This window comes from Plecotus auritus (genome assembly GCF_963455305.1).
Source record: "Plecotus auritus genome assembly, chromosome: 5".
In the NCBI taxonomy this organism is placed as follows: domain Eukaryota; kingdom Metazoa; phylum Chordata; class Mammalia; order Chiroptera; family Vespertilionidae; genus Plecotus; species Plecotus auritus.
Genome location: NC_137776.1, coordinates 12,086,531 through 12,230,709, shown reverse-complemented (window position 1 = coordinate 12,230,709; position 144,179 = coordinate 12,086,531). Strand labels below are relative to the sequence as shown.

At 40.5% G+C, this 144,179-nt stretch overlaps 1 protein-coding gene across 4 annotated transcripts; it reads left to right on the top strand.

Annotated features, from left to right (window-relative positions):
- Positions 1-64,974: 64,974 nt before the first annotated feature.
- On the top strand, positions 64,975-142,389 carry RAPH1 (Ras association (RalGDS/AF-6) and pleckstrin homology domains 1). 4 transcript variants are annotated; one of them, XM_080669737.1, is made up of 16 exons: positions 64,975-65,137; positions 87,009-87,128; positions 98,637-98,742; positions 99,508-100,013; positions 108,721-108,801; positions 112,296-112,370; positions 119,959-120,036; positions 120,398-120,557; positions 122,965-123,086; positions 124,697-124,762; positions 125,831-125,974; positions 127,039-127,149; positions 131,012-131,110; positions 132,093-132,213; positions 133,377-133,519; positions 138,090-142,389. In XM_080669737.1, exons 2-16 carry the CDS (start codon positions 87,009-87,011, stop codon positions 140,064-140,066), a joined length of 3,909 nt encoding a protein of 1,302 aa, XP_080525863.1. In that variant the 5' UTR covers positions 64,975-65,137; the 3' UTR covers positions 140,067-142,389. The 4 variants fall into 4 exon arrangements, with proteins under 4 accessions (XP_080525863.1, XP_080525865.1, XP_080525864.1 ...); XM_080669739.1 differs by lacking the exon at positions 108,721-108,801; XM_080669738.1 differs by lacking the exon at positions 112,296-112,370.
- The last annotated feature ends 1,790 nt before the right edge of the window (positions 142,390-144,179 follow it).

Below are 144,179 nucleotides of genomic sequence, written 5' to 3'. Positions count from 1 at the left end.
GAGAAATGAAAAGGTAACATGAATAACATGCCCAAAGGGCTTGTGTCTTAAATGAAGAGAGAATTTTATATGTTGTTATTTGCTTTTCTCTTTTCTTCAAGCCCTGTATTATTCTTCAGTTAACAATGTGTAATATCTAATCAACCTTGGCATCAAATTTCCATGATCTCCACTCTACTCTGCACTTCTACTCCCCCTAAGTCACTCATTCCAGTGGCCCTATCCAGGGCTTTGGCATCAACCTGTAACTGTTTCACCTCTGGACTCTTAAGCACCCATACCCAAGATTCTCCTTATCATTCAGATCTCTCATACCTGCACTCCAGTTCCATTTGCTCTTCCATGGTTTCAACTTGCTCACATTGGTCAGTCCCTTGCTAGCATTTATTTCTCTGCTGATCCAACCTCCAAGCAAGCCTACAGCTCATAGTGGATCACCTACTCTACTCTATTACCTGCACCCTCCAACTCCCATTCACACCTGTTTCTTCTAATTACTTTGCATATTACAGAGCACTAAAACCCTGACCCCAGGTCATTTCCACACTCTACCTCCTCTGCCTACTAGCTGGGCTGCTAACTTCTTCTGGAAGGAAAATCACACAACCTTGCAGATTTTTGCCACTCAGCCATTCATGATCAACAAACTCAGCTTTGCCCTTGTGCCAATGGATAATTCTTTTAACTGTATTGATCAGCAGCTTTCTGCATTCACTCGTAAGCAGTTACTCCAAAATCTCAATACTTCTTAAATCCCCAAGCCACATTATTCTCCACTCATTTTCAGAAAGCTTAATCTCCTCACTGAAGAAAAAAAAAATTTTTAGCCATCATGACTTACCTGGACATTCCAATTACACACTTGCCCATATTTTCCACTATCTCCAGCTTCGAAAAATAAATCATCTCATTTCTGGTTCAAGGTCAATCCCTCCACCTGTGCTCTTGATCCCAATCCTTGCTTGTACCATCAGTATCCCTTCTCTCTTATATTTCTCATCTTTCTCTCTAGTAGCTCCTTCTCTCAGCCCATAAACATTCTCCGATGCTTTTAATTTTATATATGTGTGTGTGTGTGTGTGTATATATATATATATATATATATATATATATATATATATATATAGAGGCCTGGTGCACAAAATTTGTGCACTCACTGTGGGGGGTCCCTCAGCCCAGCCTGCGCCCTCTCGCAGTCTGGGACCGCTCGCTTCTCACCACACGCCTGCTCACTGCTCCTTGCCACTAGGCTTGCTGCTCCTTAGTGCTGCCAGAAGCGGGAGAGGATCCCGCCACCACCACTGCGTTCACCGGCTGTGAGCCCGGCTTCTGGCTGAGCAGCGATCCCCCTGTGGGAGCGCACTGACCACCAGGGGGCAGCTCCTGCATTAAGCATCTGCCCCCTGGTGGTCAGTGCATGTCATAGTGACTGGTTGTTCCACAGTTCAGTCAATTTGCATATTAGCCTTTTATTATATAGGATATATCTGAGCCTAAATCCCATTCCAGGTACTACCTTCTCAATTAGGTTTGTTGAAAAGTCATTACATTTCTCACTCTCCACCTTCACTTCCTCACTTCTCATCACCTTTCAACTCTCTTGAATTTGAACCTGTTCTATATGCCACCAAGACCTCCATATTTCCAGTCTCAGTGGACACATGCCAGCCCTTCCCTTACTAGACTTCACTGCTGCATTTGAGGCATTGACACGCTGCCTTTGTGGAACTCTCTACTCCCTTGACTTCTGCAGAAATATGAATTTAGGAGTAATGAGCACATAGGTGGTCATACATGACCAGTGGTAAAAAGGATGAGCTCACCCTGTGGTGTGTAGAAGAAAGGTGAGGAGTCTGCAAGGCCTATGGAGCGTACCAACTTGAAATCCATAACCTGCCCAAGACCAGGGTCCCAGCATACCCTAACCAAATAGCCTTCCAAGTCCTCTGCCCAAATCCTGAAGGTGGCCTGCACCACCAGGCTGTTCACACCTAGGCCTGAGGCGTGGCAGGTGGGAAGCTGTTCACAGCAGTGTGAGCAGAGCTTGGAGATGCAGGTTGGGGTGACCTCACACTCGCAAACGAGTTCCTTCATAATTTTCAGACATCAGAAGGAAAGTGGTAAGCCGTGGCCCATGACTGTTTCTCCCCAGGCTGCCACATTCCAACATGGAACTCTGCAGAGCAGGAGAATCTGGGGTTGAAATGAAGCTGTATTTTTCACAGTAGGAGAGTATATTGGCTTGATTTATAACTTTAAGGTATTTAGGCATATATAATATGTAGCCTCCATTTGTCCTCTTATCCCAGACCACAAATGTTAGGAGCAGGCTTGTGTGGGAGCTGAGCATTCATATTTACCAAACACAGTGACTAGCTCTCACCTTTCATCTTAGGTGCCACCCCCAGGGGATCCATAGCACCTGCCAGGGGAACTGCAGGAATTCCTGGAGTGGTTAGTGATGACTGGCCTGGGCACACCTAACCCATCCTCTGACCTAGTCAGACCTCTTCATTTCATGTAGGAGAAACTTGAAGTCAAGAGCAGTTACAATACTGTCCCGCTCTGGACAGGGGCAGGACAACACGAGGACTCGGGCCCTCTGCTCCAGCTCAAGGCATTTGCTCGTACCATGCTGGAGGCAGGACAGAGCCACCCTCAGAAAGCAGGAGGGAGAAACTTCTTCCCAGGCTCCCCACAGAGCTGCTGGGCGTGTGCTTAGAGAGAGAATATAACAGAATGGAATAATTAATTCAAGAAGATGTCATATGAGAAAAATTACCGGATTTCCCTAACAAAGCCAGTAGTGTTCTGAATTATGTAGAAATTATTCTGGTTTAATTTTAATGAAAGGGATATGAACAATCAGTTTGGAGATACAAAGAACTATTTTCATGGCAAGGCTGGAGTGTGCAGAGTCTAAATGGGGATACACTAGCTAGGTCTTTTAAGTAGGACATTTTAAGAAGACATACGTAAGCTAATATTTAATGTTACTCTTGTAACAGGTCCTACGTAGTAGACATCAGCTGAACAGAAAAGCATGACTGATATGGTCTGGAACCTGCTGAATGGCCTCTGACAGGATAAAGCCCTTAATTACTCTAAACTCCAGCTTCCTCATTTGTAATGAAGGGGACAGAATATAGAGCTTATACTGTTGCTATGATGATTAAAAATAATATGAGACAGAAAATACACATGCAGCAAGCAGACATTGCTGTTATCATCTGTGTAGACGGTATCATTCAGTCAGTCATATAACCAGCCTTTGCGGAGCATGTGTTATGCACCACGCACAGTTGTGCTGTGGGCCGCGCCTCCCCATCAAGGGCAAGAGAAACCAAGCCAGATACCATCAAGGTGGAGCCAGATACCATCAAGGTGGAGTCAGCACTCGCCCAACTAGATTGCAATCCTACTTTTGCGTATTCAGGCCTGTCTGCCTGGAAAGCGAGTTCTCGGGATGTTTCCAGTCTTCTTCCTGGGAAGGTAACGAAACCTCTGAGGATAATGAGGACAGAGAGTACTTTGTTTTGTGTCAGAGGCAGTTCATGCAATGGTGAGACTCACACTATGCAGCCCGAGGGCTTGGGTCCCACTTTTAGGTCCACCGCTTACTAGTTGAGTTAGTTACTTAATTTCTCTGTGCCTCAGCCTTTTCATCTGTAAAATGGAAATAATAATAGTGCCTCTTCATAGCCCTGTGCCGGCTAAATGAATTAACGTATGTTGATGCACCTAAAATAGGGCCTGGCACATGCTCAGTGCTATACAAATACTATCACCACTTAAATCTCCACTCATCACTGACATGTAAGATTCTCTTATTTCCATTGCACACGTGAGCCTTGTCCCTCCGAAACTACTCCTCCACAGGGAGTTGCTTAGAACTATAGTGTGAAGAACCTCAAACTATTGACGCTAAACAGGTAAGCAAATTATAGGCACCTAGAAAAACTCCAGTACCCACCCTGGCACCACTTAACACAGGGTCTAGCTTCCCCATAACGATCTGTTTCACCCCCGAGTCAGCCCAGCCATTTCCCTTCAGTCTCAAGGTTGAGAAAAACAACCAGGAGCTTAGAATAAAAAGACCCTTTTCAAAGCCTTTGAGCCAATGATTCCCCTTCTGGAAAACCAAGCTAAGATAAATTACCATCCTATGACAAATCCAGATACATGTACAAACACCTTTTAACAAGAATTAAAACTGAAGCGTCAACTGAGGCACAAAAATATATTAGTTGCTGCATTTTAAAGGAGGTGGGAGTCCAAATGCAAAATTTTGTAGGGATTTAGCTGAAAGTTGGTTATATAACTTCTGAATTCCTGTGTCACATTAGAGATATAAAAAAGGCTGAGAGAGTCCTGGCCGGTGTGGCTTAGTTGGTAGGAGTTTTGTCCTTTGCTCCGAAGGGTCTCAGGTTTGATTCCCAGGTTGCAGGTTCAATCCCTGATTGGGGCACGTATAGGAGGTAACTGATCAATGTTGTTTCTCTCTCTCTCCCTGTCTCTCTCTCCCTGTCTCTCTCTCTCTCTTTCTCCCTCTCTCTCTCTCTCTCTCTCTCTCTCTCTCTCTCTCAATGTTTCTCTCTCTCTCTCTCTCTCTCTCTCTCTCTCTCTCTCTCTCTCTCTTTCTCCCTCTCTCTCAATGTTTCTCTCTCTCTCTCTCTCTCTCTCTCTCTCTCTCTCTCTCTTTCTCCCTCTCTCTCTCTCTCCCTGTCTGTCTCTCTCTTTCTCTCTCCCCCCCTCTCCCTCTCTCTCTCCATCTCCCTTTCTCTTTCTCTAAAATCAATAAAAGTGTACCCTTAGGTGAGGATAAAGGAGTGGGTGGGGCTGAGAGAGTGGGAAGAAGGAAGGTTGTCAGACAGAGAGACTTGGACTTGGGAGGAAATTGTGTTGTGGGTCGCTCTTCCCCACCAAAGGAGGAGGTGGTCCTTCCCTTTTCCCTCAAGCCGCAAGAAGGAAATTCAAAGGGACCGTTTCTAAAGCTTGGGATGTGCTCCCTGCAGTTCAGGGCACCAGGCACTGGCTCCTCACTCACATTTGAGAAAGCTGTAGTGACTGGCAGCAGGGTGGAGGGCTCAGTCTGGGAAGTGATGCAATGGATTAAACATGTGTACATCTCAGGAGCCAGATGCAGAACTCCTGAGGTGTGTGAAAGGGATGCCCGGCGGCAGTGACAGACCCCAGCAGAGAGAGTGTGTGGAGTGGACTGCGAGCACAACTGCCCACAGACACTGAAACCTCAGAAGTCGTGTTTGTGGGAACGAGGTCATTTACTGGGCCCTGCCACGTAGGCCTAATGAACCCTTGGAGAATTAAGCCAAACTTCCAGTTTGCAAGAAGCCCTATGGAGATGCCCATGTGCCAAGAAACAGATGCCGCCACTGAACAGCCAGAGAGGAGCTGCCTCCAGCCCTGGGTGAGCCTGGAGCAGATCCTCCCTCCATCGCGCCCTGGACAAGACCTTGACTGCAGCCTGGGGAAGGTCCCTGATCAGAGGCATCCAGCTCAGGCATGCCCAGATTTCTGACATAACAGTAACGTTTTTCCTTTAGCCACTAAACCTAAAAAACAAAACTAAAGAACTAAAACTCTCCTTTGGGGGGAGTAGTGCAATTCCCACTTGTTGATTAAACCATCTCTTCCTTTCATGCTGTGCTTTCTTGAGCTGTGAACTGCCAGTCCATCCATCTTATGAGAGTTCCTGGTAAGTAAGAACTTTCCCTTCCCACCCCCCTGACCTCTCATTCCTCTTCCTGCCCCAGGTCAAGAACAGTAGCTATTGAGAAGGGGAGAAGGTAAGACAAACAAAAGCAAACATACAAAAAAACACCACAATCTGCCACTGGCCTACCTGGGAATGGATGGCCTCTAACTTTTTTTCTTTTCTAATCCTCCGGAGGATAGGTTTTTTAATTGATTTTTAATGAGAGAAGAAGGAGGGGGAGAGAGAGAGAGAGAGAGGTGAGAAACATCGATCAGTTGCCTCCTGTACGCGCCCCAACCAGGAATCAAACCTACACCTAGGTATGTGCCCTGACCGGGAATTGAACCTACAACCCTTTGGTGCATAGGATGACACTCCAACCAACTGAGCCACTCAGCCAGGGCGAAGGTGTCTTTTAAGTGAAGATTAGTGTGGCTTCTTATTTCAAACTGGTTGTTTGAATTTCTGAATGGAGATCATGAGATTTTTAAAGCAATTGGAAGACATTATAGTCAGAAAAGTCATGGAGCTGCCCAAGTTTTTCATTCAGGGTCAGGGAAATAATTTTCCTCCCTGAATAAATTTCGCTCCATAGCAAGAGTAGTGGGAATGGTTCTTACCCAAAAGGGCCCTTAATCTTACACACACAGGGACCAGAAATCTAGGTCAATCAGGATCCCTCCACTACCTCACTGTCTCTGCTTCCTTTCTCCCTTCTTCACATCCCTACCCCAGTCACGGTTGGGGACATCCAATGGCACTGCTTAACCATTGGCAGTCAAGAAGTAAATGATGCCCATCGTTATGCCACCTCGCATGGACCCCTTCTCTGCAGGTACTCTGATGTTCATAAATTATGTTCTGCAAACCATTAATTCCAAGACATGTGATTCATATTAGCAATTAAATATTTTTAATGCCCTGCAGAAAGGCAATTCCTTGAAATTAGTTCAACTTAGGACTTTTCACTTTTTTTTTTTTTACCATATACAATGGTTTAAAAAAAACAACATCAAGTGAATAAAAAATCTGAAGAACAGAATGGACTGGTGAATATAATAGAATCAGGGACATAGAAAGGGAGTGGACTGACAATTCTCAGGGGGGAGGGAGTGTGAGGGGTGCGGGAAGAGACTGGACAAAAAGCTTACACCTATGGATGAAGACAGTGGTGGGGGGTAAGGGCATGGGGTGGGGTGGGGAATCAGGTGGAGGGGAGCTAGGGGGAAAAAAAGAGGAACACCTGTAATAATCTGAACAATAAAGATTTATTTAAAAAAAAAACGCTAAAAAAAACAAAAACAAACAAAAAAAAAAAACAATCAAACAAAAATATTAGCAACTAGTGTTCTAGGGAATCCTGTTTGAGAAGTGGTCCCTGATTTCAATTGGCAGGTTATTGCTAAGAAACTGGGTGGCTCTGGGAGAGCACTCCATCCTTTTCCTGACATAAATTGTACTCTTTTGCCCTTTCGTAGGAAACCAGAGAGCCCCACCCATTTAGCTAACATGAAGGAAAAGCAGGCCCTTCTTGATTGATGGATGCATCAAAGAGGACTGTTAGAAGCAAAAAGTGGTAGCTTGGAGAGTTTCTCTGGACTTGATTACTTTACACCTCAATGCTTTATTCTTTTGAAGGTTATTTCTCCACTATGTCTCTGGTAGATGCCACCATTTGTCTTGTTGATGTCCAAAATTGGATTGCTTTAAGTGAACCCTGTAACTGATATAAACCTGACGCTACAGGCAGGAAGAGCATGTTGGTCAGAGGAAGGAAAGTGAATATTTATCTAACCCCATAAATTCAGGCACAGTGATCTCCCTGTTCCTTAAGTTGTCTGGAAGTGATGACTCCCTGACTCCTTTCCTGTTATCCAATCCCCCAGAAGTCGTCTCCAAGGCCCGAATACCTATAGCGGCATGAAAAACCCTCAGAGCCACTAACACAGCAGCACATCTGGAGTATGTCTAGAGTTCCTGATGGGTCTTTTCCCTTTGCCAAGCAGACAATGCCCCACAGGGATCCCACCCAGTGACCCGGGGTCCTCTGCAAGGACTGACATGGCTTGGCATTTCATCACTGCCACCCATAACCTTAACCCTTCTGAGGACATGACTTCGTTCCTGCTGACCACAGAATGACCAGGCCTTGGATTCTCTGACACAATGAGACACTTTGGGTTGGTGTTATTTTGTCTGTTTGTTTGTTTGTTTGTCTGTTTGTTTGTTTAGGGGGGCATGTAATTTCACTACATGGTGATTAAAGCATTTTTCTTATATATGTGCGATGTTTATTTCATCCTATTTTATGTTTCTCCAATACTAATCTCTTAAAATGTCGACTTTATCTCCATATTCCCACTTTCAAAACTGAGCAGGGAAAGTCCCGCATGCTGAGCATTAGCAGATAAACACTTACATCCAGAGGGAATTGGAGGCACTTTCAAGACCAGCTGGAAACCATTTCGTAAATGCGTGGGAAGTGTTTCCTTTTATAATCTATATTTCATTGTAGAGCCATGTGACTGACAGTGGCAAGAAGTTGGTGGTTAAAATACAGTAAATGGGCAACAGAGTACTGTGACCAGAAAGTGGGGAGGGGATGTTATATGAGAAAAAAACACTAAAGGCATAAATAATAGATTGAGGAGGAGGTCACTCAATGTGAACAACTAAGTCACTCAGAGTTATGAAAATTATTTGTTATTTATGGACCCGTTTTTACAAACCAATGTTCTTCCTTCCTCCCAAATGTGCTCTGAATGAATGACCCACATGCTGTCCCCCTTGCGCTACTCTGGTTAATTCAGGGGTTTGGTAATTTTCCTAATGGCAAAAAATCAAATTCATAAAAAATGTTCACTGACTACCTGGCAGAGGGCCTGAGACCATATTCAGGATGTGATACAACACATTCATTTGATTGCTTTCTTTTGCAACACACACTGAGCTCTCCAAAGTTAGCTTTGCCTCCATTCCAAACTCTCTTGGCACAGCTCTTTCCTGGGTCCTCTGATGGAGTGAAAGAATCCACAGATGGAGTCTCATCCAAGGAAACAGATGATGTGAGTGAAAAGATCCAAATGGGAACAACCTAATATGGATGTCGGGTGGGAATTTACCTTGACGTGAAGGTAACCTCTGAGAACATTCCCAGGCAAATTATCCCCGAGGCCACAGAACAGATAGGCTCAATTTCAAGCCTTGAAATTGAATATGCTCAAATTGCATGTTTTAATAAACTAATTTAAAATACATCACAGAAGCAAAGGAAAAGAGATGGGGTAAGTGAACACACTTAAAATAAGGTGCAAGTAAATGGAAGGATCACACTAATAATCTCTCTCTCTTTATCTCTCCTCCTTACCCCTTGTACCCTTCCCCCAGCCCCACATCAGCCTACCTCCACATTAATGGCATGATTATGAGGACCAGAGATGAGATTGCAACAAGGGAGCTCATAGACAGAAGGTGCCCTGGGCAAATATCTTTTGATAAGAGACACAGGGGCAAGTTCATCTGGCCACAGCTGGAGCTTCCAATTAGCCTGCTGAGTAGCTCTGGTTTTTATACGTTTGTTTCTTGGCCAGAGGACATGTGAAACTAGAATGGGTGTTGCCAATAGGCGGCCAATTTAGGGATGACATAGCTGTCAGCCCAGAGGGCTGTCATGACTTGATCTCTCCATCCCTATCTATATATATATATAAAAGTCTAAGCGACTGTTATGACTGGTCAACCAAACAACCAGTCAACTGAATGACCAGTCAACCGGTCGCTATGACACACACTGACCACCAGGGGGCAGACGCTCAACACAGGAGCTTCCCCCTGGTGGTCAGTGCACTCCCACAGCCAACCTCCCGTGGCCAGCCAACCTCCTGTGGTCTCTCCCCCTGGCCGGACGGCCTCAATCGGCCCAATTTGTTGGCCAGGCTGAGGGACCCCACCTGTGCACTATTCATGCACTGGGCCTCTAGTCTATAAATAATATTCTTGTTTTTCCCATCATATGTTTCATTTATTCTGTCTTTCTTTAACACATTCCATAGATAGTTAGCTTATTTTTTATATGTAACACATCTTATGAATCTGCCTGTCTCACAAGCTATTTCCTTACTCATTATCTATACTTAACATTCTAGGAGTTTCACCAATGTCTCATGAGCTGCTAGTTTACTTTCTATGTATACTCACCATTTCTTGTGAACTTTATCATTGGTATTCATTTGTTTTCTTGCCTTCTACAGAAGAATTGAATATACAGAATTGAATATAGAGTGGACAAGCAGTGCAACAAATGTATATTATATCTGGACCTTCTCTAGACCTATCAACAGAACCTACAGATATCATCACAAGAGTCAATGAAACACTCAGCATGGTCTTCAGGCTTTCTCTTATATTTTACAAACTTTGATGCCTTCCAGGAGAGCAAGAATAATTAAGTATATATTGAGTGTTAGTCTTGGGGACTTGACCTGGAACAGGGGAGACTGATTATGCTATGAAATCTTTGAGACCATAAACTGTTTCATTTCCAATTTGGGAGCATTTAGTTGAGCATGTTCAAAAATCCAACCCTTGGCCTAATTCTCCTCGTAAAAGTCACTTAGTATAAATCATCCATGTAGATTTTAAAAAAGGAGCCTGGACCTATCACCCCACGGAGACAAGGCACAAATTAACAGTGTAGAATCTGGCTAAGCTAATGGTCTGGTAATCATAGACTTGGCAGTCCTTACACTGGGATGCCAGAAACAGAATTATTCTATTGCTGCTTCTGAGATGGAGTCTCAATCAAGACATTAGCTACCACCTAATCTCATGTATAGGGCCATCTGTGCAAGAAGGGCACACAAATCTACAGAAAGAAAGAAAGGTAAAGAGGACCTCTGACTTATTTCAAAAGGGTCCCCCCAAAGCTTAGCTTTCTCCAATATGGTACCGAGGGTGAGTCCACGACCAGTCTCTGAAGACATACAGTCCTAGAGTCAAATCCCAACTCTTTAATGCTTACTACAGTAGTTGTATGATCCTAAGCACATTACTTAACTTCTCTGAGCCTCAGTTTCTTCATTCATAAGTTGATAGTTATATCAATTATAATAATATCCACCTGCAAGGGTTGTGGTAAGGATTAAATAGAATAATTTACATAAATTATTTAAATAAATGATTTGCACTGTACCCTCACACATGCCTTTCCAATGGCTGCTGCAGTCGATATTATGATAATTGCTGTTCTTGCTGCTATAATTAGCAGACCAACTTTATTTTTCAATTTAATTTTATTTTTTATCACCATTTATCCCCTCTATGCCCTCTTCCACCTCCACCCACTCCCTGCAAATCACCACACAGTTGTCCATGTCCATGAATTCTCTTTTTTTTCTTTTTTGCTCAATATCTTCATCCCCACACCAACAACCCTCACCAGAGCTGTCTGCCTGCTCATGAGAGGAGACCAACTTTAGAGTAAGAATTATATTCTTTTTCTAATCCTAATCTGAGGATATGCTTATTGATTTTAGAGAGAAGGAAATAGAGAGACAGAGTGAGTGAAAGAGAAATATCGATGTGAGAGAGAAACATCAATTGGTTGCCTCCCGTAGGCACCCTGACCAAGGATTGAACCTGAAACCTAGGTATGTGCCCTAACCAGGAATAGAACCCACAACCTTCCAGTATATGGAACAACATTCCAAAAAACTGAGCCACAACAGCCAGGGCAAGAATTATATTACTTTTAAAGTAGTGTTCCCAAAATGCATCGCTACCTATTGGATAATGCCCTAAATGCCTTCAATAAAATAAAGCTTTTTATTTTAGAACTAGAGGCCAAGTGCATGAAATTCATGCCCGGGGGGGGGGGGGGCGGGGGGGGATGTTTGCGGTGGGGGGGGCAGTCCCTCAGCCCGGCCAGTGCCCTCTCATAGTCCGGGAGCCCCGCAATAGTTCTCCCCAAAAAGGTAGGCCCTGCCCACCCGCTGCAGCCTGGGCCTCCCTTTGCAGGGCGATCATGGGGCGATGGCCAGGCCCTCGACCAATCACATCATACCCGCCTCGGCTGGCCTGGTGCCAGTGGATGTCATAGGATGGTCGTCCAGAAGGTGGTCCAGACAGTCATTCTTCTGTTCAGTCATTCGGTCTATTTGCATATTATGCTTTTATTATTATAGATTGGTAAAGAATCTTAAAATGAGACAATCTCCTTGGAACTGTGGCATGTTGATTTAAAGTCACACAAGGACTTAAATGTCAATGGTAAATTCCTTCCTGGTGGAGGTTTTGAAGAGGGTAGAATGAGGAATAGAAGAAACGTGCAAAGGGAGAAGAAGGGCAGAGAAGGAAGACGGGCAACTGTTTGCCCTGGCTTTGAAACCTGGGATTTGATTCCAGACTCCGTCACACCACTGTTAGTGTGACCCTTCAGCACCTTAAGCTCCTCATGTGGAAAATGGGAGTAACTGTGGGACCTGCCTTTTAGGGCTCCTGTATGGGTTCAAAAAGACACGGTCTATGAAGCACACCGGCTGACACAGCAGGTTCTCATTAAGGGCTGCTTTCCTTCCTACACAGTTCCAGTGCTGCCGAGAATTGACTCGTTTTCTCACCCTGGATTCTCCCTCCTGACCCTGCAGATCAGGAACAGAAAGATCCAGAGATTTTTAAGCTTGGATTTCTATATGAAAGAAATAGCAAATAGAAGCTGATGGTGCAATTTACCTGAGAAAATCCAAATCACTCGGATACCACTGCCAGGAAATAGCTAAAGTCTCTCTACCCCTAAATGAAATTCCAGGCTGGAAGTCTTCTTCAATTCATCCAACCCTTAATGACCTTCCCAAGCCTTGAATTTCCCCGGACTATGGAATTCACCTAAAGTCAGTCTGGTTAGCAGATGGAGCTGGGAGCTCTGCTCTGCTCTATGTACAGGCGAGAATCGTCCCTCAAGAACCTGGGCTCAGTGAAGGTACCGGCACTTCAACAGGCACCCAAGATCCCCGGAGCCATCCCCGGTCCCCAGGGCTAAGCCAGGGAAGGGAGAGGGCAGGCAGGAGCCATCAGGCCTCTTGCACAGCTAAGGTTTCTGCTGCTACCACTTTCTCACCAGTAGATGTGTCCTTGTTCAGGTCCCCCAGGAGAGAGGGAATGGGGTTTTTTGAACTGAGGGTTTTCTAGTAGCTCAAATTTAAAAAGAGAGGGTGAGCTGACCCAAGATTGGGGGTAGGGCGTGGGGAGAAGGTAAGTCAACAAAGTTCTCTTTACAGAATAATGAAAAAAAATAATAACACTTTATGGGGTGCTCACTGAACCTGGCAGTGTTCTAAGGGCTTACTTACGTCATTTAATCTTCACAATAACCCTACAAGGTAGTCCCACCCCCCTTTTACTGTTGAGGAGACAGAGGAATAGAGAAGGTGAGTAACTTGCCAAAGGGTTCACAGCCAGTAAGTAGTAAAGGCAAGACCCCAAGACAGACATGCTGGCACGGTAGTCTGTGAGCTTAACCATTATGCTAAGCTGTAAAGACAGCAAACATTAATTGAGCCCTCTCTTTCAGACACTTCACTAAATGCCTATTTCACATGTCATTTACTCTTCATAGTAACTCCATATGATATCACTGTAATCCCCATTTCACAGGTGAGTTCCTGGCGTGTGGGGACGTTGAGTGATTTTTCCAAGGCCCCAGTGGTCTACTTTGTCCAGGCCTACAAAGAGGAAAGCTACTCATCAGGAAGAACCCTTCTGTCATCCCATATCATAGAGCAAACGTCTTAAGGTTGTTACTAATGAATAAACATTGGACAGTTTTTGCAACATCTCCTTCCAGCCATCTTCATTTTTGTTGTTTATGGATATCAGGTGTATTTAAATGAAAAGGACCTACTTGAGGATGCAGAGGTTTCATGCTGTGCTTTATTTTTTTTTAACTGTTTAGTAGAAATCCTACCTGCTCATGCCGCATCATGCCATGGTCTTATTTGCGTTGCTTCTACCCCGATGTGGAAGACATTAGCTAACGAGGTCTGTGCTTGTGTCAGAGAGGAGGGAACTCCATTATCGATCAGCATGACAGCAGAATGAATCCAGTTTCTTGCTGCCTAAAAAATAAAGCAAATCTTTGATTTCCATAATTTTTTTTTCTTTGTTTTTGCAACTGGTGTCTGGCTGCAGTCACTCCTCAGGCATGCTCTAGCTCCTCAGTGACTTCCTCAAGAGTGGTGAGACGATGGTATTTTTGGTTTGGGGTTTGAGGTAGGGGAAGTTTGGGAAAGAAACAATAAACCATCTGTGACTTCTTCTTAAGTCACATGCACAACTCATATTGACTCTGAAAAGAGCAAAATTAAATGGAAGGAGGTCAGCCAGGCCTGACTCTGCCATAGGAGTTTGAGATAAGTCTCCCTGGAAACCTGGTTCGCAGAAGATGCAGCTGTGCCTGAAGGATGACAAAGGGCAACTTCATTTTGCAAAGCGATGAAAGATGCTGCTTGTGACAGGAAGGGTTTGCTTAGTGTTTTCCCCACAGGATCCAGTGAAACATGTCTGGTCATCTCCTACAGATCTCTGTTACTTCTCTTTTGTAACTCCAAATCTATGCTGAGCCTTGGCCTCATCACTCAGACCCTACCCCTAACCCCCACCACCACCTCTTCCTACCCTTCCCCACTCCCCTACACCTCTGCCAGCCCAGCCCTGGCAACCAGCAGGCCCAGAGGTGGCTAACAGAGCCCTAATGAGCTCAGCATCTTAGCCTGTGGAGAGCCCTTGTTCACGTATGTGTTCCATAGCCATCAGACAGGACTAAAGATTAGGAGCCAAAAGCACCATGGAAAACTGATGTGCCCTTGAAGCACGAGAAAAAATAAAAACAGATGTAAGAAATGGTCTCTGCATTTGCAAACTCTTTGCTTTCCCTTTCTTTCCCTTCTTCTCTCTTTTGTGGACCATCTTGTCTGTGCTTCACTTCCTTAGATAAGGCCTCCTTCTATTCCTTGTCTCTGTTCAAGTAAGTAAAAGAGCATTTATCTAATAAGGCAGGCCCTATGGGGAATGCACACAAAGATCTGACAGGCCCTCAAGGAGGATAAAAACGCATTGGGGAGACATGGCAGACACAGGAGTAATACTTACGGGACAATCAGAACCACCACTAGTCCATTTGACATTTTGTGAGACTGAAAAGTTGCTGCTACCTCTAGAAGGGCTGTTGGCATGGAGAAAGGAACATGGGCTGGAGTTCAGCCCTGACTCAGCCTGTTGTCCAGATGCTCTTGAGCAGAACACAGAATGCATGTGGGACATGTGGGCTAACGCTGGGAACAATGATAACAATGTCAGTCCAATGTAATCCACTGCAAATAGGCATGGTTCAGGAACTATCTGCCATGGCCGGGAGAAGCAGATGCTGGTTAGTTTCACTGGGAAGGCTGTGTGTAGAAAGTGGGCTTTGGACTGCGAGGGAAACTAGGAAACTAGGAAAAGTTCACCGTTCTGGATGGCGAAGGGCATTCCGAAAGAAGAAAAATGAACAAGCAGAGATATGGAGGTGAGAAGGAACGTCAGTCCCCATACTTCAAGCCCTTTCTTCCTTTTGCTCTTAGATGCCTTCATTTAAAATATTTCCCCAGATTCCTCAGTTCCATGAACCCATCTTTTTTCTGCATATCCTCTTCATAAAGGATGGGCAGACACTGTTTGCATGAGGAAGCCTGTTCTGATTCTGTCAGTGCTAAACCTCCGCTGTGGTAAATAAATCACTCCAGTCTCCATAGTTACGAACCCCGATCACGTCATAAGCTTCAGACACACAGTAAAAATAAAGATACTTGAGGCTGCAGAAACGTAGGACTTTGTGAGCCTCTGAGGTTACTTGGCCCTGTTCCTCAGCCCAGGCAACTCGGTTTCCAGAGCGTGATTTTTCCTGATCATTCTCTTTCTCTTTCGTCTCCATGTGTAACTGGTGTTAAGGGAAATGGCTGAAGTGTAAGAGACATCAACACCAATGTACTAATCATCAGTGGATAAGCAGAAAATAAGATTGGCATAAATATATCAATGAGTCTTTTATCTGCCACCAGCCTAAATAATATTTTTCAGATGGAATTTTATTTTCAGACCTCAGCTCTAGTTAGCAAACAGATGAAAACATAGCAGGTTGCCAGAATATTTATGTTTATTTCCTTCCCAATCCAATACAAATAGAGTGACAGTTGCGGAAACAAAGGAGATTGTCCAATGTCTTTTTCCACACAGTAATCTTTCCTACAATATCCTTGGAGGAGCATTATTTAATCTCCACTGGAAGAGTACCTGTGATAGAGTTCACAACTCTGGGGGCCACCCCTTCCATTGTTGGAAAGCTCTTAATGTTTAATTCTTCTTTATATTGCATTTATTGCTCTCTGGTTCACTGACACTCATTGGTCCTAGGTTTGCCTTCCACAAAAGCATAGAATGTGGAAGCCTTAAGTTTTCAATTAGTTAAGCTAATTGAAAGAGTACTAAACATACACCAGGGAACCTAATTTATTGTCCCAAAACCTCCATTCAACTGCCATGCTATGTCCAGCAAAATCAAGTTAATCTTTTTGAGCCTCAGTTTCCTCATTTATTAGTATAAAATGAGAGCAGTATCTGCCTATTCTACCTCACAAAGCCAATGTAAGAATCAAGTTAAATAGTAAAAATCATGAGGTGCAATATGAATAATGAATAAAGATGTTACCATTATTCACATGCAAGCCCTCTGTGAGAGTGTGTGACAGGTTAGGGGGAAAGTAGGTTCACAATTGTGAATAGATGAAACACAAGAGTTTATTCTTTTATTATTATTTATTAAGTACTAGAGGCCCGGTGCACGAAATTCATGAATGGGGGGGGGGTCCCTCAGCCCAGCCTGCACCCTCTCAAATCTGGGACCCCTCAAAGGATGTCCGACTGCCCGTTTAGGCCCAATCCCACTGGGCAAGGATTATCTGCCACCAGCCTAAATAATCCCCACTGGGATCGGGCCTAAACGGGCAGTCAGACATCCCTCTTACAATCCAGGACTGCTGGCTCCCAACTGCTCACCTGCCTGCCTTCCTGATTGCCCCCAACCGCTTACAATCCAGGACTGCTGGCTCCCAACTGCTCACCTGCCTGCCTTCCTGATTGCCCCCAACAGGCAGTCAGACATCCCGCTTACAATCCAGGACTGCTGGCTCCCAACTGCTCACCTGCCTGCCTTCCTGATTGCCCCCAACCACTTCTGCCTGCCAGCCTGATCACCCCCTAACCACTCCCCTGCCAGCCTGATTGATGTCTAACTGCTCCCCTGCCAGCCTGTTTGCCCCTAACTGCCCTCCCCTGCAGGCCTGGTCCTCCCCAACTGCTCTCCCCTGCAGGCCTGGTCACCCCTACTGCCCTCCCCTGCAGGCTTGATCGCCCCCAACTGCCCTCCCTTGCAGGCCTGGTCCCTCCCAACTGTCCTCCCTTGCTGGCCATCTTGTGGCAGCCATCTTGTGTCCACATGGGGGCAGGATCTTTGACCACATGGGGGTAGCCATCTTGTGTGTTGGAGTGATGGTCAATCTGCACATTACTCTTTTATTAGATAGGATTGTGTTATTTTCCATATGAACAACTCTAAACCTACTTTTGCCCCACTGTATTTGAAGATAATAGGAATTACCTTGGTGTTTGCTGGCATGATAGTTTCTAGATTACTTTTCCATGCCCACTGTCCTCATCAGAAGCTTCCAATTTGCCATTGTTTCTTCTAAGCTTAGTGCTCAGAATAAAGCCAGCAAAGGAGAAAGGAGTGATTTCTCCCCTGCCTCCCAGGCTGACCACAACACCACAGTGATTACTTCTGCTTCAGATCACATTGGTGCTTCTACCAGCCTCTTCAGACTGTCACCAAACATTACGTTAAGGCCACCAAACACCTCTATGTCTCTTTCCACGTGAACTGCTGTCAAACCTGTCCTGAATTCATTTAATGTTAGGATGAATATCAATAATTTCATAGTCATTTCCATGGAATTGATCTCTATTGAATGTCATCTTATTGGTGTCAGCTCATTGTCAAGGAACAGAATGCTAGTCCATTATTTTTCAGTTACGTCAACTGACCTTTGCGTTTTGAATGGGGGTTTCTGCGAGAGTGTGTGATAGGAAGACTTCTGAGAAGTCCCAAAATGTTCAGTAAACAAAAACACTTAGAGAAAGATCTGTGTACTGCAGAAGGAAATCTCCCTAATCAAGTTCTCATAACTAGCATTCCTGTGGTGAGAAAAGATTGTTTTAATAAGATTTTAGTATTAAAATGATTGATAGTGGAGTATTTTTAACATTAACAGACATTTCCGCTTCTAGAGAGTCACAAACATAATTGCAGTCCCAACGTTTGATTACGTTAACATTTTTCTATGTTCTCAGCATTTAACGTGGATTTTTTTTAATTAAAATACTTTTTCAATAAAGTAACACCTTATCCATCATGTGACACAGGAGTGATGAGACTTTTTCCAAAGGAGAAGCCAATTACTGAACTGAAAGTATGGATGGAGAAATTGAAGGGACATCAAACATCCTACATTATCCTTGGACTCTCCAAAGGGAATTAGATACTCCCCTCACCTCCAATGGGCAAGGATTAGACAGGAGTCCTTTGATCACAAGTCACACAAACCCATTGCCAAGTGGCTTAAGCAAAAAAGATAATTTATTGATTTATGTAGTAACTAAAACATCCAGAAATTAGTTTCAGCAATTTCACTCCTGGGTACACTGCCAGACATATATGAAAATGTTAATGACAGCATTGTTTACGGAAGCTGGGAGTTTTCACCCATCAGGAGCCCTAGCCCAGTCAAGTCTAGAGTTATAGACAACAAAGGCAGTTAGAACCTAAAAACAAACTATTAGGTTAAAAAGGAAAAAAAAATGTACTGAAGTCTATAATACAATGTAATTTATGTTTATTTAAAACATACACAAAAAAGCATGCCAATATATGTTCTTTGACATGCGTGCACCTTTGAAAATATACAAATACATTTAACTAGGTGCCTATAGTGGGAAAAGAATGGGAGAAGAGCTGGGGGATGAGGATGAACAGTAATTTTTAGAACGAGAGGCATCTTTTACAGACCAATAGTGATGTATGCCAAGAACTGAGGAGTATGATTAACTCAACTTCATAAGCCAATGTTCCAATAATTTTTAAAGAATTTTTTCATCAAACAATGTAATCACGAATCAGATGGTCCTTGTCTCTCAATTCACTCCTCTCTGGATTGACTTCATTCTCCATCAAGCTCTATCCACATGGAGGGAAAGGTGATCTGGAAAAAACAGGTTTGTGTGTTTGTTTTCAATTTATGATCTCAGGAGGAGAAAGATTTACAACATTCCTACAAGGACTCTGCTTGCCACTGTTTGGGTCATGTGTCCATCACTGTCACCTGGAAATAGGTTATTCTTAACTGGTCAGCCTGGTCACACCTACCTGTTGATGGGTGAGACAAGGTCCTTTGATTGACGGCCCCACTAGTGGAGACCACCACCCACTATAGCAAAGCACCTCTACTGTAATCCCAAAAAAGTACTAAGCAGTCCGAATTCAGAGATAACTTTATTCTGACAAAAATATGTTTACTAACCAGGTTGAATTCTGTAGAGTGCAATCTGGAAATAGCTTTATTTAATTTTTCTCCCATTCTGGTGCTTCAAACCTACTCTGCAGATCTCCTTTTCCTCACCCCAGACAATACATTGAGCAAACTGCATGACTTCTCCAGTTGCTTTTTACTTTTATAACAGTCTTATCTCAAGATATTAAACAGGTTCAATTTTCTTTAATAGCCACACTTAGCTCTTTTATCTTCTTCACATCTCCCTCCCCTACATTCAAGGCCAAGTCTTAATAGGTCCCAGTAACCTGCAGTAGGGAAGTAGGTCACAGTCTTATTCCAACCACACCAATCTTGTTTGTTGTTCCTCTCCAGTTGAGGGGTGGAGGAGAAAGGAGAAGTAAAGAAGCAAAAAGGTCTTCATTATTTAGTTGGTTGTGTCCTCTGAGATAGATGTTCAAATTGTGGCTGACTCTCTCCTGTGAGGAACTTACATGTGTTCGTTAGAAGAAAAAAAAACCCTACTGGGGATCCCCAACACTTTTCTGTTCCCTCAGTTGGATAATATCTTATCCTGTTGACCACTAATGATTCTCCCTTAGCTCCTGCTCAGACAGTAATCACACACACAGAGTATTATTGGTCAGGGTCTTTTCAAGATGGTTATACCTCCCACAGTGACCACTTAGTCCTCATAAAACACAGTCCTTGCCTTGCTTACCATGGAATGTAGTTTGTGCCCACTACAGCCTTCTCTCTTCTCTTTGCTATGAGTGGCAGCTCCAGCCAGCCTGGCGTATTTAGACAAGGAGCAGACTCTATGCCCTGTGCTCACAAACTCCAGGCAACAGAGGTCAAATTGTCCCAAGACCTCACAAAATCATGAACATGAATGTTTATGTAGCATTATTTATAATAGCCCCAAAGTGGAAACAATCCAATGTTCATCAGCAGATGAATGGATAAATAAAATGTGATATATACACAATGGAATATTATTCAGCCATTAAAAAAAAAGTAAAGTTCTGGCCCTAATTGGTGTGGCTGTTGGTTAGGCGTTGTCCTGTGCACTATGACCCAATTGCAGGCTCAGTCCCCAGTAGGGGGCATGCAGGAGGCAGCTGATTGATGTTTCTCTCTCCCTGTCCCTTCCTCTCTCTCTCTAAAAAAAAAAATCAATAAAAAATTTTATTTTAAAAAGAAGTTCTGAAACATGCTACAATATGGATAACCCTTAAAACGTTAGGCTAAGTAAAAGAAGCCAGACACACAAGGCCACATTTTGTGTGAATCCATTTAAATGAAAATGTCCAGAATAGGCAAATCCATAGAGACAGAAAGCAGATTGGGGATTGCCATGGGCCAGAAGGAGGTGACATGGGGAGTGACAACAAATGAGTTTGGGTTCCTTTTGGTAGGGACAAATATGCTCTAAAATTAGATAGCTGTGATGACTGTACAACTCTGCAGGTATACTAAAAACCACTGAACTGTATATTTTAAAAGGGTGGATTTGATGGACTGTAAATGATATCTCGATAAAGTTGTTATTTAAATAAATTCTCCCAAAAACTATTGTTGGAGTTGGGTGATGGACAACTGGTCACAGAAACAGTTTAGGGCCCCTCTTAGCACGCTCCTGTGTTGGTCTAGCTCCTCTCCACCAAATAAGGAGGTGCCATACTTGCTCCCTATTGTGCTCTGCTTTGGCCTCTCAACCTGAGACAGGAAAGTCCTTTCTAGTAATTTTACACTGGATTTTATTTCCAGGCTCTAAGAGAAATAAGATGCATATACTAGAGTCCTGGACAACCTTCACATGGGCTATTCTCTTTTCAAGTTTCTCAAAAGTAGAAATCCCTGCCTACACAGCTGCAGAAACTATGCCCGTTTATTAAAAAACCAGGGACACTCCACTGCTTTGAGATCTCAGCAATAAAGGAATGATATTCACTAGGTATCGTGCCTGGACCTATTACAGGAAGCCCTGTAGCTTACCTCACACGAAGAGGTAGGCTGTTTTTTTGTTTTGCTCACCTGATGGCATCATTCAATGGTTTCCACGGTTGATGATAACAAACACTGCTATCATAGATTTAGGAGGAATTGCTTTATTGAACCACAGTTTTACCGAGGGGCTCTGTTAGTGAGCACACAGGTTCCCAGGCTGAATGACATAGGCAGTCTCCTTGCCCTTACTGAGTCTGCCTCACCTCACCTTCAGTTAAGAGGTACTCTAATGAGGCTGCCATACTTCTGTCAGCAATTACTGGTGATCAAGACAATTATGGCTCTAGGAGATACCAATGAGTTGCATTATATAATCAGAGGAAGGATCTAAGCTATTAAAAATATAATAACTCAGAGACACACACACACCCCACCTCCACCACCGTGTAAGCTCCAGAAATGAACTCCTACAAGATTATGTGTTACGAAACAGATGCTCTGTGGTCACGCCCTTTTTTGACTAAGTATTAGTGCCATAACATTGTAACCAACACAATGAGAGGAAGAGAAAGGCTCCCTTCCCCAAAACGTTATGGCAAGATTTTTATGCAAAGATTAATAAACCCATTGTTTTTTCCAAAGGCCTTTCATAGTTTTGCATTTATAGAAGTATACTTTGAAATGTGGTGTTTGTTTGTTTGTTTCCAAAAATCTAACAGTTACATTGATATTGAGTGAGGCCCTGCATGTGTGGGGGCAGAGGGTATATGAATCTCTGTATCTTCCTCTTAATTTTGCTGTGAACCTAAAACTGCTCTTTAAAAAAAAGTATTTAAAAAAAATTTCTAATGGTTACCATGTTTCTATTGACCATCATGCAGTGAAATTTTTATCCAGTTTGTTTCTCCCCTAAAGGACATACTTCCCAAACTTCTCCCATCCTCGAATTCCTCCAGGTTTGCATTGAACTGGATCAAACACTGTCCCAGCCAGGATGGCCACCTCACTCTACCTAAAATGAATATTACACCTTTTTGAGAACAAGTCATCTCTTCCTACATCCCCGTTTCCCTTGTTCTCCCAGCCAACACCCCTCACAACTCTTGGTCCAAAGAAGTACTTGGTGTGTGTGTGTGTGTGTGTGTGTGTGTGTGTGTGTGTTCACATTCCTCACTTGTCAGAGGTTGAGCAGGGGAGGTAAACATGAATATGCATGTTTGCATAATGTCATCCCGACTTAGAACAGGAAGAAAGCCTATGGAGCATCAAATCTAAGCCCCTCACTTTTCAGATGAAGGAACTGAGGCTTGGAGGCACACACTTAGTGCCAGAGCTGCAAGCCGCGCTGCATCTTCAGGCTCCCCCTCCAGGGCACACCCCACCCCTTCCCCACCATGCACTTTTCACTTACCCTCCCGCAATCCTTCTCGGTGCCATTATTTCCTCATCTGTAGAACAGGAATAACCACAGTTCTGCCTACCTCACAGGGCGGCTGTGAGAATTAATGAGGTAATATACGTGAATGTGCTTTGAACCCTTGAAAATGTCAGATGCTATTTAAAATGAAAGTTATTTCAACCAAGAAAATAAATGCATATACCATAAGAAATGGATAATAGCATAATTCACAAATGAGAAATACTCTGCTGATGACTTCTAGCACTTACAATTAAGTTTTCCATTAAATCTAAGTACCAAATAGGACGGAAGGCAAAATAAGATTGTCTTCTGTGCATGGGGCTAAAGAAATCAGCAGGTGCCTAATGGAAATTAGACAGCTACATGGGGCCTCACGAAAATTAGGTTACATCGCTAAACGCAGGAATTGTACCATGTCCTTTACTTTCCCCCCACTATTGACTCACTTTCACAACCACCTAGTTAGTAATGGAACTTTGAGCTTATTCTCTTAAGAGAGATGATTGGACGTTATATTGAGAAGAAAGTGGCCATGTCCAACAGAAGTGAGTCCATGGGAAGAGAAGCTCTTTAGGCTGGCATTTCAACCATGTTCACATTTTGGAAAACTCTGAGGAAGCAACAATGGGAATGGGAGAGAAAAAGGGAAGGAACCCATGGCTTCCTGAAACATTTAACCTGCAGGTAAACACTAAAAATGAAAAATATGTAGAAAGAACTGAAGTCAAAAAACCAGAACTGCAAAACGGTGACTTCATTCATTTAGGAGTACAAGGACAACATGCATGACTGGTATTGAAGAAGGCTGGTTATTCAAGGAGATAAATTAGTCAAGAAATTTCCCTCAAGAAGAGAAAGCCCGCAAGTCACAAACTTTACACACAGCAACACCCTCCTAAGTACACCTTTGCCTAGACGCCGTTAGTTATTATAGCTACCTCTAACACACACCCCCAAAACCCCTTTGAACCAACTAAACTACATAGGTCACTTCATGAGCAACACGGAGAATATATGACTCAGCCCTTCTTCCTTGCCACCTGCTTTCTGTCAGTAGGAAGGTTAAGTGGTGACAGAACAGCCCTTCAGTGAGATGAAAAAACCAGAGACTAAGCACATGCCTTTGAAGGGCAGGCACTTACGAGAGACCAGTCTCATGAGCAGGGCATAGAGTCCAGAGAGTAGAATAGGCATGTGGGTGCCTGAACGAGTGGGAGGAACATAGCGATGGAGAATCCTAGAGCAAGTAATGCAGAGAGGCAGGCAGCAAGGTCTGGCAGCAGGGAGGTGGAACCCTCCTTGGAGAATGGCATTGAAGGGCAGACTGGCAAGGTCATCGCAGAACCTCTGCTCCAGAAAGTAAGGCAGAGACTTAGGATGCAGAAAAATAAGACAAAGACGCTCAGTCACTACACCAAAGATACAAGGTAAAAGTTCGGTGCAAGGAACGGGGCAAAAGCCTTATTTCTACAAATAAAGTACAAGATCAGGACAAGCTGGCCTGCACTAACAGTCACCCTGATGCTCAACAGCCAAACTCTGGCCTCTTTTTTTGTATTGTTGTTTGTTTGTGGTTTTCTTTCTATTCTCCTGAGTGGGAAGAGGTCCTCAAACCTGGGACAGGGCTGAGTGGAAACAAAATTTTGATGTTGCTAATGGAACTAGGTACTCCTACAATCCCTGTGTATATCTTTATTGTTGCACTTACTTATTTAACAAACGCTTATATACCATTTCATGCATTCTCCCACATATTTCATAAATATTAACTCCTATGACAACCCTATGAGGTAGGTACAGTGACACTCCCCACCTCAGAAATCAGAAAACTAGACATAGAGAAGTTAAGTAACTTGTCCAAGATGTCCGACTCCTGGGAAACAGACTGGAAGTGGCAGAGCAAGAATTTGAGCCCTGTCTGAACTCAGGTTCCAATTCCATGTTTCTAAACATTACCTCGCACCATTCGCTACCTTTGTCATGATCTACCTGTGTTTCTCTTCCCTCTAAAGACTAAGATATGGTCTCTGCTATAGAGAACTTGGGTCACATCTTTGCATCTCCAGGGTCTAGTGCAATGCCTAGTACATAAATGCCTGATGGTTGAATGAATACATAAATGAATGAACAAATGATTCTCGGCCTGGCATATCAAACACACAAACCCCAGGGACAGAGGGAGCAACAGTACACTGAATTTGGTTAACGTGATCTAAAAGACTGTGTGACAGAAGGCAGCCAGGAGCCAAGACAGGGAGTGGCCAGTGAAGCTGCCTGGGGGAGGTGTGGGGATACGGCTCATAACAGCAGCTGTGGACCCGTCGCTTAAAAAAGCAGGTGAGGTCAGAGGAGGCTGGGGCACAGGAAATGGTTATACAATAATATGCTACTTGGATAGGCCCCACATCCCACTTGCTATGTGGTCTCTTACAGCCCCACACCTGAGAGAATATACGGAGTTGGTCAACCACAATTTGTGTGTGGAAATAACTATTACCTCAAATCGTTGTCAATAGTCTTACAGGACTGGACACAGAAACCTCTGGGTAAGAGTCAGCTATAATTAGCTCAGCATGAATTCAACCATGAAAGGGACAGAACAATATTAAAAACAGAACTGGTCTACCTAGCTGCATAAAAGCCAGAAAGGTCACTCGTGAGAGAAGTCTTCCTGAATGTTTGAGCATTCAAGGGGCCCGATCATGCTTCTGTGCACAGGCACGGATACACACAGGAGTTACACAGATGGCATATCCACTTATTTCTCACTCTTCTATAAGGCCCTCTCCAACCAGAACCGGCGAGCTAGTGAGTCAGTAATCATTGGGCATCACTTGTCATTTCAAGAGAAGATAAAAGTAGCTAACACTTACTGAGCATTTACTTGGTGCTGGGTGTTATTCTAAGTGCCTGTCGGGACCTCATGACATTCCCCATTTACAGAGGCAAAGAAAGAAGCATGGCGAACTTAGGCGATTTGTCCAAGGTCACATGTCAAATATTGGTAGAAGCAGGGTTCACACTGAAGGCGGTTTGTCTCTAGAGCCTGTGCTTAGAACCACAACTCCATAGGGATCACGCACTCTGAATACAGCAAGTAATGCAATGACTAGAACGTGAAACTAACTTCTGGCAACCACATCCAATTCACCTTTGCATACCCTATTGGAGCTCCAGGCTGCGCTCAGTCACCCAGAATGCTTATCCTCTAGATTTAATAGATGTAGGGAGTATAAGGATCCCAAAGGCTTCCTTAGATGTACAGTATAGTCTTAGGATAGAGCTTTCCCTAATCATTGGTAGAGCAAAAACAGATCCAAGAAATATTTAATCCAAGATATGACAATAAATTCTGCTCCATGCTAGGTTAGCACATGCTACTATTTCAAGGGACTGTTTTTCCAAGCCACGACTACTGGCCCTGAGATCCCCAACTTTCTTCAGACCCAACTTATTCAAATTAGAGGATGCCTTTACATAACCAGGAAGCCTTTGGCATCAACTTTCCACCTTGGCAAGAAACCAGAGTACGAAGGCCCTCCTCGGCCCATGCGGACCAAGCCCATCCAAAGCAAACAGTTCCCATAACTGTTTACTGTAGAGCAAGCTCCTTCCTTTAAAAAGGGCAAATGTGGAAAATCACCCAGCCAGACACTGCTTGTTACTCTAGCACTTCTGAAATTCAGGGAGGAGGCCATCCAGCCCTATTCAAATGGGGAATGCACAAGTTGGGAAATACATCAAATGTTCTGTTGGAGTCTATAAAGATTTAATTGTTTTTGGAAAAGCACATTTTTATCAGAAGTACTCAAACAGTGACGATGTTTAATATCTCCACTTCAATAGCCCCGCCTGGCCCAGATTGCAAATTCTCCCTGCTTTTCTGTGACACCACCCAGAGGAAATCCACAATCTGTCTGTGTTCCTCAGTCCTGGCCAGACCGGGGAAAGAGCCATGGTTGAGCTGCTTCCGTCACTGGCTTCCACTGCCACGTTATTCCCGCCCTCCAGTCATAGACAAAGACTGCAACATTATTGCTGAAATACTTAACGTATGCTGAATTTTTAAAGAAAACATTTACGAGCATTCACAGCCAGGTCTAAAAATTGGTGAGCCAAAACAAGATGTCTGTATGATATGCAGGGTAGTTGACCGCTTTATGGAACACAGATAAGGTCGTGTAAGGAATACGGCATAGGCTAGTTCTAGTGATTTGAGTGACTCTACTAATACACGGATTTGAACTTTTCTCTTTTTTTTTTTTTCTAGTTTCCCAGGAGTCGGACATCTTATGTAAGCTTGAGCATTTGCTGTTTGACATTCTGAAATGACTAGGCCAATTAAAATAATAGACACTATTAAATGTATTGGAAATAGCAAAACAATGTCTAATTCTTGTTTGGATGGCTCTATTCTAAACATAGAAAAAACTAGACAGCACAAAAAGAAAGAAAATTACCCACTTAAGCCTTCATGTTCCTACACCATAAAAAGAGGAGTAGCAATCTTTAACGGGGATTTCTTTACTTATGCTTAAAATAAAGTAGGATCCAGGTGCCATACAGGAGTTACTCTGTGATTGCCCAAGATATTGACAACTAAGGATTCAGAAAAAAGGCCCCAAGGATGAAAATGACCTTGGGAACCCGCTGGCTTTACCCTTGGACGTGTGCAGTTAACATAGAGAAGGCCCTTTGGTCGTGTCTGCTTCTATTTGCCCTGACGTGAAAGGCTGAGGGTGGACGTCAACAATGCTGTCTAATTGGCTAATGTGCTACCAGCAGGTGCACGTGCCTCCAGAAAACTCCCCACAGATCAGCCTTTGTCTTCCTAATCTCGGGGATCTGGGCGCTGAGCAGGAACTGCAACCTCTGCCCTGTCAGTCTGGGAAATAAACAGCAGCAACCTCAGGCACCCAGGGCTGCCACCTGCAGTAAAAACACAAATAGGTACACTTTCGTCCATATCTTCCAACTGAGGATTGCGTGAAATGTACAAAACATGTCTTCTGCTAAGCAGTTGCTGCTCCTATTCTTTTTTAAAATAGGAGAGATTCCTTGTAAGGAGACTTCACTATTTTTTAAATTTTATCTTTATTGTTGAAAATATTGCAGATGTTCCCTTTCCCCACCTCCCACCCCCTTTGCTATTTTTTAAAAGGAACTTTTCGTTTTGAGCAAAAAGGGGGGAAAAAATGAAGAAATAATTTTATAATTAATGCTACATTGTTTACCATTAAAAACAGGATTTGGAAGCATATGCAATGAGTAATACTTCAATGACTAGTATTAGCATGTTCTTATTTTTTTATTAAAATGCCTCAGACTCTTCTTCATTCACTATCACTTTATATTCTCATTTTCAGAGCACTATAATAATCATTCTATTAAGCACCTGGTTATTTTCAGCAGTGTAAATAACTCTTTTAGATGATGTTGAACACTGATCGCATATATTTATAGACTTCACCTTCCTCTCTTTGGCTAGTTGAATAGATCTACCACATCTAACCAAAGCCACAGAATTCAGTTTGAGTCAGTTGTGTTTGCTTTTTACTTATTTATAAATCCTGCCTCCTCCCAGAAAGGGTTTGAAGCTGCTCTTAGTCAGGCAACAGTTGGAGTCTTTAGGAGTCCAACACTTGGTTGAAACCAGTATTTCTGGTTCCTTACTGCCTGTGGAACCTCACAAGGGCTGATTTACGGGAATCACAGGCCTGTGCAGACTGGCTCAGATAACTGCCTGTAGAACTAGCCATTCTAGCTTGCTTCTTCAGCCAAGAGTGGAGCCAGCAAAGTGGAGACTTTATAGAGGGTATGTTTTTCTTATCAGTATAGAATTGACAATCACTACTACCAAGACCCCTCACTCTGTGATAAAATAGAGAGAGAGATTGATAGATGGTAGATAGACCCAATTTCAAAGCAGTTGCTCAAAGATATTATGTCCTTGACTCTGTCAACTGTCAACACCGTCAACACACTTCTACCAACTCAAGGATACACACGTATGTTCTGTCATCATTGCACTTTCTTCTCAGACAGACAGCTTTCCAAATCTAGTCTTTTCATTCACATATTTTTAGTGTTTATTAGAAGCCGGAGATTTTCCAGGGAATCCCTGCTACATAGCTGGATGGACGAGCCATGTTTTCATAGCCCAGAGACACAATGTTCCTTCTGGGCTATGAACTTGTCACCCTTCACTGAACTCTGGGAATTCTTAGATAAGAGCTTTCAGAGAGAGGCGGGGGGAAAAATCTGATTCCACAGAAACGGGGGTTGATAATCCAAGTGGCAATTTTCTCTCTTGAGTAAGAATTAAATCGACATACTAGTTGAAACATGACCCTCCAGTCCCTGGCGTAGTTTGATTTTTTTTTAAATACACCAATGCTCACTAAAGGATTATGATAGCAAAGATATCTTGATTCATTCTTAAATGTTCTCATGGTTTCAAATTAGAAGCTGCTCTTGACTTTCTCTCTTCAAACCTGTGAAGTCGTGGTGGTGCAGAATAACCAGAGAACAGTTCCCCAAACTCTGTCCTGCCCAGCAGTGTTTCAACTCAAAGTTCCACCTGGCAGTTCTCCAGTCCTCCTCTGCCAACCAGTCCTTCTTCCTAAGTTCAGCAAGATTCCTGATGGAAAGAAAAGAAGTTGGCAGCGCAGCCTACTCCTCATAGTATTCAGGAATTTTTCTGTCAGCTGGCCCTTTCTTTCTCCACTCTTTCAGCCACCGACTGCCGGCAAACTCTTCTCCAACAACAGAGTGGCTTCAAGGATTTCAGGGAAAACTTTTCCTCTCAAAAGAATCCCAGACCTGGCATGACACCTGGCATATAATGATATAAAAAAAATGTTATATGAATTAAAGAATTCCTGAATGAATGATTCTCCTTCTCTGAAACTTCTCCCTTTTATCTCCAAACCCCTGTTTACTCCTTCTTTACATTTAAATAGCTCCGATTATTATTATACGTTAACTATAACAGCTTTTATAGAGGATTGTCAAATTGGAAGTGAGGGAGGATGCTTCAGGAATAAGATAAAGACAAATTGCCTCATTCTAACCCCTTATAGTGTCCGGACATTCCACTTTCAGTATTAATTTCAATAAATAAAAATAATTACCTAAGTTTATTTCAATGACGCTTCCATTGTTTATACCTGATTACCCAATGTCTATGAGCATATATGCTTTTTAAAATAATGACATAGAAATACTGTCTATCTACATATCTTTAATTTAATTAGATGGAAAAATAGCCTTTAAAACAGGAGATGGAGTTTACAATAGTCCTGGAGTCAATTTAAAAAACAAACAAACACATATATTTCCTCTATCCCTTTATGCCCATCCAAGAGACCTCTGTTTATCCCCCTAGAACAGAAATAAGGTAAAATGGGAGCATGTGTGCAAATAGGGTTGTAGAGTAGAAAGCAATAGAGAAATAAAAGATATTGTTGTTGCAGTCTTATTGTTGTCTCCGTACTCATCAGCTGGTTAATCCTACTGAAGAAGACAAAAGGGGGGGTTGTCATATTATTGTGTAGCCATAGTCCCATTGCTTAGTCTACCACTACTCAAAACATCACTAAAGAAAATCTTGGGGTCCAAAGAGAAGCACAGAAGTCAGGAGGAGAAATCAGCATGCCAAGACAGAAAAATGACTAAAATGACTTCACACGCTAAGCCCTTTGAAGTGGAATCTTATTGCTATTTTCCATCACCTACTCCAGACATCCCCCACTTCAATGCCCAGCTTTATGTAGTTTCCATTCGTAGTATTAACAAGTGTGAATACTATGGAAGACAAGCCATTCCGTTATCTCAACGAAGGGTTTACACTGGCATGTATGAGAAAGACTCAGATAACCTCACCAAAAGGTGATTTTTTTTTGCTAATCCATTGAGAAATAATGTCCTGTCGATATTGCATAATGTCCTTGACATTAAAGGTCAGCATAGTTGTTCTAACAGGAAAAATTGTGATCTGTGTGTAATTTGCTTTGCACATTAATTATTTTCATAATTAATCTGGCTTCTGCTCCTGTCATTTTACTGAAGCTTCTCTCTTAAAAGGCATCAATCACTTTCTAATCACTAAACACCATTTCTTCTTCCAGTTATATCCTCCTTAAGTCCTCAATGGTACCCTCAGTGTTGCTCAAATCCTTCCCAAAATCCTCTCAAATTCCATCACACTGCAGTCTCCAGGTTCTGCTACGGCTCAGACCATTCCCTCGGTATCTTAATACCGCTTACTCTTCTTTCTCCTGTCCTTTAAAATCAGGTTTTCCTAAAAGTTCCCAGTGCTCTTTTTCCTCCCAATGGCTTTTCTGGGTGATCTTATCCCCGCCACAACTTTTACTATTACCCCTGCATGTCCATTCACATCTCTACTCTCAAATTCTCTTAGACAGGTTTCACTGCCTCCAGGATATCAATGTTTCACTGCCTTCTCAAACTCAGCGCATTCACAGGCTCTTCCTCCCAATTTCCATATTCCCATGAATGGGGCCACCATCTTCCCAGACAGCCAGATTTTTGGAGATTCACACCTTTTGCCTCCATTTAACTTTTCCTGGACATTCTTCTGCTCCAAACCATCATGACATATTGCTTATAAGCTCACTCATGGCATTCATTTAAAGTTATCCTCCCTTGCAATTCAGTCAATTATACATTTATCTCATGCTCCCTACTAGATATGAGCTCCTTGAGAAAAAGACTGTGCTTTTCTCAACTTTGTACACCCTGAAGACTCTAGCACAGAGTCTGGTACAGAATAGGTATATTTAGTTGAAAAAGTGAAATTGAGCATTCATTGATACATTTTATCCACATCTTTCTGTCCTTTGTCATCTGTAGTCAACAACACTGAGCTAAAATTATTCTTAATCTCAGTACTCTCTGAGGAAAACTATTAAAGACATGTTCTAAGTAATACCACAATAGGCAGAGTTCTTGCTGTACTGAATTTATTGTGTGTGCAGCCCACATTTTCATTCATTGATTCCACATGAAAAAAAAAATCTATATTTAGAAGGGACACTGAAATGTGTGGGGAACCAAATTCAAATTCACACCTCATGTGAAAGCTATTCCTTAGATTTGCTTCCTCCGTAGTGGAATCCCTTCTCCAATTCCCTATAATTTGCTTGTTCTGGTATTACTCCCACACTTGGTTATGAGAGCTCTGTATTGTGAAAAGCTACACTCAAAACACTGCAATTTTAATTCAGTGAAAGCACGCACCTCCGAGGGTGACTCAGTGTTATAATGAGGCCCACACTCCTGCTCTTGCTGATCTCTTCACTGACTCTGGGGTTTGGTGTTAACTCAGCATGATCACACGTTTTTGTTCTAGGGCTTGGTTTTTCTTCTGTTTAATATCAGAATAAACAGCATAATGGGAGGTAGCATAGTCAAGCTCTCTGATATCCTGGCCTACATTCCAATGCCAAATGCATGGCTTTAAATCCACCAATAGGAAGAGAGCAGATGTTGGGGTTATTGTAGCCTGGAGAACTGAAAAGAAGCTTGCCCCAACCTGCACTCTGATGAAGAAGTTTAAGAAAAATTTGAACAAATCATTCCACTGGCCTCTTCTTACTGAAAGGGCTATAAAGAGGTAAATAAATAGAGCCCTCCCTCTGCCCTAAGGAATTTTTCCAGATTCATCATTTTATAGAAAGGAGGAAAAAGAAAGGCAACTCATGCCGGAACGTGCACTTTTAAGAGCACTTCATCCAGCTCAACAGTTTTTTTGTCAATGTCCAGCTAGTGGACAGTATAAAGCTAACACGTACATCAAAACCATCATGTGTGAGACATTGAATGTATTGAATCCATCAGGAATGCCACAACCACAGAATTAAAGACCCATTTAGAACTCAAGCTTGGTTCACATCTAGTAATGGTTGACAACATCTCAAGCTCATGTTTGGACATGAGCTGATTTTTTAACATTTGCTGAAGAGGATCTCACAGGAAAACTGTGCTGCCAGGTTGTTTTTAACGAAGCCGAATTCAAACGGTATCTCTCATCTGTTTACTCCTCCCCATGCCCTACAGTCTATGTCTCACTTACTTCTCACACCTATTTCCAACGCCTCCTGACACTTTCACATTCCAGCCAACTGAACACCTCCCTCTTCCCCGATATCATCTCATGGATTTCTGCTTCTATGTGTTTGATGTGCTATTTTCTGATCTCCTCAAATCTCAGTTCAAATGTTCCTTCCTCCATAGAACATTCTTTGACTCGCCTCTTCCAATTATTTCACTGCTGTATCTGTACCTCAAATAATTTCATTGCTTCCTACTTTGCTTTTTATGGTTTTATTTGTTTACTATTTCCACCTATCTTAATTTCCCCAGCTAACACGTAAACTCCCTCAGGAAAAAATCCAGAAGGAATTTTTTTTTAAATATTTAGAACATATGTTCCAATTTTTGCTTATGCAGATCCATTAATATACCTTGGGAAAAAAGAACAAATGTTTTCCAAGGTATTAATGAGAATGGAAAACTGTCACTGGCTTGATTCTACTTTGTAGGTCGACAATCTCTGAATCCTCCCTTGGGGTTAACATCCTATATAATAAAAAAGAAACATGTAAATTGACTGCACCTCTGCTACGCTCACCAGCCAATCAGGAGTTAGTATGCAAATTAACCCAACAAAGATGGTGGGTTAATTTGCATACACAGGTGCCAGGCAGAGAGCAGAGCAGGAGAACTGGCAGAGAGTGGAACGGCTTGGGGAACTTGGCTCCCCAAGCCACCAGACAGAGAGCAGAGAGGGAGAGCTGGCGGCTTGGAGGACTTGGCAGAGCAGGAGGCCATGGGACGGAGACAGAGCAGGAAGGGAAAACCAAGAGCATGGGGAGCACCAGGAATTCTGGGAATAGTCGTTCTGGTGGCAGCCCCAGGACTGGAAGCGGAAGCCCAGAGTGTGGGGAGCACCAGGAATGCTGGGAATCATAGTTCTGGTGGCAGATGGATCTCATAGACACTAGAGCAATGTGAGCGTGGAGCAAGTTACTGTTGCTGTGGGGAATGGAGGGAAAGCAAAGGTGAGAAACATAAGTAAAATCAGAGTGTCTAGGAAAAATTAAAGGGAAGATATCCTAAAACTTTCAGGAAATCCCCACCAATGAAGCAAAGAAAAAAAAAATGCCTCTATTATTCTGTGAGCAACAAACCAAACTGGGTTGGGGTCTCAGACAATACACTCATATGATTGCAAAGACAGACAGAAACTCCCAGATTGGAGAGGGCTCCCCTGAGGGCTCCCAGATTGGATAGGGTGCAGGTCGGTCCCCCCCAATGCACGAATCTTCATGCACCGGGCCCCTAGTCATTGATATGATTAGCATGGCAGCTCCTGACTTTCTTTCCTCAAAGTAGGCCACTCCATGCCTGCTGTGCCAAGCTTCTCCATTGTTAGTGGTTGTTCTTCAGCATAACAGTGGCTTCACTACACAATATCTACAAACTGCATTAGAAGCAAGCATGAGGCACATGTTTTATAAGTTGTCATAAAAAAAAGTATCAAAAAACTCTCAGTAAGTAGCAATTTTACTCTTTCTATTCTAAAGCAATGCCAGCAATCCTGAATCAGCCAGCACATGGTCACTAATGTCTTGCCAAGTCTTCTTACATTATCAAGTCCATTGATATCAAAGCCAGGCATCGTCATCATCTACTACTTAGTCAGTTGCCACAGAATGCTGAAAGCACTTGAGTAAAAGTGTACCTTAATTGTTGAAAGCACAGTCCCTGAGCTCTTGGAATTTCCTTCTGAGTCAGTGCACACTGGCATGAAGTGTTACCACTAAGTTACAAAACTAAATTTTCATAAAAGAATCAGAAGTTAGATTTTTAAAGCAGTCATGTTGGAAGGCAATGTAATTCCAGTGATGTTGGCATTGCCTAAAGTTATTTTAGAGCTCTTCTTTAGATTCATTTCTCTCTTTTTTTCCACCATTCATCCCGCCAATACCTTCTCCCCTCTCCTCACCCCTTGTCCCTCTGGTAATCACCATCTGTGTCTGTAAGGCTTTTTATTTGTTTGTTTGTGGGTGGAGTTTCTTTTTTGCTTAATCTCTTCACCTTTTCACCCATCCCCATTAAAGTCAACTTATATGGCATATTTATCAGAACCTTTTATCAGATGTTATCATGTTTCCTTTTGTTTTAACCTCAGGTGGAATTATCCAGCTTGATTACCCAGACCTGGCTCCAAATGAACAAGGGTAAGTTTTGAAAATCACATCCATCTTGGAACGGTGATGATTTTCTACAACTGAGGACATTTCAAAGAGAGGCCCTCAAGGCTCTTCTAAACATATTTTGATCAATAGCAGCATAATAAGTGTAGATGTACAATCTTACTGGGAATGGGGGAAAACTTAGAATGTTTGTGTTTAGACACATTTGCCATATAGTCACACTCAGCATGTTTCCCAAAAGAACTATAAAAAGCAAATAGAAAAATCATTTGGAATTTTTCCTTGCATTTATGCATAGTATTGCCTTTTAAAGAAAGTATTCAAAAAAGATTAAGTATTTCAGGCAGTGCCCTCGGCGGTCCCGGATCTGTCACTGTTCACTGTTCCGTTCAACAGCGTTTGGATGAAACAGACCCAGGGACGCCCCTTCTTCCAGCCTCCGGCCACCCTCCAACCTTATCCAGTCACCACCTTCAGAACCACCACCGGGACCAGCCAACACACCGGGTTTTTTCCTTCCTTAACTCCTTATTGCCGAACAACCATGAGCTCCCAAATCCTCAGAACTATCCCACCGAGGTGGAGGCCGCCGTCAACCGCCTGGCCAGCCTGCCTCTGCGGGCCTCCCACACCTACCTCTGTCTGGGCTTCTCTTTCCACCGTGAAGATGGCTCTCGAGGGCCTGGCCGCTTCTCCCACGAGTTGGCGGAGAAGAAGCGGGAGGGCGCAGAGCGTCTCTTAAAGATGCAAAACCAGCTCCGGGGCCGCATTCTCTCCGAGACGTGCCGAAGCCTCCCCAGGGTGAGTGGGCAAAACGCAGGACGCCACGGAGGACGCCACGGAGGACGCCCCGGCCTCGGAGAGGAGCCTGACCCAGGCCCTTTTGGAGCTGCCTGCCCTGGGTTCTACCACACAGACCCTCAGCTCCGTGACTTCCGGGAGAACCACTTCCGGGTGAGGAGGTGAAACTCATCAAGGAGATGGGTGACACCTGCCTCACCTCCACAGGCGGCCGGCCCCCAGGCTGGGCTGGGCGAGTATCTTCCAGAGGCTCACCCTCAAGCACCACCAGGAGCCTGTGGAGCCCAGAGGCCTTTGAGGGGCCCCTCTGCTTCCCCTGTGTCTGGCTTTCACCTGAGCCTCTTCCGGAAACTGCTAGCCATTCTTTTAACCACCTGAAACCCTCTCCCATGCACTGGACCAAATGAAACAATAAAGCTTTTTGCAGCATAAAAAAAAAAAAAGTCTTCAATTAATACTTTCTTCTAATGAAAATTAACTATACAGGAGCCAAAACAGTGAATCTGAGGGCCAAACTGGACTCAGCCAAACCTTCAAACACACATCTGTGTAGTTGTTGGATAATGGTCCACATATTTTAGTTCTTTCCTATTGTATAGTTTAATTTGGCTTTGCTACTATAGGATTTCTCTGTTTTTCTAAATCATGCCGAAAGTTTTATGAATTAGGGCCTCCAGCATGGATGTTTTGTATCTTGGTAAACACTCTCCAAATCTGGTATGTAAGCACTGGCACCGGCACTTGAACTTGGGGTCATTAAGACAACACCATGGACTTCACAGGGTACTTGAGAGATCACAGCTGAGCCACACCATTTAGTCACATTATATTGTGTCATGAGGGGAAAAATTATCAAGGACCAAAAGTGGAGAAGATTCCTGTGTCATATAAATGTATAGTTTGCAAATATTATATGTGTTACAAATACCTTTTGACTTTCCAACTGCTTCACTGGCCTACTGCTGTATAAGGAACGTACCTACCTAGGATGATCAAAATAATCTAAGCTATGAAGATGCTAAATAAAAGTCCTGCAAGTAATACATTGCAATTGGAAATGTGCTAAATTATTAATAAAAACACCATCTTTCCACAAATAATGCCTTAAGAAAGCACCTCCAATATCATAAAGGTAATGAATTATGGTATTTAAAGAAGAGTTCTAAATCTAAATAGTAGTGATTTTAATAGCTTTGTTCATTGAGCATCAATTATGTTCATGTAGTGCATACTTTGAGGGAGCTATTAATTATCCTCACTTAACAAATGGAACAAATGAACCTCGGAGAGACATAGCTAGTAAGTGGGCAACACCTGTGCTGTGTGGCAGACTCAAAATTAAGGTCCTCCCTGGAGCCTGATTTCTATAAATCCACCTCAGTTTTCAAGAATAATTTGAATGGTGATAAGAGAAAAAACAAGGAGGAGGAAGGAAGGAAGGAAGGAAGGAAGGAAGGAAGGAAGGAAGGAAGGAAGGAAGGAAGCGAGGGAGGGAGGGAGGGAGGGAGGCTGCAATACAGTATCCATTGTCTATCTATACTCTTCATGGTTTTAATGATTCCACCTGCAAACCCATGACCCATCTACATGCTATTAGTTCTCTGTTTTTACTGAGTCTAAGGGAGTACACAGCCATTTGCCAAAGTGAGAAGAGGGTTGTGGCTGGTACAAAACAATGCTAATACTGCATATTACAGTCCCTGCCTTCCTAGAGTTTCTATTTTGTAAGAGAATATGTCTGTTTTCTTTTTAACATATCCCCAGCACTTGGCACAATGCCTGTCACAAATTGTACCCAATAAATATGTGTTGCTGAAAGCGTGTTGAAAGAATGTTTTGAGGGAAGTATGGGCAGGTTTAGGGACGTGGCTGCCCAAAATAATCATAGAGCAACAGAAATTGCCTCTACTCAAAAGAACCTTTCAGGGACAGTCTACCATTTTACCACTTGGAGCTTCACTTGTATGAACAGGTTCCTCTTTGAAGAGGTAAACATAGCAGTCATTCCCATCTTGATGCCAATGATTTATTAGGTAAACATCTTTGGGAGGTGAAGGGGAGTCCAAGAAAAGGGAGTGGGGAGCTAGAAAGTGTAACTAAGAAAAAGTGGAGAAAGATTCCTCTTGCTCCCCAACGTCTTCTCCACTCCACTCCAACTTTTCAATGAGTTGTCTCCTTGGGCAAGAGAGTCCTTTATTAAACAGGACTGAAAAGCTTCTAATGACACCATTAATGCTACAATAGGAAGATGCCCCCGACTGTACATGCCCTCTGATCTAATTTCTGCTACTTTTATGCACACCTGCAAATGTGTATTCTTAGCCTAGGTTTTCTAATTCACTAATTCACTACTGGGTCTTGTTACCTTGGCTTTAATTGTTTAACAACATCTATGTATTAAGCTGTGATTTTCACATATTATTTTTCCAAGTGCATGGGATATAGAAACATCAAGTTATAGATAAACACACAACTTAGTACAAAACAATCTGCCTTTTTCTAAATAAGAATTGGTTTGCTCCAAGGCTTTAGTAGAGTCATGGAAAAAGTGATGATCTTTTTTCTTAAGTCTCCAAGTCCTAGCCCTGCTATTTATTATGTGCTTGACCTTGGGCAAGTCATAGTTTCCTTGAGCTTCATTTTCCTCTGTAAAATGTAATAATAATTATATTATATTATAATTAATATTATATATTTAATACATACAAATAAAACTGAGGGTCCTTATGATGTTGATTAAATTTAGTTTTAAATTCTAGCTCTAGAAATCATCTCTCTCCATATATATATATATATGTGTATATATATGTATATGTGTATATATATATATATATACACATATACATATATATATATATCCTCCTCTGCCACCCTCCCCGCCCCCCAGACCTAGCCTTTCCCTCAAATAATCAGCAACCCCCAAGGCAGCAGAAGACAATAGCCTGGAGCTGACAAATGGTCACACTGCCCTACCTCTGGGAGGCTAAAGATAACAGCTTGACCTCAGTTATGCTTCAGTTCCTGAGCCCTATGGTGGGCCCACTACTTTCCCATGAGATCAGACAAAGGATGCCAGAACAGACCACAGAGCTACCCTCAAGACCTGAAGAAATGAAATCCTGAAGACATGATTCAGCACCCTTACCTCACCTTTGACAAATCAGCTCCCATCATGACCTGGAACCCCTAGCCCACCGTGTCTTGTGACATTTGCCCAATATAATCTGTAAACTAGATGCCATTGGGGAGTTTGGGCTTTTGAGCATTAGCCTTTCATTCTCCTGAATGGTGCATTCATAATAAAATAGCCAATATTTCTCCACTGCAATTCCCGGTGTTTAGTGTTTGGCTCTGCTAGTGCTGGGTGGACAAACTCTTTCTGTTCTGTAATACAGTATGTAAAACTTTGTAGTAGTGTATACCTCACAGAACTGTTGGGAAAATTAAGGTGATAATATATGGGAAAATATTTTGTAAACTATAGAGCTTGTACACATATAAGGTACTATTATTGCTTGGAGAACCTGAATTGTAGCAGTTAGACTAACTTGCATCCCAATCCTGGCTCCACTGCTTGCAAGCTGCATGACATCAAGCAATTATATAATCTGAATTTAAGTTTTTCCCCTTTGTAAAATAGAAATGAGTTGTGATGATAAAACAAGGAAATGCTTTTGAAGTACTGCCTGGAACACAGTAGGCCCTCAGTAAATGTTAGCTCCCTTTCCCTTTCCTGCTGCAGTTTTAAATGCCTTTATTTTCCTTGAATCAGGAAATATAATAACCAGGATGAATCGTGATGAAATGATGCAACAAAAGAGCAGCAAATCAATGATAAGATATAAATCATGGTGTTTCTCCATCTAGTTATAACCTCTTACTGTGCTGGAACCATCAACAGCAAATTGCACAAATGCCAAATCAACATCTAAGAAACAGCATGAAGCAACCACGGCAAGGTAACTTAACCTGGAAAGCTACCATAGAAAGATGAGTGATGACCCGAAAATATCCTTATTTGTATTCAAAAACATAATTGCAAATTGCTTAGACAAGCAGGATATGTTCAATTAGATTTTTGAAATTTTACCCGAAAAATTGTTTGAGCTCTCTAAGACCTTGTGGAGTTCTGGGCTCATGATACACAAGCTATTGTACAATTCGTTTAAGATTGCTTCTTACCACCAACAATTTTTTTAAAAATGCATACTATTGCATGCTCTGCCACTAAGCTCTATTGTGTGTCATCCTAATTAAGGATGCAGACAGGCTGTGCAGTAATGATGATTGATGTCTGCTCCACGCCTTAGTGAGGAGGAAGGTGAAGATGAGCATTTGCTGTAGCCCTCAAGAGCAACGTGGTAATTGGTATTGCTCACTGCACTGCAAATCACATCTTCCTGGAATTATAGAAGAGGCACTTAAGAATAGAGAATTATCTTGCATAAAATTGTAGTTTTGCTCATCCCAAGGAACAATCCTGCAAGGCACAGTTTTCCATTCTTTTCGGTACATAAATGAATGACAATGTAATTTTTACCATTTCATTTCAGTTGGGCCATCACAATACCAGTAATAATCATAGTTCATTTTTGACTTTCTGACGTGGACCTCTGTTTTTAATCTTTTTGTATTTTAGACTTTTGTATCTTGAGATTCATCAGTCTTCTTGTCTGCTTGTTTACCTGCCAGCGTGAAAGCAGCTATTTTAATAGTAACAGTAATAACTGTCCTTGAAATAATGAGAAGCAGTTCGTGAGTAAAGAGCTACTTCAAGTGTTGGCTCGCGGCCCACTCCCACCCTCCTGCAGCTTGATCACTTTTTCATCCAAAACAAAACACAGAAATTATCACCAGTTAACAAACTCCAAGCACAGGTAATACAAGCGACCATACCAGGTATCATGTAGGCTTCACAGCAGAGAAAGCTTTGCCTACAGAGATTGTACCTACTCCTCATCAAGAAATACAAAATGGGGTCTCTCCTCTGAAAAAGGCACCGATTCCACTCAAACTTAATCTTCTAAAGCCAACTTTCTAAAAAGTGAGGGTTCTTTATCTATACTCTCTAATGTACCCATCTAACAAATTAAAAAATAGAGTTAAGACATTCATCAATTGGGGACTGATTCAATAAACTAGAGCTGTGGTCGGCAAACTTCAGCTCGCGAGCCACATGCGGCTCTTTGGCCCCTTGAGTGTGGCTCTTCCACAAAATACCACAGCCTGGGCGAGTCTATTTTGAAGAAGTGGCGTTAGAAGAAGTTTAAGTTTAAAAAATTTGGCTCTCAAAAGAAATTTCAATCTTTGTACTGTTGATATTTGGCTCTGTTGGCTAATGAGTTTGCTGACCACTGAACTAGAGCATACCCAAATAATGAATCAACCTCGGTAAAGTCAATGCATTCTCTTTGAAGGGCAATTCTGACCAATTCTAAAAGAAAAGGCAAAAGTAAATCAGGGACTTAGAATTCAACAGAGCAGAAGAAACTGGGGTATTTGGGGCTATTTCGTGCTCAAACTGAAGAGCAGAGTGTTATTAAGGAATGGGTTCACAGCTATGCCAAAAAAAAATAAAAAGCCAAATACAAGCCAGGCTAGGAGGGGATCAAAATGGATGAATCTGGCCACCAGGCCCTTGCTCCCCAATTAAGTACCACTGTTCAACTGAGACAAGAAGCACCAAGCTGAGCAAGAATCAGAAGCTGCTTTGGGACTTGGCCTTCAAGTTCTCTGGCTTTGCCGAGACAGAAATATCAGGGGCAAGACTCATCATTGTTCCATTCCCCAAGTTCAACCTCAACCTGCCTCTCTTCCTTAGAATTGTAGGATTTGTAGAGCTGATAAAACTGTAGAGCTGAACAATTTATTCCTTCTGCCAAGGTGAACAGAGACTAAGAACAGGAAGCCACTGTTTAGTAGGACACTGGCCAGGGGACTAAGGACATCAAAATTCTAATTGCCACTGAGCTCCTAACTACCTGTGTGACTTTGAGCAAATTACTACTCCTCCCAGCCTCTTTCCAAAATGAACGAATCGCTTATCTCCAAGGTGCTAACCACAGACAATGGTCCAATGTTGCATTTCATCCAGAGGCTTCTGAATTTTAATCCTCTACTCCTGGAATAAAATATTTTACTTCAAAGGAGTATCTCAAATAATGGGAATTATCGGTAGCACTGCTGTCTGTTACCAGAACTTCCTTTTATTTCTTTGCCTGCATACACTGATGTTACACAGCCAATAGTGATGCTAGCAAACTTGAATTTAATTGAGTTGGAGGGTTTGGTGGCATGAGTTTCTGTAAGCAGTTCCAGCCTTCAAGGTTGTACAAATTATGTATGATTTCGTAACTAGTGGGGTTTCCAGCTAGTGCCAATGCTATTTTTCCGAGTCGGTCTCATTATTTGGAAAATAAATAAAAGAAGTCTTTTCATCCCCAAAGATATAATTGTATGTTCAGAGGGTTAGAAAAATGTGGCAAGAAAAAAACTGCAGAAAGAAACAGGCATTGGATATTGGCATTTTTTTTTTTATATACTTTATTGATTTTTTACAGAGAGGAAGGGAGAGGAATAGAGAGTTAGAAACATCGATCAGCTGCCTCCTGCACATCTCCTACTGGGGATGTGCCCACAACCAAGGTACATGCCCTTAACCAGAACCGAACCCGGGATTCTTGAGTCTGCAGGCCAATGCTCTATCCACTGAGCCAAACCAGTCAGGGCGATATTGGCATTTTTAAGCAGAGCAAGGAAAAGCTTCTTTTTTTTTTTTTTTTTTTAAATATATTGTATTGATATTTTACAGAGAGGAAGAGAGAGGGATAGAGAGCTAGAAACATCGATGAGAGAGAAACATCAATCAGCTGCCTCCTACACACCTCCCCCTGGAGATGTGCCTGCAACCAAGGTACATGCCCTTGACCGGAATCGAACCCGGGACCCTTCAGTCCGCAGGCCGACACTCTTTCCACTGAGCCAAACCGGTTTCGGCTTTTTTTTTTTTTTTTTTTTTTCAAATAAAGGATAAGAGTTATTTTATTTGCAAATGAGAAAGATGACTAAATATTGACACTGTTCTTTATTGTAATTAGAATTATATGTACAAGATATGGTTGACTCTCCGTAAGTCAGACAAAAGCATACCTAAAGCAATTCTCTTTCCATGTGTAAAATAAGGAATGATGCCTCAGCAATCGCCATCGTTCTGGGTTAGCAAAAACTACCCAAGATTCTTCTGTTAAAAAAAATGATCGCTCAGTTCCTTGGCAGCTCACTGGGAGCTTTCTCTTCCTTCAGTGGGAAAAGAGCTGGTCAATGAGCTAACTGCAGTGAATCAGTGGCAATATGACTTTTACCTTGGGCAGCACTTTCACGTCTTCCCATGTTAATAGTCTCTGGACCTAAATGAAAACCCACATGGTTTAATTTGTAATTTAAGAAATAAGAACTAAATATTCTTCCTTTCAGAAGGTGGAATAGCCAAGAACCGTTCTGGGTCTTTTTATATTGTTTTCAGTTCCATTGTGTTGAAATGTGTTGACTAATGATTTAAACAGAGCATTGTCACAGGGTAGGTCCCCTAGTAGATCCCCTGGGTTTAATCAACACAAAACAGCTAAGCACTGCCTTCCCAGAGCAACGTGTGAGTTCCCTTCCCATGAAACATAGATTCATTGACTCAGAGGGTTACATTCTCCCGACCATTTTCCTCCTATCACACTTGACATTCAAACTAGGATTTACATAGGGCAATTAAACTGCATTGAAAATTTCTCACTTCTTTAATATACTTCCTACACAAGTAAATGCATATCTTAGTTGGAGTAAAACCAACCACCACCACCCCAAAGTTTGGTTTGCAAATGTAATCATAATGCTATTTTGAAGGGAGAATAGGAACTCAGGAGTGTGCTATAGCTTCCTGAAAAGTAAAACCTGAAAAATGTGAGATTGTTTTGTTACTTGAATTTGGATCAACATTATTGCTTCCTGCTTTAGGAGTGTTATCTAACTAAATGAAAAATAACCTTGAACCTGTGACCATAATGCTTCATGTATCTATTTAGTGATGGTTTTCTTCCACTCCGTAAATTATCTCTTCTGAAAAATAAATTACATTTGCAAATAACTTTCAAATATATTATCTCATTTAACTCTAACCACAGTCCTACCAAATAGGTAATTTTCCTCACTCTTCTCAAACCTTCTACTCCATCCTTGGCCCCCTCCCTTTGAACCAAAGACTGAGCCCCCTACTTCCCAAGACAGTAGTGATCACCAGAAGAGAATTCCTTCAACTTCAGTAACCCTATCTTCCTGAATTCATACCCATCTCTGTTTCTTTCCCTCCTGCACCAATGCAAGAAGGGTCCCTCCTCCTATCCAAGGTTAACACCCCCTCACCCCTCCCTGGCCCACTTTGGAGAGATTATTTTTCTCTCCACTTATTCCCATTTAAAAAAAAATTTTTTTTTATTGATTAAGGTATTACATATGTGTCCTTATCGCCCCATTGCCCCCCCTTCCCACTCACGCCCTCACCCCCCTGTTGTCTGTGTCCATTGGTTAGGCTTATATGCATGCATACAAGTCCTTTGGTTGATCTCTCCCTTACCCCCACCCTCCCTTACCTTCCCTCTGAGGTTTGATGGTCTGATCTGATCGATGCTTCTCTGTCTCTGGATCTGTTTTTGTTCATCAGTTTATGTTGTTCATTATATTCCATAAATGAGTGAGATCATGTGATATTTATCTGTCTCTGACTGGCTTATTTCGCTTAGCATAATGCTTTCCAGGTTCATCCATGCTGTTGCAAATGGTAGGAGTTCCTTCCTTTTTACAGAAGTGTAGTATTCCATTGGGTAGATGTACCACAGTTTTTTAATCCACTCAACTGCTGATGGGCACTTATTCCCATTCTTATTTTCCTTCTCTTTACCACCAGCATTTAAACACTTCACCCTTCAACTCCACAGGTGCCTCTACCTACCACACTCCATCCCTTCCTTTTCACCTCTAAATTTCTTGAATTCACTAGCCCCTCAAACTCACTGTCCTCTTGAACCTTCCCTTCTGAATTCTATTCATGCTCCTCCATTCCTCACCTCCCACTGACCCCTTAGTGGCTTAGCCCATCATAAACTGGTTTCTGGCAAACATTCCACTAAAACTCTTCTTGCCAAAGTCCTCCCTATCACAAATGGACTGCTTTCCACTCCTGTCTTTTGCACTTTCTCAGCAGCATTTGACACTGTTGATCATGCCCGCCTTCTTAAGTGATTTCCCCTTTGGCGTACGGGACACTATGCACTCCTGGATTCTCTCCTGCCTCTCCAGTCACTCCTTCTCAGTATCCTTCAAGGGCTCTTTTTCTTCATGTCTCTTCAATGATGGTCTTTCTCGGGGTTTTTGGAACCTGTCTTTTTCTCCATCCACTCAGCCTCCCTGGATAATCTTAACTCTACTTCTAGACTTTAAGTATTCTCTTAATGCTGACTACTTCCAAATCTTGTCTTCAGAACTAAACGTCCAGCTCCTTAAGAGACATTTACACAAGCAATTCAAAGGCCATTTATAAACTCACCACCTTTTCCAGTAGCCACTCGATGGATCAGGGGATGGAGCAAGACACTCATCTTCCCAGCAAGGACTATGGGCAGAGCAGAATTTCCTCCCACCTGGACCCCTCCAAGCAATGTCTACACTCCAGAAGGAGCATGTGTTCAAAGCAGCAGCCTGATACTTAATTTCCCTGTTTAATCTGAGGGCACCAGGGGTTCAGTGAATGGTTTTAAAGTCCAAACTTCTTACCTTCACACACATAACAGTTTTCTTTGGCTACTCCCTAAATTTCTTTCTTTCTTTTTTTTTTATATATATTTTATTGATTTTTTACAGAGAGGAAGGAAGAGGGATTGATAGTCAGAAACATCAATGAGAGAGAAACATTGATCAGCTGCCTCCTGCACACCTCCCACTGGGGATGTGCCCGCAACCAAGTTACATGCCCTTGACCAGAATCGAACCTGGGACCCCTCAGTCCGCAGGCTGACGCTCTATCCACTGAGCCAAAACGGTTTTGGCGGCTACTCCCTTTCTTTCATGTGATACTATAGCTAAATAATAACAAGCCCTTGTTTATTATTTTATACTAGAGGCCCGGCGCACAAAGTTCCTGAGCAGGTACAGTCCCTAGGCCTGGCCTGCGATCAGGGCCATCTTCCCCAGCTGCCTATAGCCAGCCCCGCCCCCCGCCGCCACCCACCCCCAGTCCCCCATTCACCATTGGGTGATTGGTGCCTAACAGCCAGGGGAAGGGACTGAGAGGTTGGCAGTTCCCACCCACTTGCCGGCCCCACCCCCTTCATGGGTAACCATCAGGTGATTGGAGCCTGCCGGCTGGGGAAAGGAACCAAGAGGTGGTCAGTGCACCTCATAGTGACTGGTCCAACGATCGTTCTGGTCCTTCTGTCGTTAGGGTCAATTTGCATATTACCCTTTTATTATATAGGATAGAGGCCTGGTGCACTCTACCCTGAAGGGAGCCCAGATCGGGGGGGGCGGGGGGGGGTCCTTGCTAGGGGGTGGGGCCAGCTGGGGGGAGGGGCCTTGGGGTTTGCAGGCCGGTCCCACCCCCAATCAGGGTGGGGGTCCCTGCTGGGGTGGGGCCAGCCTGGGTGAGGGGCCACGGGTGGTTTGCAGGCCACCCACGCCCCTGGCTTTGTCAGGAAGGATGTCTGGAATGACGTCCAGAAGACTCCAGTCTATCCTGTCTAATTAGCATATTACCCTATTATTAGTATAGATTCTGGGTACCATTCTAAGCACTTGTACGTATTAAGTTGATTATTCCTTACAGCAATCCTATAAAGCAGGTTCTATAGTATTCCTATTTTACAGATGAGAAAACTGAGGCAAAAGAGATGATCTTGCCCAAGGTCACATAGCAGCAGTCAGAATTCAAAACCATATGATCTGGCTTTGAGATTATAATCTTAACTACTATGTTATCCTGTCAAGTGGAGCTACTTGGCGTTCCTGGAGCATGCTCTGCTTATCCTCTGGTCTCTCTCTCTCTCTCTCTCTCTCTCTCTCTCTCTCTCTCACACACACACACACACACACACACACACACACACACACACACACACTTCTTCCCTCTGTGCTTAGGTAACTATTACTCACCCTTCAGATCTTTGTATAGAAATCAACTCTTCTGGGAAGCCTTCTCTGACTCTTCTGCACCCACCCCACGCTCCCAAGGTTGATGCCTCTCCTCGGGCGCCCACAGCATCCTTTGCGTGGCTCTGTCACTACATTCTACTGTGATTACAGGTTAACTTGTCTGTCTACACTTGTAAACTGCAAGACCCTGGAGATAAGGACTATGTCTCGGTATTAGTCTTCAGAGCTGCACACAGTGCCTGGAACATGGTTAGGGGATGAGTGGTAGTGGGGTAGGTGTTGAATAAATACAAGGAGAATGTTCAAACGGCATCAGCACCCAGACTGACGTGAGGCTGGGTTGTCCAGATACTGGTCCAGGGCTCTTGAAATTGACCCAGACCTGACCCAGAGTTGTTCCCAAATATAAGTGAAGGACTGAGTCTGTGAGTGAGGACTTCAGGCTCCCAGCTGTCGAAATCGAAAGAGAGGAGATTGCAGAGAGCCAGGAGGAGACTAAAGCATTGGCCTGGATGGAAGCCTGAACAGATTTTATAAAGTGGATCACAACATAAGAAAAAATGAAAGCAGATAAGCAGGAAGGACAGCAAAGGACTAAAGAGAGCATTATTCCGGGAGGTAAAAAAGAAGAAAAAAAAAAGAGGGAGTGTGGGAATTTGATATGGGAGCTTGATCTAAATTTAAACTGGGGAGTTTAAGTTTCCAACTCCGTACAACTGATCTGGAAAACGTAGCCAAGTCGCACAGCAGTCATGGTGCCTTTAGAGTAAGCATTTTTGTACGATGTGGAGTGGGCTCCAAATGATCATAATGATTCACTTGTCATAGGTAGGGGCGAGCCTGGTATTTTCCTGTGTTTATTTGCCACTCTGGAGAGTAGTACTGGAGTCAACGCAGCAGCGGAAAAAACTACTCTAGTTCAAGGTCCATTAGCAAGCCTTTGATGTGCTTTCTGGATGAAGATTGATCTTAGGTTATAATCGCTCTATTCACCAAGTCTCTTAATAGGATGCCTGAGTCTAGGGCAGAAACATTAATGTACTGTGACGGCCTTGACTAAGAAAAGCATCTCAGTAAGAAAAATTGGCACAGTCACTACCACAAGCAGTAAAATATCAGAAACATCATGTCTGCGTACCTATTTTAATGAACATTTATATTCACAATGAATGATCTTATAATTATTTTAAATAAAACCTCTGTTTATTACACTTTATTCTTTCAGATTCGTTAAGATAAAATATGTGATCATCAATTCCAGGTTTGATATATAAAAGGGAATTTTGTTTCTCATAGCAGCTTTATTTTTTCTTCAATAGAAGTCTTGCACTTTTTTTTGGTGTCAGATTGAGATAATATATTGTATAAAACAGAGAAGTCCCTGGCACATAGCAAGGGCTATCCAATGTTAAATGTTATGCTATTCTTTTTTAAAAAGATCTTTATTGATTTTTAGAGAGAGGAAGGGAGAGGGAGAGAGAAACATCAATGTGAGTGTGAAATATCATTTGGCTGCATCCTGCCTGCACCCCGAACCAGGGATCAAACCCACAACCTGGGCATGTGCCTTGACCAGGATGACACCCAACTAACTGAGCCACTCTGGCCCAGGTAATGTTAGGCTATTCTTATACTGAAATCAGGACTTCAAGAAAACAGTTTACCTACTTAAGAACATAAACTGTTACTAAAGACTTCAAAAATATGTGTCCAGTTTTTGTTTAATGAGTATGGAGTTTTGGTCGTACAAGGTGAAAAAGTCCTAGAGATCTGATGTACAACAATGTGCACCTAGCTGACACTATAATGCACACTTAAAAATTGTTAAGAGGGTAAGACCATGTTATGTGTTTTTTACCACAATTTAAAATAAAATCTGTATCCAAATGGTCTGTTCATTGCAAGTGAGTCTCATCTCTTCATTAAAGTAAGTACAGCCCAGCCGGTGTGGGTCAGTGGTTGAGCATCAACCCATGAGCCCAGAGAACACCGATTTGATTCTCGGTCAGGGCACATGCCCGTGCAGGAGATGTTTCTCTCCCTCTGCCTTTCTCTCTTCCTCTGTCTCTAACAGGCAATAAAACATACTTTTAAAATAAGTACAGCAGGATCTCTTATTGGAATTCTCCAGTAAATGAGAGTCATAAAGGCACTTGTATTGCTGGGGTAACACTGGCAGCTGTAACGAGTAAACTTCTATTGTCATACAGATATGACACAGTTTGAGGACTGTTTCTTGGTCATGTGGTGCCTCTGGTTGGCAGACAGCTTTCTTGCAGGTGGTGAAGCCTCCATTAAGCCCCCATTGTCATATGCCTCCAGCCAGATGGAGGAGGCGGGAGAGGAAATGCAAGAGGAGATTGCAGGTAGAAAGGCATACCTGCTTCTTCTTTTTTTTTTTTTTAATATATTTTATTGATTTTTTACAGAGAGGAAGGGAGAGGGATAGAGAGCTAGAAACATCGATGAGAGGGAAACATCGATCAGCTGCCTCCTGCACACCTCCCACTAGGGATGTGCCCGCAACCAAGGTACATGCCCTTGACCGGAATCGAACCCAGGACCCTTCAGTCCGCAGGCCGACGCTCTATCCACTAAGCCAAACCGGCTTCAGCCATACCTGCTTCTTTAAAGACTTAACTCCGAAGTGACAAAAGCCACTGGACTCTCACATGGCCACACCTACATGCAAGGGAGGCTGGGAAATGTAGACCCTGGCTCAGCAGCCACATCCCAGCAACAGCTGTAACCTTGAAGAGAAGAACGGGTTTTGGCGACCTCTGACACAGCACTTTTAAAAAATGTTTAATCTTCATTCAGACTTCTCAAATTGTCATTCTCTTCGGTACTTTAAGTGTATGTTGCCAAAATACTGCAAAATTATTTTAAGATTCTTTTTACTAATAATTTTTTACTTTTGACGGGTCCTTCATTTCCACATATTATACTTTTAAATGGAATTTCAAATGACTCAAGCATCACAGAATTCATTTCTAAATTCTGAGTCCAACCCTGCTTCTGGCCACAGGGGACTGAAGAAGCCTGAAAAAAAATCAGCCTTCTGCCAGTTATTCTGTCTGGACACATCTCCTGGTTTGAATCACAGAGTTTTGACCTAGTTTCCTGTAAGCTATCTCCCATTTCTTACTCCCATTTCAATAACTAAATTCCCATCCCTACCATTAATTTCCTTTTTGTTGTTGTTGTTTTCATTGTCCTTTCCCCCCACTTTTATTGAATTTACTGGGGTGACACTGCTTAACAAAACTATGCAGGTTTCGGGTGTACAGTTCCACAACACTTTAACCTTATTTTCCATGGAGTTTCTACCTTGATATTTATTTCAATTAGAAATGTATTTGACGGTAAGCAACAGAAATACCAAAAATGATTTAACCAAGCAAGTGTTCTTTCTTAAAAAAAATTACAAGAAGCCCTGATTAGTTTGGGTCAGTGAATAGAGTGTCGGCCTGCAGACTGAAGGGTCCCAGGTTCAATTCCGGTCAAGGGCATGTATCTTAGTTATGAGCACATACCCAGTAGGGGGTGTGCAGGAGGCAGAGGCGGCTGATCCATGTTTCTCTCTCATCGATGTTTCTAAGTCTCTATCCCTCTCCCTTCCACTCAGTAAAAAATCAATAAAATATATTTCAAAAAAAATTACAAGAAATCTGGAGGCAGGGCATCTAGGGCTGGGACAGGACTGCACTGTGTCAACAGCCTGCTTTTTTCCCTTTTCTTGCTCCACCAACCTTAGCATGTTGCCTTGGATCACCGTATACTGAGGCAGAGTGCAGCAGGCTTGTATGCAAGGCTGGGAAACAAAAGAAGAAAAGGTTCCTGCCAATAATGTTTACCCCTATTTATCAGTAAAGGAAAATATTTCTCAAAAGCCTGTTTCTTACTCCCACCATACATCCCTTAATGTGTCTTATGTTAGAATCGGATCACATGGCCACCCCTGGCTGCCAGGGAGGAAAGCTGGTTTGGGGCATCAAGCAACAGTACCTTTGGTAGTTCCCACTGTAGTTATTCTGGGCCTGGGATCCATCTTGCTTTTGTCCTCCTTGGAACTAAAATAGTGCCCTGAAGCTCAGACCCATGACCAGGGCAGTGCTAACCACTTCCAGTCCTCCCTACTGCTGACCGACCACCTGCCCCGTTCTACTCATCACTCTGACATGACTGCATGGCTGTCTACTCTCAGCAGACTGACGAAACAGCTTTCTCTGGCCTTCGCTGGCCTCATCCTCAAAGCACCCGCTCTCTCCCAGGTGCTTAGTCTGAAACTATGAGACCCCCACCCCACCCCTTAAGCCAAACTAGTCAGTAGGGCTGAGCTTCCATACTCACCCTCAGAGATAATTCAGCATTTCTTTCTTTCTTATTTAAAATGATCTTTATTGATTTCAGAGAGGAAGGGAGAGGGAAAGAGAGATAGAAACATCAATGATGAGAGAGAATCATTGATTGGCTGCCTCCTGCACGTCCCCCACTGGGGATCAAGCCCTCAACACAGGCATGTGCCCTTGACCGGAATCAAACCTGGGACCCTTCAGTCCACAGGCTGAAGCTCTATCCACTGAGCAACACCAGCTAGGGCAAACTCAGCATTTCAATCCTAGACCGCATGTGCTCTTTCTAGGAGTATCCCTGATACATGGTAAGCCCGCATTAAAGGGGTTTGTGTGTGTGTGTGTGTGTGTGTGTGTGTGTGTGTTTAATGAATGATGATGCCCAGGTCTACCTGATAGACATGGGGTAGAGTGAGAGACAGTTAGGCAAAGCCAGAAATCTAGAGGGAGTCATCTATGATAATTCTTTGTTCTGTGTGACACCCTAGGAGCTCATGTTTCTATGTGACAAAAATTTACATGTAGATGTGATTTGTTCTTCAGTTGTCACGCTGCTTAGAGAAAGCTGGAGGAAAAAATTTTCCTCCCCTACTTGGAACCTTAAGGAAAGAATCAGGCACACATCCTCACATTACACTGAGAGCTAATAACTTTTTTTGTTGGCCTTCCATGCATGCAGGTTTAATGTCCCTGATGTTATGAACCATGATATATAGACATGGATAATCGGTGGCAGATGTACATATCTTCTCTTCCAGAATAAGTTTAAGGAAATATGATCTAACTCAGGAACAGTTAAATAGGCATTGATATTCAAAGGTCTTGATCCTTTGGATCACACTTAAAGGAAATAAAGTTTTAGTTACACAAATAAAAGCATAAAATGTAAATTTAAAAGATGATAAAAATATTTAGGAAAAGATCTTTCACTTAGAGTTTTGACAAGTATTCTACGTGGACAGACCTTCACAAAGAAAAAATGCGTAAGAGGCCCTTGTGGTTTCCCATTATTTGTTGTGGTAACAGCAGAAAAGCTCTGTTGTACGTATAGATATTACTCGTCCTACATCGCCATGATATTCTAATTATAACCTTTACTTAGCATTGCTATCACATGCATATATGTATCCAAAACTGACACAGAGGAACAGAGAATATGAAATCTCCAGGCAACATGGAAACTCCTATGTTTCCCTTTGTCAACTTGGGAGTTTCTAGGAAAAAGAAAAACTGTAATTGCACAGCAAAAAATTATTATAGAAGTTACAAATACACTATGTCACTGAAGAAACTATTGGTAGTGACTTGCCTTGCTCTTTACCAAATGATTTTAGGGGTAAGGGAATCAGTGAATGAGTTAGACTTAAATACACGAGGGGATTTGCTACAAATGGTCCAGTGTGATTCTTCTTGCAATATAACTGTAACTAAATTACACTCTCATCAACATTTTTAAGGGGGAATCAGGCTCTCAAAAACAGAGTCACTGCTGAAGTTTTCTAACTTCTATCTATTGACCCATATTATAGGCGGTGATACTTCTAACATTTTACCTACCAGAATTAATCTTTCATTAATAAATGTGAGCTATGGAAATAATTCCATGCATCCATTCTCTTCATGTCTCAGATCTTTGATTTTTTTGTTTTGTTTGTTTTCTTCTCAGTCAGAATTTCTGACTGAATTTGTAGAAGAGGCTAGGTATCCAGTAGTTTACTAGTGATTGAGTCTCTTGCATTAAGTCTCCCGGCAAAGGATTCTCACTGGGCTGGCTGAGCAAGCTTGGGCCATGTGACTGTGTGGAAGGATAAGGCTTTTGAGATGTGTATTTATGGCCACCTCCTGTATTTTCCTCTTTCTAGCATCCTAAATTCAGGAAGGTAGTAGGCCTCGTGCTTCTTTGCCTCGGGGGAGTATTAATATGTCATCAGGGGGAAAGCAGAAGTTGACTGCAAGATACTTACTTCCCTTTTTGGTTTTATTTCCAAATACCTAAACCACCCCCATAGCCAGAAGTAGTCTCTGCTGGATTCCCTGGAAGGAGAAGAGAACTGGGTGTGCCTCTGAGAGGAACGGGTGCGTGTGAAGAAAATGAGATGTCTGTGCACCTGGTGTTCTGCCCTCTCTTCCCTGGTAGTAGCCTGAAGAAGTGACCAAACATTTCTAGTTCACCAAAGACTCCTTTCTGTACCCTCGGGTTGAATGAAAGTAGCAGAGTCCTGGATCTGAGGGACTCTAAGAACAAAGGCAGTGGGTGCCTCCACAGAACCCAGCGTGGGTGGATGACTAAAGGGGCCTCCCAGTGCTTTGAGGCTATGTGAGGTCTCTGGGCTTCCCTGGCTTGGGGTGGGGACAATAGGGAGAAGAGTCCCAGAAAGGACTGAGGTTGTCTTTCTGGTCTACCTCGTGGAAGAATAGACTCCAACTCAAAATTATTTCAAGAAAACAAATGTGATGGGGGTTTTTTTTTTGCATATTAGAGTTTGAGGATTGAGATTGATAGCCAGAACGACTGAATGTGGATGCTAAAAGAAGTACAGAGAGGAAGATCTACTCTCTCCTTTCTGTACTGAAAAAGGGTAGTGGTCCCTTTCAACAACAACTGATATTCTTTAGGGAAAAAAATCCAGTTTTGATACTGGAGAGACCCACACATAAGAACTAGCTGTGTTAACTTGAGAATGTGAACTTGAAATACATGTGAAACATTTGGTGTTCCAGTGTACATTCAGATACAAAGTCCTATGTCATTGCTCAAACCTCGCCATTCATTTAAGCCATCATTTCATTCCTCCCATTCGTCCTTTTCCTGAGCTCACACACAACATTCATTTCCATATTACATTGCCTGTAGTAATACTCAGTGTCCAGCTTCTGCACTCGGCTGTATAGCTCATAAGAGAACGGGCTTTGAAAGGACTTATTCTTTATAAAGTGCTGTTATCCCCATTATTCGTTCAAGTTCTAAAATACAGTGTAATAACAAGAACAGTAAAGAAAAATACTATTTTTCTATCCACGATGAGCCAACATTAATACCATTATGTTTTTCCCCTAAAATAAAACTTAAAGTGGAAACTAAGTTATTGCTGAGGTAGAAAAGGAAAGGGGAAAGTTTGTCACAAGGACTTTCAGGTTTTTATAGAGGACAATTACATAACCTCCTTAGTATTAGTTCATGGTGAGTACGGAAAGCCACAAATAGGGTTACATCTGAAATGCTCATGGCTTCTAATTTAACTTATTTTCAAAGAGACTCTGATCATTAAAGCAACAGGATTCTCCTGGGTGTTAAAAAAAAATTGTGGAGACAAATTATTACAAATAGATATTGGTTATATGTAATATCCTTAACAGAAGATGGTACTCTAGCTATTTTATGCTCAATTAGTTTCTTTTCCCTAATTAAGGACTAATTCAGTCCTTAGAGTCCTGAATTTAGTTTAGAGTCACTTTCTTAAAAAGTAGACTTTTTTTTTTAAATATATTTTATTGATATTTCACAGAGAGGAAGGGAGAGGGATAGAGAGCTAGAAACATCGATGAGAGAGAAACATCGATCAGCTGCCTCCTGCACACCTCCCACTGGGGATGTGCCCGCAACCAAGGTACATGCCCTTGACCGGAATCGAACCTGGGACCTTTCAGTCCGCAGGCTGACGCTCTATCCACTGAGCCAAACTGGTTTTGGCAAAAAATAGACTTTTTTTAAGAGCAGTTTTAGTTTACAGAAAAATGGAGTGGAAAGTACAGTTTCCAAACATCCCCTTTACTACCGCCATCCCCCAAAGTTTCCCCTATTATTACCATCTCGTATTAGTGTGATATGTTTGCTATAATTAATGAGACAATATTGATACATTATTGTTAACTGAATTCCATAGTTTACATTAGGGTTCACTTTTTGTGTTATGTGTCTATTTTATGGGTTTTGACAAAGGCATAATGCTCTATATTCATTATTATAGTACCACACAGAATAGTTTCACTGCCCTAAAAATGCTCTGTGCTCCGCCTGCTCACCCCTCACTCCCCCTGGAATCACTTTTAGCCTGGTGATGGGCATATTACTGGTGCTCTACTGGTCCTGATGGACAGTACTGTACAGAATTGGGCTCTGTTTTATGCTCATGTTAGAATTATTGAGAGAATGGTGTCATTGTCTAGGTAAGGAACATTTTTGAGTGTTTAGTACCTTATTTGGTCTTAAAATTTATACTTTCACTTGATGCAGAAAAAGGCAGAAATCATTTCAAAGGCAGAAATAGGGTTACATCTGAACACAGTTGAAGTTTCCCTTGGAAGAAAGCAAATGAATAGATCAGACAAAGGTTTTTATCTTATTCCTATATATATTTGGAACAAGACATTCTCCTTTCATGGAGAAAACAATAAAAGCTCCTGCATACACACCGTGACCAGTGTGGCTCAGTGGATAGAGTGTCAGCCAGTGCACAGAAGGGTTTAGGGTCCAATTCTGGGTCAAGGGCATATACCTGGGTTGCAGGTTCCATCCCAGTCCTGGTCCAGGAGCATGCAGGAGGCAACCAATCAATGTGTCTCTTTCACATCTCTCTCTCTCTCTCTCTCTCTCTCCCTCTTCCTCCTCCCTTCCACTCTCTCTAAAAATCAATGAGAAAAATATTCTCGGGTGATGATTAACAACAACAAAAAAAAAACACATCTGATACATAGCTATAAAACTTAAATGTCATTTAAAATATTTTTCTCCCCTGTACAAAGCTTTATAAAATAAACCCTTACAGCTAGTAAGTTTTTGTGGTCATCTGATTCAACTCCTTGCCTTTAGGCAAAATTAGCCATAAGCCATTTTCAAAAGTTTCTTTTTTTTTTTTTAAGAACTGCTATAGAAATACACTCTACAAAGTTCAAAATTCATTTCATTTTTTGATACCCTATGGTGAAAAATCTATCTAAGCACCTAAATTTCATTGTGTGATTATAGGCTTACTCCCCTCCTCAATCTTAACTTCTAAGGAGAAAGAATCCTATCTTCTGTATACCAAATTTTCACAGATGTTAAGACTTGTTGGACTCGCTTCCATTTTTTTTTTTTTTTTCTCATGGGTAAATGATTCTGGCTTCTTCATCTTTTCCCATCGGGTCTTACTTCCCATTCTTAAATTATCTTTGTGGAAATGATGAGAAAACAGGCAGCATAAGGATGACAACATAGTATCATGAAACTGTCCTCCCGGTACCAGGCCATTTCTAACTTATAAATAGCCCCAAACCACCATGCTTTCTTCCAAGGAGGACTCAACCTCCATATTTCTGAGCTTTTGCTAAACACATAATTCAATCAAGCAACATGAACTGCTAGCTCTATGTGCTCAACTGATAACACACGGTAGGTTATTTTCCTCATGAGGTTTGTCATTTATTGGGAGTGACCTACTACAGACATATAACCTGCCTAGCACAAACATTCAGAGAAGGAAGCCCCCCTGGCCGATTTGGGGGCATTTCCTGGAGTGTCCGGGAGTCGGCTGGGAAGGTTGGAGGGGATATGGATAGGCAGGGAGGGGAGGTGAAGGTAGTCCAGACAGTGAGAACAGCAACAAGGAGCGAAGCCACAAAAGCAAATGCCATAGAGTGAGGAAGGGAAAGTGAAAAGGCCAGCCGGAGCGAAGCAGTGCTGTAAAGTGGAGGCAGAGGAGGTGGCGATTGTGAACAGCTTTGAAGCCAGTTAGAGGAGCTAATTTGAGGCAGTCACAGACCACAGGGAATCGTTGCAGGCTTAAAAACAGTCCTGTTTTCACCCGGCTCCTATTGCAGATGACAGAAACAGCCAGTTTGGGCAGAAAGAGTAATCTTTTGGTTTATATATCCGAAACGAGGGAAGGAGGGGAAATAGCCATCTGGTTCTCAGACAACCACAACCAAGGATGCAAATACCACTAGGATTCTCCCGCTCTGTTCTCTTTATCTTTACTTGGTTCTCATATTTCCTGTGATATTAGAACCATGGTCAACAATATCTTCTGGTTTGCCTTTTCCTGAGTATCCCATCAGAAAAGAATTGACTTTTTCTTCTAATCCTAGTCAAAAGAAAGGAAGAACAAAATGCTGGGAATACTTCTGAGTATCCCAGCTGGGAGCACGTGCTCCCTCACCTGTAACCTAGAGCCACATGGTTGAGTTGGAGGCTGGGTTGGGAAGAGCAATCCAAAGGAAACATACCGTCTCCAGAAGAAGAGAAGAGGACAGGCCAGAGGAAATAGCAAATGTCCTCTATAGTGACATTTATTGATTTTGTTATTGTCATTCTCAACGAATAAAAAAGTAACGCAAGATCATTTTGAAAACTGGAAACCTAGATTATGTTTTACTTTTTTTACAAGTTGAACACCCTTGATAACTTATTCTTGTGGGGCATGCTAAAAATTCACATCTATACTAATAAAAGGGTGATATGCTAATCAGATCGGATATACCGGATAGCTTCCGAACATCCTTCTGGACAAAGCCGCAGCAACTGCAAGGGCCGAGGAGGGCCGGCAGCCATGGAGGCTGCGAGGGCCAGCAGTGGCAGCAGCAGTGGGGTGATGGGGGCAGTACCTTCCCCTGATGGTCCCAGTCGCCTCCCACAGAGGAAGGCCAGACTGTGGTTTAAGCGGGCCTAAGCCGTCAGTAGGACATCCCCTGAGGGCTCCTGGACTGTGAGAGGGGGCAGGCCAGGCTGAGGGACACCCCCACCCCCCGCCTCCAGTGCATACATTTTCATGCACCAGGCCTCTAGTTCATTCAATAAAAATCTGAGACACAAACCATCTGAAAGACTGCCTTAACGCACAATGTTCATTGCAATTTTGCACAGTCTGTCTGTTGATTTTGCAATGGATATCAGTCTTTTGCTTTCAACATTCATTCTCCCAGCCTTGAAACCCTGGAGTTATTTGGACTTTTCTTCTTCATGCCTTTGTCCAGTCTGCTACCTATGTGTTCAGTTTTTCCAAATATTTTAATTTCCCTCCTCTCTCATTTCTCATCACTTCATTCCAGCCTTCCAGTTACTTCCCTTACTCCAACTTATTCTTCAAAATGTTGCCAGCTGTTTTCTTAATCTTGTTTCTCATCATCCTTTAATTTGACAAATACTGCTGAACTTTTCTATGTACAAGGTACCATGCATGGAGGAGTCAGACACCTGCACAATAAGTTATAATACCAATGTTCAAAGTTTCTTGGGAGCACAGAGGTACAGTAAATAACTTTATCCAGAGGAATTGGGGATAAAGGCGGATACAGTTGCACTGTAATGAATAGGAACAGACCAGACAGAGAAGGGGACAGGACATTCCAGAGAGAGAGGATGGGAATTGCAAAGGCTCAGAATTGGGAAAATGGCTGGTACCTTGAAAAATGGACTTGACCATTTATATCTACTGTGCTGATTCTCAAGCCTACTGCTGGGTCTCCAAGGGCTTTCATCGTCTATCTTCTTTCCATCTCACTATCCTTCAACAGACCTCTTTAGCTCCAGTAAAACATTTCCCCCATTGTTTACTAAAAATAACCTGCTACTTTCTGTTTGACACATTTGCTACAATATCCCCCAGACCTGGTCATACCCCACACTGAAGGAATACTTGGTCGCAATTCATGTTCTGCCCTGTTCTTTCCGATTACAGACATTTTTGAGATGGGCATAACCCTTTTAATTTATTATTTGGCACTGGACACATGTCATTCACTCTTTCATTTAATATGTATAGCTAATACTACTATTAGTAATTTAGTTACTGAGCTCAAAAGCTGACTCAAAAACAACACTCTGTAATATGTATGTAATCAGGCAATTGCTGATTTCTGATTGGTTAAATTCCTTTGTGGTCTGATGGTGAACGTCAGAACACTCACAAGGGTGCAGGTTGTAATTACTACTGTTGCATAATAGTTGGTGTTTGTTCTACGTTAATATCTGGAAATGTCCAGTTCTACAGATTTAGAAGGAAAAAATGCTCCCCAACAGGCTTATTTGCAAAAAGCATCTATAATTTTAAAAATATATTACAAGGGACATGTAATACTTCATATTTATAGTACACAGGGCTTTGTAAATCCCACTTCTCTGAAAGAAACAGAAATACCTTTCTAGTCAAAGATCAAGTGTTCTGCAATTGTTAAAGTTCAACTGGGAGGAGTGAGATACGTGTAAAATGGGCTATGCCAGGCCCTTGCCTCACCTTGTATTACTGCCCCTGACTCTGTTTCTCCCCATGGCTTTCAGATGCTCAGTGCCAACTAAGTCTCACTTCTTTGATGATGTCATCTTAACTTGCTCCAAACCTAGTCAATTTCTCTCTCCTCTTAATTCCTATTGTACTGACAGTGTGTTTCAGAGTTGAGTATTTAATTGTCCTCTGGCTATTTCATGTTCTTCTCTCATCAACAGTTTCTTGAATGCAGAGATCCCTTCTTCAATTAAAATTAACTTTGTTTTTTATTGAATAATATATGCTTTGTGCATTGTTTTTCTCAATATTTTGTTTTAGAGATCTGATTTCTTTAACTTCATAAATATTGATATAGTTCATTCATTTTAATTGCCAGTTAAAGAATACAAAATCACCATTTAAAAATAAAAAAGTTAAAGAAAGTACCATAACCACACCATTCTGCAATAAACATTTTTGTATTCTTGTCGTATTTCTTTCTAGATTTCCTTATGTAATGTTTTTTCACCAGTTTATATTGTGCATAATGTTTGTAATTTTTTTATTGGTTAACATATTGTGAACATATTTTCAAATCAAAAAAAAATTTTTCCAGAAATCATCATTTTCTTAGTCTCATTGCTGGATACTGAGGGAATTTCCAATTCTTTGCCATCATCCCACAATATCCTAGCTAATGTTTTGTTCTTACTCCTTGGAATAAATTCATAGAAGAGAAATTGCTTGACCAAAGAGATGCACATTTTAAGGTATTTTAATGTCTATTGCTAAGTTCCCCTCCAGAAAAAGGTTGTAATGATTTATAACCCCACCTGCAGGATGTGAGAGTGTGCTTCTTTCCCTCCTTGTCAATAGGATGGGGTCATATGTAATCATTAGAGACTATTTCTTGTATTCTCTCATACTCCTTAAGTGATTCGGCAGAGCTGGGGACACAGTGGGCACTAACAAAATAGTTTTGATAAATTGATTAATAAATAGTGTCCTTGCCAATACTTATGACTACTGATTTTTTAAGTTAATAATTATTCATGCACTCAACATATTTATATTACATGCGATGGTCCTTGCTCTGCCTACTGAAAGTGAATACAGCAGTTAGAAACGAAACAAAATTACTGAGTCATAAATTAGGACAGTGATAACTAGTTTCAAAGGTAGTGTGTATAGAAACTACTTTTAAAATGAAAGCTGTAGTTTAGTCCTAAGAAGTCCCTTGGGAACAAACAATTTGTCTCATTTTTCTAAGAATAGGAAGTACTAAAAATGTATCCTTTGGGGAATAGAACTATGAATTTAGGATATGAAACCTTCCCATCCAGAATCAGGGGAATTGTGCCAGAGATGAAGTCAAAACCCGGTGTGGACTTTCACAGTCCTTTCCTTCTATATGAAGGGGTAGGGGGAAATCGACAGGAACATTTCTGGGAAGAGTTTTAATTCCTGAAACCTTGTTTTACTTAAAGCTACCTCAGGGCTAGGGTGTCTAGATGAATGTCCTAGTCACTTAGGTAATTTAATTCTACAAGGCTCCTGCCCGATTATCAAAAGATCATACTAGGGTAATAACCGGTGCTACCTTTCCAATGTACAAATCTTTTCACTTTATGTAAAAGAGTAATCATTAAAAAGTAGCACAGCTTTAAAAGTTATTGACTTGAAACCTCATTTAAAAGAATATATCCCATCATTCTTTTATGATACTTTTCTCCCTATGATTGGCTGATGGAGCTAGAATGAGTTTGCAGCTCATAAAGCATTATGTAGTGGAAAGAGCGTGTGAGTGGGATCAGAAGATAGGGACTCTACTCCACTATCTTCCACTAACTTTAGGCAAGTCACTTCATCTCTAGGGGCTATCGTTTTCTCTACTATCAACCAAAAATGTGGCTTACGTCAGCACTTCCCAAAGTGTGGTCTGTGGAGAACATAACTTGTGAGGTGTTTTGTTAGAAAAAGCATTTCATGTTTCCAGGGAATGGACTCCATATTCTTCCCTAATTTACCCACATGTGCTTTTTGAGAGCAGGAATCACCTTGCATGTCGTTCTTGTCTTTGTGTTTGCAGGTCTTAGAGCTCCATAAACCCTTGTGGAATGGATGCTTTCCTGGTTTGAAGGAACTAATGAGAACTTGCTTACTTTTCTCCGGGGCTGAAAGTTACCTTGTTTCCGTTTCTAATTAGCTTTGACCAACCTAAGCCCTGGAAGGAGAGAGTTGGCTCAGAGCTATCTAAAAAGCACTCAATGGTCTATTTTTTTTAAATATATTTTTATTGATTTCAGAGAGGAAGGGAGAAGGAGAGAGAGAAACATCAATGGTGAGAGAGAATCATTCATTGATCTGCTGCCTTCTGCACACCCCCCACTGGAGGGGGTTGGAGGGAAGGATGGAACTGTGACCTCCTGGTTTATAGGTTGGCTATCAACCACTGAGCCACGCAGGCCAGGCTCAACCGTCTATTTTTAAAGGAGATTTTGAGTGAAGTGAATTATCTTCCTTGTTCAGTAATATCACAACCTACTGAACAATGACAGTAGGGATTTATTAGGTTTGACACTCAGATGTGTCTAATCCAGGGGTGGGCAAACTTTTTGACTCGAGGGCCACAATGGGTTCTTAAACTGGACCGGAGGGCCGGAACAAAAGCATGGATGGAGTGTTTGTGTGAACTAATATAAATTCAAAGTAAAGGAGCGGAGGCAGAGCAAGAGAACCCTCCGCTCTTTTGGCTCCGTGGGCCGGATAGAACAGCCGCGGGCCGTAGTTTGCCCACGGCTGGTCTAATCTCAACAAACCTGGCCATAAGGGAAAGAGAGTGAAAGGCTGTAGACAGATTTTTATAAGTTATCACTTATCAAAATATTTTCATTTATTAATTTAAAGATACTCATTGTGGAAGGTATTATGCCAGATATTATGGGAAGATATAAAGATGAATACATAGTTGTATTATATTTATTGGGGAAGATCATAACTTACTGAAATAATTATAAAGATAATGAATGATGAATTCTCCAAGAAAGGAACAAAGGCTACAGGAATCCGTCAGGAACACCATCTTCATTTATAAGATAACACTAGGGACCCAGTGCATGAATTCGTGCACCTGGAAAAGAACTGTGGGCCACGAGGCTGTGGTGGGCACAGGGGTGGGTCTCAGCCCATCCTCCAGGCCCCTGCCAGGCCCCTCCCACCGGGGCCCCTGGTCCCCTGTCTGCTGGCAGCCCTGCTCCCACCACCCACGCACTGACTGCACGGCACGGAGCAATTGGGGCAGCTGCCAGCGGCAGGTGCGAGTGGGGCTGGCACTGTCAGCAGGTGCGAGAGGTGGCTGCTGCCCTGATCACCCCTCAGGAGCAGGGGGAGGTAGAAAAGCCCTCGGGGGCGATCCGGGCCAGCAGCCACCGCTTTCATCCACTGATGGTGCCAAACAATCGGGACCGGCGCCGGGCACCGGCAGTGGGTGCGAGCAGCAGCTCCAGTGCCAGCTGCAGGTGCTAGCCGGGCTGGCACTGGTAGTGGGTGCGAGTGGCGGCTCTGGTGCCAGCAGCGGGTGCGAGGGGGCCATTGCTGACAGCGGGTGCTAGAGGCAGCTGCCGGCCCCAATTGCCCCTCAGGAGGAGGCAGAGGTGGAGAAGCCCTGAGGGGCGATCGGGGCAACTGCAGCTCGCACCCGCTGATGGCAACCAAGCGATCGGGGCGGCGCCGGGCGCCGGCAGCAGGTGTGAGCAGGGCCAGTGCCGGCAGCAGATGCAAGTGCCAGGCGGGACCGTGGTGCACGGGAGCAAAGGATTTTCAGTAACCACCAGAGGCTCGTCCTGATGACAGCGACCGGCGTCCTGCCTTGGTCTGGCTCCCCCGCTCACCTGTTCCACCATCCCGCCGCGGCCGACGCCCACCATGTTCTGCACTCTGCCACCTGCTGCCAACGTCTGCCAGGTTCCGCGCATGCCCCCTGGTGTTCAGCGCACATCATAGCGACCGGTTGTTCGGTTGTTCCTCCATTCAGTCTATTTGCATATTAGCCTTTTATTATATAGGATTATTCTGCACAAGAATATTAAAGCACCTACTCAACTTAAAATGCAAAAGTGCAAGTTATGTTTCTAAAGTAGATAGCTCAAGAGTGAAATGCAGCTCATGATTGTATTGTGTGGTTCTTAATACCAGTTTGAAACAGATTGTGTACCAGTTTGGAACAGATTGTGCAAAAAAAGACCAAAATTACTTGAAAGTCCTCAAGAATAGTAGAAAGAAGGAATGTAATTAGCCAAATCAAGATTTGGACCCAGGACAGAGAAATGAACACCCTTGTTCGTAGAAAAGGAGCCAAGATCTCAGAAATGTACAGTTAATTCTTTATTTGTGAAAATTCAAGATACAGATACTTTCACTTAGCAAGCAGATGGAAAGATGTGAAAAAGCAGTGTTTACTGCAACAAATTGCAGGTCACATTCTGACTTGTCAATTGTTTTAATGCTGTCAACAAACTTGCTCTGCATGTAGCCAGTCAAAAAATGATTTTATTCTTTTTTCTTCCTTCGATCAACTTTACGAGGTCAAAATAAAGATATAAATTAGAACTTAAAAGTCAAGCCTGCCTCAAAATAAGCAGTTTCTGGGTAATTTAGAGCTTGGTCATAAGAAAACGTGCCAACACCTTCCTCCAAAGCAATTTCAACAAGGGAGTGACAGCTATTAAGAACCTAAGGTAAGCAAATGTCAAAGTTAAAAAGTCCTTCAAGATAATTGCCATGTCCAATTTTTAAAAGCTTCTCAATATAGTGCACGAACTGTAGAGAGTTGTTGCCCAAAATGAAAGGATTTCTTTTAAAAAAAAAAAAGCCTCAGGTTGCGAGGACAGTGGTCCTTTAAGTGCCTAAGACCATGTGAAGTGCTGCTGGGGTCCCGATACTCGCGCACAGAGGTGCACGCAGGCGGGTCCCGGGGATCCGCTCCGGCCCAGGAGTCCCAGGCCCGGGACAGGGGCCGCGGGCCTGCTTCCAGGGAGGGCAAGGGGGACGGGGGCGGCGCCGGGATTTTCCTTCCTCCCCATTCATTCTGATTCACAGGCTCCAGCGGCGGCTCACCGGGGCGCGCGGAGGAAGGCGGAGCGCGGAGGGCGGCCGGCTGGGTGCGGTCGGGCGCCCGAGGGGAAGGTGAGCGGGCGGGGCGCGGGCGCGGGCGGAGGCCGGGGAGCGCGGACGCGGGCGGGGGCGCGGGCAGGGGGCGCGGGCGATGCGCCGGCGCCCGGGAGGGGCGGGAGCGGCCGCCGGCGCCGGAAGTGAGTGATAGGCGGGGGCGGGGGCGGGGGCGGCGAGTGGCCGGCGCGAGCGGTCCGCCTGTGGGCCGCCCGGCCCTCAGCCCCTCCTTCGGCGTCTCGGCCGGACACGGCTGCCCCGTCCGCCGCGCGCTCCCCGCGCGCTCCCGTCCCGCCTCGCGGCCGCCGCCCGGTCCGTCCGTCAGTCAGTCACGGAGCGCGCGGCGCGGGAGCTGCGGACGCTCGCGGCGTCTCTCGGGAGGGAGCGCCGCGCCTGGGAGGAGGAGGCGGCGGCGGCGGCTGAGGAGCTGCCCAGCCCGGGCCGCTACGGTAGCCGGGGCCGGCGGACTACCGAGCAGCTGTCGCGGTGAGTGCCCAGCTCGCCCTCGGGCTGGCGGGGGAACCGGCGGGCGCGGGGCTGGGAGGTACGGCCGCTCTCCCGCCTCCATTTTCCCGGCCCCGGCAGCGGGCGCGGTGCGGACGGCCGAGCTGGGGCGGGGTCGCGGCCGGGGCTGCGTGGACCTGGCCCGGCGGGGCGGCCGGCCGGCCGACGGGGGGCGGTAAGCTGGGCCCGGGCTGCACCCTGCACCCCTGGGGGTCGCGGCGGAGGGAGACAATGAGTCCAGGGCCGCCGGGGGAGGGTGCGGTTGGCTCCTCGGAGCGGCGCCGCGAGCTGGTGGCCCGGACCGCGGGGAGGGGACGACGCCCCCCACTAGCTGCAGAAGCAGTGTTCCATGCCGGGGTTCCTCGGGTTCCGGCGCCCCCTCCCCACCTCTTGCGCGTTGGAGTTCGGTGCAGAGATCTAGAAAGGCGGGGCACCTTCGGCGTCTTCGCCCTAATGAAGCAGCTAAGTAATTGCTCCGTGGCTTCTGAGCCGCAGCTCGTCTTTCTCGGTCTGTATGCGTTCCCGCCGGAAATCCAAACTGCCATTCATGGGGGGATGGCGGGGGGCAGAGTGGGGGGGGGGCGGGAGGCAGTGTAATAGTATTTAGGATGCCTTCGTGTTAAGATGGCTTGAAAGATGTGGTTTTCTTATGCAGACAGTGTCTTAGGGTGACCCCCCAGTGGCAGCTAGAAGCCGCAGAAACCTCGTTGCTTGTGAGCGCGGAGACGTGGCTTAGTAGGACCTAGCTGTTGGGGAGCCCAGGCGTGCCAGCCCATGTCTGTGTGTGTGCATTTCTTCCTCTCCGTGGGAAGGACGGGTAGGGAAATCGGGGGAGATCGGAAGGTCTTCCCTTAGCGCCCCCCCCCCCCCCCCCCCAGCGAGGCTTGATGTCTGCAGCCCTTCTCTGGGAGAGCCAGCCGGCTGTGTGTGGGAAGCCACGGTGAGGGCACAGTCCGGGTAACGGGGCAGGGTTGGGGGCGGTCGGGTTATGAAACGGGTGGCACTGAGTCCACAGGGTAATGCGTTCAGGCAGGTATTGGTGAAATGCCTGCTGCCTTGTTAGGCAGGGTGCCGCGGACAGGACCTGCCGCGGACGGAGGTGGCAGCAGCTCGTTGACGCCGGGGCCGCCAGCGGTTCCCCGACGCGCTGTCATTGGCTTAGCTGTGCGACGTCGGATGAGCTGCCGCTGGGCTTTCCACCGCGGGTTCTCCATCCGTAACGCCGGAGTTGACCGCCCGCTTCCCGCCCCGGAGGGTCGTCAGGCGCGGTAACTGAGATTACGTGTGCAAGATGCCTAGCGCCTTGCTTGGCACTGAGGGTTTAACCAATGTTAGTTCCCTTCTTCCCTGTCCGCCGCTTTTGGGATTTTCTTTGGGGAAGGTGGGGAGAAGAAGTGGACGTAGGCAATTGTAATGCAATGAATTATAGAATAAAATGTTGAAGTAGAGGTGCAAAATAGGGGAGCGAAGAGGAAAGAGCATAATTCAAGATTGGGAGCCGGGGTGGGGGTGGGGGTGGGGGGGAGGAAATGGATGGAAGTTTCGGCATTTAAATGGAACCTTTATGAGTGGGTGGGATTTCAGCTGATGTGCATTTGGAGGGGGAGGGCCATCCAGGTAGAGGCGGTGCTCCTCTTGAGAAAGATTTGTGGAGGAAGAGCAATGGGGGGGGTGGGGGGGACAAAACTGAGACTCTCAAAAGCTTTTTAGTTCTTGTTGAAGTCTGACCTTCGCAGATTGTCTCTGTTATTTTGCTTTTTATGTTGTGAATTTCCCAGAAACCAGATCTAGGGTATTCAAGCAAGTACAGAGAGATGTCTAACAAACCTTAATACATGATTTTTTGGATTAGACATTTTGTGTTATTGGACTGCTGTTCTCTTCTATTTGAATTTAATAATTATTTGTGGATAATTGCTCTATTTGGTAGAAAAAAAGCATCTGATTTTTCAGATTCAAAAGCCTCACTAAGGTTATGTATTAAGTAACTAGCTGAAAGGAGTGGAGTAGTGGGCACGTATTGGGTGTGTCTCAAACTTTTGACCCATATCATTTGTTTTCACAAATATTTTAACACTTATTTTCCACAGATGTGTTTTTAACCTTTGTCTTTGAAGATAATTAAGAGGGCCTGTTCTTTTGGGTTTGCTCCCTTTGGTTCCCACTCATGCGTACTCACTTACTAGGTTAGTGTGGTGGATGACTGTCACACTGTCCATAGGTAATTAGACACACCTTATACAACCTCATGGCTTTGCCTTGGTTCTCAAGTAGTTGAATGTTAACATATTAGTTTTGTTAATCCTCCCAAACTCTTATTTTAGGAAAATTAATATTAGTGAAACAGGTATGTGACCTCAGGCAAATCACTTATCAAGGATCTCAATATCTTTACCTATAAAATGAGAAATATGGATTAGATCAGCAATTTTCAACCTTTTTCATCTCATGGCACACATTAACTAGTTACTAAAATTCTGTGGCACCCCAAAAGTATGTATTTTGCCTGACCCCCCCCCCCCCAAAAAAAAAAGATACAATTTTGATTCATTCACACTGAAAGGCTATTGTGTTGGCTGTTGTCTTGTCTTTTTTTTTTACAATCTAAGGGAAAAGAGGTCAGTGCCCCTAATAGCCAGGTATTGCATGTTTAAAAAATTCTTGCAGCCCACCAGTTGAAAATCACTGGATTAGATCACTATTTTTCAATCTTGTGTTTTACTGAAGTCTGGAATTTTGAAGAGGACCTTCAGAGGTTCTGCAGATGTTTGATTTAAACCTCAAAATGTATTTTAGCCCTAATGGTTTGGCTCAGTGGATAGAGTTGTCGGCTCAAGGGTCTCGGGTTCGATTCAGTCAAGGGCATGTACCTTGGTTGCGGGCACATCCCCAGTAGGGAGTGTGCAGGAGGCGGCTGATTGATGTTTCTCTCTCATCGATGTTTCTGACTCTCTCTCCCTCTCCCTTCCTCTCTGTAAAAAATCAATAAAATATATTTTAAAAAATGTATTTTAAACCCATAATTTTAAAAGTGACTATTATATGACATGCACTGTTTAAAATGCTTTACTTATATTAATTTACTTAATCCTTGCAATAATCCTATGAAGCTTCTGTTAATATCTAAGAAAACAGGCACAAAATACAGAGCTATAAAGTGGTAGAGCTTTATAGCATAATTCTTAAGCTTGTATTCTTTTTCCTTTTTTTTCTTGTTAATCCTCACTCAAGGATATTTTCCCAATGATTTTTAGAGAGCGTATAAGGGAGGGAGGGAAAGAAAGAGAGAGAGAAAGAAAAAGAGAAAGACAAACATTGATATGAGAGAGAAACATCAATTAGGTTGCCTCCCTCACTCAATCTGCAACTCAGGTACTTGCCCTTGACCAGGAATTGAACCCGTGACCCTTCAGTGCTTGGGCAGATGCTCTAATTACTAAGCTACATGGGCCAGGGCAAGGTTGTATTCTTAACCACATTCCTATACTGCCACCATAATAAAATAAATAACACACAAGTACTTTTATTGTGGTAAAAATATACAACCTAATATTTACCATTCTAAGCATTTTTAAGTGTACAGTTCAGTGGTATTAAGTACATTCACATGGTTGTGAAACCATCATCACTGTCCATTTCCAGAACTTTTTCATCATCTCAAACTGAAACTACTCATTAAACAGTAACTCTCCATCTCCTCTCCCTCTCCAGCCCTTGGTAACCGCTTTTCTCCTTCTATGATTTTGACTACCCTAGGTACGTCACATAAGTGGAGTCATGCAATATTTGTTTTTTTGTTGTATCTGGCTTTCTTCACTTAGCATAATGTCCTCAAGCTTCATCACGTTGTAGCATGAATCACAATTTCATTATTTGGGGCATATACCCAGAAGTGGAATGGCTGGATCATATGGTAGTTTTGATTTCTTTTTAGAAACTACCCTACTGTGTTCTACAGCAGTCATGGCATTTTACATTCCCACCAGCAGTGCACAAGGGTTCCAATTCTTCTAGCCTCACCAACACTTGTTATTTTATGTTTCTGTTTTATAATAGCCATCCTAATGAGAGAGAAGTGGTGTATCATTGTGGTTTTACATTTTTCTAATGATTAATGATGTTGAGCATCTTTTCATGTGCTTATTGACCATTTGTGTGTCTTCTTTGTAAAAATATCTACTCACGCCCTTTGCCCATTTTTAAAATTGTTTTGTTTTATTGAGTTGCAAGAATTTTTTATGTATTCTGGATATTAACTTTGTATCAGATTAATGATTTACAGACATTTGCTCCCATTTTGTGGGGTGCTTTTCACTCTATAGCTAGTGTCCTTTGATGTTCAAAGTTTTTCATTTTAATGAAGTCCACTTTATTTTTGTCTTTTTTTGCCTGTCCTTTTGGTGTCATTGCCAAATCTAGTGTTATGAAGCTTTTCCTCTGTTTTCTTCTAAGAGTTTTAATAGTTTTAGCTCTTATGTTTAGGTCGTTGATCCATTTTGAGTTAATATTTGCATATGATTTCAGGTAAGGGTCCCCCACTTCATTATTTTATTTGTGAATATCCAGTTTCCCCAGCACCATTTGTTGAAAGGACTATATGTACTTTCCCCATTGAATGGTCTTGGCATCCTCATGCACATGTATAATAATATTTAACACATTGAAAATCATAGTGCAACATGATTAGACATGGTTAATTTTGGGGGGGGGGGCAAGCATTCCTTAGTATACAGCTTCTCTTATTATCTCTGTGCTTATTTGTGAATTTTAAGTGGGTTAATGAATGATAAGGAAAGTTGGAATTTACAGTAGATTTCTTAAAAACTCAGCCGTGTCTATTCATATGGAATTGTTTAAACAATACCTTACTATGGCAAATGCATTGTGTTTAGTTAAACAATGGGCAAGACCCAAGTCCATTTCTTTGGGGGTATAATTCTGTGTAAGTCATTTGTTTAATAACAAATAAACATATAACACTACTAGTGGCCTGGTGCACGAATTTCGTGCACATTAAAAGGGGATTAATTAGAGGAAATAATTTAATATTGCTATTTGCCCTTTCTCTGTAATAGAAGTGTTAGAGATGAAAGAAAATTAGTAAAATGTATATGAAAACCTTCCTCCTGTCACAGTCTGGGGCGCATCACAGGACCCAGAGTCAAGAACCCACCCACCCACATGCGTCTCAAAATCGCGTGAGACCCAGACCCAGCCGCACCCGCCCCCCCCCCCCCCCATTGGGATAGACCAGACCTGGCTAGTCCCACCCTTGTCAAGCCCCACCGGGCAGGGAACGTAGCCTCAGGTCCCCTGGCCTGGCGCCAGGATGGGGGATGTGGCCTGAGGTCCCCAGCCCAGACTGGGATGGGGGGGCATGCCTTGAGGTCTCCCGTCAAGCCCCACCAGGTGTGGAACATGGCCTGAGATCCCCTGTCAAGCCCCGCTGGGTGGGGGGCATGGCCTTAGGGCCCCCATCAAGCCCCGCCAGGCAGGGGGACACAGCCTCAGGTCCCCTGGCTCGGTGCTGGGGCGAGGGGTGCGGCCTGAGGTCCCCCAGCCTAGTGCCGGGGTGAGGGATGCGGCCTGAAGTCCCCATCAAGCCCCATCAGGTGGGGGGCATGGCCTGAGGTCCCCTGGCCTGGCACTGGGGCAGGGGGAGCAGCCTGAGGTCCCCTAGCCCAGCACCAGGACAGAAAGTGCACCTTGAGGTCCCCTGTCAAGCCCCACGGGGGCAGGGGAGTGCGTAGCCTCAGGTCCCTGCTGATTGTTTGTTAAGACTCCTTATGGGAACTTGGCCTCAGCTGTGGGTGCAGCCATCTTTGTGACAGAGTGATGGTTAATTAGCATATTCCCTCTTTATTAGGTAGGATGTCCTGATGTCATAATATTAGATGTTTTTATAACTTTTTTAAAGGTTTGGGTTTGGGTTTTTGGGGTTTTTTTTTGTTTGCCTTCTAAGCAGTTGTTAGATATCGTTACTAAATTTTGAAAGAAAAAATTATTTAAAAAAAAAAACTTGTATCCATTTTATTGAAGCACATCCTGAGACTGCAAAGTGAACTGTTAAAAGCTGCTAACAAAACAAAAGCATCCTGGCTGGGTGGTTCAGTTGGTTAGAGCATAGTCCTGGGTTCAGCGCACAGACCCAGGTTGACATGCGCTGACCACCAGGGGGTGGCTTGGAACATGGAGGGCGTTCGTGACGTGATGCTGGCAGTGGGGTGGCAGTGGAGGTCCCAACGAGAGCGGGACCGCGTTGGGATGGTGGAGCAGGTGAGCAGGCGGTACCAGGCCAAGGCGGTGTGAGCGGGGGGCCCGATTGCCCCACAGATGGCGACAAGCGGTGGGTGGGGGGTTGGGAGGGGCCAAGGCCGCTGCCTGGCTTCCAGGCACTGAGGGAGCCAGGCCTCCGATCAATCGTCCCACAGACAACGACCAGCAGCTGGCAGGCCCTGATCACCCGACCAGGAACTGGGCTTGGATGGCGGGCGACCAACCTCCCGTGGCGCCCCTGGTGGGGGGGTGGAGGCTGCAACCTCTCGCTGGTTACCTGGGGGCGGGGATGATGGGGATGGAGGTGCGGTGAGAATGCAGGGTGTTCATGGAGCTCGCTCTCTCTCCCCCTGCAATCCTTCCCCAGGACATCAGGGCTCATGTGCCAGGGTTGGCTGGCCATGGGAGGTTGGCTGTGGGAGCACACTGACCACCAAGGTGCAGCTCCTGCATTGAGTGCCCCCTGGTGGTCAGTGCACCTCACAGCGACTGGTCGACCGGTCATTAGGTCACTTAGGCTTTTATATATATAGATTACCACATTTTGTTTATCCATTTACCTGTTAATAGATATTTTAGCTGTTATCATTTCTAATGTTTACAAATAAAACTGGGGTGACATTTTTGTATAAATTTCATCATGTCTATGTGTTTTCATTTATTTTGTGTAAATACCTATGAGGACATGCTGGTTGTGTAGGGTAGGTGTGTTTTTAATTTGAGCCACTTTTTATGTTCTTATTAGCCTTTTGGGATGTGACTATGAGTCTTTTGCCCATTTTAAAAATTAGGTTTATCTTTTTTTATTTAGTTGTAGCAGTCTATAATAATAAAAGCATAATATGCTAATTAGACTGGACGGCTGAACAGCGGAACAACTGTCTGGACGATCTTCCAGACGAAGCCAGGGCTGCAAGGGCCAGAGGCAGCCGCGAGGGCCGAGCCTCTTGCACGAATTTCGTGCATCGGACCTCTAGTTCTTTTATAAAAGATGTTTTTTATTGATTTTTAGACAGAAAGGACGGGAGAGGAATAGAGAGGTAGAAACATCGATTAGAGAGAAACATCATTGATTGGCTGCCTCTTGCACACCCCCTACTGGGGACTCAGCTGGCACACCGGGCATGTGTCCTGACGGGGAATCTAACCGCGCACCTCTTTGTTCCTGGGTTCACACTCAACTGCTGAGCCACACAGGCCAAGCATTGTAGCAATTCTTCACATATTCTAGATACAAGTCCTTTATCAGCTATATTTGTGAATATTTTCTCTTAGTTGGTGGCTTGCTTGTTTATTTTTTTAATGGTATCTTTCAAATAGCAGAGGTTATTGGACTTCATAAAAATGATCAGTATTTCCTTTTGATGGTTAACATTTTCTGTGTCCTAATCTTGGCTTACACCAACGTTGTAAAGATATTTCCCTGTGTTTTCTCTTAGGAGCTTTATCATTTTAGCTTTTACATTTCAGTCTATGGTCCATTTTGAATTAACTTTTTATTATGGTGTGATGTGGGAGCAGCCCTCCAAATTTATATCTATTAGTTCCAGCATCATTTGATAAAAAATGCTTTTCATTTTTATCTGTCAAGCATACCGCGATATAATTGGTAAAAAATATCTCTCCTCTTTTCCTTTAACTTTGACATCCCTGTTGAAAATCATTTGACAGTATAAGTGTGGGTCTATTTCTGGACTCTCCATTCTGTTACATTGATGTAATTCTCTATTCTTTTGCCAGTACTACATTGTCTTGATTACTTAGTCTTATAGTGAGTCTTGAAGTTAGTATAACCCTAACCCCCCCGCCAAGTTATTTTTTCCAGATTTTTTTGACTATTCTAGGTCATTTGCTTTTTCATACACATTTTAAAATCAAACGTTGGAATATTGGTTATAATTACATTGAATACCTAGATCAATATGAGGATAATTAACATTATTGCATCTTCTCATCCATTCACATGGTATATTTCCATTTATTTAGATCTTTAATTTCCCTCAGCAGTATTTTATATCTTTCAGTTATATAAACACTGCATACTGTTCTATGTGGATCATTTCTTACAGTCAAATCATTATTTACACGTGCTTATTTTTATGATAAAAATTAACATTTGGTGTGGAGTTTTCCATATGATAATGTTATCTACTGCATATATGAAGGGACCATCTATTCTGATGTGACAGTGCTAGAAACAGGAGACTAAAATATATATTTAGAAACATTAAAGCAGAAGTTTACAACTGTGTAATTATTGGCATAATTCTTTTGGCTTGTGTGATTGTGGATATTAATATTTCAAAAGGCTTATTAATATAGCCTGATATTTTTAGAATCAGAAGTAAAACAGAATCTTTTCAGTTTAATTGGGGCTTAAATTTTTGCCAGAGGACTTTGAATTTTCATTTTGTAGTTTGCCTTCTTTTCCCCCTTTCATTAATATTAATGAAAATGTGTAACCCTTATAAATGTATAAAAAGAAAATAAAATCCTATCATCCAGAAATCACTTTACATTTTTTGGAAAATATATTTGTGTGTGTGTGTGTGTGTGTGTGTGTGTATTTATATAGCTCATTACTATATGCACAATTTAGTTCTTTCATTTAAACTTATCACTAGCATTTTCCTATGCATTAAATGCTTTATGAATAATTTACACTGTCTGCATTATAATCCAGGATGTACATAACACACTCGAATTTTACATAGTTTTTCTTTTCTTGTAAGATATTTAGTTGCCCTGCCCCTCCCCATAATTTTTTTAAATATTTGGCTTTGATGAGCATACTTATACTTACTCACATACTTTGTCTATATTTTGAATTTATTTGTAAAATAATTTTGTTTTTAATTATGAAACATTCTAAAACAAAGTATAAAACTTGATAGACATCTACATACTCATCACCAGTAGTAATCAATTATTTATATTTTGCTTCAAATAATTTGTGTAAGGAGAAAATACAACAAAAATCCTCCCCCAGGTAACAATTTGTGCTGCACTGGTGCATGTTTCAGTGCATTTAATGCCGGTGTACCCATAAAAATTTTCTTATTGCTGTCTGTACTTTTGAATTTTATATGAAGGGTAAACTCTATCATTCTTTTAAAATTTGCATTTTTTACTCAACCATATGGTTTGACATTATTCATACTGGTTCTTAAAGATCCAGGTCATTCTTTTATAAGAATAAGGCCGTTTTTTTTTTTCATTTTCCTTTTGAGGAATAGATAGATGATTAGGATGCTACAATGAACATCCTTTTACATTTCTCCTGATGCTTGTCTCATAAGTGCTTGGACACTTGTAGGTGGTATTACGAGATCATAAGATATGTAATCTCCAAATGGCTCTTCAAAGTGGTGAGTTATAATGTGCCTACCACCAGTGAGCATTACTCCACACCCTCTCCAACTTTTGGTATTATCAGACTTACTATTTTTGCCAACTTGATGGGTATGAAATGGATAATATTTTTTATTTAGAAAATTTTTAGAAATATAGGTATTAGGACAAGGAATATGAGATTTTGTAGCATATTCAGTGAACCTTTTTATTAATGAAAACTGTATTCTTTCAAATTTCCATTAGGAATGTTTCCAATCACACATTAAAGTTTTTAAAGAGTTTTCAGTAAAAGCATTGTTGTTTATTTACGGTGTCCTGGCTGTAAGACTGTTTGATATCAGAGAATTGCCTAAAATGAATTAACTTTTATTTTGTGATATCTGTGTAGATAATCTAGATAAGCGATTTTTAGCTGGTGTGCCACAAGAATTTTTAAAACATGCAATACCTGACTATTTAGTCAGGGGCACTGACCTCTTTTCCCTTAGATTGTCAAATAAAAAAATGACACAGCCAATACAACAATAGCCATCCATTGTGAATGCCCTGTCTTAAACCATAAATATACAGATCATATAATAAAGTTGCATCTTATCAATCACATCACATACTAGGTGTACCAGTTAATAATGCGGATTTTTTTCAATAGATGAAGTTACACATATGTTGATATATATGCGATTTGATATGTATGCTATTTTGTTGTATTGACAGCAAGCTGCAAACCTTCAAATTTGCTGAAGGTGTTAACATCATAGATACTTTTAAAAATGTCGAATTTCGTGCCAAAAAGAGAGCATTTGCAGGAAGTTTTAATTCATTATTTTGAAGAAAAGTGCTGCTGAATACTTAGGGAAGCTTATGGTGAACATGCTCCATCTCAAGATACTTGTGAACGCTGGTTTAAATGCTTTAAAAGTGATGATTTCGATGTGAAAGACAAAGAATGTCCAGGTCAACCGAAAAAGTTTGAAGACCAACAATTACAAGCATTATTAGATGAAATGCATGTCAAACTCAAAAACAAATTGCAGAAAGATTAAACGTTGCTCAGCAAACAATTTCCGATAGTTTACAAACAATGGGAAAGATTTTAAAGGAAGGAAAATGGGTGCCACATCAACTGAACAAAAGACAAATGGAAAACCGAAAAGTCATCAGTAAAATGTTGCTTCAATGGCACGAAAGAAAGTCTTTTTTTGCATCGAATTGTGACTGGCGATGAAAAGTGGATTTATTTTGAGAATCCCAAACGCACAAAATCATGGGTTGATCCAGGTTAACCATCAACATTGACTGCACGGCCAAATCGCTTCAGAAAGAAGACAATGCTCTGTGTTTGGTGGGATCAGAAAAGTAGTGGTGTATTATGAGCTTCTAAAACCAGGTGAAGCCATTAATACTGATTGCTACCAACAACAAATAATCAATTTGAACCATGCTTTGAAACGATCAGAATGTTCCAGAAGACACGGCAAAGTAATTTTGCTTCATGATGACACATCATCACACACTTCAAAACCAGTTAAAGACACGTTAAAAGATCTTGCCTGGGAAGTATTAACCCACCCACTGTATTCACCAGACCTTGCTCCTTCAGATTACCACTTGTTCTGATCTATGGCACACGCACTTTCTGAGCAGCACTTCAAAACATACAAAGAAGTGGAAAATTGGGTCTCTAAATGGCTTGCCTCAAAACAAGAAAAGTTCTATTGGGACAGTATCCACAAATTACCTGAAAGATGGCGGAAATGTGTAGCTAGTGATGGACATTACTTTAAATAAAGCACTTTTGATGTTACTCTTTAAATTATTATGTTTTCTTTTATTACAAAATCTGCCATTATTAACCAGTACACCTAGTAATAAGGTAGCATCTGATTGGTTAATTTTTGGTATCAGAAACCCTTAAAATACAAGTATAGTCACCTGATTTTTTTTTTAAGTCTCTTTGGAGCAAAAACGGTAGGTAAGCCCTGGCGGGTTTGGCTCAGTGGATAGAGCATCAGCCTGTGGACTAAAGGGTCCTAGGTTTGATTGTGGTCAAGGGCACATGCCTAGGTTGTGGACTTGGTCCCCAGTAGGGGGCGTGCAGGAGGCAGCCGATCTTGCAGGCTTTATGGACCCTTTTCGGTGGGTATAATGAAGGTTCTGTTCTTACTAATTAAAACTTAGGGCATAAAAATAGAAGATTTACCTGAATTTCCTTGTTAACCAGAATTTGTATTAAAATATTAGAGAATGGCCGAAACCGGTTTGGCTCAGTGGATAGAGCGTCGGCCTGCGGACTGAGGGGTCCCGGGTTCGATTCTGGTCAGGGGCACGTGCCTTGGTTGCGGGCACATCCCCAGTGGGAGGTGTGCGGGAGGCAGCTGATTGATGTTTCTCTCTCATCGGTGTTTCTGGCTCTCTATTCCTCTCCCTTCCTCTCTGTAAAATATCAATAAAATATATTTTTAAAAAAAAATATTAGAGAATGTTTAGCATCTATAGTTTAAACACCCAACAAATTCATTCTGAAAATTTCAGTAACTTTATATAGGCCCTATTCTTTTCGCCCAAAGCAATTCTTGACCCTCAGTCTTATCTATTTTCATTTGTGGCTGGTTAATGTCAGGAATAAGAACCATCTGTGATTAGTTTTCTGACTCCTGCCAGAATAAAATACTAAGATACGCAAAGATGGAAGAACTACTATAATCTATGGGAAGTCACATTTACTAGTAATGTGACTTCTCCCAAATTTTGAGTCTCTATTCAGAATTCTGGGTAACTCTAAAAGTCTTTTTTTACAAAACTGTATGAACTTTGGGTTTTTATATGTGGGAATTGGAAGTAACTTCTTTGAGGGATACTGAGGAAGGATTGATGGGACAGAATGAGAGAGAATCTAAAGAGATGGAGAGGTAAAGCAGGTTTCAGGAGTACAGAATTTTGCAATGAAATCTTGGAGAAGAGAGAAATGGAGATGAAGGAAGTTGAGAGGAAATACATTGTAATAAATGTATTGATAAACTTTCTTTGCTGAAAACTAGTTTTAGGTTTCTGTCACTTGCAGGAACCCTTACTAATACTCATTTGTTACTTTTTATGAGTGTCATGTTATAATACAGCTATTGCATCATATCATATCCTTAGAAACATATAACCTTATCCTATATAATAAAGAGCTAATATGCTAATTAGATCGGACAGCAGAATGACCTTCCGGAACGACCTTCTGGAACAACCAGTGGGCGTGGGGCGGGGCATGAGGCAACCAGGGCTGCAAAGGCCTACTCTTGTACGAATTCGTGCATCGGGCCTCTAGTAGAAATATAAAACTGTTCTGCTGAAACTAAAGGGCATTATAGAATTTTCTTTGTGTTTTTTTTTAAACTATTTACCTCTATTGGTAGGGAAATTAATTTTAAATGTATTGGTTCCTTTAAATTAATATTTATTGAGAACTAGATAAATTAGCCACTTTTTTTTAAGTACTTCACCTTTAGCTTTGAGTCATCTTAAATTAGATGTCATCTTAAAGTAGAACTATTTAGCAGAAAATAGTTGAAATTCAGATGAAGAGGGAATATGATTATTTGTTAGTTGCTCTGGGGTGAAAATGAGAACCATATGTCTCTCTCAGAAGCCTATGACCTAGTTGGGTGTGGAGGGTGATAAGGCAAGTACACAAATAACCACCACATAATACAAAGCTGATTAGCTATAAATGCCGTAGAGAGGTACAAAGTTCATGGGCCTCTCAGAGGAAGTAGTATATAACTTTCTTGTGTTTAACTAGCACAGTGCTTAAAGTTTTTTTTTTAGTTTTTAAAAATTGAGATATAATACACATACATAACATTCACTCCTTTAAAGTGTAAAATTCAATGAGTTTTAATATATTCACAAGGTTGTGCAACTTCACCACTATCTAATTCCAGAATAAACTTTAAAATTTTTGAATGTTTTTAACTGAGGTTTGCCCTCTAGTTCTCAGGCTCTCCACTCCTTATTGTTTACATCTGTCTACCAGTGGTATTTTTATTGGCCACCTGACACCAGAAGGCATTTAAATTTGCAGCCAGGCTTAAGAGAATTGTTTTTGTTTTTTTACGTTTCCTTAACCCTGGAAGCAAGTGCCACAATTACCTTCTGGGTGCCCATGTGGGTAATACTTGCTGCTGTCCTGCTGAGCATCCTTTTTTCCACCTCTGTTCCTTTTCTGACTCTACCATCTGACTCCTTCAATAACAGTACCACCTCTGCTGCAGCCTTTTGTGAGAGAGGACTTCTCATTACCCTCAAGAGGGCTTCCTTAGAATAAAATCCAAACTCCTTTTCTTGGTTTACAAATCCTTGCAAGATATGGCTCTCTCTTCCCGTCAGGCTAATCTTTCTGTTCCATGACACATCAAACTTGTATCCTCTACCTGGAATGCTCTGCTCTCTGATCTTTGCACATCTGATTCCTTCTCATCGTTCATATCTCACTTTAAATTTTGCTCCTCAGGCCTCCCCTGTTCATCGAATATAAAGCAGCTATTTGATCACTTTTCACCCAGTCCTCATTTAATTATCACACTTGTCATGGTCTTATTTGTTTGGCACATAGTATGTGCTTAATACATAGTTGTTGAATAATGCTGAGGAAAAAGTGCTTTCTTTGAGCTATGGCTTCTGCTCTGGTTCATCTGGCTATATGATTCTTCCATTCTCTTCCAGAAATTTACCAAATCTCTGGTCTTTTGATCTCTGCCATCTCCAGCTTTCACTGCCTTTATGAGTTTATTCCCTTTTATAATTGTTTATTCTCATTTCAATGGGAGAAATGTAATGTCATTCTTTTGACAGGTTGAATTGTACATTCAGAAACATGTTCATGAAAAAATGAACAAAGGCCAAGTTAAGAAAGCATGACTTGTTTTCTGAGAATACTAATTAGTTTAGGTTGATTGAAGGGTAGAAAATAAGGTTGAAAATTTTAGGTTGAGCCCATATTAGAGAGGGTCTGAAATCATTTGATGAAGAGTTTGTACTTAACTCAGAATGTCATGAGGAACCCCTGTGGGTGTTTGAGCAGATCACATGTGGGTGTTGGGCTAAGACAGTGCCCCCCCCCCCCCACACACACACACACTGCCTTGTGGGGAGATATTTGATGGATATGGTTCATCATTCTGTAAAAGGAATTCCTTTACAAGGTGGTTCATTTAAGTGATTGATAAATATAAGATTAAATTAACAAAATTGCCTGATTTGATTTATAGTTCTTAGGCATCTATCAACTGTTAAAATAGTTCTTATTTATTTTTATGCATCCTTATTTGATCTTTAGTTACTTCACAGTTAATGTACATGATAATGAAGAGGATATATTAGTTATATCCTGGGTTGTCAAAAACAGAGACATAAGGGAGAAGGCATAAAGGCATGCATCACCTCCACTAGTATTTCTATTTCCTCTTGGTTAGGGGGTTTCACCATGGCTAGCCCAAGAACAACACATCTCTCTGTTTACTAAGGAAGTACAGTTCCATGTGGAAACTGTACAAAACTGAGTTCCAGGTGTCAGCTCATTCCCAGAGGACCAAGCCATCCAAGTCCCTCATGGCAGATTTACTGTGCTTGCTCCTGCAAAGCCTTTGAATAATGTAGTACATGCCTCCTTCCTAGTCCCTTTCAACACTTAAAAGATCATGGTTTATTTTATTTTATTTTATTTTATTTTATTTTATTTTAAAAATATGTTTTTATTGATTTTAGAGAGAGGAAGGGAGAGGGAGATAGAAACATCTATGATGAGAATCATTGATTGGCTGCCTCTTGCACGCCCCCTACTGGGGATCGAGTATGTGCCCTTGACTGGAATTGAACCCAGGTATGTGCCCTTGACCGGAATTGAACCCAGGATTCTTCAGTCCTCAGGTCGACGCTCTATCCACTGAGCCAAGCCGGCTAGGGTGATCATGGCTTACTTTAAATTTGCTTCATGTACGGACTTACAAAAGGAAGGAACTTTGTTCTTAGATAATTTGTTGCTCTTAGATAATTTGTTTACCAACCCCCCCCCCCCCCCCTCAGTTAGGATTAATGTTCTTTGAAGATCTGGAAGGTATTTTTTGCTTCCTTTGTATCCTGAATAATACTTTAGAGTAATGCTGTTTATAGGCAGAGTGTTTTGAAATGTTAGACCCTAAGTAGAACTTGGGCCTTTTCAGTTGAGGGCCACTAACCTACAGAGAAAACTTCATGATGTATATATGAAAAGACAATTTTGGCTTTTTTTAAAAAAAAAAGTCATCTTTATAAATTAATGACAAAAGCTATAAGATGCTGTTTCTTTAAGAATAGATACAACTGGAAGAGGATCTTCAAAACAGGAACACTGATTTATGCATAGAACATAGATTTAAAAATAAAAGAAGCATACCAAAGATGGGAAATTTTAAATTTGGGGGAAATTAAGTTTAGATTCTCACTCACATTATGTGTCAAACTAAGTTACCTATGTAAAATGTAGCAGTTACGTAAAAGAATGAGCCTGGCTGGTGTTGCTCGGTGGTTGAGTGTCTACCCAGAAACCAAAAGATCTTGGTTCAATTCCTGGTCAGGGCACATGCCCAGATTGTGGGCTCAACCCTCAGAAGAAGACGTGCAGGAGGCAGCCAATCAATGATGTGTCTCTCTCAACAATGTTTCAATTTCTATTCCTCTTGCTCTAAAAATCCATTTAAAAACATATTTTTAAAAGAATGAATAATAAACTAAAAATTTACATAAATATTTATTTGATGGCTGGGTAGAAAAGAACTAAATAGTGTAAGAATTCAAAAAGAAAGGAATTTATACCTCTGATAACGTTAAAAAATAAAATTTAGAAGTGTCTTAAAAAAAAGACTTCAACAAATTAAAAGGTGTAAAACCTGAGGAAAATGTTGCCATATACATAACATGGTTCATATATTGAGTTTCTAAAGAGCTCATGTAAATTCAGTTGGTTTATTAAATTCCCAGTTTCCGTTTGCTCAGTTTACACATGATACCCTTTAGTTCACAGCAGGTCCTGTGTTGTAGGTCAAGAGAGAATCATACCTCTGGTGCCTTATTCAGATGAGTAGTTAATGGCCTTGCAGCCGCCGCGCCCCCCTCCCCCCACCCAAACTCACTTCATTGTACATCATGTTGTGTCCATTTCTCTCCTTTTCCTTCTCTGCTCTGGCTTCCTCTGGCTTCCTTTTGATGTTCTCTTCCTCTTTTTGTGCCTTACTAAATTTAACAGAGTTTTTTGGGGTTTTTTCTTTACTGTTTCTTTTGTCTGATTTAGGTTTCCTTCCTCTTGCTTTTGTTTTGCAAGTTTTACCTTGCACAGTTGGGGGCACTCCTTGAACTTGGAAGTTTTCACAGCCCCCCTTCTCTAGTGTCTGTTTTTCTTTACAATTATTTATCTGATCAGAGCAGCCTAGGAGGTGTTTAAAAATTTTTATTATTTTTGTGTGTGATAGAGCTACTGAAGCATAACTGTATGTAAAGAACTAGAATTTATCTCTAAGTGAATAACTGAGCAGCATGGAACTATGGTAATGGAGGAGGAGTAATTGGGGTATGTTAATGAGGGATCCTGATGCTGCCTAATTTCTTTACGGTTTTAGGGATAACTCAGGCTAGGTTGTTCTGCCTTTAACCAAATTGTGGTTATGCAAATTCCATTACTTTGTCTTGCAAGTCCTCCGATAATTATAACACAAGACACTACAGCTATAGTCAGACTTTAGTGGACATAAGAAGTACCTGTGGGAACATTTTCCTCAGGTTTTACCTTTTAATTTGTTGAAGTCTTTTTTTTAAAGACCTTCTCAAATTGAGTTAAACCACACTCATACAACATACCTCTAGTATAGCATTTAACACAGTGTTTCATCATTGTTGGTTCCTTGTCTGTCCCCTACTGGCCTTCAGGACATCTCTGTTCTTCCAGCGTCTGGCACATAGTAGATGTATAGTACATATTACAATCAAAGCTTCTCTTGCCTCTTTGGAATATTGAGGATGCTAGACTTAGACAAATCTGTAGTGGCAGCTCTGCACTCCTGTATTCTGAGAGTTTTCACGTGGTTTTAAGTATTACTTATTTTCACAAAAAGCAATTATTTTTGAATTATTAAAGGGACAAAAAGAGTAATAAATAAGGCGCCCTAGCTATACATCATGTATTTTTCTCTCTTAAGTATGTGACTTGTGTAATTTCCTTATCTGTAATTATGTCTACCTAATACATACAGTAGCCTTCTAATGGTCTTTCCCTTTTCTAACAACTCTTACGCTAGCACCATGTCCTTTCAATACTAGTAAAATACTATTTCTCTCCCTACCCCTTTCATTTCTGTGTTTAAGAATCCAGTTGCCTTGGGGTGGGATGGGGGTTGTGGGGGCTGGAAGGACTTGGCTTTCTAGTTCTATGTGACCCAATCCTGCCTTAGTCCTTGACCTTTAAATCTCACTCTTAACCTGTTTATATGAGTCATTCTCATGACAGTCGCAAAAACACAGACCTTCTCCTTTGCTCTTTGTAATTTACCCTACCTGGAATGTATTTATTCAAATAGTTAAACCCTAATCTAAGCCCAGCCTTCTCAATAAAGATCATCTCACAGTGAGAATTGAATAGTAAACAAAAATATCTCCCAAGAGGAAGGTTTTAGGGAAAATATGCTTGAATAATTAACTTGTAGAAAATTTAGTGGAAATAATATTGTTTCATACTAAAGCATACTAAGTGGATGGTTTTAGTATGTGTAGTGGAGCTTACTATATATATTAGAAGTTTTAAACTGTGATAATTGAAGCATGGTTGTTCACTGTTATCTATGAAATGAAACCAACCAGCATATAAGCAATGGCTGAATTACTCTATTACTATTTTTACTTCATGAGTAAAATAAATGTAAATTAGTTTAAATTATTAGTTAAGTCAGTATTACTATAATTTATTATTTTTATGTAATAAACATGACTTTGAAATAATATATAGGCTAACTAAACCTCATTAGCTTAACTCTCCCTCATTTTTTTTTTTTTTTTCCAGTTAGATGTTTGCCAGAGATCTTTCAGTCTATCTTCAGAACAGAATCCACACTCTCCCTCTGGGAACCTGCTCCAAAGGACAGTATGGCTGGAGGGGAGAGTGGGAAGAGAGATCAGAGAGGTCCTTGAAGGCCAGGATTACGCAAGCACTTGTCAATCTGCTAGCAATTTTGGATTTTAGTCTGTATTCAGTATATCTGTATCTTGGGGGAAGTAAACCTTTTCATTTGTGTTAAGATACATTTATTCTTCCAGGACATAGATATAATGGAACAGGGAATTTAAGATTAATATACTCTCCCAAAGTTCCTAATCTAATATAGTCAGAATAATGGTATCTGTTCTAGTATAATTATAGTTTTCTTAGGACTGTGTCCACATCATTAAGGAAAAAATCATATTAGAAGCTATCTGTTTAAATCCAAATTATTTTAAAAACAAAATTTATAAGCTCTATTTTCTTTTCCGTAATTTTTCTCCTCTTTGGAGGGACAGTTGACTGACTATTGTATTATTTTATTTGCATTTTATGCTGTCATTTTCAGTAAGGGCATTGTGTTGGTAAAATTCAGTTTTAGAATTGTGATTTAATTGGAGACAGGCATTGATTATATAACAAAGAATGAATTTCCTTACTAGATTTGATGACTTTAGATAGTGCAGAGCCTACAAACAAACACTTTCTGGGGGCTCCTCATTTGGTGTGTGTAATAAGCAGAAATGATGCCATAGGGGAGGTAAGATAATAAGGATCAACATCAGCTTCAAGAGAATGGAAAGTGCTACTTTAGAGTGTAGATCCTTAAAATGTTGTAAAACCTAAATTTTTATTGAAACAGTCTCTGAATAAATGTCTTGTTAATTTTTATAAGATAACCCAGGTGGTAATAGGAATTCAAGAAAGGCTAAAATTGGCAAGTTACATAAATGGTATAAAAGTTGAATAGTTGCTTGAAAATTTCCATTTATTTTATGACTCTCTGTGATTGTTTCCTATCCATATTTTACTCTTCTTGAGTTTATAGTAGCCTAGATAAAAACAAAACTATTAATGAAAATATTTAAAGAGATTTTTTAAATCCAAATAATTATTGGGTTTGAATAATAAACTCACAAAACAGAGCAGATTTTTATGTGGAATCTATAATTCTATTTGGTTTTGTGATAATTTAAAATACTCATATTCATTTTGAACTATTTTGTGTGTGTTCTGTAAAATTACATTCCTATTGTTTCTTTTTTTTTTTTCCAGTTTCTTGGGGGCAATTACAGTGTGAACTCAGAAAGAAAGTGCATTATCATTATCTCAGAGCAGGTTTTCTCTAGAATATTTTAGCTTCTAAGTTATTCCAATGTATTTAGTTTTGAAAATTAGGGAGGAAGAGGAAGTTGACTCTTCTCAGTTCTGTTGCTTGTTGGCCCTCCTTATGAAGACTGGGTATTACTACAAACTAGGAACTATTACTTGAGTAAGTCACCTGATCACATGAGGTTTTTCTTTGTACTAACATTTTAGGTTTTCCTGGGTAGGTAACTTAATGAAGAATTATATCAATTGAGATTGAGCTGTGGAAAATTTAGTAATGAGTAAAAATCTTAGAAATAGTATTAACACAAGTGAATTATAAAAACCAAATCAAGAGCCACATTTATGAATTGGAAAATTAGTGGATGTTTTTTCTTTTGTCAAGGTAGAATGCCCAGATTTATACATGCTTAGAGCGTGAAGTTAAGAAATCAACATGATCAGTTTCTATTAGAGATATTGATAAGCTGTTATCCTTTGTTATTAAGCTTAAGAAAATTGTTTCCCTTCAGTGATTAAATGAGATATGGTCTGATTTTTAACATTGTTAGAACTAGGTTCAGTTTGGTTTTGCAATATTATTTGACCCTTTCTGAAAATTTTTATATAATAAAATAGGTTTAAATTTTAACTTCATGACATCTCATCAGCTAATTAGATTCTTTGCTTATCTCATAACCTTATTTAAGTATCACAGAGGTAATTTTGTTGATTGCTGCTTTGGAGGTGTAAGATGTGTACAAATTCTTATTTGAGATTAAGGATATCTTTAAGTTCTGAGGAATTTCTAAATCAGTTGACAGGTTGTATTCCAAATGTTTCCTAGATTCACTAGAACAAAGTCTATATTTCAGAAATGTGAGTCAAGAGTATGGAATGTACAATGATGATACTCATTATGTCCCTGGGAAATTTAATAGGTATTTAAGTTGAAGGAAAAGGATTTGTGTTCAGATAAATTTAGAATATGTTGTTTTAAGCAAAGCTAAGCTTTACTGAAGATTTCTCAAAGCTATTAATATTGAAATATTTTTTAAAATTAGATTAATCTTACTTTAAGGACTTTAAGTATCTGGTCAGTCATTGATCTTATTTTGTTTTGTGTAATCTTTTCCTCCCTTCATAAAATAATATGCAAGTTCCATGTCAGATAACACATTATTTTATTAATGGGAAGAAGGAAATGTCTTTATTCAAGGGACTTAAAATTAAGTCACACATATAGGAAATTTCATATATGATTTATTAAAATTAAATGAATTTAATTTTATTTGTTTTTTATTTCAATTTTAGTTCCTTAGATTTTGTAAGAACTAATGGGGAAATAAGGTAAAAGATAGATGAGGTAGAAAATGAGGAGAGGAGTAATAAATTCAACGGACTAAATCAGATTTAAAATTTTGTTTTGTCTTTTCTATGAAATGCTTATGGGACTAAGCTTTTGCAAGATACATGCATATTTATATCTAAACAGATTTTTACAAAATAGATAAGTTGCTGCATTAAAGTCTTCTGGAATTTTTCATTATGGTGTTTTAGAATCTATCAGTGAAGAGAACTGATCTGCTGTCATATCCTCTAATTATGGGAGTCATCTGCAATTTTTAAGTTATTGCTACTTATGATTCTGGTCAGAATTTGATACTGCTCATTCTTTCACATTTTTTTAAAAATTAAGACTTACTCGCTCATTTCTACTCACTTGTCAACCCTGTCTCCAGTCATCACTTTTATTTCCTTCCTAGTTCTGAAGGTTTGACTCCAGAGAGTTGTAGTATATATCAGAACATATACTGCATACTTTTTGAAGTTTATCCTGTAACTATTCTACACAAATGTCTGTTTCAGATGGAGCAGCTATCAGATGAAGAAATTGACCATGGTGCCGAAGAAGACAGTGACAAAGAAGATCAAGATCTGGACAAAATGTTTGGAGCCTGGCTGGGGGAGCTAGACAAACTTACTCAGGTTAGAAATAGTGCTTGGAAAACTGGTTGAGGATTTTAAGTCATCACTGTGTGCTAAAAGTTTATAGTATAATCATAAGGATATGGTGGATATAGGTTATATTTTTAAATATTGCTATAAAAAGAAAATGTCCAAAACATTAACAAATAAATGAATGCTATAGGACAAGATATTATCTTCTCTGGTTATTTGAAGAAGTTTTATAATATACTTGTGACTGACTGAGGTTCTGTTTATCTACAGGGATTACTTACAATCTCTTTCATAAATTGAGATTGCTGGATAGAAAGTTTTAAAGCCTAAAATCTTAAAGTCTAAATTTTAACACATCCTGTTTCATTACTTAGTGAATTTGAAACTTTACAGCATAAGTAATATCTTCACACATGAAAATATTTTCTATTACATGATTGCAGAGTACTGACAAAATTTCATTCCCAGCTGCATTTTAAAACAGTGGAAAAGCCTTTTTATTTAGGTTTATTGTATCACTAGAGGCCCAGTGCACGAAATTCATGCACTGGGCGGGGGGCGGGGAGGGTCCCTCAGCCCAGTCTGCACCCTCTCCAATCCAGGACCCTCTGGGATCGGGCCTAAACTGGCAGTTGGACATCCCTCTCAAAATCTGGGACTGCTGGCTCCCAACCGCTCACCTGCCTGCCAGCCTGATCACCCCTTAACCACTCCCCTGACAGCCTGATCGACGCCTAACTGCTCCCCTGCCGGCCCAGTCATCCCCAACTGCCCTCCCCTGCCGGCCCAGTCACCCCCAACTGCCATCCCCTGCCATCCTGGTCGCCCCTAACTGCCCTCCCCTGCCAGCCTGGTTGCCCCCAACTACCCTCCCCTGAAGGCCTGGTCCCCCCAACTGCCCTCCCCTGCTGGCCCAGTCACCCCCAACTGCCCTCCCCTGCAGGCCTGGTCACCTCTAACTGCCCTCCCCTGCTGGCCTGATCGCCACAACTACCCTCCCCTGCCGACCATCTTTGACCACATGGGGGCGGCCATCTTGTGCGAAGGCATGAGGGTCAATTTGCATATTACCTCCTTATTATATAGGATGAGTTTTTTGTTTTACTTATTCTTTTTATTTAAAGAATGACCTTATCCTCTAAACCAGGTCACTTTTATAATAAAAGGGTATTCTGTTACTATCCCAGTTGATATATTATATTCAATATATAAAGATGGTATGTTTATTAAAATAACTTTATGTCATTGAGAACATTAGAACAAAAATTATTTTCATTCATTCTTAATATCTCTGGGAAGAACTTTTATGTAAAATTGCTTAAATTTGAGATTCCTTAACTAGTAAAAAAGTAGGTAGTAAGCTGGAAACTTAAAGTACTGGTTTGTTCTTCTCTTTCTGTAACAGTCTGTAATTGAAACTGATAAACTCGTCACGTAATTCTAAGAGTAATTCTAAGATCGATAGTTTTGAAAAGCAGACATGTTTGTGACCATAATCTGTTAATGTTCAATTTTGAGGAGAATGCTTTCACTTCTACTAGGATCTCATAAGAATCATTCCCTTCATCTCCAGTCAGGAGAAATAAAATTACTTGTTGAGAGAAAGATCTTTCTTATATCTGTAGTTGTGAAACCATTTCAGTTTAATTCTTAATTTTTTTAAAAAGGTGATTTTGGTGTAGAGATGATGACTAGACTATTCATTTCTATGCTGAGGAGAAAAAGGAATGAGGAAGCAAAATAAAGGAAATCCAAAATGATAATATGTGCCAGCTGACGTGTGGGGTTGCCTTGACTGTATGGTTTTATTACTCATATTTGGGAAGGGAGCCAAAAAGAGAAGACAGGTAGGTATCACTCCAGCCACTCTATGTGGAACAGTACTCCATGCTGCTCCATTGCAGTGGGCTTCTACTGGTTCAGTATCTTTTATTCTTCTTTACATTTTAAATCCCCTGATGTCTAAATGTAAAGAGCCAGTCACCACAAAAGTTGTCTCCTAACTAGTGCTGTGACTGTTCTTTTTATTATACAAATCTGTCTTTAGAGAGAAAGATTTAAAGAAACTCTTGTGTAATGGTGGCTCACTGCTAACAGTTGTTTTTTTTTGTGTGTGTGTGTTTTTTTCACTTTGAACAAGAGAGATTTTTTTTAAGGTATTATATGTGTACATATCTTACCATTGCCCCCCCACCCCACTCCCATACATGCCCTCACCCCCCAATGTTTTGCATCCGTTGGTTACTCTTATATGCATGCATATAAGTCCTTCAGTTGATCTCTTATTTCCCCCACCTCTCCCTAACCTTCCCGCTGTAATTTGACAGTCTGTTTGATGCTTTATTGCCTCTGTATCTTTTTGTTCATCAGTTTATAATGTTTTTCATTATCCCCAAATGAGTGAGATCATGTGGTATTTTTCTTTCATTGACTGGCTTATTTCACTTAGCATAATGTTCTCTAATTCCATCCAGGTGCCTACAAATGGTAGTAATTCCTTCTTTTTTATGGCAGCATAGTATTCCATTGTGTAGATGTACCATAGTTTTCTGATCCAGTCATCTGCTGACGGGCACCTAGGCTGTTTCCAAATCTTAGCTATTGTAAATTGTGCTGTTATGAACATAGGGGTGCATATATCCTTTCTGATTGGTGTTTCTAGTTTCTTAGGATATATTCCTAGGAGTGGGATTACTGGGTCAAATGGGAGTTCCATTTTCAGTTTTTTGAGGAAACTCCATATTGTTCTCCACAGTGGCTGCACCAGTCTGCATTCCCACCAGCAGTGCACGAGGGTTCCTTTTTCTCCGTATCCTCACTAACACTTGTCGTTTGTTGATTTGCTGATGATAGCCATTCTGACAGGTGTGAGATGGTATCGCAGTGTCGTTTTGATTTGCATCTCTGGGATAATTAGTGACTTTGAGCATGTTTTCATGTGTCTCTTGGCCTTCTGTCTTCTTTCGAAAAGATTCTATTTAGGTCCGTTGCCCATTTTTTTATTGGATCATTTATCTTCCTTTTATTAAGTTGTATAAGCTGCCTGTAGATGTTGGAGATTAAACCTTTATCAGTGATAACATTTGCAAATATGTTCTCCCATACAGTGGGGTTTCTTGTTGTTTTGTTGATGGTTTCTTTTGCTGTGCAAAAGCTTTTTATTTTGATGTAGTCCCATTTGTTTATTTTCTCTTTGGCTTCCATTGCCCTAGGGGCAGTATCAGTGAAAAAGTTCTTTTGGCATATGTCTGAGATTTTGCTGCCTGTGGATTCCTCTAGTATTTTTATGGTTTCCTGTCTTATATTTAAGTCCTGTATCCATTTTGAGTTTATTTTTGTGTATGGTGTAAGTTGGTGATCTAGTTTCATTTTTTTGCATGTATCTGTCCAATTTTCCCAACATCATTTATTGAAGAGACTGCCTTGACTCCATTGTATTTTCATGCCTCCTTTGTCAAATATTAATTGCGAATATTGGTTTGGGTCGATATCTGGATCCTCTGTTCTATTCCATTGATCTATATGTCTGTTCTTATGCCAGTACCAGGCTGTTTTGAGGACAGTGGCTTTGTAATACAGCTTGAAATCTGGTATTGAGATTCCTCCTACTTTATTCTTCTTTCTCAGGATTTCTGTGGCTATTCGGGGTCTTTTTTTATTCCAGATGAATTTTTGGAGAGTTCTTTCTAGGTCTGTGAAATATGCCGTTGGTATTTTAATGGGGAGTGCATTGAATCTATAGATTGCTTTGGGTAGTATGGACATTTTAATGATGTTGATTCTACCAATCCATGAACATGGTATGTTCTTCCATCTGTTTACATCTTCCTCTATCTCTTTTTTCAGTGTCCTGTAGTTTTCCGCGTATAGGTCTTTTACCTCCTTGGTTAGGTTTATTCCTAAGTATTTTAATTTTTTTGGTGCGATGGAAAATGGGATTGCTTTTTTAGTCTCTCTTTCTGTAAGTTCACTGTTGGTGTATAGAAATGCCATAGATATCTTGGCGTTAATTTTGTATCCTGCTACCTTGCTGAATTCATATATTAAGTCTAATAGTTTTTTGATGGAGTCTTTCGGGTTTTTTATGTACAATATCATGTCATCTGCAAATAAGGACAGCTTTACTTCTTCTTTTCCAATTTGGATGCCTTTTATTTCTTCTTCTTGTCTAATTGCAATGGCTAATACTTCCAGTACTATGTCAAACAGGAGTGGTGAGAGTGGGCATCCCTGTCTTGTTCCTGTTCTTAGGGGAAATGGTTTTAGTTTTTGCCCATTGAGTATGATGTTAGCTGTGGGTTTATCATATATAGCTTTTATTATGTTGAGGTATGCTCCTTCTATTCCCACCTTGTTGAGAGTTTTTATCAAGAAAGGGTGTTGGATTTTGTCAAATGCTTTTTCTGCATCAATTGATATGACTATGTGATTTTTATCTCTCAATTTGTTTATGTGATGTATCACATTTATTGATTTGCGGATATTGTACCATCCTTGCATTCCTGGGATAAACCCTACTTGGTCATGGTGTATGATCTTTCTGATGTACTGCTGGATCCGATTTGCTAGAATTTTGTTGAGGATTTTGGCATCTACATTCATAAGGGATATTGGCCTGTAATTCTCCTTCATTGTGTTGTCTTTATCTGGTTTTGGTATTAGGGTGATGCTGGCTTCATAGAAGGAGCTTGGAAGTGTTCCTTCCTCTTGAATTTTTTGGAATAGTCTGAGGAGGATAGGTTTTAGTTCTTCCTTGAATGTTTGGTAAAACTCTCCTGTGAAGCCGTCTGGCCCCGGGCTTTTGTTTGCCTGAAGCTCTTTGATGACTGCTTCAATTTCTTCCATAGTTACTGGCATATTGAGCTGTTTAGATTCTTCCTGATTGAGTTTTGGAAGGTTATATTTTTCTAGGAATATGTCCATTTCCTCCAGGTTGTCCAGTTTGTTGGAATAGAGTTGTTCGTAGTATTTTTTAACAATCCTTTGTATTTCGGCAGGATCTGTTGTTATTTCACCTCTTTCATTTCTGATTTTGTTTATTTGGGTCCTCTCTCTTTGCTTCTTGGTGAGCCTGGCTAGAGGTTCATCAATCTTGTTTATCCTTTCTAAGAACCAGCTCTTGGTTTTGTTGATCTTTTGTATTGTTTCTTTGGTCTCTATGTCGTTTATCTCTGCTCTGATCTTTATTATTTCCTTCATTCTGCTTACACTGGGCTTTTCTTGTTGCTCTTTTTCTAACTCTTTGAGTTGTTGGGTTAGGTAATTTATTACCATTGTTTCTTGTTTTTTGCAGTAGGCTTGTAGAGCTATGAACTTCCCTCTCAAGACTGCTTTCGCTCTGTCCCATAGATTTTGGATTGTAGCGTTTTCATTGTCATTTGTTGCCATGATGTTTTTTATTTCTTCTTTGATCTCTCTGGTAACCCAGTCATGCTTTAATAGCATGCTGTTTAGTCTCCATGTGTTTGATTTCTTTAGGTTGTTTTTTTTTTTTTTTTTTTTTTTTTTCAAATTTTTATTAAGGTATTATATGTGTACATATCTTACCATTGCCCCCCCCACCCCACTCCCATACATGCCCTCACCCCCCAATGTTTTGCATCCGTTGGTTAGTCTTATATACATGCATATAAGTCCTTCAGTTGATCTCTTATTTCCCCCACCTCTCCCTAACCTTACCACTGTAATTTGACAGTCTGTTTGATGTTTTACTGCCTCTGTAACTATCTTTTTGTTCATCAGTTTATAATGTTTTTCATTATCCTCAAATGAGTGGGATCATGTGGTATTTTTCTTTCATTGACTGGCTTATTTCACTTAGCATAATGTTCTCTAATTCCATCCAAGTGCCTACAAATGGTAGTAATTCCTTCTTTTTTACGGCAGCATAGTATTCCATTGTGTAGATGTACCATAGTTTTCTGATCCAGTCATCTGCTGATGGGCACCTAGGCTGTTTCCAAATCTTAGCTATTGTAAATTGTGCTGCTATGAACATAGGGGTGCATATATCCTTTCTGATTGGTGTTTCTGGTTTCTTAGGATATATTCCTAGGAGTGGGATTACTGGGTCAAATGGGAGTTCCATTTTCAGTTTTTTGAGGAAACTCCATACTGTTCTCCACAGTGGCTGCACCAGTCTGCATTCCCACCAGCAGTGCACGAGGGTTCCTTTTTCTCCGCATCCTCGCCAACACTTGTCGTTTGTTGATTTGTTGATGATAGCCATTCTGACAGGTGTGAGATGGTATCGCATTGTTGTTTTGATTTGCATCTCTCGGATAATTAGTGACTTTGAGCATGTTTTCATGTGTCTCTTGGCCTTCCTTCTGTCTTCTTTCGAGAAGATTCTATTTAGGTCCGTTGCCCATTTTTTTATTGGATCCTTTATCTTCCTTTTATTAAGTTGTATAAGCTGCCTGTAGATGTTGGAAATTAAACCTTTATCAGTGATACCATTTGCAAATATGTTCTCCCATACAGTGGGGTTTCTTGTTGTTTTGTTGATGGTTTCTTTTGCTGTGCAAAAGCTTTTTATTTTGATGTAGTCCCATTTGTTTATTTTCTGTTTGGCTTCCATTGCCCTAGGGGCAGTATCACTGAAAAAGTTCTTTTGGCATATGTCTGAGATTTTGCTGCCTGTGGATTCCTCTAGTATTTTTATGGTCTCCCGTCTTATATTTAAGTCCTGTACCCATTTTGAGTTTATTTTTGTGTATGGTGTAAGTTGGTGATCTAGTTTCATTTTTTTGCATGTATCTGTCCAATTTTCCCAACACCATTTATTAAAGAGACTGTCTTGACTCCATTGTATGCTCATGCCTCCTTTGTCAAATATTAAATGCGCATATTGGTTTGGGTCGATATCTGGATTCTCTATTCTGTTCCATTGATCTATATGTCTGTTCTTGTGCCAGTACCAGGCTGTTTTGAGGACAGTGGCTTTGTAATACAGCTTGAAATCTGGTATTGAGATCCCTCCTACTTTATTCTTCTTTCTCAGGATTGCTGTGGCTATTCGGGGTCTTTTTTTATTCCAGATGAATTTTTGGAGAGTTCTTTCTAGGTCTGTGAAATACGCCGTTGGTATTTTAATGGGGAGTGCATTGAATCTATAGATTGCTTTGGGTAGTATGGACATTTTAATGATGTTGATTCTACCAATCCATGAACATGGTATGTTCTTCCATCTGTTTATATCTTCCTCTATCTCTTTTTTCAGGGTCCTGTAGTTTTCCGCATATAGGTCTTTTACCTCCTTGGTTAGGTTTATTCCTAAGTATCTTAATTTTTTTGGTGCGATGGAAAATGGGATTGCTTTTTTAGTCTCTCTTTCTGTAAGTTCATTGTTGGTGTATAGAAATGCCATAGATTTCTTGGCGTTAATTTTGTATCCTGCTACATTGCCGAATTCATTTATTAAGTCTGTTAGTTTTTTGATGGAGTCTTTCGGGTTTTTTATGTACAATATCATGTCATCTGCAAATAAGGACAGCTTTACTTCTTCTTTTCCAATTTGGATGCCTTTTATTTCTTCTTCTTGTCTAATTGCAGTGGCTAATACTTCCAGTACTATGTCAAACAGGAGTGGTGAGAGTGGGCATCCCTGTCTTGTTCCTGTTCTTAGGGGAAATGGTTTTAGTTTTTGCCCATTGAGTATGATGTTAGCTGTGGGTTTATCATATATAGCTTTTATGATGTTGAGGTATGATCCTTCTATTCCCACCTTGTTGAGAGTTTTTATCAAGAAAGGGTGTTGGATTTTGTCAAATGCTTTTTCTGCATCAATTGATATGACTATGTGATTTTTATCTCTCAATTTGTTTATGTGATGTATCACATTTATTGATTTGCGGATATTGAACCATCCTTGCATTCCTGGGATAAATCCTACTTGGTCATGGTGTATGATCTTTCTGATGTACTGCTGGATCCTATTTGCTAGAATTTTATTGAGGATTTTGGCATCTACATTCATGAGGGATATTGGCCTGTAATTCTCCTTCATTGTGTTGTCTTTATCTGGTTTTGGTATGAGGGTGATGCTGGCTTCATAGAAGGAGCTTGGAAGTGTTCCTTCCTCTTGAATTTTTTGGAATAGTCTGAGGAGGATAGGTTTTAGTTCTTCCTTGAATGTTTGGTAGAACTCTCCTGTGAAGCCGTCTGGCCCCGGGCTTTTGTTTGCCGGAAGCTCTTTGATGACTGCTTCAATTTCTTCCATAGTTACTGGCATGTTGAGCTGTTTAGATTCTTCCTGATTGAGTTTTGGAAGGTTATATTTTTCTAGGAATCTGTCCATTTCCTCCAGGTTGTCCAGTTTGTTGGAATAGAGTTGTTCGTAGTATTTTTTAACAATCCTTTGTATTTCGGCGGGATCTGTTGTTATTTCACCTCTTTCATTTCTGATCTTGTTTATTTGGGTCCTCTCTCTTTGCTTCTTGGTGAGCCTGGCTAGAGGTTCATCAATCTTGTTTATCCTTTCAAAGAACCAGCTCTTGGTTTTGTTGATCTTTTGTATTGTTTCTTTGATCTCTATGTCGTTTATCTGTGCTCTGATCTTTATTATTTCCTTCCTTCTGCTTACACTGGGCTTTTCTTGTTGCTCTTTTTCTAACTCTTTGAGTTGTTGGGTTAGGTAATTTATTACCCCTGTTTCTTGTTTTTTGCAGTAGGCTTGTAGAGCTATGAATTTCCCTCTCAAGACTGCTTTCGCTGTGTCCCATAGATTTTGGATTGTAGTGTTTTCATTGTCATTTGTTGTCATGATGTTTTTTATTTCTTCTTTGATCTCTCTGGTAACCCAGTCATGGTTTAATAGCATGCTGTTTAGTCTCCATGTGTTTGATTTCTTTGGGTTGTTTTTATTGTAGTTGATTTCCAGTTTTATGCCACTGTGGTCTGAGAAGATGCTTGATATGATTTCTATCTTCTTGAATTTGAAGAGACTTTGCCTATGTCCCAACATATGGTCTATCTTTGAAAATGACCCATGTGCACTTGAGAAGAATGTATATTCTGTGGCTTTGGGGTGAAATGTTCTGAAGATGTCAATTAATTCCATCTGGTCTTGTGAGTCATTTAGGATTGATGTTTCTTTGCTGATTTTTTGTTTAGAGGATTTGTCCAATGGTGATAGTGGGGTATTAAAGTCTCCTACTATGATTGTATTGCTATCAATCTCTCCCTTGATATCCTCCAGGAGTTTTTTTATGTATTTGGGTGCTCCTGTATTGGGTGCATATATGTTTACCAGAGTTATTTCTTCTTGTTGGATTGCTCCCTTTAGTATTATGAAGTGGCCTTCCTTATCTCTTGTTATGTCCTTAAGTTTGAGATCTAATTTGTCAGATATAAGTATTGCTACCCCAGCTTTTTTTTCAGTTCCATTTGCCTGGAAAACCTTTTTCCATCCCTTCACCCTCAGTCTGTGTGCGTCTTTTTTTCTGAGGTGGGTTTCTTGTAGACAGCAGATATGTGGGTCGTGTTTTCTTATCCAATCCGTTACCCTATGTCTTTTGATTGGGGCATTTAATCCATTTACATTTAAAGTTATTATTGATAGGTACTTATTTGTCGCCATTCCTATTCTTTACCCCATTGTTCCTTCTTCGCTTCCTATTTCTTTTTTTTTTTTTACAGCAGACCCTTTAGCATTTCTTGCATTGCTGGTCTGGTGGTAATAAATTCCCTTAGTCCTTTTTTGTCCGCTAACAGTTGCTTTTTAACACTTCAGAAATTTTCAAAAATTTTTACTTAGTGGCTAAACTGCAAGTTTCTTTATTTATAATTTTAGTTCACTACAATGTGTCATTTGTGTGCCTATATCACACATATAGTGTTAATGGGATTTTCAGTTTTATATTAAGTCAGGTTTAAGTGTTAAGTGGTTGGTTACGCTTCTGAAATCATTTGTAAAGTTTGTGTGTATTTACATTTTTTCTGGAAGGTGCATATAGCATATAGCTTTTTTCAAATTCTCAATGACTCCCACCCCCAGAAAAAGGTTAAAAACTACCCTACTAGATTACGAATTTCTTGGCATCAAGGAATATTTCTTGCTCTTTCACTTGTTGCCCCAGCACCATGGACACAGCAGACAATTATAACAAATATCTGTTTATTTAAACTGGTAATAGATAGACTTTTAATATGTCCTCAATTATATTCAGGTTATTTTACAGTAAACATTACCTACCTATTAGTCTTCATTTCCACCGAGAGAAGTAGGCTTAGGGATTAAATTGCAGCAGAAGACTTACGTTTGAGATTAAAGGAGACTTTTCTGGCTGTTTTGTGAAATTTTGAAATAAGGCACTGAATGGTCATAAATGTCCTTCATATGATAGTTTTAAAACCAGGATGGACACTTTCTGAATGGATTTGTTTTATCTTGAGATAAATGAATAAAGAAGATAGCATTCTATTTTAATTCCACAATTCTACTGTCCAGCATTCTCCTTTATTTGAAATCTATTTGATAATTATAGGTAGAGACTAAAGTTTTAAAAGACTAATCCCAATATTTGTAAATTTATTTAAGTAAATGCTATATATCTACCTACCCTTACCCTGAATATCTCTGTTGTAAACATCTTATTTTCCTTATTATAGAAAGGTTAGAAAAAGTATCATTTTAAAAGGTGGTGAGATAACTTAGAAGATACCCAGACCTGAGGTGTAGTGTAATTCTAGACTTTGCACAAGCAGTACAGCTGGATTACAGTGTGCCCTCATAGAATTTGAAAAGAACAAGGATATTTCATTATTGTTTAAAGTTGTAGCTACTCTGTTAAGATCTTGAGTCACACTAATTTTGAGTCCAGAATTGTACCATATCTTCAGGGTCCCTCATGCCAGGAATGATGCTATGCTGGACCTAAAACAAATTACTTTGAAGAAAGAGATAACAGAATTATCTGCATCATTTCTTCCTATTTATCTTACCATGCCCATATTCATATTAACTAGTTTATTTTATAGTAAATTTATGTAAAATGAACTTAGTCTCTATACTTGATGTATTTGGAAAGATATATGACATTCTCAAGGGCCTTCAGTAAGATTGTTATCTAAAAATTTTAAAAAACTATAACCAAAATAATATAAAAACCAGTTACTTTTCTATAAGGCTATTATCTAGAAAAACTTTGGTTTTATTACCTATTCTATAACAATTCACTTAATCATAAAACAAACTGTATCTTTTGTTGTTGTTGTTGTTGTTGTTGTTAATCCTCTCCCGAGGATATTTTTCCATTGATTTTTAGGGAGAGTGGAAGAGAGAGGGAAAGAGAGAGAAACATCGATGTGACAGAAACACATCGATTGGTCACCTCCTGCACGAACCCCGACCAGGGTCTGGGCCTGGGAGGAGCCTGCAACCAAGGTATGTTCCCTTGTCTGGAATCAAACCCGGGACCTTTGGTCTGCAGGCTGATGCTCTATCCACTGCGTCAAACAGGCCAGGGCAAACTGTATCTTTTTATGTAATTGAAGTGTGGATATAATATGACTTTTCAATCTTTCTTTTTAAAGAGTTTGGATTCTGACAAGCCCATGGAACCGGTAAAAAGATCTCCTCTTCGCCAGGAAACAAACATGGCCAATTTTTCTTATCGCTTCTCCATATACAACTTGAATGGTAAGATGTAATTGGAAATAAAATGTAAAATAGTGTACTAAATTATATAATGTAAGAGCAGTGCAGCTACAATACCAAGTAGCTCAACATAGAAATGATATGCATAACTTGACTGAGTTCTTATATTTCTTGATTTGTTTATTACTATTTCAAATGATCACAGAAAAAAACAAACTGGAACATAACTAAAATAGTTTTCTAGTTGAGTTATTAATAATTGACAAAGTATATACTTGGGTGGAACCTAAAGTCCAGTGAAGTTAGTTGTTAGTAATTTTAAAATCAGCCCTCTGGCCTTTATTTACTAGTAATGCCCTCTTCCTAGTCAACTTTATACTATTTGAAATTGATATTTCAATCTCTTATTTTTTAGGCCTTACGTTTCTCTTTATGACCTCAACTTTTTAGGCAACATCTCTACCAGGGCACTGATAATATTGACAACTTAGAACCTCTGATAAAAAGGTGCATGATGGATGAGGTTAAAATTAGGGACAGTGTACGATTTTTGCATTATTTTTACTTTCAACTTATAATTGTGTTCTCCTCTGATGGCTAAAAATCTTAAAAGATGGACTGTTTGCTTCTGAAATTTTCTCTTGGAATATAAAACAAAAAACTGTTAGAAATACTATATTGAGAGGCTTTAGGACCAATAGGATGAATTTTTTGCTTCTTTCCCTGCATTCATTAACTGATTTACAATAGAATGTATACATTCTGATTCAGTTGTTCTGGAAACATCATGTGCATTGTTCATTGCAGAAGCTCTGAATCAGGGAGAAACCGTGGATCTGGATGCCCTGATGGCCGATCTCTGCTCAATAGAGCGGGAGCTCAGCAGTCTCGGTGCAGGAAATAGTAAGCGTCAAGTCACAGAAACAAAGGCCCCTCAGAAATTACCTCCTGGCCGACATACAACAAAACATGGCACCTTGAAAGGATTGTCGTCTTCATCTAATAGGATTACTAAACCATCACATGCCAACTACTCCCTGGATGATATTACTGCACAGTTAGAACAGGCCTCTTTGAGCATGGATGAGGCTGCTCAGCAGTCTGTACTAGAGGATGCTAAACCCTCAGTAACTAATCAGCACAGAAGAACGGCATCAGCGGGCACAGTGAGTGATGCTGAAGTGCGCTCTATTAGTAACTCCTCTCGCTCCAGCATCACTTCTGCAGCTTCCAGCATGGACTCTTTGGATATTGATAAAGTAACGCGCCCTCAAGAACTGGAGTTGACACATCAGGGGCAGCCAGTTACTGAGGTAGGTAGATGAATTAATTTATTTGTTTGTTTGTTTATTTATTTATTTTTCTATTTTAGTACTAAAATAGAAAACTTTTTAAATAACTTTCTTATTTTCCCTACATTGAAAATTTATCAAGGATACCTCTGAACTAAGTTTTAAAATCATTACAAAAGGGGTATATTACCAACTATGGCAATGTCACAAAGATGATTAAGAGGATATTTAGTTTCTTCATTTTTATTCTTGTGACTATTTTGAAGTGTTTGAATTGATATTACTTGTTTCACATTAATAAAAAAACTTGAAATATGGCCCGGCCAGCATAGTTCAGTGGTTGAGCTATGAACCAGGAGGTCATGGTTTGATTCCAGGTCAGGGTACATGCCCGGGTTGCGGGCTTAATCCCCAGTGTGGGAAGTGCAGGAGGCAGCCAATTAATGATTCTCTCTTATCATTGATGTTCTATCTCTCCCTCCCCCTTTTCTCTGAAATCAATAAAAATATATTTTAAAGGAAACAAAACAAAATCTTGAAATGTGGGTTTTTTTGACATTTGCAAAGTTAGTATGGCTCGTAAGCTGATAATAATTGCTTAATATGTATTTATTATAAATTAACAACTTAAGAAATTTTTTAAGACTCATATTCCCATTGTAGTCCTCCAAGATTCTAGTTTTTAGGGTTCACTTTATTATGAAAGAGTCAGTGTGGTATAGTGGAAAGAGCCACTGGGCTTGGAATCAGAAAACTCGGTTCCACATGTTTTCTTTGCCACTCACTATCCATAGAACCTAAATGAGTTTATCCAACATCTGTGAACATCCATTTCTCATAAGTAAGAGGGAGCTAGTAGTACATGGTCTGTCTTCTTGTACAGTGGTTCAGAGAGTCAAAAGGATATAATATACATGAACAGATTTTTAAAGATGAAGTTTTTCTGGATGAGGATAAAGAATAGATTTGTGATAAAATAAGTTTGGAAAAAAACTGAGTTCAGTTTTACTGAAGGTGAATTCTTGTGTGTTTTTTCATTAGGAAGGCAATTTTGTTATCAGGTAGCAAAAAGAAAACCAGCCTTCCATTCAATTTGTATTTACAATGCCCTCTAAAAAAGCTAAAATAATCTATTCATGAATAATCAAAAGGTAAACCTTATAAAACATTGTTTAAGGAATTGCACAGAAATGTGAAATTTACACCTATTGACAGTATTGATTTCCCCCCCATTGATTTAATGTATTAGATTATTTTTCATCACTTGGCAACTCCATTTACCTAGTTTTGTTTTAGGTAGTGTGGAGCACAAAGGAGGTTTGGAGATAAACAAGTTTTATTGTTTCTAAGGAAATTATTTTATCATGGTGGTTTGGAGATAAATGAGTTTCATTGCTTCTAAGGAAATATATCCGTTTAAAGAATAAACATTTATTTAAAATGAAACTTACCAAAGTGATATATATTCTGTAGAGAACTTTAAAACTGATTTCTACCTTATGATATCTGGGGATTACATTTAGCGCCAGCTATTTATTAATACGTGTCATTTATGTATTTTAGATTTTACCTATTGGGAAATGAGCAATATTTTACTGGGGATATGCTTTCTTGGTTTTTCTGTGTTTTATATGTTTATATTCCTTCTTTCCAATCAGATTATTTTTAATTGAGTCAAGATGCATGGAAACAGGTTAATCATTCAGGGTGTGTGTGTGTATCCATCTGTAACATACCCTCATTACAAAAGTTCAAACAATAAAAGAGCAAGTGAAGTGAAAAGTCCTCTCCCAGCAAACACTCCACATGGTATCCAGTGGTATCCATGAGCAAGGAAACCAGCGTTCAGTGGTATTATGTTTAATGTAAGGCTTTAACAAGGTTTGGTGAGTAAATGAGGAATAATGCAAGAAACGGTGTTAAGCTCTATTCAGCCTGTTCTTTTTGCCTTGCCCAGATGGGTAGAAAAGTAGTTTGCTTCAATATACTTTTTCTGGATGTAGTTTGTTCTGATTCAAGTCAAGAAAACTAAGGGAGTCTATTACTACGTCCCAAATCCATGTATCAAATTATTCCCACACTCATATACAATTTAAAAAACAAACAAACATTAATTTTGTATGCGTGGAGCTTAAAAAGTCAAATGGTTCTATAAGACTTGTAAAAAACACTGCTATGTATATACACACACACACTTTTTGCCCTTCAACTCCAGCCTTTCTCCCAGTTGATTATATCTCATACTTATTTCAAACAAAATTAATATTCTATTAATTTCATCTTAAGTTTTTTTCTATCTTTTGGAGTCTTTACGCTAGGATCATTCTTAGGTCTTTCCTCCAAAGCAGATTCTTCCAATCCCTTTCCTGGAGGGCATATGCCTGGCTCCCAGTGCTTTAGCGGCCCATTGGGAAAAGAATGCTTGAGATGTGGGATGGTCTCAGTGTTCAGTATGTGATTCAGTATGTGATCTTCCATTTAATCCTAGCTCAGAAGGGTTTCTAACCATAAGGTTATTGACATTTAGGGCTAGAAAATTCTTTGTTGTGAGGAGCTATCCTGTGCATCGTAGGATGTTGAGCAGCATCCCTGCCATCTACCTATTAGGTGGCAGTAGTACACACACCCCCTCCAGTTATGACAATTCAATATGTCTGCAAACATTACTACATGTTCCCTGTAAGGCAAAATTGCCCTCATCTGAGAATCACTGCTTTAAGTTCAGAGTTAAATGCAGATCTGAGCCCTTTTATTCATGGAAGATGATCTTGGGTTTTCCTTCCCCTGAATTCATTTACTAGAAACATAATAAATATAGAATGTTTTCAAGCAATATTGTTTGTTGTAAATTGACCCCTGATTGGTGAGTGCATATGAATCAGGAAGATGGTGAGTGAACTTTAGAAGCCGATGAAAAGTCACAGACCTTGACTTCCTGGTGTGCAGTGTGTAACTCTTGTAAGTTAGCATGAACACATTTCTTGAGGGGCCATGGAACCTACACTTATTATTTGTTACTAGGGGCCCAGTGCACGAATTTGTGCACCTTGAAAGGAACTGTGGCCTGTGAGGCTGCGGTGGGCACAGGGGTGGGTCTCAGCCCATCCTCCACCCCCTCACCCAGCCCCTCTGGTCCCCTGTCTGCCGGCAGCCCCGCTCCCGCCGCCACTGCTCCCATGCGCTGACAGTGCTAGTCCCACTCACACCCACTAACGGCGTGGAGTGATTGGGGCTGGTGCCAGCAGCGGTGCAAGCCAGTGCCGTCAGCAGGTGTGAGCAGCGGGTGCTGCCCCGATCACCCCTCAGGAGCAGGGGGAGGTGAAGAAGCCCTTGGGCGATCGGGGCCAGCAACCACCACTTGCACCTGCTGACGGTGCTGAGCGATCAGGGCCAGCGCCAGGCGCCAGCAGCGGGTGCGAGCACCGGGCAGGACCGCAGCATGTGGGAGCAAAGTATTTTCAGTAACCACCAGAGGCTTGCCTCAATGACAGTGACCAGTGCCCCACCTTGGTCTGGCGCCTCCGCTCACCTGCTCCACCATCCTGCCGCAGCAGACATCCTGCCATGTTCTGTGCTCTGCAGCCTGCTGCTGACGCCCACCATGTTCCACACATGCCCCCTGGTGGTCAGCGCACATCATAGCCACTAGTTTCGGTTGTTCCGCTGTTCGGTCTATTTGCATATTAGGGTTTTATATATATAGATAATGTACTACTAGTTCCTGTGGAGCAGGAAGTTTTTCTAGCCACGTGATTTCTGTACTTACCCACATGATCTCTTTCTCTTAACAATGGTTGGTCCAAAAAAGACCCCTGGTAGGCTGTATAGATATCTTCTGAAGATAGTACATCTCATGCTAATGCACTGTCTTTGTCTTCCTGTAGAACTAAGTGAGCCTGGTGCCAAGCTATGTTCATTAGATTCCACCTATGAGTGAGATCAGCAGTGAATATCAATCTGAACCAGAGATTGCTGCTGGTTGGTGAATAAAGGAGGGAATCTGAGAATTAACTGCATTCTTAAATGCTTTTAATCAATCCTCCTGCTTTTAGTTCCACCATCATTTCTCTGCTTCTGGAGACTTTTCTCCAGCACTGGTTTAGCATTCAGCTTTTCTTAGGCCTGCTGAGTTGATTATCACTCTGCCATATGCCTTCTAGCTTCCAAATTTTGTCTTTTTTCTCTTTCTTTACTTTTGTTGAAATACTGTGCTTCTAGGTACTTCACATATGTTATCTCATTTAAGCCTACCAATATCCCTTTGGTAGGGGCATTATTCCAAAGAAGAGATTAATTAACTGAGAAATCTGTATTTGAATTTCAAAACTAAACTTTGGCCTTTCAGTTTTTATCAATATCTTAAAAATAAAGTGAAGCTGATTGTTAACAATGATTATTTCCAGAATGTTAAAGAATTTTTAGCATAAAAATATTTTTCATGGATAAACATAAAAATGAATTCTAGAATAATTTCAGTCAGTATTCTTTTTTATTTTTTAAATTTATCTTTATTGTTGAAAGTATTACAGATGTCCCTTTTATTTCCCCCCATTAACCCTGCCATTCTGCTCCCGCCCCCTCCCCGGGCCTTCACCACAATATTGTGTGTGTCCATGGGTTATGCATATAAATTCTTTGGTTAATCTTTTCCCACCCCCACCTCCCGTCTGAAATATGTCAGTCTGTTGCATGCTTCAATGTCTCGGGATCTATTTTGTTTGTCAGTTTATTTTATTAATTAGATTCCACATGAGTGAGATCATGTGTTACTTGTCTTTCTCTGACTGACTTATTTCACTTAGCATGATACTCTCCAGGTCCTTTCATACTAACTCAAAGTGTAAGAGATCCTTGTTTTCCTCAAATGTATAAGCATTATTATTAAATGAAATCTTTTATGGATACACTGTTGTAACTAGTAATATTATAGCTTCAGTGCAATTCCTCCACTTTTACTTTTCAGAACTATTTCAAGAATTAATGTGTGCAGAAATTTTGAGGTATTAGAAAACAGCAATTGTAGCATCAGGGGGAAAACCCAAAGGCATTGAAGTCCATTGAATTATATTCTTAGCAAACAACCTTCTGGTCTAGAGTATTAACTGGGTAGGAGGGAAGCACAAGGCTTTCTGAAACTTTGAGGCCTGCATATCTAAAAGATTGGGTTGTTAATTGATTTCTCAATTGTTGCAGCTACATTTCTCTCAAAATTCTAATGGCTGTGTTGCTACATCTCACAGAAATTCATTCACATCTACCATCTTGGTGTTTAATTTCAGATTTTGCTGACCTAGCCTAGTGAGGTTAATAGGAAAGAATAGATATCAAGTGGAAGAAGAGCTTAGATTTGGCAAAAGCCAGGGGAAGTGTCTAGTTCTCACAAACATTTTTCAAACACATTAATTATCCCAATCAACTCTGGGATAAATGCTCTGCTTCTTTCTGTGTGTATTACTTAGAAATCTGTGCAGTTTTCCTCCTCTGAGGAGGTAAAACGGTACCTTTATTTGGTTTTAGATCGCTTTGGTTTTTTAAGTTGTATTGTGGAGGGCTAGTAAAGGACCCTTTTTGAACAAGAATAGAAATATATCCATCTGTTTTTTTAAATTAAGAGAGACTATAAAATACAAAAGAAATAGTTTTAAAAGCATTCAAGTATTTACTGGTTAATTATTGGCCAGGAAAAGGAGAGGAATAAATAGCAGAGTGGGAAAAGAAACAGGAGCAGCTACTATATTAAGTGCTTATTCTCTGTGGTGAGCATTGTGCCGTATATGTCAACACTGAATGCCTGGTGCCTTGTTGATGGGTACCTTGCCTCTGTTTTACAATGGATGGGACTAAGGCAGAGAGTGACTAAAATATCTTTCCCAAGGATCTGAACCCAGACGTTCTGGTTGTAGAGCTCATACTGCAATGCTTTGCTGCTTCATCACAGAGTTGAAGGAGAATCAAAACAAGGCTAAACTGACTGGCCAGTGCTCTCAGAACCAGGCCTTAGAGACAGGACTTGCATGGGCGGGAGAAAAATGGCAGTAAGATTTATGCAGTAACATCCCCATCTTGTGGCGGTGGTTAGTATATTCCTGAATACAGTTAAAATTTAACAACTATAAGTTATCTCTAATCTAAATGAATTGAGGTTTAAAAAAATTCAGATGAGGGCTGAATTCTAATTCTAAAAGAATTCTATTTTTAGCAACCTTTGGAGATAAATGCTATTTAGTACTCCCATTTTACACATGAGGAAACAGGTTAAATAAGAGTGACATTGCCAGTAAATAGCTGACCTGGGGCTCAAACTCAAGCCTCCAGCCCCAGGGTCCACATTCTTAACCATTATGCTATGTTTAAAAAAATAAATAAAGCAATTGCTAAAAGTACATACACATGTCAATAAAAGGAATGTAAATATGCTCTATTGAAACACTATAATGTGTGGTCACAAACCTCTACTTCTTTCTTCCAGTTATAATCGAAGGTGTTAGCAATCAAAAGGAAGTGTTACCTATCAAAAGTAACTGTGACTTTAGAACAAGGCCATTGCTTGATTTATGTTTTGGCTTCTATGTTCAGATCAATGCTTTTCTATATACAAACCCCCTGCCCAAGATTCTGGCTCATAAATTATGTTTCATTTTAACGTGTTATAGATTCAGTTCAAAAAAGTAGTGATCCATAACTTACTTTGCTGATCTTTGTGGAGAATTTTTAAGAGATTGATGAAGAATTTGATAGTTTTATAACAAATGGAAGTTACGAGATTGGAATGTTTAGAGCAAAATTTATGTGGAGAATTGATCCTCAATTTTCATTTTTATTAAGTGTTTTGAGCACAGCTTTTTGATTTAAGGTAGTGATGAAGAGTAAGTAAAAATTGGATTGGAGGAGATAATTTTTTGTAGGATAGTAAATATTTTGTGGAAATGGGCCCTAATTAACACTAAATAGTTTATATCATTACATAATCCCTTTTCAGCTTTGTTAATGTAACAACATGTAATCTTTGTTTGCATGTCCTGTTTACTATTCTTTTTTTGTCACTTTGCATACATATATTCACTTTTGATAAGGATTTGTTGAATTTCAATGACCATAATGTGCTATCATATTTTAACATCAATACATAGGCAGACATCTCTTTTTGAATACTTTAGATTTAGATTTTAAACTAAATTAACCAATAACCATTTAGAAATATGGTATGAGTTTGTGTGAGAGTCTAGAGAGAACAGATTTTTAAAAACTTTTTATTTTGAAATAATGTCAAACTTAAAAAATGTGAAAAGATTATAAAGAACTCAGGAAACTCATTGCTCAGATTCACTCATTTTTAACTTTGTGCCATATTTACTTTGTTGGTTTTTTTACATATACTTTTTTCCTGAACTATTTGAGAGTTCATTGCATTTATCATGCCCCTTTAGCCCTTAATGTCAGTCTTTGTTTCCTAAGAATAAGGATATTGGCAGTATGGATTTTATAGGCCTCCTGTTGACGCAGTGATTGACAAAGTGCTATAGAATATGTTTAATGAGAAAATGTAGAGGGAGGAAAGCAAAAAGAATCTTAATCTGGCCAAGTATGTGGCATGAAGACCAAAAAGAAATAGTTATTCATATATTCCATTAATGAGCATGTAGGCACTACACTGGGCTGTAAGAGATGAAACTGTGAACTTAATTCGCAATGTCTTTTTGAGATTGTAATGTGTTATGTGAGGAGATGGGTGTCAACACAGACAACCAGACCAGCAGTTTCAGTCAGTGTGGTGAGTGCTGTGATAGGAAAGACAGAAAACCTTGGTTAAAGGCCATGGATGACTTTGAAAATGAATTACAGAATGGATTACAATACAAGGGATAAAGACTCTGGAAAACATATATGCCAGCTAGATGGTAGGGGATTGAAGGATAAGTGGAGGAGATACACTGTAGCTGAGTTCAGGAAATTTGGCAGTGAAAAGGAGAATAATAGTTTAAGAGGAGGAGGGAACCCAGAAGACTTGATTATTTTTCTGTCCTTCCTGCCACCCATAAGCTGGACTAGTTGAGTATTAGAGGCTGAGCAATTTGGGGCGGGCGGCGGTGGGGGGGGGGGAGGGAATGAGTGGGATATAGGATATGCTTAGCTTTGGAGGGGGAAAAGCTTATTTATTCATACAGAACTGGAGAGAATGAGAATATGGGTGTAGCTATAGGATGCTAGTGGTGAAGATAGATGGATGTGAAAGATGAATGAGAATATGGGTGTAGCTATAGGATGTAGTGGTGAAGATAGATGGATGTGATAGATGGATGTGATTTGCTTAGTTATGGAGGGAAGTGAGGTCATGTGAAGAGGTGGAAGGGTAAAGTTAGAAGCCTGAAGAACTTTGTAACCATTTAGAACATCAGCTGTGAGTGGAGGAGGAAAGACAGAATGCTGCCAAACAGCAGTCAAGGCCCAATTGAGGTCAGAGCATGAATTGGTAATGGACACAGTGTTTCTCCATAATTCTCCCTTAGAGCTCTACTGTCCAGAAGTAGAGTGAGGTTACCCTTAAATTACCAAAGGTTAGGATCATCTGGTTCTTACCGTTTTTTATTTTTGCATGATATAATGAAAGATGCATGCAACTTTTCATTAGCATTTTATTTCAGTGGTCTTTTCTCTTCCTGCATGATAATGAGAACTGCCCTTTTCCACCTCCTTTACCTATCATTTTCTTCCTTCCTGCATTTCACAGCATGCTATTTCTCTGAGATGTCCCAGCAAGCTGGCCACGCGTCATATTGACTTCACAGAAGAACAGGCTGAGCTGACACCTGTAAGTTCTGTAAACGTGCCCATGGAACTAGTTAAATATCAATGAAGAGGAATGCATTCTTTAGAACTTTTGATGATGAAACTTTATCATATAACTCAATTTTTCAATTAAAAATTAAACCAAGGTTAAAAATAAATGAGCAAAAGCAAATGAGCAACTCTATAATATGGCACTATTGAATATGAATACTTGTGGTGAGATTATGTAGGTTGTAGCATGTCTGACACAGAGAAACTGTGCTGGAACCCCTAGCTGCCTCTTCCTTATCATCCAGGACTCGAAGCGTTTTAAGAAATACTTTGCTGAACTCCTAATACTGGGTTAGGTAGTCCACCTAATACTTGGCTCCCATACCCCTCAACACACTATGTTATAATTGTCAGTTCTCTCCCTGTTTAACTCTAAACTTTGTGAGAGTAAGAAATGCCTGTCTTGGTTGCCTTTGCATCTTCAGTGCCTGGCATGGTTGCAGGCTGAAAGTTGAAACGTAAAAATAGTTGAATAAATGAGAGAAAGGGGAAAATGGAAGAGAGTAAGAAAATGGGCTAATCAGTGAAATGGATTAAGATAAGACTAAGCCATTGACTTTGTATTGTTAGTGATAAATGAAGGAAAATACAAAAAGGCCACATTTAAATGAAGCTCTGTGCATTTTTGTTACCAGTTATATGTACCAAGACTAAAGGCCGATTTAATGACATGCCCAAAGCAGTGTCTTTTACTTTTCTCAGTCCTCCAATTGCACACCACTCTTCTCATCCATCTTGCATCTTTCTCCAGTAACCAGTTCTCCTGCCACCCTGCACCCCCTTTCTGAGGAATGTTAGAGCAATGTAGGGACTGGCACCAGTAGGGGAAGGTAAATAAGTAAGGCATTTATTGAAGGGAGGAATATGCTGCTTCTGATTTCTAGATTTTGTGGGGGTAGGAGGGTCCTGCAACAAATACTTGTAGCTTAGACAGAGGGAACTTGGAGACCTGGCCTCCCTCCCTGCTAGTGATTAAGTAGCGAATAGCTATCTATGATCATGTCCACCTAGTGCTTGAGGTCTCATTTTTTAGGTGTAACATATTTTGGAGTAACCAGCTATAATGACTGTACCCCTTTTATTTTAAGATATTTAAACCTTGAAATTTTTTTAAATGGATAACTTCTACTTTAGAGCCTTCAAATAGTTAGATATTATTCTTACTGATCAGAGTATAGGTGGGTTATTTTTTAGTGATTTGAAGTCTTGAAATAATTTGAATTTAAGGACTGGTTGAGTAAATATTGTAAGATTTTTTTTAAAGTTTAAACCTCACTTTTATGTAGAATCTAATGAACAAAAGAAAGTGACAAACAGAATAGGTCCAGAGGCATGGATACATAGAACAGAATGACAGAACTCAGAGGGGAAGGGGGTTAGGGGAACAGGAAGAGATTAACTAACGAGCATATATCCAGAGCCCATAAACACAGTGTGGGGAAGACCTGGAGTGGGACAGGGGCTGGGTGGAGGTGGGGGAAATGGAAGACATCTGTAATACTGCCAACAACAATAATAATAATAAGCTAAAAAAAATACAGGCAGTGAAATACCATATAGAAAACCTAACTCAAGTGTAGATATGACTCAATATTAAGTTAATATTATCCTATCTAATAAAAGAGTAATATGCAAATTGACCGTCACACCAAGACACAAGATGGCCATTCCCATGTGGTCAAAGATGGCTGCCCCCATGTGGACAAAAGATGGCCACCACAAGATGGCCGTCACAATATGGCCTGCAGGGGAGGGCAGTTGTGGGAAGTTAGGGGTGACCAGGCCAGCAGAGGAGGGCAGTTGAGGGGGGGGACCAGGCCTGCAGGAGAGGGCAGTTGTGGGCGATCAGGCCAGCAGAGAGGGCAGTTAGGGGTGAGCAGGCCAGCAGAGGAGGGCAGTTAGGGGAGACCAGGCCTGCAGGGGAGGGCAGTTGGGGGAGACCAGGCCAGCAGGGGAGGGCAGTTAGGGGGGACCAGGCTTGCAGGGAAGGGTAGTTGGGGGGGCAGGCCTGAGGGGAGAGCAGTTGGGGGGGACCAGGCCTGCAGGGGAGGGCAGTTGGGGGGGGGGAACCAGGCCTGCAGGGGAGGGCAGTTGAGGGGGGGGTCAGGCCTGCAGGGGAGGGCAGTTGGGGGGGACCAGGCCTGCAGGGGAGGGTAGTTGGGGGGGACAGGCCTACAGGGGAGGGCAATTGGGGGGGACTAGGCCTGCAGGGGAGGGCAGTTGGGAGCCAGCAGTCCTGGATTGTGAGAGGGATTCCAACCGCCCGTTTAGGCCCGATCCCAACAGGTGTTTGGACATCCCTCAAGTGGTCCCAGATTGGAGAGGGTGCAGGCTGGGCTGAGGGACACCCCCCCCCGCTCCGTGCATGAATTTCGTGCACCGGGCCTCTAGTATTCTATAATCTGGAAGTAGTGTGTTTTATTATCTGTGACAAAGAGCTTTATGAGAGTAGATGCTGCTCTATTGTTTGTTTACGTAAATGAAAAGAATTTGTTTCTCAAGAATAACTTGATATACACTTAGGTTTATAAAATATAACATTATAGAGTATTTTCTATAACTCCACTTAACTGTGCCATGTATTGTTTTAAATTGTGGTTAGTAACTACATAGCATTAAAACTAATTCAGAATTATTTAGGGACAGGCAAGTCTGAATTACATATATATCAAAACAGCTGTAATTTATACTACATGAGTTTAAATTTAGTTGCATAAACTTACCTTGTAACAAGTTACTAAAACGTTATTAAGAGGAAAAGGGCAGTTAGGGCTATGTTATTTGCAATCATTTTAATGAAAAGATCTTAATTTCTTTAATTAATTTAACCATTTTAAGGCAACAGCACTTCTTAATATTTTACTTACATCATTCAATTGCTGTGCAACACATTATGTTAGTATCCTAATGAGTTAATAAAATTTTACTAAAAATAGGTGAATATCATTAAGCAAAATATTTATGGATATTTTTTCCTCTTGGTGTGACTGTCACTGAATTGTCAGAAATACTTGCAGAAGTTTTAGAAATGATGTTTTATTCTCTTTTCATAAGATTATACTATTTAATATGAGCTTTACAAGAGGAAGGAATATGTTTGTCATTAACCTTCGACACCTGTTTATTTGTGTTGTGCGCACAGCACTCAAAAACACTGTCCTGGAAAACAGACTGGCTCTGTGGTCTGTGCAGTGTGTGACCCATTTCCCAGAGTGAGGATAAGCAGGAGTCGGCTAGGACATGCCTGCTGGCATGGGTGGTATCTGTGCCCCCCCCCCCTTCCCTCTTTTTCCTCTCCTTTTAAAAAAAATTTCTCTTGGACACATTTTAGTGAGTTTAGGGAAAAGATATGAGGCTAATAATAGAGAATCATTCTTACTTTGTCTACTTTATATTTTAAACACATAAAACCTCCACTGACTTCTATTGCCTTTTTTTTTGTTTGTTTTTCTCTTTCTGTACAAGCACTCCTATTTGGACAGGGAAACCTCCCTTCTTCTGAGAAACATTGCAGGAAAACCTTCTCATTTGCTGACCAAGGTGATACTACTTCTTTCCACCTGTATGTAAATATTTATTGCCTTATAGGTAGAATATAATTTCTGGTTTTGATTGTGCTCTCGGATTTCTCAGATTGTGCTTTCTTATTTCAGCACCTTTTGTGCTGAACAGAAGTATTTCTTTTCTTACTGAAGGTAATTATTTACTGACGTTAATATGTTCTATTGAGAATAGAACATGTTTGCAGTAATTTACTAATTTTTCACTGAAAATTTACTGTTGTAAATACCTAACAGTCTTCACAAGTATATTGTACTTTTTCTAGCTTAACATTGTAATTCACTTGAACGTCTAAAAAGTTTTAACTTTTACTACTAATGCTTATCTATGCTGTGACGTTTTTTCAGCAGACTTTGTTTTCTAGTTCTTTATATTATCAGCACCTCATTTAATTAAAACATTTGTTTATATAAACAGAATCTTACTTTACATTAGCTTCACCAAATTGGAAGAGAATGTTGAGTTTTAATTTCTCAGTTCTTCAATTTCAGAATGGTTTGAATAGGTCCAGCTAGATTTTCACTGGGTTGGTATTTTACATCAATTTTAAATCTTTTAGCCATTGTCATCACTAATTAAGGGAAACAGAATAAGGAAGCTGACTATAAATAGCTTTCTGCCTCTTTTTAAATCATGTTTTTATTATCTTATTATTTAAATAATATTAAAGTCAAGAATGTCAGACTTGCTTTTTGAAGAATATTCACAGTAATTATAGGTAATGTCTCTGAGTTGTTTGTTATTATATCAGAGGGGTATTTTTTATTTCTTTTTTTCTTAACCATATAAACTTGTGAAAGATGATAAAGCTAAAATTAAAATCTCCGTGAGAAGCATCTCAAAGAGAAGATCCAAGAGTCAGCAGTAAAACCCTTTCTCTTGCCTGAGTTTCTCTCTTTAAAGTAGATCTAGGAATGGGTTAGAAGTAGCTTAAATATCAGGGAATGTAGAAGTCTAAGCAGATAATAGATGTGTACTTTCTAACCTTAGCAAAATTCTTTGCTTTTCCTCAGCTGTTCTCTGTTTACTGTCTCTACCTGGAATATTTGCTAGCTTTAGCTGGCATCTCTGTTCTAGATCATATCTCTACTGAGAGCAATAAATTTCCAGATAGCCATCAGGCATTTCCTGTAAGATTACCAGTACCAATCCTGAAGGTCTTTAACTTCCTTACCCGGGGGCCTCACAATTTCTATTCAGAATCCTGCCATTCTCCCAGTTGCCCAGGTTTGAACACTCTACCATTCTTGGTACCTTTCTTCTTTCTACTTATGACCTCAGCTCTGGTGAAGCACCTGTATCTTCAGGATTTACTGAGTTCACCCTACCATTTAATCCCATTGCCACCACCCTAAAACCAGTTCTTAATCTCTTACCAGAGCCACTACACTTGTCTCTCCCTCCTCTTGTCCATTTTTCACACTGCTCACAGATTAAGTGCAACTTTTAACCATTTCCATGGCTTATTTATTCAACAAATACTTGTTGAGTCATGTGCTGTGCTAGCTATAACATTGTATAAAATGGCCATATATCCCCCGCCTCCTGCAGGAGCTTAGTCTTCTTAGGAAGGTAGATTTAAAAAACATGAACAAGCAAGCATGTAGACAAATTCTAAATCATGTTTTAAGTGCTATGAAGGAAGGCTGCATTGCCTGTAGATGGTAAAAATCAGAAAAGGCCCTTCTGGTGGCATTTAATCTAAAGCTTGAAGGATGAAAAGCCATCTTGAGGGTGAAGGAAAGAGGTCCATGTAGATAGTCCTAGGGAGAACAGAGCTTGGCATGTTTGAGAAGCTGAAAAAAAGACTGTGCTGGAGCCACAATAGTAAAATACATATGTGTGTTTGTGTGTGTGTGTGTGTGTGTGTGTGTGTCTTGATTTGGATTTGGAGAGGTAGCTAGGAAGCAAGTCATTCAAGCATGCTAAGGAGTTTAATTTCCCCCCCTACAACTATTGAAGAGAATAATTTCATTCATTCAACAAATATTTACTATGTGCCACACAGCATTTACAACCCAGTATGCCAGTGAACAAAACAGTTTCTATCATAGAGAGCGTGGTTCTTGGCAGGTTTTGGATAAATGCAGTCAGTAACTTCTCATCTCCCTCTGCCCACGTGATGGTGATGCCAACTGCAGCATCAGAGCCATTCCCTACTCAGATCACATCTCCTGTTACCCCAGTGGTGGTATTACTGGTGTGTATAGTCACTATCCTGCTTGCATACAGTAAGAAATCTGAGCAGGAATGTGATTCTGTAGCATAGAACCTAAATATTTAGGGTGGGGCAGTGAATGGAGTCGAGGATGAAGTGGCAGAACTTGTAGATCATCTGAGCCACAGGGGCCTCTCGATGTCACTGCCCTTGGTACCAGAGCACCTGACTCCATGACGCTAAAATGAGATTGCACCTCTTGGATATCTCCTGTGTGGTCGTGTGGTTCTCCCTACCCAGAGGACATGTGTCCAGGTTACTGACCCACCTGACCTGCCCTCTTCCAAACTAGGACTTTGTAACACCCAGTGGTCAGTACATGGCAGCACTGTGCTTAGGCCAGGGCAGCAAAAAAAAAAAAAATGGGTGGGTTTTTTTGTTGTTTTGTTTTCACCAAGCCAGGCCAGGTGAAAATTTTTATTTTTGACAAGCAGTTTTTATTTACTGCTATCTCAGAGTTTGTGTTATAACCCTTAGGATAAAAGGAACTGTCACATTGTAGTGTAAAGAGCAAGCAATCACTTGGTAACTGCCAGTATAATCTTAGAAAGATTAGTCTTTTGGGGCCTTAGTTTAGTGTGTGACAGGTTTCAAGGGATTCAGATAATGTTAGTTCTCTAAGGTTAGTTCTCTTCTCGGTGAGAGTCATATCAATTTCATGATTTCTTTCTTTGCTTTATTTTTTAAAATTTATTTTAGAGAGGAAGGGGGATAGAGAGAAACATTGATTTGTTGTTCCACTTATTTATGCACTCATTGGTTGATTCCTGTTTATACCCTTACCAGTATCAAACCCACAAAACGGTGTATTGGGACGACGCTCTAACCAACTGAGCTTACCCGGTCAGGGCAGTTGTATGATTTCTTTAAGGGAAGTAAACTAGTTGTTACTATTTTGGCCCTAAACAGGTTTCTAGAATAGACCACTTCATAGGCATCAAACTATTTACTACTACAAGTTCTCTTTTAATTCTTTTAATCTACATTGTTTATTGTTTTAATCTGTGAAATAAACTAGATCCCAAGGAAACTGCTAACTTCTCTTTAGCCCCGTAATTTCAATAAGATTTGTTCTGGACCCACAAAACCTTAATAATTTCTTAGTTGAAGGAATTCCCTAGCCGTCTGTTAGCAGCTGTAACTCTGTAAGTATTCTGTTTTTTACTCTGAAGACAATGCTCTAACACTTTGTAGCCACAGCATTGGCTTTCATTTAATCATAAGATCTTCACTGAGTTTTTGTCCTTGATGTAAATTTGAGGAGGCTTGGCATTTGATGATTATTGATAGCCACACAGGAGTTTTTCAGGTAGAAAATAGGTTGTCTCTTGCTTTTGTAAGAGAAGGGGTAGGAAAGAAAGTTCAGTTATTATATGTGTGAGGTATCTTTTACATATATTTAGGATAGTTATGGGACAAACAGGGTTGAAGAAAGGGATAGGCCAAAGATAAAGGGCAGAAGACTTAAAACCTGAGTTTGTTGGCTTTAACAGAAAAGAGAGAACATGAGATGAATAAAGCTCTGTTCTTTGTATTAACATGGGTTGCAGATATTAAACATAGATTTGCATTGCCTTTATAAACTATTAGATGTCTTCTAAGTATATAACCTAAGTACATTAGCAAAGATTTATTGATCTTTCCTATATTGCACAACACTCTATAAGCTTATAACAGTTTCTTCCTTGTTGTGGTTAAAAGATTTGATTACGGCTTAAATAAAGTAAGTGAAAATCAAACTTTCTGAGGAAGAATAAAATACTATGAATTTTGCAGTTTGATATAAATGTTTTATTTCCACTTTTGCTCCAAACTCTAGAACTTAGAGGTATCTTGATTAATTGTTTCTTTAAAAAGCTCCTAGCAAGGACATTCTTGTTAATAAACTGGAGAAGAATGAACTTAAATCTCCCTAGGTTGAAATTAAGCACATAGCTCTTAAATTTGAATTTGATAGTTTTAACACAGACCAATTTATGTAAAGAGTAATATGTTAGTAAGCAAATGGGAGAATAGCTAAATTTGGACGTTAAATAGCCTACCTTGCTGTTTTACCGAAAAATGTTTTCTTATTCATGGTTAGGAAATCTCATTGGTTTAATGTATGTTCATTGGTTGCATGTATCTTGTTTCTTTCCCTTTTTTTTTTTTTTTTAATGGAATTTATGGAGTCTTTTGTTTCTTTAAACCTTTCTTCCAGTATATCCGTTTTTTTCCTGTTAGCCTGTGGAGCAGAAACTGATCTGGGGATTTATAAGCTAATCTTATAATTGAATTACCTTTGATGTCATTTCTTCAAAGGATAGCACTGATTGTGTTCTAGATAATATACTAAAATGGGAGTTGTGGAAATAAATTTTCATAATAAAATTTATAACCAATATCAGACGTAATATTTAAATTCTCATATTCCTTTTTTGGATAGACTTTATATTTTATAGTAAAATTTAGAAGGAGGTAAAGAGATTTCTTAGAAACCACCTACCCCCACACATGCATAGTCTCCATTATCACCATCCCCCACCAGAATGGTACATTTGTTACAGTTGATGAACCTATATTAACACATCGTTATCACTCAGAGTCCACAGTTTATATTAGGCTTCACTTTTGGCGGTGTACATTCTGTGAGTGTGGACACATGTATAATGACATATATCTACTATTAGAGTATCATACTGTTAGACTAGTTTCACTCCCACAAAATTCTGTGTTCCACCTGTTCACCCCTTCCTCTGCCCAACCCCCTACAACACCAGTCTTTGTACTGTACTCATAGTTTTGCCTTTTTCAGAATGTCCTATAGTTGGAATCTATAGCCTTTTCAGATTGGCTTCTTTCACTTAGTGATGGGCTTTTCCATTTCCTCCATGTCTTCTCATGGCTTGACAGCTCATTTCCTTTTAGCACTGAATAATATTTCACTGTCTGGAATCAGTGTAATTTATCCCTTCACCTACTGAAAGATACCTTAGTTGCTTACAAGTTTTGTCATTTTATAAATAAGGCTACTGTGAACATCTGTATATAGGTTTTTGGGTGGAGGTAAGTGTTCAACTCATTTGGGTAGGTGTTAAGAAGCATGATTGCTGGGTCGTATCATAAGAGCGTGTCTAGTTTTCTAAGACCCCACCAAACTGTCTTCCAAAGTGGTTGTACCATTTTGCATTCCCACCAGCAGTGAATGAGAGTTCCTGTTACTCCACAATCTCAGCAGCATTTGGTGTTTACAGTGTTTTGAATTCTGTCCATTCTAATGGGTGTGTAGTGGTATCTTATTGTTTTAATTTGCAGTTCCCTAATGACATATGAGTCTGAGCATTTTTTATAGTCTTATTTGCCATCTGTGTATCTTCTTTGTATCTGTGTAACTCATTGTTAAGGTGTTTTGCCCATTTTTAAATTGGGTTCATTTTCTTGTTAGTTTTAAGAATTCTTTGTATAGTTTAGATCATAATTCTTTATCAGATATGTCTGATAAATATTTTACAAATATTTTTTCCTAGTGTATATAGCTGTCTTCTCATTCTCTTGAATATGTTTTATCCTAAAAATGTTATTATGCTTTTGAGGACATCTAATTTTTTTAACTTCTGCATATTGGTTATAATATAAAAGAATTTGGCCTTTTAGATGTTCATGTTTATATTCCAAATATGCAAAGCATTGATTCTACATACCAGTTTTTCCTCATCAGACTTTGAGATTTAAATTTATAGTAGTAATTTAGTTTTCTTATTTTATAACCTGTCTTAAGAAAAAAACTTGTTAAAATATATAATCAACAATAATTCTGTTGTTTATTTGCATAGTGTGGGTAGGATGATCTAATCTCTTAATCAAATGAAAATATCTATAATAGTCTTAAGAATTCAGTCTTATCTTACTCCTCTCCATTGTTAAAATAAAGTTCTTTGTTTTCTGTCTAATTGGGTTTACAGATAGTATTTCCAGGCCTTGCTGGTTATTATGTTAATTCCCTGGCTCCTTTCATTGACAAGGATCAGATTTCTGACAAACAAGCCCACTGTCTTCCCCAACTACTGGTTTTTCTCTGTTTCACAGAGTAGTGAGTAAATGCTAAGCTCGAAATGAGGGGAGAGAGCCTAGGCTATGAAGAGGAAAGCAAAGCAGTTCAGAAACAGGAAAGCCAACAGAATTTCTAAGAGTGGATCTGTTTTGGGGGAATTTTTTTTACCCTGATAGCTTTAGGTTTTTAATGAAGAATAACACACGGGTTGTGGTTTTTAATTAGAATCCACAGCAGATAATGTTTGTCTGATATAATTAGGTTTTTCTTTTGTTGTTGTTTGTGTGTGTGTGTGTTTTTAAGTTTTATATTAAATAGAGGAATCTACAAGCTGGTAGTTTATATTTTTCTTAGTTATTTTCCAGAGAAATCAAAATTTAGAATTAAAAAGTAATCCTTTATATGTAAAGGTTTACTTACATGAGTTTTCAACTGGCGATTAATGCTACAGTGTACTATGGCCTATTGCTGGAAAGTGCAGGTAAGTACTGGTATTAGAGCACTACATGTTGTTTTAGAAAAAAAATAGACTAATGGTTTAAGTATAGTTGTATTTCTTGATAATTTTATTACTACTTATCTAAACTTTATAAAGTAGAAGTTACTAGAAATTAAATATTTGAAAAATTATATTTAACTTAAAAATTATCAGTGAATTAATGAAAATAAATTTGAGTTTATTGACATGAGACATTGATTATATTGTGTGTTTTTTCCAAAGCAGAGTAAAACTTATAATGTAGCCTCTTCTATTTTTATTGGTATATTAATGAGGATGTACCTACATTTTTTTATTAAGGAGTTATATATGATTGCAAATAAATTGATACTGAGGTTTTTTGTTTTGTTTTGCTATTTTTATGATGATACGTTTTCAGTGTAAGAGAATAAAACATTAGTATGCAAAAGATGAATTGTCCATGCTTTGGAGGGGTATAAATTCAGAGTTAAGGATTGTGCAGGTGGCAGGCCCACAGATAACCTATATACATTCGTGTTTTCCCTACCCCAGAACCCCAAATTCATCTGCTTCAGATGGACAGAATCAAACTCATTTATCTACTACATTACAGGTTTCTTTTTCTCTGGAATATGGAATCTAGTCTTATAAGAGATCTTCCAGTCTGCATCTTTAAAAAGTTCATAATATGTGAGCTCTCACTTTGTGAACAGGGTTATTTAAAATACACTTTATATAAGTGAATGAAGTTATATTCTTGCTGAAATTCAATGCTAGCAACATCCTTAAGGATAAAAAGACTTCTTTTAAAAATCTCATTATTTTAGCATTAGTTTATCTGAAGTGCTTTTGTTCACAGGAAGAACAAGCAGCAAAATTGAAAGCTGAGAAGATCAGAGTTGCCCTAGAGAAAATTAAAGAGGCACAAGTGAAAAAGGTGATACTTGGATTTTTTTATCAGTTTTACAGAGGGGTATTTCTTCCTAATATATTTTTCACATGTATTTTTTGTGGATAAAATGCATTTTAAAAGAAGTAAATTTCTGATTTTAAGTTACCGTAACAGAGTAAAACAAAATAATCTTATTATAATCTTAATGTTATAATTTTAAGGAGACTTTAAATTTTGTTTATGTAGGTTATTTAATATCTAACTTTAGAGTATTTTTGTATAATAAATTTAAGTTTGTTTTAATTTATATTTAACTAAGGGCATTACTAAGAGCATTACTCAGTTATTGGAAGAAGTTTCTAAAATGTCTAATTTTTGGTTTGCATTTTCTTTTTGCCTTTTATAGCTAGTTATTAGAGTCCATATGTCTGATGATAGTTCTAAAACAATGATGGTGGATGAGAGACAGACAGTGAGACAAGTGCTGGATAACCTGATGGACAAATCCCACTGCGGTCACAGTTTAGACTGGTCACTGGTAGAAACCATCTCTGAGTTACAAATGGGTTAGTAATCTCATTGCTTCACTCACTTTTTAATTTCTTTTTAATTCTAACAGTTTTCGTGTTGATAAAAGCACTTGGACACATATTTATATTTTATCCCCTATAATATAAACTTGACTTTTTACATTATCTTTTTTTTTTCAAGTATTTTGAGATTTCTTTGAATATGAGGTATCTAGTTGAGTTTAGATTTTCTTATAGAACAAACTTTTTTTGTGTGTGTGTGTTTTTTAAGATAACAAAATACTATTTCCCTTCAAATAAGAACTGCATAGATCAACACATTTACTGAAGACCAGTTTATTCACATTTGTATTGAAGTCTTTATTCCTGCATTTGATTTTCAGGGGACAAATAAAGCACAACTATCTTATTTTTAGTTAGATGTATTATGTCTTAATTTCCTAAGACTTGTAGTTTGGTATGGTGTCATCTAACTTTAAACATCCTCATTTTTTATATAATTCTTGACTCTTAAAACGTGTTGTTTTGTAATATTAGTTGTATGATTACAGAAATCTTGCAGTAATTATCTTAGCATACTTAATTGAATCAGTAATCAATTTTAACTTGCTATTTTACTTAAAATATGTATTTGCATTTCTCTTACTACTTACTATATCTTTAAATATTCACAGCAATTTACAGAGAAATAAAAAATTTAATTATTGACCCCTTCTCTCAGAAAATATGTACACAACTCCCAAAACTAAGCCGTAAGTTGTTAGACCATCATTAACATGAATAAAAATGTATTCTCGTAATACTCATCTATAACTCTTCTTAATTAGAAAATTTGTTTGAGTTCATAGATGTAGTAGCATCATGATACACAGAAAATGTTTGGAATATTTTTATGATCATAGTTTTAAAGACTCACATTTGTAATATTTCTGTATTACCTCTTATATAATTGACTATGGTGTCATAAGTAACTATTGTTTAATCATATATGGCACAGTGCTTCAACTGTAGTATGAGGTGAACTCATAAATACAGAGATCAGACTGGTTGATTGCCGGAGGGGAAAAGGGTTGTGGAGCTAGGTGAAAAGGGTGAAGGGATTACATACAAATTGATAGTCACAAAATAGTCACAGGGATGTCAAGTTCAGCATAGTGACTATAGTCAATAATATTAATAAGTGTATATAGAGCCAGGTGGGTACTTGAAATATCAGGAGACCACTTTGTGAAGTAGTATATGGTTGTCTAACCATTATGCTGTACACCTGAAACTAATAAAAAATAATAGTGAATGTTAACTGTATTTGAAAAATAAAATTTAAAAAATATATATATGTGGTCATTCATTCAGTATTTGTTGAATGAATAAAAGAAAAAAAAACAAGGGGCTACTAAGAGCCCATATAAGATGGTGGAAACAAATTATGATAAATGTAAACTACTCAATTAAACAAATATTATTAGAAAGGATGAATAAATAAAATGCAGCTGTTTGCTGTTTTTAAAAGACCTATTATCTAAATACACATAAGTAAAAGGAATGTGAAAAGACACTAACCAAAACAAAGGTAATTAACTTTGTTAATAGCAGACAAAATAGACTTTTAAGCAAAATGCATTACTAGAGATGAAGAGAACACAAATATTCACTAGGAAGAGACCATATTTTTAAATTTTATCTAATAGCATTAAATTGTATAAAGCAAAACTTGACAGAACTACCAGGAGAAACTTATGTCAGCCTTCATAGTAGAACCTTTTCAATGATCAGTACAATCAAGCAGACAAAAAAGGATACAGGAGATTTGAAAAATAATTTGTTTGATCTATGAAATATATTTAGAACACTATCTAATTACAGGAAAATATACATTCTTTTCCAGCAGAAGAGGAATATTTCTAAAAATTAATTTTAAGTATGAGGCCATAAGCAATTCTCAAAAAATTTCAAAAAATTAGTATCTAAATGGGTTCTTTGAATATATATGTTCAATCTAAAGGTCATGTGCATTGATTCCTAATTTGGAAATTAGAAAATATGTCTATGTTTAAAAGTAAAACCCATGACTCAAAAAAGAAATTACCTTGGAAATTTTTTAAATTACAAGAACTGAATACTATTGGAAATACTTAATATCAGAATTTATGATGTGCAACTAGCTTATTCTTTTTTAAGGATGAATGGGAAAAGGCTGAAAGCTGAAGAAGGCTTAGATTCCAGTTCTAATTCTTCCATGTAGCAGGCGTGACCTTGCTAAAGTCACTTACCACCATTAGGGCATGTTCCCTTATTTGAAAACAGGTAGAAAACTTCTAAGGGCCCAGGACTGTAGTGTCAGTAAAGATTCTGTGGTTCTGCTGTGAATTACTTGCAAGGTTTCATATACTTGATGCAATTCTGATGAGTACTAACAACGTACTGGTATTTTATTTTGGGACAGAGAGAATCTTTGAAGACCATGAAAACTTGGTTGAAAATCTTCTTAACTGGACAAGAGATAGTCAAAACAGGCTTATGTTTATGGAGCGCATAGAAAAATATGCACTTTTCAAAAATCCACAGGTGAGACTCAAAAGCACAGAGGTTGGTGTTTTTAAATGCGTGTATTGTTCTATCATTGCTGAGTTGGTAGAGTTAAAAGATTGGCAACCACCTGGTTGGTATACTGTGGTTGTAAGCCCCATGGGAGAATTCACTGCTGCTAAGATGGAGAGACCACTGGGCCCCGTGGTCAGGCCCCAGGGAGGTTATCAGCCCAAAGAGCCGGATGGGGGAGCCCTTGGGGCAGCAGAAGTAACTCCAGGGAGTTTCCAGGTTTCTGCTCTATTCCAGAGCTGTGTTCAGTAGCTGTTTATTTGGTGAGTTTCTGTCCATCAAAGAAAAGTACTTACATATTTAAGTTTCTCTATTTCAGCCATTTATCCAGTTGAGATTTTGATTTCTTTTTTAAATTATTTTTTAATCTTAGTAACCTTGATTATAAATGGTTCCACATTCTAATACATGTGACCTTGATTTACTTGGCATCTTTGCTTATTTCAAAACAATGTTTGAGTTAATACTTTCTATTGCCCAAATCCAATATAAGCGTAATATGCAAATCTACCGAACTGCTGAACAACCAGTTTATGACATGCACTGACCACCAGGGGGCAGATGCTCAATGCAGGAGCTGCCCGCTGGTGGTCAGTGCGCTCCCACAGGGAGATCACCGCTCAGCCAGAAGCCCGGCTCATGCTAGCAAGTGCAGCGGCCGTGGCATGTGCCTCTCCCGCCTCCACTGCAGGCGGATGGTAAGGAGCGAGGGGTCCCGAACTGCACGAGCCCCAGACTGCAAGAGGGGTGTTTGACTGCTGGTTTAGGCCTGATCCCCGGTGAACGTCCCCCGAGGGGTCCCAGACTGAGAGGGCACAGGCCGGGCTGAGGGACCACCCCCACGTGCACTGGGCCTCTAGTATTTTATAAAAAATCAACAGGCAAGAGAAAACAACCCCACTATAAAAAGTAGTAATGAGGAAAAATAGTAACAGTGTTAAAGGTATTGAGTAGTCATCCTTCAGGTGGCTTAATCACGACACATCTTTACTGGATATTTTAAGTGAAGAATACACATTTGGGAATATGGATAGATATTTTTATGGGTGATTGTTGAAAATTTTTTCATGAGGCTAATAATTAGAATTCATATTTTAGTTGAGTCACCAAAATGAGATTATGGTAGTCTCAGAGAATTTGGGATTTCTTCTTTAAAACCCAGAACATAGAATTACATTTTCTGCATCTGGATCAGTTAAGCTCAGCATATTTTAAGGAAATTTGCCTTCTTTGTCATACTTAATTTGTAAACCTTTCAGGTCCTGAAAACACTTATAACTTTCATTAGATATATCAAAACATAATATTGTGGCATGTAGTATTACCTCAGGATTTGGGGGAGAGCACTTACGTTGAGCAGTTCAAGATGAATGAACAAGGTAAGGAAGAAGCCACTGTTAGCCGTTTAATGATGGTGTCCCTGCACAGGTTGCTTTCCAAAGAGTATTCCTTTTCCTCTACACAGCCGGAAACTGACACAGAGGTGCTATAGCTCTAGAAGAAATCACATATGCTCTTGTGCCAAGGGAATAATAGAATGTGTTTATCCTTTAACTTTCACTTATTTATTTTTCCAGAACTATCTTCTGGGGAAAAAGGAAACAGCTGAGATGGCAGATAGAAACAAAGAAGTGCTGTTGGAGGTATGACTCTTCACTCTCCATTATAATATTAAAATATTAACCACCATTTTTTGTAAGTCAGTTATGTCAATGCAGTATGTTTATTTTTGCAGTGTAACTAGAGAAGACTATATTTTTCTATAGCCTGATGGAGAGAGTTCAGCTGGTGTACTAAAAGGGGCATGAGCTTTTTGGGAGCTGATGAGTGGGAGAAAAGGCAGGTCAATGAAGCATATGATTGTGCTGTTTTATCTGCTTACCCAGAGAGAAATTTGAATATAAGTAGCTGTTTACAAAATATTTCAAGCCTTAGTCTTACTGAATGTTTACAAGCATAATCATTTTTAAAAATACATACATCTCCTTAAATTGAAGAGTAGTAAAATTCATATTGAATTTTTGGCTTTTGCTAATTTAAGAGAACTAAGACCAAAGACGTTCATATGTTTGAAAACCTGAATAAATGCTTACTTATAACAAGGCAATTACCAAAGTGAAAATCAGCACTCATCTTTTTATATGCTACTCACTACAATTAAGAAAAACCCTTTTTATAATTCCTAATTTTTCTGTACTTCAGGGAGAGAGAAATTAATTTAGGCTCCATATGTCCTATGTTAATCTTTAGTGAGTATTTCTAAAATTCCTTTACTAAATACATGGTTGCTTTTTATAATCATTCGCTTAGCATGTTGCTTTCTTTTAAAATGCATTCCTATATTGCTTGACAGCTAATCTAAATATGTTATTAATTTGGAAAAATATAAAGTTCAGTGCTTATGTTAGTTCTGACACTTATTAAATTTAGTATAACCTGTGCTGTTTACAAATGCATTTAAGTGTCGTTATATGCAACTCAGTTGACATTTCATCTGTTTCTTCAAAACTGTGAAATTTCACAGGAGCTGCCATAGCAGTTCTGAAATCATATTATGTTTAGAAAGTTCTAATTGAGGTATAATTAAATAGCATGGTTTTAATACAAAGCCATTTTGGTTTAATTACTGTGTCATGCATTTCACAGGAGTAAACACAACTTTGTTCTGAGAATCCAAGGATCATATGTCTTTCCAACTTATCTTCTTTTAGGAATGTTTTTGTGGAAGTTCTGTAACTATACCAGAAATTGAAGGAGTCCTTTGGTTGAAAGATGATGGCAAGAAGTCCTGGAAAAAGCGTTACTTTCTCTTGCGAGCATCTGGTATTTACTATGTCCCTAAAGGAAAAGCGAAGGTGTGTCCCTTCTGCTGGCTTTTGAGTTTTTTCATTGTGCTCAATGATTTTAATTTGTAGTGAGTGTGCTGACAAGGTGAATCCAGGCTGTGATTTGTTTCTACTTCTGTAGGACATACAGAACATTGCTTTGTTTACTGATCTGTTATAAAGAAGAAGAAACCGGAAAATGTTCGCTCTCTGCCCATTAGTTGGGCCCATCTCCATTCTCTTGCCAAATTTGAAACCATCCTTTTATGTATTATTTTTTGGGACCTCTACCAGAGTAGTTATTGCTGCTTGTTGTTTGGGGAGAAGAGCTTTCTGGGATTATGGATGTTTCAGCCTTACCTATCGCTTCTGTGCTTATGGGGGGCCAGCACTGTTTTAAGCTCCTCACTGTATCACTTCTTCCAGTCTTTATTGCCACCCCGAGAAGTATCTACTGTTGCCCCTATTTAACTGGTAAGGATACCCTGACTTGAAAATCACTGTGCTTGCAATATGTGTGGACAGACACTGAACTGCATTATTTTCTGGTTCTTTCCAGAGAGCTCTATTATACTAGATTATTTTTAATGTACTATACCAGTGGTCGGCAAACTCATTAGTCAACTGAGCCAAATACCAACAGTACAACGATTGAAATTTCTTTGGAGAGCCAAGTTCTTAAAACTTACACTTTTTCTAACGCCACTTCTTCAAAATAGACTCGCCCAGGCCGTGGTATATTGTGGAAGAGCCACACTCAAGGGGCCAAAGAGCCGCATGTGGCTCGCAAGCCGCATTTTGCCAACCACGGTACTATACCATATTTAAAGTTCCTATAAAATGCCACCCTTTTCCAAGCAAGTCAGTGTTAATTGTAAATGGCAAGACAGTTAGTAAAAGGAATGGCCTTTTTTGTTGCATCCTGGGTTAAAAAAGAAACATTTATAGAGAATCTCACTATCTTGTCTTCTGTAAAATAGCAGTAATTTCTACATGGTAAAATTTTCATTTTCTACTAGAAACTGTTATGAGTTATGATATTTGCTTGCTTACAAATTATTGTTAATTTATCCGTTGTCTGTGTTTTATCTTAGGTTTCTCGGGATCTGGTATGCTTTCTCCAGCTGGATCATGTCAATGTTTATTACGGACAGGACTATCGGAACAAATACAAAGCCCCAACGGACTGTTGTCTGGTGCTGAAGGTAAACATGTATCTCTTTTTAGGAATTTTAGGACTGTGTTATTGGACATTTTAGAATAGTTTGGATCTTCATCGAGTATTCTGGTTTTGCTTTTTTCTATAGATTTTTAAAGGAATAGTGAAGGATAGTGAATAATGTGCCGATCCTTAGCTAAGTAGCTCTTATTAGATTGATGCCACTAAGAAATGGATACTGGATCGTAAACTTTGAGTCATTATATATAAAATAGATTAGATTATAAATTTGAGGCTTTCATTTCATAGCAGGCTTATTTTAGGAAAACTTAGATCAGAGCCAAATAAATTGGGACATAAAATTTTATGTGGTTTAGTTTTCCTTCTGTACTTACTTACTCAGCAGAACCATCAGAGGGCACTGTGGTCAAAGTGGACTGGCTCTCATCTGGTCCATAAATACTTTTTGAATATTTTTAGTGAAGTTTTATTAATCTGTTGGGGCACTAATAAAAACAACCTGTAAAAATCCTGGATAATTATGGAGTTGATTATGTCTTTCTCATTAGCTCCATCCTAGTAACCCTTTGGTAGCTATTAGGTCTACATGTTTATGTCATTGTTTGATTTTGCTTTTCTGAGAATTGTCATTTGGGTTTGGGGTAGTGGTGTTTGTTTAGTGTTTTGGGGTGGAGTTTTTATTGCTTTGATAAAATTAGGTGTATTGTAACAGTAACCCTTTTGTAGGTAATCCTTTCTTGGAGAATACCGCTGTATCATTTAGGTTACAGCAGCAAATGATCTTTAAGTCAGTAGAAAGTAGCTTAATTCAGCAATTTTCAAAATGAGGTCTAAGGTCCCCTGGGAGTCCCTGAGGACCTGACAAGGGGTCCATGATGTCATAATTACTCTTCTAGCAATGCTAAGATGTTGTTTGCCTTTTACACTCACATTCTCTCACAGATGTATAATGGAGTTTTCAGAGGGGTTATGACATGTGAAGATATCTTTGCTCTCTTATGTAGTAAAATGTGTATTTGTATATTCTTGTATTTTAAGTTTTTCTAAATTTTAATTTCTTGTAAATATTAATAAACTTAACCCAAATAAGTAAAATTTATTTGGGGGATCTTATTACATGACAATAAGAGTTGGTTATTTTAATAACTCAGATTGTCAGTGAGAACCTAAATTCTTTCTGTCTTTCCCTGTCCCATTTTCCACATATCAGCGTATTCTCAGGCTGGCTCACTTTATAGTCACAGATGGCCACTGCAGTCCAGGCCTCACATGTGACCCAGAACCCCATCTGTCGATGTACACTTAGGTTGTTTCCACATCTTGGCTATTGTAAATAATACTCCAGTGAACATAGGGGTGCATATTTCTTTTCAAATTAGTGTTTTCATGTTCTTTGGATAGATACCCAGCCGAGGGATTGCTGGATCATATGGTACTTGTAGTCCTAATTTTTTTAGGAACCTCCATACTGTTTTCCATAGTGGCTGCACCAATTTACAGTCCCACCAACAGTATATAAGGGTTTTCTTTTTTCCACATCCTCACCAACAGTTGTTATTTATTGCAGTATTATCGTAATTCCTTTTGCAGCTTATAAAATTCTTAGGGTAAGAATATTTTTGTTTTAAGGGGTTCTTTATTTTTTTGAGATTTAGAAGGATCAAAAGTATTAGAGTGGGTGGAATGTTACGTTTTTATTTTTTTACTTCTTACATGTTAGTTGAGGGAACTAATTTTCAAGCCTATATGTGTTTCCAAAGTAATAAATGGTTAGTATACATTCAGTGGTTTTCCTTTGGCACTTTGACTGTGATTTTATAGCATCACTTTTAGTTACAGAGTTTTAGAAATTATCAGTCTCAATCTAATGTTTGGCATAAACAGAAAAAAAATAATCAAATAGCACAATAGTAATCCAGAATTTATTGTATTCTTAAATGTTTTTATTCTCAAAATTTTTACCTTTTATTAAAGAATGCAAACGTCCCAAATCAGCATCATTTTAGAAGTGAAATAATGACCTTCCTTTTGGTGTAGCTATTCATTTGTTTTGGAAGCAATTGCATTATATGTTCTCTTTGGAGTATTTAATCATTTAAATGCGAAGCTTCTGATTTTTAGCAAAGACTACCTCTTTCATACTTGCTCTTAGCTCTTGTGCGATTTTAAAAGTGGTGGAATAGTATTAGGGAAAAGAGAAGAGAGGCAGCAAATTTGGAAGAAAATTTCACTTTTTATAAGGCAGTAGTATGGCATAATATTTAATAGCATGGATCCTGAAACAAGATTGCATGATTTCAAATCCTGATTCTTTCACTTGTTGGCAAATAACTTTGAATGTGGTCCTCACCCCTTTGGGCCTCCATTGCTTCTCAGATTGTGGAGGTAATTATATGTGACTCAGGGTTTTCATGAGGATGGAATGAGCTAATATATGTGGAATATTTAGCATAATGCTGGTGCATGGTAAGTGCTCAATAAACGCCACTTTTAATAAAATAACATTATATTAGTGGAACGGGCATTCTCCTGCGATATTGGCACAGAGCCTGAATGACCATAAGAAGGCTATAGAATGAATGCCTTTATTACATGGGAGGTTGAGAATTTTTGAGGTTCTAAAATGAATTTTAAACTAGCAAGTAATCTGCAAACACTCAAACAATCATATCATATAATACTCTTCAGGGTGTTATTTTGATTCTCAGGTTAGAGACGACAAGAGAAGGATAAAGGATAATTTCTCTGATTTTCTCTGATGTTGTGTTGATAAAAACACTCCCTTTGTGTAGAGAAAACACACACTGTCTCAGGCAGGGCCACTGCTACAGTGGAACACCCTTGGTTTTAGCCCTACTCTCAGGAAATGGAAGAAATTAGTCAAGAACGGTTTGTAAATCACTGTAAAGGGAGGAGTAAAGGCGCAGAGCCATCCTTAGCCCCTTGTTCAGATGTTTGAACCCTGCTGGTGAGCAGTGTCTCAGGGAAGCAGGAGATGGACAACAGCTCTTTTAGCCCTAGTTGGCAACACTAAAGAAAGCTTTTTCAGTCAGCCCATTTTATCTTCACAAACTGGCCTCTTCTGTTTTGTATCCCAGCATCTACTTGAAGCATCTGGCAAATAGTTGTAGCTCAATAAGAATTTGTTGAATGAATGCATGAATGAAATTCCCCTTCCTCCTCTTACAGAAAAGTACATGCTCTTCTGCCTGTCCTCTGCTCTTTCAAGATTGCTATGGTGGTTGGTTATAATGTGATTCGTGAGGAGAAGGGCATGTATTCCAAGACAAGGCTGTGGAGCCTATATTATCAGGAGAAAAAACTGTTAGATATTGTTTTGCTCGCCTCTGATTGTTGAAGGGTGATGGTTAAAACTGACTGTAGCTTTCAATAACTAAATTGGTATTAAATGTCTTATCCTAGGAACTGAGCTCTAAAGCAATGTATAGAATAGAATAAATGAATTTACATTTCTCTCATTGTAGACCAGAGAAACCGATCTTTAACAATGCAGATATACAACTTATAATGGTGCCCACATATTTCTGCTGCATTGTTAACTTATTGATTTCATGGATTTCCACAACAAACGAATATGGTTAGAGAATTTTTAAAACCTCTTATAATTGAACATAATTTAAATACTTTAGGTAAAATATAGCCATTTAAAAAAAAATGTTCAGAATAACTAAAAAGAGAAGTCATAATTAACAGTCATTACATCCAAAACTGAGTGTGATTTAGGGTTTTCTTCCCAGAGAACAAGTGGTTGTGGCCCAGTGGAGTTAAAACAACTTAAAATCTGTTCTTGCATTTTGCAGCCCTCAACTGAAAAGTACACTTAGGTCTCCAGCAGACTCAGTTTAACTTTGTCTTTAATCTTGCAGCACCCACAGATCCAGAAGAAATCTCAGTACATTAAATACCTTTGTTGTGATGATGTGAGGACCCTGCACCAGTGGGTCAATGGTATCCGCATTGCAAAGGTAAGTTTTCTTTGGATTTGATGATAGAATAATGAGGTACTTAATTATATGGTTTTGTCATGATAATTATTCTGGTTGTTTCATGTTTATGATTTTGCCAGTGTCTGGTTTTCTCAGGCCTTATGTTTTAAATATCTTCTTTTTTTTCCTTTGGGGCTAGACATAAACTTTTAATAGTTGGTATCTATGGAATAATACTGCTAGTAAAAGCTTGTCTAGCGTCAAAAGTGATTTATTTTGGCTTTGGAGCATGTATTATATGATTCTTATGTAGCAGAATTCAGCCTAGACAAAAGAAATTGCCTTGCGGGGGGTGGATGAATAAGTGGAGTACAGGATTTTTAGGGCAGTGAAACTATTCATACTCTCGGTATGATACTATAATGATGGGAACATGTCATTATTCACTCGTCCAAATCCATAGGATGTACAACACCAAGAGTAAACCTAAGATCAACTACAGGCTTTGGGTGATGATGATGTCAGTGTAGGTTCATTGATTGTAACAAATGTACATTCTGATGGGGAGTGTTGGTAACAGGGAGGCTGTGCATGTTTAGAGGCTGGGAGTGTTTGGGAAATCTCTGGAACTTCCTTTCAGTTTTGCTGTGAACCTAAAAACTGCTCTATAAAAAAAGTAAGTCTTAAGTCTTTTAAAGCACATTTTGAAGATGATTATATTAAGTAACTGGAAATAAAATTTATTATAGCTATAAAATCAAAGTTGCTTGAGGAATAACTGAAAAAAAACTTTATATTGATAATGAATACAATCAAGTGTTAACTTATTGCTGCCTTTGTAAAAATGAAGAAAAATAAGATTATAATTTACTGGTATTAAAAGTATTTTTGAAGGATTATTAGGTATTAATTTTAATGCAGACTATGAATCAGTAAACGGAAATGTACCCCCTTTTCTGCCTCACCCGGCTGTATCATGCCCTGTGAAGTTCAGATGTCCTCACTTACTGCTTCTGTTTAGTACGGGAAGCAGCTCTACATGAACTACCAAGAAGCCTTAAAGAGGACAGAGTCTGCTTGTGATTGGACTTCCTTATCCAGCTCCAGCATTAAATCGGGATCCAGTTCTTCCAGCATCCCAGGTAGTGTGAAAAGCCAATGCAGTTTACTAGCAATATGAAGGTGTCTGTAGAGTGCTAACAGACCTGGTTGCTTCAGCATGATTCCTAAAAACAGCCAACCTAATTTCTAAATTATAAGAAATAGGTACATGAGCTTTTTGTTTGTTTGTTTGTTTGTTTTACTTGCTAGAGGGAACAATATCCTGGGCAGTCTAATAATATCCACATCTCATAGAGTGATTGGATAGGACTAGCTGTAACAGTGGCATCTCTACCAGATGTCAGGTGCTTCTGCATGGTTATCTTACCTGGCTTGGAGTCCAATAAAATCATCTTCCCAGTCCCCTCGCCCTGGGAGTCATTCAGATTACACTGTACCCTCAGCCATTCCCAGCTCCCCTGAGGACCTGCCCTCGCGCCTTGCCAGGAGGCCAGGCTGTCAGTGCAGCTGCTGCCCTGTGTGCCAACACCTAAGCCCCAGGAAACACACTTCCCACTTGGGAGTCAAATTCTAAGTACTGTTCGTTGCCGGGGACAAGGATGTGATCATCACCTATAGATCTAAATTCCTGAGTGCTCTCAGGGATGGCCTGGAGCAGGGATATATAAAAAGATTTAATTTTTATGTAATAAAGATAAAATTGAAAAAAAAGTTCACTGCTCTATTGATGGTTCATTTTCTTATCTGCTCTTGGCAGGATACCAATAATATCATATGAGCCTTTTATTGTAATTATCAGTCTCTCATGGTGAACTGTTTTAACAGCATCAAGATTTCCTATGGTAGCCCCTAAGGCAGTGGTCGGCAAACTCATTAGTCAACAGAGCCAAATATCAACAGTACAACGATTGAAATTTCTTTGGAGAGCCAAATTTTTTAAACTTCTTCTAACGCCACTTCTTCAAAATAGACTCGCCCAGGCCGTGGTATTTTGTGGAAGAGCCACACTCAAGGGGCCAAAGAGCCGCATGTGGCTTGCGAGCCGCAGTTTGCCGACCACGGCCCTAAGGTAAAGGGAAGTTTTCTAGTGGAAAATATGGGTAGTGCTTTATATGAAATGCATAAGTAACTTGTTGCTCTTCTGTAAAGCACCTGGTCTTGTGTAAAAGATCTGTCTGAACGTACATATTCATACTGTCAGAATGCGGATGTAATACTGTTTTTGGAAATATATTTTAAACAGAGTCTCAGTCAAATCACTCAACTCAGTCTGACAGTGGAGTGTCCGACTCCCAGCCAGCAGGACACGTCCGTTCCCAAAGCATCGTGAGCTCCATCTTCTCCGAGGCCTGGAAGCGAGGCACGCAGCTGGAGGAGTCCAGCAAGGTAACCTGTGGCCGTGGAGAGAGAAACCCGTGGTGGTGCGTGGGTTTAGCTTGCTGCTCTTCATTCCTTCATTACGAGTCTGTCTTGGCTCCACATGGTACATTCTCTGGTTTCTCCTCAGAAATGGGTATTTGTGAATGGGCTCTAGTGACTACGATTTGGAAAAACAAAAAACCCTGGCAGTGTAGCTCCTTTTCAGTGGCTCACATTTTAAGAAATAGCGATTTCCCCTCCTAAGTCAGTTTGAGGAGAGCACCACCATTCAGTGCCAGTGCCCTGATCTTGCTGCGAATGGTTGATTGTTTCTTTAGGTGTTATTAATTTAGTTTATTCAGACTGCTTTATCTTCTTTTCTTCTATGCTTTTTGACATTTCTCTACACATTGATGAATTTTCTCCAATTATTGTATATGTGGAAGGCTACCTTGAAATTAATCCCCTTAAAATTTTAGATCCCTAAGCCTTGCATAGTAGCTTGTTCAGTGCCAATGAAGGACCAGTGTAATTATTGCAAGACTATGTGAAAAAATGGAGAGGTTCTTTAGACGATTGTAAAACACCATATCGAATTGCCTCTGAAGTGTGTGGGCGAGGGTGTGTCCTGGCCACATTCACCTGCTCACGCCACTACTGAGGACCCAGTGGCACATTTGGCCTGACCATTTTGTTTTTACCCAATAATAATTTTGATTTTTCTGTTCTTTTGGTCTGAATCACTTATTCAAGTACATTCACTAATGAGAATTAAATGGTTGTTTTCCCTTGGTTTATTCCTTTATTTTAGTATTTAGCCCTCGGGAAGGTGGAGTAGGCATTAGTAACCCAATGTGGAGGCCTCTTTAGAAGTAAATATTTGAGAATTGGTTCTAATGGCCTAAATTCTCAAAGCACTTACAGTTTAACTTCCTTATCAGAGACTGAAACTTTAAGAAATAGTCCTCTCCTTTCTCCCACTTAAGACATCTTTAATGTGCTTGTATAGCAGGGGAAAAAAACAACAGCTTTTTAAATTCATATATTCCCTTGTGTCCAGAAAACTCCAAAATGTAATATTTATATTTTTACGTAAATATTTAAGGAGAAGCAGTAATTCAAAGAATAATCTTGAATTATACTAAATAACTGTACTTTATCACATAATATTGCCAACTACATTTCTCAAGATGTCTAAGGCTCAGGTTAAAACTATTTTGATAAGTGCAGCTGGAATTTCAAATATTCCATGGTATCTTTCTATATTATAGCTTAAAATATTCTACAATCTGTGTGATATAGTTAATTGATAAACATTTTAAATTTGTGAACACAGCAATTTAAATAGGAATTAACTATTTTTTGTAATGGCTTTTGCTATTTTTTCATTGCTCATTTTGTTCTTGTTATTTTGATAAAGTATCAGACTTTGCACATGCGTTTTTTAGTGTAAATTATTTTTACATGTGAAAGTAATATCTTTTGATCAATTGCTTAATGCAGGAAAAAATATCCCCTACCTTGAATTCCCCTTTTAAATTCTTAAAATGTGATGGTTTTGATGACAGATTTACAACTCATATCGGAATCTTGCATATATCTGCTGAAACTATTATTTTCAAATGAAACATTATACATTTCTTTTGAATTAACTTTGAGACTCAAAATATATATTTTAATAGTCCTTTTTGTTAAAAATGAATTTCAAAATGCACATATATATAACAAAAATAGTTGAGAATATAAAGGCCATTTTTATCAGCATTTATTTTGTCTTTATTCTGGCCCTTTCTGGCATTGTGACCAACATTTTAGGATATTTTCTTGAATTTAATAAAGTCAGTGGGTGTGTTTGGGGTAGATGGAGGTGTTAACAACTAAAAAAAAAATCTATTGAGACACACTCATTAAGGGAAACCTTAAAATGTAGGTTTAGGGAAGATCATCATTAGTACTTTCAGTTATAGCTTTGTTACTTTGAACTATCAGAACATTTTAAAATTTCTGATTACATTGTGTTTTTTTAGAAATCCCCTAGAGCTATTAGCCCAAATATGAAAAATGAGTTTAATCTTATTATTTACTGAATATGGACCAAAAGAAATGGAAATTTTTTAATGCCTGATAGCAGTAAACAAAATTCATATATTTAACTTTTTTTAACATACTGTATTTTGTCAGAATTTGAAGTTACTGAAAAAACTGTTCTAAAACGCTCATTTGTTTTTGTTGTAATTTCTGATGGTTCCATTTTGCATTCTTAATCTTGTTAAGAGAAAATAGAACTTGTCCTTTGTGCCATCTCAAGTCAATCACATTTTGACATGAAACATATAGATGGATGCCTGTCAGCTTTCTCTGGAGGGAGAGTATTCAGATATTTGATATTTCTCCCAATCCATGTAAAATTCTATTTTTAAAAGTTATGCTAATGACTTTGTTTTACATGTACTAGTATATACTGAAATCTTTGGAGACTTCTAGGGTGAGCTCCAAAACTAGACTTGAGAATCTTTGGTGTATATGCACATTTACTTGGTGATTTGTGGTACTTCTAAATGTAGTTTAAAGTGGCTACTGACCTTTAAAATGTGTCATTAGTATTTGGAAGTTGTGAAACAGAATTTTCAAGTTTAGAGGTTTGTTACTAGACACTGAAACTGCATGACAAATATCTGGTGTCTTAACTAATTAGATCTGTTGTATTTGTTTTCTTGTTGGATAGAATAACAGTTAATCATTTTTAGAAGAGTTTTCGATTACTTGCCATAAAATTTGTATGTGTCTCAGCTTGTGGTAGTTTAGAAGCAAAGTTGGCATTTAACTAGTTCGTTCCCTTTGGTGTTATTGCTAAGACAGCTGAAAACTTAGTGGTATTGTTTCAAGTTCACATAAACCTAAATCAGTTAAGCAGAGTAACCTGTGCTTAAAGTACTAGTCCATTATATGTAGGCGGTTTTATTTGAAAAGGTAAAATAATTATCTAAATTATATCTTGTTTTAAGTCACCAAAATGAATTCAGTATTATTTAAGAAAAACTAAGAGTTGTGAAGATTGTAAGATATAACATAAAATAAACAGCTTTAATTTCCCAGAAAAAAAAAAACAACTTGGATAGAGTGGCCCCCTTTCTGGTGCTAATGAGTTGATGTATGTAGTAGAGAAGCAGGTTTACACTGCAGACATCTGAAGGGAAGCCTTCACCTCACTGAGTGTTTAATGGAGCTGTGCATGTGCATTGTAAATGAAAGGCCAAGAAAACGGGAGCGCATGCCCGTCCTCAAGCAGGGCAGTCTCATTGCAGTTTCAGGAGCGTGCGCCCTGCGGTGCAGCAGTGACGATGTGTTTCTTCTGTGACCTCAGTCTCAGGTGCCAAACGAGAAGGCCAGCACAGCTAAGGTCTACACCCCTGCAGCCGCCAAGACAGGGTCAAGTTAAGGTCAGGGGCTGCTCTGTGGAAACACATTAACCTGGGTGACTCCTGTAACCACGTCTTGCAGACTAATGCTTTCACTTTGATGTGCAGTTTTAAAAGAAACATTCGAGTGTCCTGATGAGCAATAGAATTCAGCCCTGTAATGAATGAGCCTTCTAGTTCACTAACCTCAGCTTTCTACATGCTAATTAGATTTCATTCATAATTGAAAACAAATGGTTTTAACTTGGATCTTCATAGGATATTCAAAGAGCCTAAAAGATGTACCCAAAGTTATTAAACAAGGGTCCTTCCTCTGCTCTTTTCAAACATCCTTGAACCACATCCATGCATGAGGAGTTCCAGGAAATCGTGACCCAGTGCGGTAATTTGGGCCATGCTAAGAGGTGCTCTGTGGCTGGCCAGCAGGTTGTTGGCGAAGTCTAGCTCCCCTTTCTTGACACATTTCCTTCAGCCTTCCAAAGTTTCTTCTCTTTGTCTTCTGCCTTTTCTGCCTGATATTATGATCTTTTGCTGTGATATTTATGAGCATTTCTTTGTGTATTTTCAGTAAAATGTAAAGAATGTCCCCTCTTTACCTGCATTGCTGGACTTCTGTGTATGTTGGATGTGTCTCGCATGAGCATGAGTGTGTGTGTCAAGCTCGTTCACTCCTGTGTGACTGTGCATGCCCGCTGAGCATTCTTACACTCTCAGTGTCAGCTTAGTAGCATCAAAAAGCCATCCTCGTTCTCAGAAGGCCCTCCATCAGCACTCCTAAACCCAGCCAGGGCACCTGCCTGATGTGGGTGAGTCATGGACTGAAACGGAACTCAGCTATCACATCTCCCCGTGCCAGGGTTTGGGTAGGGCCAGTGCTCAGAGGGAGGGCTCCCATTTGGGACAGCCTGCCACCATCAGACAGCATTGCAACAGGAAGTTGTTCCTAGATTGTTAGGCAGTCTAGCTATTTCAAAGTATTGTTGGATAAACAGACTTGCCCTGTGCCCTCGCTGCCCAGGGAGCCGGATTTTAGCCTTCCTGCCTTGCTCATCTTTATGATCACAGCTGCTGCGCCTTTTCATGCATGTCCCTGAGTCCTTGCCTTTTATTTTTACCCATTCACAGCTGACCTCGGTAACTTTTGCTATGTTTTCTCTCCCTTTTTGTATTCCTTTTAGGCCAGAATGGACTCTGTGAATCGATCCTACACTTCACTTATAACCCCTTTATCCCCACAACCTAAACTAGTCAGCCCCTACACGGCCTCCCAGCCTTCCCCTCCTCTCCCACCCCCACCCCCACCCCCACCCCCACCGCCTCCACCCCCGCCTCCACCTCCCCCTCCTCTGCCCAGCCAGTCTGCACCTTCTGGGGGCTCAGCAGCCACAATGTTTGTCAAGTACAGCACAATAACCAGGCTGCAGAACGCCTCTCAGCATTCAGGACCCCTGTTTAAGCCCCCACCATCCTCTGTGATGCAGCCTCTGTCCTCGACCTCACAGCCAGCAAAGCCTCAGATCCCGGTGCCCCCCAACGGAGTTGTGCCCCCACCCCCGCCCCCTCCACCGGCCCCCACCCCTGGCTCGGCGATGGCCCAGCTCAGACCCTTGCCTTGCGCCCAGTCCCTTCCACAGTTCAGCCCCCCACCGCCTCCACTGAAGATTCATCATGTTCCCCACGGTATTCAGGCAGCTCCTCCGACACCCCCACCCCCTCCGCCTGCCTCTCCCCAAGCTCCTCCTAAACCTCTTGTGACCACGCCGCCCACCGGCACCAAGACCGTGCCCCCCGTGGCGACACAGGCCGCGCCACCTACCCCTCTTCCTCCAGTCCCCCCAGCTAAAAAGCCGGCTTTTCCCCACATCCCACCCTCTCCAGCTGCTGCTCCTGGTCCAGTCCCCCCGCCCACGTTCCCCAAGCATCAGAGCTTCGCTGGGAAACCGCCCCCCTCTCCGCTGTCCCCTGTGCTCTCGGTGGTGAAGCAGATGGCCAGCCAGTTCCCCCCACCTCCCGCGCCCGCAGAGCCACAGCCCTCAAAGCCGGCCACAGCGCACGTAGCCCCGCAGTCCCCTCCTGCGGTGAAGGCAAAGCCCAAGTGGCAGCCCAGCGCCATCCCCGCCCCTTCTCCAGACTTCCCCCCGCCGCCCCCCGAGAGCAGCCTGGTGTTCCCTCCTCCCCCCCCGCCCCCGCCCCCGCCCACCCCTCCACCACCCACCCCGCCACCGCCCGCGACGCCCACAGCTTCTGCCCCTGACAGAAGTGGGTCTCCCGGCAAGAAGACGGGCAAGACGTCCAGCCCCGGCGGGAAGAAGCCTCCCCCGACCCCACAGCGGAACTCCAGCATGAAGTCCGGCGGCTGCGCAGCGCCCCCCGAGCCCAAGAGGCCCTCGGTGGACAGTCTGGTCAGCAAGTTCGCGTCGCCAGCAGAACCCTCGGGGTCTCCCATCAAGGACACCCCACCGCCTCCTGCGGCGCCCCCCAAACCTGGGAAACTGAACCTTTCCGGAGTCAACCTTCCCGGAGTGCTCCAGCAGGGGGCGATGGCAGCAAAGGCCTCGGTCCTGGGTGGGCGTGGCAAGGACGCCGCGGTGGAGTTCCCTTCTCCTCCGTCGGACTCTGACTTCCCACCCCCGCCCCCGGAGGTGGAGCTCCCCCCGCCCCCCGTGGAGATCCCCGCAGCCTTCCTGGGAACCGCTTCTCCGAAGGTGGCCGTCGTCAGCCCGCAGCCGCAGCAGTGGGCCAAGCCGGCGGTGAAGAAGGCCCCTCCGCCCACGCGGCCCAAACGGAACGACAGCACCCGCCTCACCCAAGGGGAGCCCTCGGAGCCGGCGGCCCCCGCGGTGCCGCCAGTGCCCACCTCCCCCAAAGCCAGCCTCGGGGTGCAGCCCGGGTTCCTGGCCGACCTCAACAGGACCCTGCAGCGGAAGTCCATCACGCGGCACGGCTCGCTCTCCTCCTCCCGCGTGTCCAGAGCAGAACCCACGGCCACCATGGACGACATGGCACTGCCCCCGCCTCCCCCCGAACTGCTTTCTGACCAGCGGAAAGCTGGCTACGGGGGCAGCCACATATCGGGCTACGCCACCTTGCGGAGGGGACCCCCTCCCGCGCCCCCTAAGAGAGACCAGAACACCAAGCTCTCGAGAGACTGGTAGCTGCCGTAGGTCCGTATTTCCATGGTTTCTGTCATCACTTCTACAATCAGCTCGCCTGATCATCTAGAGTTCAGGTGTCAGAGCCTTCTGGTATGTTCTTCAGGTAGAGTGCAGCTCTGTGTGTGTGTGTGTGTGTGTGTGTGTGTGTGTGTGTGTGTGTGTGTGCGCGCGCGCGCGCGCGCGCGCGCATATGTAGAGCTGGGAGTGATTCTATTTATTCCCTTTCATAATCTGAAAACGGATTTTGTGTATTTCGGGCAGAAGAGGCATGGAAGGGGATGTGTCCTGTCCCTTGCGATTTCTATTATCTGTCATGTGGATTGGACCAAAAAACAACTTCTGTTGACTTTAGAGGGTGCGTTCTAGGTCTCCCTGTGCGGCTCCCGTGCATGTGACGTGTCGTACACCGAGGAGGAGGTGTACCATGTGCTGTTTCTCCGTTTGAAGACAACCACGGCGTTTGGTGTGTCTGTAGGGCTTTTGTGTTTGTTTTTCCCCGGTTGGCTGAAGTTAGAACTGCTTGATGGACACTTCATGACTATACAGAAAGGGGCACTTTAATCAGGAAAACCTCTCCGCTTCATAGCACGGGTCCACAGTGCAGTCTGGGGGCTGTCAGACACGACACGGCTGTGCGGTTGCAGTGCTGCCGCAGCGACCCGCCGAACCTGGGATGTTCTCACAGGTAAGCTCTTTGCCTGCCACACGTGGATAATGTGCTGTAATCTTGGGTGATTTTATGCTGTTGGAATCCTTTCGTGGGCTTTGTGAAACTTCACTGAGCTGGTCTCACCATCCTTGCTGCGACTCCCTGTAAGAACCATCCAGCACAGCACCCTGGAATGTTCCGCCCAGTCCGTCTTTGGGTCGCTAGTTACCTTCTAAGTGTGCTTTAGGTAGATGTTGATCTTAGGGATCGGTAACAGTTGCTATATCAAGTATTCCCATCCTATGTCCAATAGAGTGCATCATAATGAAAAGCAAAATCACCTTCTGAAATGTCCATATTGCTCTCTAGAAGGTTGGGGTGATTACAAAAGGAACAAAATGGCCCCTGTCCGGTGTCATTGGTCGGTTGCACATGGACTGTGATGTGTACTACCCAGAATCTCTAAGTGTGGGACCAGCGTGGAGGGCGGGGAAATGAATGCGGTTGGTACTGGAGCGCAGACGCCTGCTGCAGCCAGGTGTGGGCAGCCGTCCGGTTCCCAGGTTCTCGGGAGTAGTGCAGTCCAAGCACAGCGAGTGGCATTACATATTGTGCATGTGCAGTTTGGCATAACATGAAATCATTGCTCTAGTGACACAGCAATCCTGTATGCTTCATGCTACACTTCAGGCGCTTTTTTTCCCGTGAATTTCCTTTTGTTTCTGAGAAAAATGTGATAAATTGACCATTAGGAATAAAAGGCAATCTCAGAGCTGCTCTTAAACGAACAAAAACTAGCTCCCCCAGGAGTGATAGCGAGCACATCTTACAATGAGAGTCTGCCCGTGTGACTAAGGATGACAGTGCGGAAACCTGCTGACACTGCCCCTTAAGGAAAAACTGCCCATGCAGTGGAGCAGACAGCAATTAGAGAGTAAGTGGAAGTTTGCGGTGTCCCGATACCCCTATAACCCACTCCAGTGACGTGCTGCATCATAGAGTAAATGGCACCTACCTCTCCGTTGCCACATCTGCAGGATATTGTTCAATCTATTCACGTGGTTATAGAGCACTAAGAACATACACCATTGTGCATTCTTTTTAAAGCCCTGCTTCTTTAAAAGATACTTTTTGGGTCTTTTCAATTGTTCACAAGGTTTGTGTGATATTGTTATGCTTATGAAGTGACCTTTAACACATCTGCATTATTGATTTAAGCACGCATAGCAATTTGCATAACATTTGAGTACAGATTGCCAAGATTCAGTGTGAATCACCCTTTTTTGTGAAGTAAAAGAGCTACTAAGAATCCAATGACATATTCACTAGGGGTTTTTACTGTGGTGTCATTTTTACATGAAGGTGGACAATGCCCTCAATCGGTGATTTGAACCCTAAGACACGGCCTGTTGTTTTTCAGTGTGGGCTTTCCTGGGTGGGACTTCGTGCTGTCAGTGGCGATGACAGCCCTCCGAGACTGATGCTTTTGGTGCATCGTTCTCCCGAAAGAGCAGACCACCACTAGGGCACCCACAAGAGAGCTGGGTCAGGGGAGGAATGTCATTGATACCCCAATCCATGGGCATGTCTGACAGTAGGCTGTTTACATTTCTCCAAAGATGGAAAAGGCTATTAATCTACTTTCCCCCCCTTTGTCATGGTGAAACAACTGAATCATTTAAAAAGAAAAAACACTTTAGATTATACTTCCAGTTTTAGCTCCCTGGTGGAGTTTTTTAATTTGGATTTTTATTGGGATGAAGTTTTGTGGGGTGTTTTGTTTTTGAGACTACTTTTGTTATTTTCTCTGGTGTGTGCATGGTAAACCCTATTGCCAGATGACAACTAGCTCTGTGCCTTCTTTCACTGCCTCCTGCTCAACAGCATAGATTCTCCAGGTCAAAGAAGAAAGTCTGGACAGCTGACTTGGCTGTACTGAATATGGACAAACATCCTGCTGTTGAAGGCAGTGCAGACAGTTGCCTATTAGAGCTAGTGACTTGGTTAATTAACTTAAGGTGTCACTAAACACCCTACAATTAACATTTTGGTACCAACTCTGAAGTCAGCAACAACTTCCATCGGGTTTATAGGCATTAATATAAACGTTAGGCTATTCTCTATTGAAATTTTACCAGCTTGGCTTTTATTACTCGAATAAATATATACATTTTCCCCCTTAGCTACTATAATTCTCACTTGAGAAAAGTAACTCTTTTTTCTTTTTTTAATTATTCTTAAGGTTTTTACAGATGCCCACTTAACTGTAAATTGGATTTTTAAAATTTGAGACTTTTTAAAATGAGAAAGATTGCTGACTCTTACAAGTTATAGGACATGATTTTAATCAGAAAATTTCCAAGTAATGTGGACACGGTGTTTACAGTCCTCTAAAATCAAGGTGCTGCTGGCCACCGAGGGCATATTCTGCTAAGGGCTGCAAACTATCTTAGAAGTCCCTCTCTATGTAAGTTTACTGCCACTGAAAACATTGCTGAGGTTATCAAGAAAGTTTAAACAAAATTAGAGCGACAACTCTGAGATCAAAGTTCACAGGAGCTGCGCATCCCATTAGAGTTTCAGAAGCTGCTATTCTGGGAAAATAGTTGTTAATAAGCTTATGTTAAAAATGTAATGTCATAAATTTAGCCTGAAAAATCTTCAGGTAATGATGTGGATTTGTTTGAATGACTATCAGGTCACCAACAGAACTGTTTGTGGCCTGCTTGCCTTTTCTTAAGAGCAACACAAACGCGTTATATTAAAAATTGTAATGCATAAAAAATGTTTTCTTAGTTTTATGTTATTACCAAAGTTTTGAAACATATCTACAGATATGTTTACAAAACTGATGTATCTCACAGATTTTATTCAAGTTTAGACCAAGTAAACCTGACTGACTCTGACTTGCTTTAAGTGAAATAGGAATAATTTGGATTTATACACTTGATGAGAGGATTCTATCTTTAAAAATCACTTTAGGTTGTAAGTACCACTTTGAGTTTTGTTCTGTACGCTTGACATCATTTGTATAAAGCAGGATATCCCTGATCCTGCAGGGATACACGTGACTGCTCCTAACGTTGAGATTTGACTCACAGAGAGGCAAGTAGAACAGAAATATCCCATTATCTTTATAGATTTATTTTCCTTTAAAACTCAAGAGAAGTACATTTCTACACCTTACTGTTCTATCCCTTAAATAAGTGCTCCGTTATTGTTGCGTCCTTGGAAGGTCTGTATGTAAAAGAAACCTGATATTTATCTGTAAACTTGCTGAACAAAAATAAGCAAACAATATACTTGATAAACACTAGGAGGGGGAAAAAAATCTCCAATTGGTTTGCTCTTTGCTTGTTCAAGTAATGAACCATTTTGAAGAGAAAACAGTATCTGCTATAATCCCCAGTGCCTTGAACTCTTTGGAAGGAATAGCATTAAAAAAAACCTAACAAGCAAATTTT

Excerpts from the sequence above, each read along its gene's own strand:
- RAPH1 (XM_080669737.1), top strand. The coding sequence starts at position 87,009 with ATGGAGCAGCTATCAGATGAAGAAATTGACCATGGTGCCGAAGAAGAC. Across the intron at positions 123,087-124,696 it reads CACTTTTCAAAAATCCACAG|AACTATCTTCTGGGGAAAAA; the intron begins GTGAGACTCAAA and ends TTATTTTTCCAG. Across the intron at positions 127,150-131,011 it reads ACTGTTGTCTGGTGCTGAAG|CACCCACAGATCCAGAAGAA; the intron begins GTAAACATGTAT and ends TTAATCTTGCAG.